The 125,644-nt window shown below is 37.6% G+C and overlaps 6 protein-coding genes and 1 pseudogene across 11 annotated transcripts; 4 read left to right on the top strand and 3 right to left on the bottom strand.

Moving 5' to 3' along the window:
- The first annotated feature begins 49,607 nt into the window (after nucleotides 1-49,607).
- On the top strand, nucleotides 49,608-61,814 carry LOC137721956 (Pseudouridine synthase family protein). Of its 2 annotated transcripts, XM_088694961.1 has the most exons (16): nucleotides 49,608-50,011; nucleotides 50,120-50,423; nucleotides 52,310-52,369; nucleotides 54,640-54,754; nucleotides 55,138-55,210; nucleotides 55,436-55,481; nucleotides 55,558-55,668; nucleotides 56,716-56,803; nucleotides 57,422-57,518; nucleotides 58,712-58,772; nucleotides 58,877-59,007; nucleotides 59,544-59,661; nucleotides 60,320-60,443; nucleotides 60,528-60,635; nucleotides 60,733-60,807; nucleotides 61,542-61,814. In XM_088694961.1, the coding sequence occupies exons 2-16, from the start codon at nucleotides 50,346-50,348 to the stop codon at nucleotides 61,583-61,585; spliced, it is 1,329 nt and encodes a 442-aa protein (XP_088551087.1). In that variant the 5' UTR covers nucleotides 49,608-50,011; nucleotides 50,120-50,345; the 3' UTR covers nucleotides 61,586-61,814. The 2 variants fall into 2 exon arrangements, with proteins under 2 accessions (XP_088551087.1, XP_088551088.1); XM_088694962.1 differs by lacking the exons at nucleotides 58,712-58,772; nucleotides 58,877-59,007.
- A 3,281-nt stretch (nucleotides 61,815-65,095) lies between these two features.
- Nucleotides 65,096-67,958, top strand: LOC137725669 (F-actin-capping protein subunit beta). Its single transcript, XM_068464439.2, has 8 exons — nucleotides 65,096-65,357; nucleotides 65,524-65,594; nucleotides 65,917-66,030; nucleotides 66,235-66,317; nucleotides 66,406-66,479; nucleotides 66,604-66,723; nucleotides 67,356-67,451; nucleotides 67,648-67,958. The coding sequence occupies exons 1-8, from the start codon at nucleotides 65,229-65,231 to the stop codon at nucleotides 67,726-67,728; spliced, it is 768 nt and encodes a 255-aa protein (XP_068320540.1). The 5' UTR covers nucleotides 65,096-65,228; the 3' UTR covers nucleotides 67,729-67,958.
- Nucleotides 67,959-70,497: 2,539 nt separating this feature from the next.
- LOC137725283 (agamous-like MADS-box protein AGL31) lies at nucleotides 70,498-83,555 on the bottom strand. 3 transcript variants are annotated; one of them, XM_068463919.2, is made up of 8 exons: nucleotides 83,313-83,555; nucleotides 82,917-83,190; nucleotides 73,045-73,126; nucleotides 72,567-72,631; nucleotides 72,398-72,497; nucleotides 71,796-71,837; nucleotides 71,156-71,197; nucleotides 70,498-71,036 (listed from the first exon to the last, which is right to left on the bottom strand). In XM_068463919.2, exons 2-8 carry the CDS (start codon nucleotides 83,099-83,101, stop codon nucleotides 70,818-70,820), a joined length of 735 nt encoding a protein of 244 aa, XP_068320020.1. In that variant the 5' UTR covers nucleotides 83,102-83,190; nucleotides 83,313-83,555; the 3' UTR covers nucleotides 70,498-70,817. The 3 variants fall into 3 exon arrangements, with proteins under 3 accessions (XP_068320020.1, XP_068320019.1, XP_088551086.1); XM_068463918.2 differs by lacking the exon at nucleotides 83,313-83,555 and having other exon boundaries at nucleotides 82,917-83,295; XM_088694960.1 differs by lacking the exons at nucleotides 71,796-71,837; nucleotides 83,313-83,555 and having other exon boundaries at nucleotides 82,917-83,295.
- Nucleotides 83,556-96,961: 13,406 nt separating this feature from the next.
- On the top strand, nucleotides 96,962-98,746 carry LOC137724479 (B3 domain-containing transcription factor VRN1-like). Its single transcript, XM_068463219.2, has 3 exons — nucleotides 96,962-97,124; nucleotides 97,722-98,237; nucleotides 98,388-98,746. Exons 1-3 carry the CDS (start codon nucleotides 97,020-97,022, stop codon nucleotides 98,649-98,651), a joined length of 885 nt encoding a protein of 294 aa, XP_068319320.2. The 5' UTR covers nucleotides 96,962-97,019; the 3' UTR covers nucleotides 98,652-98,746.
- A 154-nt stretch (nucleotides 98,747-98,900) lies between these two features.
- LOC137724371 (co-chaperone protein p23-1) lies at nucleotides 98,901-101,666 on the bottom strand. 2 transcript variants are annotated; one of them, XM_068463117.2, is made up of 6 exons: nucleotides 101,445-101,666; nucleotides 100,122-100,308; nucleotides 99,848-100,025; nucleotides 99,617-99,747; nucleotides 99,427-99,481; nucleotides 98,901-99,300 (listed from the first exon to the last, which is right to left on the bottom strand). In XM_068463117.2, the coding sequence occupies exons 1-6, from the start codon at nucleotides 101,447-101,449 to the stop codon at nucleotides 99,182-99,184; spliced, it is 675 nt and encodes a 224-aa protein (XP_068319218.2). In that variant the 5' UTR covers nucleotides 101,450-101,666; the 3' UTR covers nucleotides 98,901-99,181. The 2 variants fall into 2 exon arrangements, with proteins under 2 accessions (XP_068319218.2, XP_068319220.2); XM_068463119.2 differs by having other exon boundaries at nucleotides 98,901-99,297; nucleotides 101,445-101,570.
- Nucleotides 101,667-105,997: 4,331 nt separating this feature from the next.
- LOC137725311 (pentatricopeptide repeat-containing protein At1g34160 pseudogene) lies at nucleotides 105,998-108,843 on the top strand (annotated as a pseudogene).
- Nucleotides 108,844-109,287: 444 nt separating this feature from the next.
- LOC137725312 (very-long-chain aldehyde decarbonylase GL1-9) lies at nucleotides 109,288-113,399 on the bottom strand. 2 transcript variants are annotated; one of them, XM_088694958.1, is made up of 3 exons: nucleotides 113,149-113,399; nucleotides 112,572-112,920; nucleotides 109,288-110,257 (listed from the first exon to the last, which is right to left on the bottom strand). In XM_088694958.1, exons 2-3 carry the CDS (start codon nucleotides 112,800-112,802, stop codon nucleotides 109,706-109,708), a joined length of 783 nt encoding a protein of 260 aa, XP_088551084.1. In that variant the 5' UTR covers nucleotides 112,803-112,920; nucleotides 113,149-113,399; the 3' UTR covers nucleotides 109,288-109,705. The 2 variants fall into 2 exon arrangements, with proteins under 2 accessions (XP_088551084.1, XP_088551085.1); XM_088694959.1 differs by having other exon boundaries at nucleotides 113,070-113,324.
- Between the last annotated feature and the right edge of the window lie 12,245 nt (nucleotides 113,400-125,644).

Genomic DNA, 125,644 nt, shown 5'->3' with positions numbered 1-125,644 from the left:
AGGTACAAAAATGTACATATAGGTGCACATATATGGGTAACATATATACATAGGTTCATATGTCGTACACAAATGTATATACAAGTGCATATATATATATATATATATATATGTCAGTACATAAATATATATTTATGTACATATGCACATGTATACATATATATGCAATTTTTGTACCCATATTGAATACAAATTAAGTAAAAATCTTCTATTTATAATACTAAAAATAAAACAAAACAAAAGTTAATAGTTATTAACTAGGTTTAATGTGATCTATAAAGTCAAAGGACCAAAATCAGTATTTAATCTTACACTCAACTTTAATGAAAAATATATCTTATTTAGCGATTATAATCTAGGTTCCTATTTTATATTTATGTGTGTGTGTGTGTGTGTGTATATATATTTTTTTTTTTAAATTTTTTGAGTCAAGCGTAAGTTAGATGTTAGATTAGCCACCAACAGGATTCGAACATATGCCGTCATGCAAGGGCACAATACCTTTCCACCATTGTGGTAAAGAGTCACTTGCACTTGCAATTAATTTTAGTTTAAAGTAGAACATTACTTGAACCAAAATTTGAGAAAACAAAAGTTCAAACTAGATACATAGAAGAGCACATATCCTCTAGCTAATTTATCCACATCTAAGTTTTCGAATGATCTTTAATTTAACTTTTTCAACAACATTTTTAATTCTAGTGAAACTAAAAGGAGTTAATTGGATCCACTTATTTTAATTTTATCTTCCTCGTTTCAAATAACACGAGAAAGAATGCTAGAGAACACGCATTGAGAAAGTTCATTTTGGATTAGGAAGTTAGGAGTTCCAAGTTGCTTTTGGTTTTTTGGGAGGGTACGTAGGTGATGATTGCAAAATGGTCATACAAGATGGATGATAGATGGAGGAGTGAATGTCAACTGCCAAGGGGACGTTCTTGCTTTCCCTACACACCGGCATTTACCGTCCTACAAAAGAACGGTGCTGTTTTTCTTCACGAAAAAATTGGGTTGATTGCCTTTTTCTTTCCAAATAATTCAAGAAGCACTTGACTTCCACAGTTGGTAAGGGATCACAATTTTCTGCCTGATCAGTGACACATATTAATTGTCATGTGATTTTAATTACCACTAATTTTGTGCCACTTCTTGATATGGATTAACACCATGTCATTTCACATATAGGAAATGATATATGCACACTCATTGTCTTTTTTGCACACTCATGTTTATTTATACCTTTATTTTTCGTTGATTAATCATTCTAAAGACCATCAATAAACAGAGGTGTGCAAGGAGAAAATACTTAACACATAAATTATGAGATGTGAAGGTTGGACAAACTCCCCATATTGCCAATAAGTTTTGAAGTGGAATCCCAACTTTCTCACCACACGTGCTCCACGTCACCCAATTCATATTGTCTGTGTTTGGCTTGAAAATTCACCACATGTGAGCGAGCGTGTGAGTTTGTGAAGATAAAAGAGTTTCACATTGGTGAAGAAGAAACCTTGCAAGTGCTTTGGCCTACTTCCCATATTATCTATTGACTTTATGGTGAGGCCCAAACTTTCTTCATGGTACTAAAGCAGGTTTGTTCGTTTGTGTAATCCAACGACCACGCGTGCTCCATGTCACCCAATTCGTGTTGTCCATGTGTTTGGCTTGAAAATTCGCCACATGTGCGTAGGGTGTATAAGGATGTGAAGGTAAAAGAATCCTACATCGGTTAAAAGATAAACCTTGCAAGAGCTTATAAGAAGTTAAGCTACTTTCCATATTAGCAATTAGCTTTATACTTTCTTTAGAATTCATTTCCCTTGAAATATTCACAGTTTAAGTGAAGGGGTTAAGATTGGTATTCGGTGTCAAAGTGTTTAGGACAAGGACCAATGTATCTCTCCCACAGTGGGAGTCTCTCTCATTTCTTGTGAGAGATTTTCTAGCTTATGTGTTGAGCCATCTTTTGATTTGAAGTTGTTGTATACTCAGATGCCTTTGATTGTGAATTATCTTGTGGTTGCCATTACAAACACCACACGTTTTATATCACAAAAAGGAGATAATGCGATTACAAACTGTTCCACACGTGTTATATCACAAAAAGGAAAAAGAAAAAGAACTGGAAAAGACAATCACAAAACCAAACAAATAAATTAATATGCAAACACAATAAACAATATACATTATAAAGGTACATGAATATGTACGTAGGTACATATATATATAGGTACATATATACATAGGTTCATATATATGGTACACAAATGTACATATAGGTGCATATATAGGTAACATACATACATAGGTTCATATGTATAGATACACAAATGTATATATAGGTGCATATATAAATATATTTATGTACATATGCAGGTACACAAATTATGTATACATATATATGCAATTTTTGTACACATATTGAATACAAATTAAGTAAAAATCTTATTTTTCAAATACTAAAAATAAAAGAAAACAAATTTTAATAATTATTAGCTAGATTTTAGGTGATATATAAAGTCAAAAGACCAAAATCAGTATTTAATCTTACACTCAACGTCAATGAAAAATAGATCTTATTTAGCGATTATAATCTAGTAAGTTAGATGTTAGATTAGCCACCAATGATGTTCAAACCCACGTTGTCATGAAATGACACAACACATTTTCATTACTATGGTAAAAGGCCACTTGCCCCTACAATTTATATTAATTAGTTCAAAGTAGAACATCACTTGAACCAAAAATTGAGGAAACAAGAATTCAAACTGGATGCATAGAAGAGCACACATCCTCTTGCCTATTTATCCACATCCAAGTTTTCTAATAATCCTTAAATTTAACCTTTTCAACAACATTTTTTATTATGGTGAAATTAAAAAGAGTTAATTGGATCCACTTATTTTAATTTTATCTTCCTTGCTTCAAGAAAGGATGCTAGAGAACATGCATTGAGGAAGTTCATTCGCAACAAAATTGGGTTGATTGCCTTTTTCTTTCCAAATAATTCAAGAAGCACTTCATGTCCACGGTTAGTAAGGGATCACAATTTTCTGCCTGATTAGTGACACATATTAATTGTCATATAATTTTAATTACCACTAATTTTGTGCCACTTCTTGATATGGATTAACACCATGTCATTTCACATATAGGAAATGATATATGCACACTCATTGTCTTTTTTGCACACTCATGTTTATTTATACCTTTATTTTTCGTTGATTAATCATTCTAAAGACCATCAATAAACAGAGGTGTGCAAGGAGAAAATACTTAACACATAAATTATGAGATGTGAAGGTTGGAAAATTGCCCATATTGGCAATAAGTTTTGTAGTGGAATCCCAACTTTCTCACCACATGTACTCCACCTTACCCAATTCGTATTGTCTATATGTTTGGCTTGAAAATTCACCACATGTGAGAGAGCGTTTGAGTATGTGAAAATAAAAGAGTCTCACATTGATGAAGGAGAAACCTTGCAAGGGTTTATAAGAGGTTGGCCTACTCCCCATATTATCTATTGGCTTTATGGTGATACCCAAACTTTCTTCATTGTGCTAGAGCAGGTTTGTCTATTTGTGTGATCCAACAACCACACGTGCTCTATGTCACCCAATTCCTGTTGTTCATGTGTTTGGCTTGAAAATTCACCACATGTGAGTAGGGTGTATGAGGATGTGAAGGTAAAAGAATCCTACATCGGTTCAAAGATAAACCTACCAAGAGCTTATAAGAAGTTGAGCTACTTTCCATATTAGCAATTATCTTTACACTTTCTTTAGAATTCATTTCCCTTCAAATATTCACAATTTAAGTGAAGGGGTTAAGATTTAGGAGAGATGGTATTTGGTGTCAAAGCGTTTAGGACAAAGGACCAATGTATCTCTTCCACAGTGAAGAGTCTTTCTCTACTTTCCTGTGAGAGATTTTCTAGACTGTGTGTTGAGCCATCTTCTGATGCCTTTGATTGATTTGAAGTTGTTGTATACTTGGATGCCTTTGATTGTGAATTATCTTGTGGTTGCCTTTACAAACTGGTCCACACGTTTTATATCACAAAAAGAAGATAATGCGATTACAAACTGTTCCACACGTGTTATATCACAAAAAGGAGATAATGCGATTACAAACTGTTCCACACGTGATATACTGTTCCACACGTTTTATATCACAAAAAGGAGATAATGTGATTACAAACTGTTCCACACGTGTTATATCACAAAAATTAAAGAAAAAAAAAAAAGAACCGTAAAATAGAAGCTATAGGAGGCGTTTGATTGATCAAACTCTTCCGCACATGTAATAGGTTGAACTAAACAAATGAAGGCCTCAATAGAACCAATCCAAACCCATAACACACAAGGAAAGGAAACCTCGCTTTTCTACTTACGGTCTATGTGATAGCTTATGTAGACAATATCAAGCTTTGGCCGACCCTAGCTTTTCAACTTTCTCCTTGATACTTTGGAGATAGAAAATTGGCTAGGTTCTTGAAGAATTTCTGACTTTTATTTTAAGGTGTTTTCATTCTTTTTCTTCATAATAGTATTTTCTATGATTTTAATTATGAATGTGCGTAACTAACTGTTTTGTTAGGGCAAAGCCTTGAGCTTTAGCATGAATATGTAATTTTTATTTAATTGCTTATGATTGATTGCATGCATACTTTGAATTATTGATCACCGTTTTAAACTATCTAATTGTCTTAATGCTTGATCATCATTAGGATATTTAGAAAAGTAATTTGATGCAATTTTGGTCGGAAGGTTCCTTGAAATTGATGTTGGCTTCTTGTGGTTAATAATTGTAATTTCACTTAAGATGAATACCATGTCTTAAGGGTTGCATGGTTTTTCAAAGGGTTTTCACAAAACATAATGAGTCTCTCATGTTCATATTTGATCTGAACATCCAGATTGCATGTTAGATATACGTGCTATGTCGGAGGTTCCAAGTAGAATGTATATTAGGAAAACCTAACCTTCAAAGTGGTATGTGTAGATCATAAGTAACTGGTAAAAATACATAGGATTGCTAGGTGATAGCGGAACCCTAGTGCTTTTATAAATTGGTATTTAAAACTCTTTTCTTTTATCGTATTAATTTAACTTTGGACGAATTTACTACTTGTTTTTAATTAAAATTCGTTTGTAATATTACCCAAATTCAAAATCTCCTTTCTCAATTTTTATAGGTAGTTAATTAGGAATTGTTTTTACATAAATGATTTAAATAGTCATTGTGGAGAACGACTTTGCATGAGCATCTATACTACAATGTTCTTGTACTCTTACAAGTATTTTGTGTGATTTTAACCTTCTTTTGTAGGTACTAAAAATCCTATCACATACCCAAATGCTCCCAAAGTCAAAAAAGCAAGCCCACTCTTGCTTTTCTTTTATGGCACTCTACATGATCTGCATCTTTCAATGCATCTCATCGGAAAGTGATCTCTCCACGGACAACAACCGCCCAGTTCAGTTGTTGCTATCTCAACATTATATGAGCTAATCACAATTATTATATACGATGCCCTTCCCACCAACTTCATCACTTTCAAAGGTAACACTCCAACTACTTTCGTCTTCTTTTCTTCTTAATATATCATCTTTTTTTCATCAATTAACATCAAAGGCATCTTTTCCTCTCATCATTTTAGGTATTCAATAGTAATCTATCAATTTGGAGTACGGAATATTGGGCAAATCACTTTCAGTACTTCTGTGCTAGGTTGCATGGATACGACCATGGTTATAGTGATACTGCAACACGGCAAATCTCAAAAAAATGGATACGACAACTAAAATATAATAAATATTACATAAATAAAAAATAATAATGCAAATTTATAATATAACAAAGTAATTGTTTTAATCAAATTTAACAAGGTTTGGTTTTGGTTTGTGAGGTCTTTGAGGAACTATCGTCAGTTCAATAAATTTAACAAAGTGTGCACTATTAGTTTCTGCCACTAACTTTTGTAAATTTCTTTTGTTAAGCTGATGATATGGAACACATGTAGATCTCACATTACAATTCTAAATGTTTGTTGAGGACCAAATCTGAATTAGGGTCAAAGTTTAGGGACTAGTTGTGCGTTCTATGTTATTTTACATACAATTGACGAAAATCTCACAGAAAGACCAATAGTGCACATTTTGTTAAATTATGAGACCTCAATTAACAAACTTTTTATTTAGGGACTTAAATCTAAATTTGAGTGAAAATTTAAGTACCACTTCTGAATCTAAGAATAAATGGATATACAAATTAATGTTAGCTAAGGTTGTCGATGTTGAATTTTGTCTTAATTTATACCTCATTTCCTTAAACATGCTCTTACAATATAGAAAGAAACAAATTGGTGGCAATTGACAACTGCAGTAGTGTAAACTGAATAGATAGGAAGAGACAAATAGTTCCCATGTGGTAAGATAGAGGGAAATTCATTTGGAGAACGATTATTTAAAAAAAAACTGTAAGTTGTCAACTTGTGAGGATTATCTAGAACATGGCAATTCGTATTATCTCATATTCTCTCAAATTTTCATTTCTTCTTTGGTTTAGAGATTGAGAAAAGAAAAAAGAACTGCTTGTGATTAATGAACTGCTTGGAGGAGTTAACCGTTGGAAGCCCCTCCGCATCTCATACAACATCTTGCCCTTCATGTTTGTGTTCATTTACAATCTCGTACATTTTAAAATATTTTTTATATATTTAGTTATTGTTGAGCCTAAAATAATCCCAAAAAATTCTAGAAGCGACATGTGGATTTTTCTCCATGAAAGATAAAATTGCTCTCAATAAATGGGCAGGCTTCTCAGATACTCCCACATGCAGTGACACCTTGAAGGTCTCAGCAGCTGAATACGACTGCCCACAGCTCACATGCCCTTAGTAAGAAAAAGTCAAAGTATTAAAGATAATGATTAATTACCCAAATCATACCTTTAATACATTCCCAATTGAAGATTGACTCCATTCAAGTAAGTAATCTCAATTTAAATCAATTAGGGATAATTACTCTAATATCTCAAGATATTATTTCCTATTTAATATCTTGAGAATATTTCTCCATAAACATTGGCCAATAAGATGCCGCCATGTGTAGGGTAAAACCCTGACACTATGGCCGGGCCTCTCCCTCTATATTACCCCATATTCTACCAAATTTCATAGGCTTTTGATACCCTTAAAAGTCCTAAACACTTTACTCTTCTCAAAGAAACTAACTTAGGCATCGGAGATCCATTGGCCTAACCCCTTTACACCCAACTCGTGGGCGCATGAGGCTTAGGTCCTTAATCAAAGGTGTTGATTGTTTTGCTTGTGCATTTTCCTCAAGATTGAAGAAGTTGGAAATTTGCATCGACAAATTGGTACTTTCATTGAGAGCTAATTCAAATACTCGAAGAAGCATCTTGCATATGTTTCTTGAATTTTCTGTTATGTTGACTTTCTCACACGTCATATCAATTAATTTTTCCTAGAAAAGTTTCTTGATCAATCCCTGGAGAAATGATACAATGGTAAGAAATTCAGAAACCACGACAAAAACAAGGATTTGGATCGAAGAGAGTAGAGACGAGGACATAATCCCATGATGACGATCCTTAAAACTCAACGCGATGGCGGAAGGAGCCTCGCTGCCGCGAACCCACACCACCGCTACTACCATCACCTTACAGCCTACGGTAAGAGCCACTGCAGCAGCAGCCTAAGCCGGAGCCCAGACGCATGTTGCAGTGACCCATCGCGCTGCACATGTGCCCACGGCCCAAGGGCACGAAGTCCACAACATGGCAGTTGCCATAGCAAGCCCGTGGCAAGAAGCTCAGCCCACTGCAGTAGCCCTAGCTACCATCCAGGGAGCCAAGGCATTCCAGGCCTATGCCCAGGCCTACGGGAACATAGCAGGAACAGCTCACGGGCAGGCGGCCTAAGCCTAACTCGCTGTTAGCCGAGCCGAGCCCACTACAAGTCGAGCCCAAGCTTGCGAGGAGTAAGCACCGCCCAGTGCGCCCATATATAAGGCACAACCATCCAGCCATGTTGGCCCATCCCGCAATCCGCTTCGGCTAGCCGACCCGCAGCTTAATCTAATCCAAGGCCACTTCAAGCAATCCAGATTCTGATTACCATCCCGCGATTGGCTCATGGTTATTTTCACCCCACTTTTCTACAGAAATGTTCGTTCTGGGCTCAAGCTTTGTACATGCAGTCCACTACACTTCCACCACACATGGAGACGCCCATTATCTAGACTCTTTCAATCCGAATGACGAGTATTAACTGCCCCAGCAACTCACCAATTTGATGAGCACCCTCGCGCAGCAGACTACCTTAGTAAACCAGCTCCTTAAAGGAATCGTGACACAACATGCCCCAGACGAGGTATCCTGAAATTGGACAAGGTGGAAGAACGTGACTCGTTCTAATGAAGTCCCGATAAAGAGCTGTTCAGCCTGCCAAGAACCGTGCATTTAGGTAGTGTGCACTCTAGTTTAGGCTCTCGAGAAAATGTCTTCTCCTGCTTCAATGCGCAGAGAAGCATTCATTCCTGACGCGGCTTACGAGTTAATGTGCATTCGAGGTTGGGTCCACACTCCGATAAGCACTTAGGACATTCTAAGCGAAGCATCTACACGATGCTAGGCCCACAAGGAGATCCTCTTGCGAGGTATCAGAGTAAGCAACCACATGACGGACCAAGGAAAGCACGAGAGCAGTCCAACTTAAATTCCACTGTCAGCCCCAACTCAAGTTCTATCGTCGGTAGTATCTATAGCGACCAACATAGAATAAACCATGTGCATTGCGACCATGGCACAAACGAGCACGACATGCCGAAAAGCAACATAGACCAGCAAGTTAGCACCGGGGGTAGCTGGAGGCTCTGTTGTCCCCACCAAGCGTTAATCCAAAAGGAAGTACAAAGATTCATAGCAGAGCAGCTGCGCAGATTCTAGCACATTGATACTACCGACGATGCCCTTCGTAAAGATGTGGACAGCATGAGCATGTCATCATTTACAGAAGAGATCAAGCAAACAAGGCCATCGCGGAAGTTTAGCCCACCGTACTTCACCTTGTTCAAAGGGGATGAAGATCCGAACAAACACTTGATACACTACCGAAGTATCATGATCCTTTACTGCAGCAATGATGTTCTCATGTGCAAAATCTTTGCCACAACGCTTCAAGATGAGGCGCAAGACTGCTTCCACACCCTGCCACCATATTTAATCCACCATATTTACTAAGGAATATTCGTTCTACCGCTCTATCAATAAGAAGTCTGACTACCTTTTCAACATGAAGAAGGACCTGAATGAGTCATTCCATACATACGTCAAGAGTTTCAAGGTAAAGAATGTGAAGATCGTCGGATACGATGACAACATTGCATGCTCATCCTTCCGGAAGAGGCTAACAGCAGATCACCCATTTTTCCGAGAATTAATCATGGTTGAGAACTTGAGCCTGGCAAACTCTTATGCTTTAGTAGAAAATCACTCCGTCTGGGATGAGGCCAAGCAATCTTAAAAGTTGCCTGAGCAGCTGCACAAAGATGTAAAGCCGACTTAAAAGAAGGCGGGCAATAAATCACCCAATAACAAGGACAATCCAGGAAACAGACGCAAGGACCAGTCTTCAACAAAGGGAAGCTCAATGCCTAAAACGTACACCAAGTTCTCAGTCCCAATCAACCAAATGCTTCGCGACTTTAAGAACAAGCCGTGGTTCAAGATGTCGCAACCAATGAAGGAAGACACCTCCAAGATGGACTAGACGAAGTAATGCGCATTCCATAGAGGTTTGGGGCATGCAACCAACAACTGTACCACATGGATGAAATACCTTGAGAAGCTTGTGAAGGAAGGGAAGTATGACCAGTATGTTAACAAGCCAGCTGCCCCGCCAAGGTGAGAATCATAAGCCGAAGTCAAACCCCCAGCCAAGACGATTCAAATCAATAGCGTCTTTGCCGAATCTGAGTATTTAGGGGCCACTAATAGTTCCAAGAAGAGAAAGATCTAGTAAGAGAGATTAGTCTTTCAGGTTCAAGTCATAGATGTTGTATGTAGACCAATTGTCAGCTTCACCAAGCAGGACGATGAGGGAGTAGACTTTCCCTACGAAGACGCCTTGGTGATTTCTACTTAATTAGCCCACGTCATCGTTAACAGAATTATCATGAACAATAACAGCTTAGTCAACATCCTACAACTGTCAGTCATCCAAACGATGCACCTGGAAACCATGATCAAGCACAGAGTAGAGGTCTTAACTAGATTCAACAAACTTACCTTAACTGTCATTGGCACAATCACGGTCAACGTAACCAACCCTTCAATTATCTCATCGCAGACCTTCATGATCGTCAGCAACCCATCTCCCCATAATGGGGTATTGGGCATACCTTGGCCAGTGAAGATTGGAGCTGCAACCTTGATCAAGTATCAGAAGATCCAATTTCACATCCTGGGATGAGTTATCGGAGAGATCAAATGCACCAGGCCATGTTTCGGCGACACATTGTGCAAGTTCTCAAGAAGTTGAATAAGAAGTTTCTTGCCTCAAAAGTAACAGCTAAAATGCAGAAAGACGATTCTACCTCCGCCAAATAGCAATTACAGCAGGCAGGTTAAAAAGATGGCGTCAAGGTCGACAATGCCCTGGTAGATGATTCAGGATGAAAACCCGAAGAGGACACCAAGCACATCATTCTTAACCCCTACCAGCTAGAGAAAACGGCTAGGATTGGCTCACATCTAAGCCCGACAAAAATTAAGGAACTCATGATTTTCCTTAAGGAAAATCATGACGTTTTCGCATGTCATCCTCTAATATGCTCTGTATTGATCCAGCGATAACTTGTCATAAGTTGCACATCGATCCCACTGCTAAACTTATGATCCGGAAAAGGTGACATTTCACACCCGAACGAGTAACGATTATTGAGGTAGAGATTTACAAGTTACTGGAAGCCGCATTCATTGAGGAAGTTGTGCACTCAGTATGGTTAGCCAACGTCGTAGAGAGTATGCGTGGATTCATAGAGAGTATGGTTAGCCAACGTCGTAGGAAGTTGTGCATTCATAGAGAGTATGCGTGGATTACACCAACCTTAACAAGGCATGACTTAAAGACAACTACCTGGTTCCCTGAATTGACCTGTTCATTGACTCAACATCCAGGAACCAGCTGCTCAGTTTCTTGGACACATACTTAGGCTACAATCAGATGACCATGCACGAGCCTGACAAGGAGAAAACTGCATTTGTGATCGAGCGAGGAACATACTGCTACAAAATCAAGATTTTTAGCCTAAAAAATGTAGGAGCAACATACCAATGACTTGTAAACACGATGTTCAAGAAGTAGATCGAAGTAACCATGGAAGTCTATGTCGATGACATCATAGTGAAAGGCAAACAGCTGTCAGAACATATAGGCAACTTGGCAGAGACTTTTGACATCCTCCAAGAGTACAAAACAAAGCTCAACCCAACCAAGTGCCATTTTGACGTCTCATCAGGCCGATTTTTAGGGTACCTTGTAACCCAGTAAAGAATCGAGGCTCATCGAAAGCATATTTAAGCGACTCTGGACATGAAATCTCCCACAACTCTAAAGGAGATCCAAAGTATAACCAAACAAGTAACTGCACTCAATTGCACTCAATCTTTTCCTCTTGCAATCCACCGACCGATGTAAGTCATTCATCAAGGCAATCAAGATGGCGTATAAGAACAAATAGGACGAAGAATGTGTGAAAGCATTTCAGGACCTGAAGCAGTACTTGACGTCACTTCTACTACTATTCAAGCCGGAAGCAGCGAAGAACTGGTACATTTATATGGCAGTATCAGAAGTAGTTGTGAGCTTTGCCCTCATATGAAAAGAGATAGGGGCCCAACTGTCTGTATTCTATACATCCAAAGCTCTTATCGATGCAAAAACTAGATACCGGAAGATTGAAAAGCTAATTTTGGCGCTAGTTGTTACAGCTCGGAAGCTCAAACCTTACTTTGAAAGGCATCCGATCATTGTCATGACTAATACCCACTACGATCAGTTTTGCATAGTCCAGACGCTTCTCAACTAATTATGAAGTGGGTGTTGGAAATTGGCCAATATTGTTTAACATACAACCCTGCACAGCAATAAAGGCCCAGGCATTGGTAGACTTCGCAGCAGAATTCACCCCAAGCCTAAAAGACGCAGCAACTCAGCCAAAAATGCCACAGAGGTAGCCAAGAACGTTGTAGCTGCACCAGCCCCACCTATAGGAGATCTCTGGCATTTACACATCGATAGATCATCCAACTACCAAGGATCAGGAGCAAGCCTAGTTCTCACTACCACGGATGGTTCGATGCTCGAGCAAGCGATCACTCTAAGCTTCAAGGTGTCAAACAACAAAGCAGAGTATGAAGCCTTACTAGCAGGTCTCCGATTGGCGAATGACCTGGTGGTGAAGATGCTCATGAGCTATTCTAATTCCCAGTTGATCACCAACCAAACTTTAAGAGAGTACGTAGCAAAGCATCCAAGGATGGCATGATACCTCGAGAAGGTACGAGAGCAGTTAACGACGTTCCAGGTGTACACACTCATTCAGGTTCTACGAGCAGAAAATGTCTATGTAGATTCATTAGTAGGCCTAGGTTTGGCTTTAAACCATCAGCTCATGCACTCCATCCCAGTCAAGTACTTAGAAAAACCGAGCATAGATAAAGAACCAGTAGTCGAGGATGCGCAAATCAACACAACTCCGAGTTAGCATGATCCTATCATCGACTACATAGCCAACGGAATGTTCCCCACTAATAGGCTAGAGTCTAGGAAGCTCCAAATGAAGGCAACATGCTACTACATATAGAATGGCGTACTCATTCATATATCCTTCTCAAAACCATATTCGTTGCCTATCGCCTTTCGACAACTTGAAGATTCTTAACTCAATCCACGAAGACGTCTGTGGAAACCACTCTGGAGGCTGCTCCCTGGCGCTAAAAGCTCTTAACATTGGTTACTACTGGTCAACCATGCATCATGGTGCAAATGAGTATGTACAAAGATGCGACAGTTGCCAACGCTTTAAGCTCATGCCCGCACTACCTACTAGCAAATTCCATCCGCAGACGAGCATTTGGCCATTCATATAGTGGGCAATGGGTATTAGGGGTAATTCATGCTAACGAACTCCTTCCACACCTTACTATTTATTTAATCCCTGGCTTAAGGCATAATTAAATAGGTATTGGGGGCAATTGGTTTCCTTTTCCTATAAGAAGTCTATCTTCAAATCAAGGAAGGAGATCAAGTTCAAATTAGGAAACAATTCTACAAGCCCATGCAGCTTAAGATTTCTACACCTACTACCATTTTCTTATGTGCAGCCCAGCAAGTATGGGGGCATTTATAGAGCCTAATATAATTCCAAAAATTATAAAGGCGACACGTGGATTTTTCCCCAAGAAAGACAAGATTGCCCTTAATAAATGGATAGGCTTCTTACATACTCCCACACGCAGCTTACACCCCTGAAGGTCCCAGCAGCTGAATATCGCCCACAGCTCACCTGCCCATGGCAATGAAAGCTTAAAGCATTAAAGATAAGGATTAATTACCTAAATACTATCCTTAATACATTCCCAATTGAAGATTGACTCCATTCAAGTAAGTAATCCCAATTTAAATCAATTAGGGATAATTACTCCATTATCTCAAGATATTGTTACCTATTTAATATCTTAAGAATATTTCTCCATATAAATTGGCCAATAGGATGCCACCATGCGTAGGGTAAAACCCTAACACTATGGCCAACCCTCTCCCCCTAGACCCTATATTTTACTAAATTTTAGAGGCTTTTGCTACCCCTAAAAACCCTAAACACTTTACTCTTCTTAGAGAAACTAACTTAGGCATCGGAGATCCATTGGCCTAACCCTCCCCCCCACCTCGTGAGCGCATGAGGCTTAGTTCCTTGATCAAAGGTGTTGATTGTTTTACAAGTGTGTTTTCGTCAAGACTGAAGATGGCAAAAATTTGCATTAACACTTATTATTTCATTTCAATGTGAACGGCGTTGGCCCCACAATTCTTATTAGTTTTTTCATTATCTGTCTATGTGAATGTTGTTGGCCCCACAATTATGCCACGTAAATAAAAACAAATCAAATGATTTTTAATTATAAGATGGGCCCACCTCTCCTTCTTCTCCAACAATATTTCGACAAGTCCTTCTCCAACATTGATTCTGAAAAATTAAATTAACATAATTTACTAAGATCTTCGTGGTGTTCTTGTGCTGATGAGCACCGAAGCTGTTCTAGCTTCTTTCTCTTTTTCCATTTATTTTTTTCTGCATTTCATGAAGTCACAAGCTTTTTTTGAGTTCTCTCTTAGGGGACACGTGACATTCACATAGGCAAATAACAAATAATCTAATAGAAATTGAGAGGAATGTATGACATGAAATGAAATAATAGGTAAATATATGATATTGAAATGTTTTAAAGATGTTATATGAGGTTGCAATTGAACACAAACTTGAAGGGGCAAGATCTAATTTACCCACATTTTCTTTATTAGTTGTTTGGCCCTGTGGTAAAAGTTGGTAACCACGTCAACACAAATGCGGATGCCACTATTACCACGTCATCACTTATAAACTAACTTAACAAATGTTCTAATGGTTGTATGAAATTGAAATAAAATAATAACTAAATGTATGTGATTGTAATGGTTTAGTGTAAATTATAGCAATAGTCACTTAACTTCAACCCAATTGGAACAATGATCCTCTGTTAGAAATATATAATCACCATAAGTCAAAGATCACAGATATGCCATTAAGGCATGAACACAAGAACAATGTTTAGAGTTATAAAGACAAAGTACAAGAATCATACATGCAACACCTGATGAAGATGATAAAGCCATGTTGGTTTGTTAAACAATTAACCTTTTCCTCTTTAACAATAACCAATTGCTCTAAAGAATAGGTCTATGTTCCAATATTGCAAGAGCAGTGGCTAGTGTTTACATACTCAACATAATCCTTACCATTCTCATATTAGAATCAGTATATCCATTCCACATGCGTATAAACACAATCCCAATCCATGTTCAAGTCCTAAAAACTCGAACCTTTATAAGTACTTTCAATCCTACAAGAATTAGAATTACTCAAAGCTTATTAATCAGACCTTACCATATCAGTTCATACACTACAGCCGGATACAATGTTAATTTCATACTCATACTCTAACATTCTCCCACTTCATTATGATTACTAAGTCTAAATTAATCAAGAAGCTTATCATCACATTCAAATTTACCTACACATTTCAAAGTACAAGAAACTAGAACTCCATCTGTACACTCTCAGAATTAATTCAAGAATCACCAAATACTTCAATCTGCATTTTGTAAACATGTGCATATAGTAATGTCATACCTTATGACTCCCACTGATCTCAACAAAACAAAATTAAAAAAAACTAGTCAATCAATGTAAACCAATAGTTCCAGAAATGCCTCAACAAAACCATAATTGATTTTCTAGCAAATCAAACTATTATTCATAAAAATTGTCTTTTGGTACAATCAATCACCCATAATGGGAAAAAATTGAACCTTTATTGAAAACCAAAACAACAACAAAGAAAAAGAAACAAGCTGGAACACTACCAAACTAATTATACCAGCATATCATACTAGTTAACTAACTTGTACCTCAAGGTCCACATCTTCAACAACCAAGATCAATCAAAGAAGCATCAAATGCAGTCCTCAAAGCTTTGATTTCTTGTTCACTTCTAGTTGTCAAAAGATTCTAAAACTCTCATCTTCATAACATGTCCAGTAAATACATTATTTGGCAGTGCTTTTGTAAGTGGATTTGCAACCATCAAATTGGTTGACAAATACAAAATTTCAATTTCTCCTTTCTTAACAACTTTTCTAACCTTAAGAACTTTAACATCCATCAATCTTGAGGCTGAAGTCCTTTTGTTATTCTTACAGAAAAACACAGCAACACTATTGTCACAAAACATCTTCACAGATCTTTTCACAGGATCTACAATCCTCATCTCAGTAACAAAATTTCTGAGCCAAATTGCTTGCTTCATTCCTTCAAAACAAGCAATAAACTCATCTTCCATTGTAGAAGTTGATATAATGGTTTGCTTGGCACTTTTCGATGAAATAGCAGCTCCATTCATCATAAATACATAACCACTAGTGGACTTTCTTTCATCTCTATCACCTGCAAGGTCTAAATCTGTGAAACCTACTTACGCCAGTGAATTTTCTCTGCCATATACTAGCATATACCCTTTTGTTCTCTGCAAATATCTCAAGACCTTCTTTGCAGCAACCCAATGGGCATCACCCGGATTTGAATGAAACCTTCCTAATAAGCTAACAATAAATGCCAAATCTGGTATGGTACAAATGTTAACATACATAACTTTTGGGACAATGGTCTTTGCAAAACTTATCTCCCTTATTCATAGTCACATCTACCTTATTACAATTCTCCATGTTAATTCTATTCAAAACTCTTTAAATATAACCATTCTGAGATAAACCAAGAGTTTTTTGTTCCTATCCCTCATAATTTTGATTCCCAGAACATAGTGAGTCTCACCTAGGTCCTTCATGTCGAAATTTGTACTAAGAACAACTTTGGTTTCTTGTAGCAATTGTTTATCAGAGCTGGCCAAGAGAATATCATCAACATACAGAATTAGAAAAATAAACTTAGATCCCTTGAACTTGAGATAAATGCAATCATCAAACTTGTTTTATGCAAAACCATGTACAGTGATTACACGATCAAAATTGAGAAACCATTGTCTTGAAGCTTGCTTGAGTCCATAAATGGACTTATTAAACTTACAAACCATGCTCTCCTTCCCCCTTTCAACAAATCCAGAAGGTTGAACCATGCATATATATTTAAATAGATCTCTATTCAAGAAGGTAGTCTTCACATCCATTTGATGCAAAATAAGCTGTTAGCGGCCATGATTACCCTTCATAAAGTCCTTAGAAGAGACAGATGAGAAAGTATCATTATTATCTGTTTCTTCTCTCTTAGTGAAGCCTTTTACAACTAGTTTAGTTTTATATCTTTCAATTTTCCCAGCAGCGTCTCTTGGTTTTATAAACCCTTTTGCACCCTATAAGCTTGATTTGTGATGAAGTATTGACCAATGTCCAACATTATTTGTACTCATAGAATCCAACTCTTCTTCCATTGCCTTCTACCACAAGTCTACCTGAGCACATTGCATTGCTTGATTATAGGTCACTGGATCATTTATGTCTCCCAAATCGAACTCAGCTTCTTGTAGATACACATAATCTTTTGAAATGCCAGCTTTTCTTACTCTCTCAGCTTTTCTCAATGTGGGTTGGACCAATAACTTATCTGATTCATTTGGACACTGATCTTAAACTTGAATGTTTTCAGTGTTTGATTGACCTGCTATTTCTTCAGTGTCTTGTATTACCATATTCTCATCCATCCCATGATTTGGATCATTGTCGGAACCAGGAATCCTTGATAATATTGGAATGGACTCATAATCTATCAGTGATGAATTGTCAATTTGTTGCTTAATTTCTTCCAAAAAAAAAAAAATTGTCTTGCACAATATTAGACACATTTTCCTCTTCAAGAAATACTACATTGTGAGTTTCCTACACTCTGGTATGTGCCTCTAGACAATAAAACTTAAAACCTTTTGACTTCTTTGAGTAGCCAATGAAGAAACATGAATTGGTCCTAGAGTCAAGCTTATTCTCATTCAGATTATAAAACCTTGCTTCAGCTTTGCAGCCCCAAATATGGAAGTGATCAAAGCTTGGTTTCCTTCTTGTCCAAATCTCATAAGGTGTTTTAGGTATTGCCTTTGTAGGAACTCAATTTAGAATGTAGTTGGCAGTTTTCAAAGATTCACCCTAGAGAAAACTTGGTAATTTGGACCTAGAAATCATGCTTCTTACCATTCCTACCAAGGTTCTGTTACTTCTTTCAACCACATTATTCTGCTGAGGTGTTCCAGTAGTAGTATATTGAGCCACAATGCCTTGTTGCTTAAGAAAATGAGCAAAAAGTCATTTCTATTGACCTGCTTCTGTGTACCTGCCGAAATATTCCCTTCCCCAATCTGATCTGACAATTTTAATTACTATGTCAGGTGTTTTTCAACCTCATTTCAAAAGATCTTGAAGCAACTAAGGGTTGAGGACTTTTCACTTATTAGAAAGATATGGCAATGTCTAGAGAAATCATCAATGAAACTCACAAAATATGAATTCCCACATACGATTTTGATAGGAAAATGACCACAGATATCAGCATATAATTTCAAGTAGACTTTGACTTCTCTTTGCATCTAATTTCCTAACACTGGTCATTTTTCCTTTTAAGCAAACTACACACTCAGGTGCATTTTTAAAATCAATGGTGGGATCATATTCGATTTTGACAACTGAGAAATCCTATCTTTTGAAATGTGCCCCAATCTTTTATGCCAAAGCATGACAGTGTGATCAAAATTGTGCATCCTCTTGGTTGTGACATGCAAACTTGTAGGTGATTCACTTCTAATGTACACTGTAATCTCCATAGGTGATCAAATATGAATGCTTTACCAATTAAAGACCCCTTGAAGAAAAATTTAATACATTTATCATCACCAATGAACACATACTTCTGTTTAACTAATTTTGATGCAGATATTAAGTTTCTTCTCATGGTAGGGGCATATAACACATTATCCAATTGCATTATGAAACCTATGTTTAGCTTTAGTCTAATCATCCCAACAACTTCCACATTTACCCTTGTTCCTTCTCCAACATAGACATTGAAACAATTAGTTTCCTTTTGTTTCTCAAAACCATGTAATGAATTTGTAATGTGCAATGATAAACTTGTGTCTAACCACCATGAATTTATAAGGATTTCAATGAGATTCGACTCTTCACAAACATACGCATCAGCCTTCCCTTTAGCCCTTAACCAGTCCTTAAAAGTTTCACAATCCTTTCTATAGTGACCCTTAGTTTTATAGTGATGACATCTAACTTTATCTATTAGTCTTCATTTTAAAATTGTTAGATTTAGGCGAATTGAAATTTTTAGTAAGCGCAACAAATTTATCATCAGACTTAAATTTGGAGATTTTACCAAAATTGAAGTTCTTCCCCTTGGTAGCTTGCACAAAGTTAATCGATTCAGCTTCCTTGTTTTTCTCTTGCTTTTGTCGATTTTCTTCTTGCACACATTGAGCTATAAGTTCTCCACTGTCCAAGTTTTGTCTTGTGTTGTAAGAGACCTTCAGTTGGATGAACTTCTAGGGCAAGGCTTGCAAGATCATAAAAACAAGTTGCTTCTCACAAATTTTCATATCTAGTGAAATGAGTTTCTCAACTGCATCAGTCATTTTCATGATGTGGTCTCTAATTGATCCTCCCCTTCAAACTTATAAGAGGTAAGAAGAGTCATGTGCTGAGCAACCTCTCCCTTCTGTGATAGCTTGAACTTGTCTTCAATTACCTTGAGATAATTAGATGCAAGGTCATACTTCTTTATACCTCCTCACACAGTATTTATCATTCCACTTTCCAATATCGAAAGTGCAACCTTATTTGCCCTTATCCACCTTTCAAAATCAACCTTTTCTGCTTGAGTGTTCTTATCATTAAGAGGTGCAGGTTGTGGTGTATCAAGCGCAAAGTCATACTCATTAAGTGTCAAAAGCAACTCAATCTCTCTTCTCCACTTCTTGTAGTTGCTTCCACCGGTGAGTATTGGCACAGAAGCCAAATTTATTGATTTGAGTGAAACTGCAGCATCAACAATGAAATTAGCATTTTGAATCTTAAAAGATTCTTGATTTCTATCTACTTCACTCTAAATCATACATAATGAAACAATTCAATCATATATATAGTCTTACAGAGAAAAGACATGTAGAATAAACAACTCATTATGCTTTCTGCAAATAAGTCCATGTTCAAAATGATGCCAATATATTATGCATCATATGTATCTGACTCTCTGCAACATGTTAAATTATTTAACCATATGGATTTTCCTAGTATAATCTATCAACAATAGCGGAAGCAATCATTAAGTATGAAAAACATTGAGCAAGATTTAACAATTCATAATTATGTTTTCAAATTTTGCAATCCTTTAATCTTGCTATCTAACCCTAAAATTGTTTTAAATTGCAGAAGAAAACCCATTAGATAACAATAGATCAATTCAAATAAGTATACTTACCTCTGTAGATTAACAATGAGTTTTGAGATGTTAACAAATCGTGATTGATCGTTGTGTTCAATCGCAAGAAGTGTGTGAGGAACCGTGGAGAATATCCAAAAGGCTAATGGTCATATTCACTTTTAAATTATAAGGAGTTAAACGGCTACTTCGAAAACAACGTCGTTTACAATACCAAAACTTAAAGATGATGTTGTTCTTCAAAATTAGAATTGAAAGTGTTTTTCTGGGTTTGGGTTTTGATAGTTCTCAGTGAACACCCAATCTTTTAAGTTCTTGACCAAAACATTCGATCCTAACAGCTATAATCACCCATGGCTCTGAAAACCACATGTTAGAAATATATAACACCATAAGCCAAAGATCGCAGATATGCCATTAAGGCACGAACACAAGAACAATGTTTAGAATTATAAAGACAAAGTACAAGAATCATACCCGCAGCACCTGATGAAGATGATGAAGCCATGTCAGCCTGTTAAACAATTAACCTTCTCCTCTTTAACAATAATTAATTGCTCTCAAAGAATAGGTCTATGATCCAATATGAGTCATGTATTGCAAAAGCAGTGGCTAGTGTTTATATACTCAACATAATCCTTCCTATTAAAATCAGTATAGGACTCAGCTATCCATTCCACATACGTATAAACACAATCCCAATCCATGTTCAAGTCCTAAAAACTCGAACCATTATAAGTACTTTCAATCATACAAGAATTAGGATTACTCAAAGCTTATTAATCAGACTTTTCCATATCAATTAATACACTATAACTGGATACAATGTTAATTCCATACTCAAACTCTAACACCTTCAACTAAAAATCTATGATCAATGGTCCTTTAACTCAAATGTGCAGATATGATCCTTTTCGTCAAATCCGTTATATACCTTCCATCAAAATGAGTCACATGTCACACATGTGATGCGGAATTAAGGGCAAATATGAAAAACCAAATGAGAAAAATTGTAGGAATAGTCCCTCAACTTTAATCCAATTGGAGAAATGGTTCCTCAACTTTTACCCAATTGTATCAATGATCCTTCCAGCATGACTCATCTTGATGGAATTTTGACGAAGTTGACAAAAAAGACCATAATTAACGTTTTGATGAGTTAAGGACCAATGATCATGAATTTTTAATTGATGAATCATTACTCTAATTGGGTTAAAGTTGAGGACCCATTACTACAATTTTCTCAATGTTTTAAATATGATGTATGAGATTGTAATTTCCCACAACCTGGGGGGTAATGCAACATACCCATAAGCTAAAGAAGAAAAAATGATTGGCAACATGAGCTTTGACGTGTTGAATCTAACCAGTCTGACTAATAGTAAAAAAGCCTTTTTCTCTCCCTATTTCTATTTCATCTAACACGCCTAAACCACCCATAAATTAAAGAAGAAAAAATAATTGGCAGCATGTGCTTTGAGGAGAGGGGATCATTGCCAAATCCTCTTTGTGAGGGTCCTAGGGTTTCCTCCAATCACATATCATCATATATCGTGCGGTCAGCTTTTATCAGGTACTATTTATATTTAGTTTTAGATTAAAAAATTACAATGATTTCTGACCGCATGATATATGATGAACTGATGTGATTTAAGGATCCCCAGAATCCTCATACAGAGGATCTGGCAAGGATTCTCCTGGGTCCCTTGAGGCATTGAGTCAGGTCTAATCTAACTAACAAAAGTAAATATTAAAAAAAAAAAAAAAAAAAAAAAAAAAAAAAAAAAAAACAAGCCTCTTTTTCTCCTATTTTAGTTTCTCACCAAACACACCTAAACCAACCGGAAATTTCCTCATCTCTTACACAAATGATTGGTTTGGTGTTTCTTCGTTTAAAGAAAAATGAAAAAGAATTTGTTAATAACTTGGTAATTAATTTCTTGGAGGAAATAATGGACAAGAATGACTGGTTCATTATTATTGTATTTCCTAATTTGATTAGGAGTCATTAACTATTACTTGTACTAACAGAGATGTGATTGTACATATATTACCTCCAAGAGGGAGAAGAATAATAGAGAAGAATATTTGAAATCCTAAAACTAATTTTATCTTGATCTATGATTATGTGTTGTGCAGGCTTTAGTTCATGTAGTCTCTTAAAATTAAACACTTTATTTTCTAAGTAGTGGATTCAAGCACGTTGTGGTCATTTTGGGAGTGGGAAATGTCCAATTTTGCTTTGTTGCAAGGAATAATGTCCAATTTTGTGTTTTTTCTGGTCATTCTGGGAAATCCCCAATTTTGTGTTTATGAGTTTGCACGGGATAACATAACATATAACATAGATTTAAAAGAAGACCTTCTTTACCACATTTTGAACATAATATATTAGTAAAGGACAGTGAGTTGTAGAAATTTTCCAAATTTAATATTAAAAACTGTGGAAGTTTTAAGTTTGTTTGAATGTGTTTTTCATAGATAGAATGAATGTACAAGAGAGTACATATAAAGAGAGGGAGATGGTTACAAGCAACCTTCTCTTGACAAACTCTACTAACCGGGTAAACCCTAAAGTTGTCACTTCATAAATTAAGGGCGTGCAGCACACAACTATCAACAAGTCATATAACTGTTAATCTTCCTTAAATTAAGGGATTAGGTTTAAAAGTGAATCTCATGGAAAGAGGAGACTGAAAAACTGGCAGCAAGGGTATCAATCATCCCATATCCCAGTAGCCACACCATGCCACACCATATCGTCCATCCCATATCGTCCAATACTCCTCTTCAAGCTTGATCGAGGAGATTGATCAAGCCAAACTTGTCAAGGAGATGCTGAAAAGGAACTGAAGGAAGTGTTTTTGTGAACACATCCGCTAGTTGATCATGACTGCGAGTATAAATGGTTTGAATAACTTGGGATTGAACTTGTGCCCTAATGTAGTGACAGTCCACCTCAATGTGTTTGGTCCTTTCATGGAACACTAGGTTAACAATGATATGCATGTCTGCTTGATAGTCACATATGAGTGACATTATAGTAGAACTAGAGAATCCTAAGTCTAAAAGTAACCCTTTGAGCCAAATTAACCCACATGTTGTCGATGTCATTGCACGATATTCAGCCTTCACACTAGAACGTGCAATAACTTACTGTTTTTTGCTTTTCCATATGACGAGGTTTCCTCTAACATACGTACAATAGCCAGTGGTAGACTTCCTATCAATTGCATTCTCGGCCCAATTTGCATCGGTGTAACACTAATCTAAGTAGAATGGTTGTTCTTCATAAGAATACTTCTACAATAGAGCCTTTAGAATTCTTTTGACAATGAGAAGATGTTTCACAGATGATGCGTGCATGAATTGACTAACCAGGCTCACAACATAGGTAATATTAGGTCTGGTTATGGTAAAGTATATAAGCTTTCCAACTAACATTTGGTAATGACTTACATCGGTGAGAGGTTCTCCATCCATATCAAGTTTTAGCTTACTATCAAGGGGAGTGATAGCAGGCTTGCAATCGAGTAATTCGGCCTCAGTGAGAAGATCCATAACATACTTGTGCTGATTTAAAAACAACCCTTTTAAGATGTTGCCATTCCAAGGAAATATTTTAGTCTCCCCAAGTCCTTTTATGGCAAATGCATGATTGAGAGATTTCTTGAGAGCTTCAATTTCAACTTCATTTTCACCTGTAATGATGAGATCGTCCACATAGATGAGAACCACCAGTATACTAGCTGATCCTTATGAGTGAACAAGGATGAGCCCATATTATTTCGAACAAAACTAGCAACTTCCAATGTTGAACTCAACTTGCATACCATACACGTGGAGATTGTTTCAAACAATAGATTGCTTTGTGCAATCGACACACCATACCATTTTGACCTTGAGAAGAACCTAGTGGAAGTTACATATATACTTCCTCTTGTAAATCCCCATGAAGAAACACATTTTTTTACATCCAATTGATACAATGGCCAGCCACAATTCACAACCACTAAAAGAAGAACCCTAACGGAGTTCGTTTTGGCTACTAAAGCAAATGTCTCCTTGTAGTCTACCCCAAACATTTAAGTGAAACCGCGTGCAACCAATCAGGCCTTGTGACGTTCAATTGATCCATTAGCCTTGAACTTTGTCTTATAGATCCATCTACTCCCAATAGTCTTCTTCCCTGATGGTAACTTCACAATGCTCCATGTTTGATTATTCTCCAAGGCATGAAATTCATCCTTCATCGCATTTCTCCACTCATGAATTAGTTGAGCCTTTTGAAAGGTTTGAGGTTCAATGTGATGAGAGATTTCAACCAAGAATGTGGCATGATTAGGGTGAACATGACTATAACTTAGCACCTCAGTGATAGGGTGTTTGGAAGTAAAGGTGACATAGTCTCGGAGCCTTGCTAAAGGCTGTCGAGCACACATAGGATTACACCTTGTAGAAGGCAAAGTGGGAACCTCTTCGTAACTTTCATCTTGAGTAGACTCAGTACCATCCTCCAGGTTTCTTGGTTGAAAAGACACATGAGTATTTTCACTCACAATCTCTTCTTGCCCATGATTGCAAGTGGCTTCTTGATTTAAGTGCACTGAGTGATCAGTGCACGCAGGCAAGGGGAATAAATCACACATTAGCTCCTCTTCTCAGGAATGAGCAGGCTTTTGGAGAAATAGGGAACTGTTTCCTCAAATTTTACATCCCTAGACATAAGTATATTGTTAGTAATAGGATGAAAACATTTGTAACCTTTTTGGGTGGATGAATATCCCATAAAAACACATTTTGCAGCCTTAGCATCCAATTTGTCATGGTGCAATGCTTGAACATGAACAAAGCACGTGCAGCTAAAGACTCTCAAATGTGATAAAGTTATATGTCTTCCTTTAAGAGTTTCATAAGGAGACTTAAACTCTAAAACATGACTAGGCAATCTGTTGATTAAATACGTTACAGTGAGAATGGCTTGTGACCAAAATTTCTTTGGTATGTTCATAGGCAACATCAATGCATGGCTTGTGAACAAAATTTCTTTGGTATGTTCATAGGCAACATCAATGCACGGGTCTTCTCAAGTAAATCCATGTTCTTCATTTCAGAGATCCCATTTTGTTGTGGGGTTCCCACACAACTTATCTAGTGAACAATACCATAAGAGCTCAAATATTAACTCATATTGTTCGATAAGAACTTAGTGCCATTGTCAATTCTTAGGTTCTGAATGGTTGACTGAAATTGAGTGATGATAAGTTGATGAAAGTCTTTGAACATAGTGAAGACATCTTTTTTTTATTTTAACAGATATAGCCATGTTGTTCTAGAAAAATCATCCACAAAGATAACAAAATATTTATATCCATCAAAAGATTCAATAGTTAGACCCCAAACATCGAAGTGTATGATTTCAAAAGGTTTGCTAGCCCTAGACATTGAGGAACTAAAAAGGAGCCTAGTAAACTTGGAGAACTGATATGTATCACACATTACAAATGATTGATACATTTTGGGAAAGAGTTTAAGCAAAACAGTCTCTGATGGATGGGTTAATCTTTGATGCCAAATTTGTTGGTCCTTGGAAGGAATTGAATCAACTTGGAAAGTTTAACTAGATAAGGTTCCTTGCATAGATGGTAAAGACCATTCAGGAAGAACCTTCACCAATCGTCTTCTTGGTGAAAGATTCCTAAAACACAACACTGCTTGGTGAGAAAGTGACAAAACAATTTAGGGTTCTAGTGATCTTTCCTATTGACAAAAGTTGAAAAGGAAAGGTAGGAACAAACAATGTAGTAGACTCAAGGTTGTTTGAAAGCAATTTTACTTTTCCCACACCCAAAACCATGGCATTTTTGTCCATTAGCAACTGACACATGAAAGGGTTTTGACAAAGTTCCAAAATTGTGTAAGTTTAAGGCTTTGTTTGTCATATGGTCAGTGGCTCCTGAGTCGATAATCCAATAATCATGTTCAATACTAGTGTGTAGAGTAGTTGAGAATGCACTAAAATACATGGAGCTTTGCTTCTTGGTATATTCTCATTTTCAGCAAGAAAACCTGTGAATTGTCCTAGTAACGTAGTGGGATTTTTCGTTGTACCCCTTGAGCTTTCTGCAGCTTCTCTATGTACCTTGTTTTGCATGTATATTGCAAAGTCATATATGAGCGAGACAAGATTTAAACTGAAGTCTTGAATGCTCTCAGGGAATGAGGTATAGTTGTTATTTGCTGCATGCTGAGGTTTGTATAAGCCAGTGTGGAACTGCCTTGAAGGAATTATTTTGTGATCCTTATTGAACTTAGGTTTCAGTTTGGGGTGCAAATCCAGCACCTTTCCTCCACATGACCTACAACGTCATAGTAATTGCACTTCAAGTGCGGATTTTACCCTTGTAAGGCCTGCTGTGTGAGGGTTTATGTTTGGTAGCATAGACTCTCGACTTAAAAATATTAGAATTCTTCTCCAAGGTCATCATTCTTTTTTGAGTTTCCTCACATTGAACAGTGGCACACACCGTTTGAAGGAAGAAAGTTCGACATTCATCAGGATGTGACTCCTGAGATCCTTATAGTCCGAGTTCAAACTCGCAAACACATTTTGTCTTCTTCAGCCCTTTTCAGAAGAACTACAGATCAATGGTGTGAGGTAGATAAACATCTAACTTATTCCATATAGTCTTGAGACTTCCCAGGTGTTACACAAAGGTTTTTCCATCTTGTTGAAGATTGGCAATGTCCCTCTTTAGCTGAAACACACATGCATAATTATTTTGATTCTCATACATGTCCTTCATAGATTTCCACAGATTGTGTGAGGACTCAGAATAACTAAAGATTTCAGTGATATGTTTCTCCATTGAGTTGAGAAGCATTGGCATGACTTGTTGGTCCTTGCACAACCATGCTCCGTATGCTTGGGTAGAAGGCTCAGGTGCTTCAACTCCTCCATTGATGAACCCTAGCTTTCCTCTTCCACTGAGAGAAAAAGACATTGCTCTAGACCATGGGAGATAGTTGAATTCATTCAACAAAACTGAGCCTAAATGCTGATTCGTATTTATCTTAGTATATGGAACAAAAGAAGGAGAACTTTGTGAGTTTTCTTCCCCAAAGTTTACTGAGCTTTCTTCAGCCATAACTAAAGCTTGAAGATGAACAAAAGCAAAAAAAATGGACAGAGACAGGTCAAGGATGACACTGCTCTAATACCATGTGGAAGTTTTAAGTTTGTTTTAATGTGTTTTTCATAGATAGAACGAATGTGCAAAAGAGTATATATAAAGAAAAGGAGATGGTTACAAACAACCTTCCCTTGATAAACTCTACCAACCGGGTAAACCCCAAAGCTATCACTCCATAAATTAAAGGAGTGCATCAAGCAGCTAGCACACAGCTATCAACAAGTCATCTAGCTGTCAATCTTCCTCAAATTAAGGGATTAGGCTTAAAAGTGAATCCTATGGAAAGAGGAAACTAAAAAACTAGCAGCAAGGGTTTCAGTCACCCTATATCGCAGCAGCCACACCATGCTACACCATATTGTCCATCCTATATCGTCCAATAAAAATAGCAATATCATTTAGCAAGTATTGTTCTTCTCTATGAGAATAATAGTACAAGTTATACATGGGTTAAATCGCCATAAGTCAATCCTAAATCCCTTATACACCCACTCACAGAATGTTTCTAAGAGCCTCACTCTACCCCCTCAAGAGTTCTTTCACCAAAGACCTTTTACTCTAGCTCTCTTGATTTCTCTCAATCGTGCCCATATAAGAGCCAAATGCTCTCACCGTCTCCTTGGATGCTTTCTTGATGCATGCACTCTCATTTGGCAAGCATACCCCAAGGTAAGCATTTCCTTGCATTAGATAACAACCAAGACATCACCTTTCATCCATTAGCTTCTCCAGTCAAATGCTCCCAAAGTAAAAAAAACAAGCCCACTCTTGCTTTTCTTTTGTAGCACTCCACATGGTCTGCATCTTTCAATGCATCCCACCGAAAGGTGATCCGATAAGCAACCATAAGGTTCAATTGTTGCCAGCTCAGGATTATATGAGGCAATCACAATGATTATCTATGATGCCCTTACCACAACTCCATCACTTTCAAAGGCGACGCTCCAACTACTTTCGTCATCTTCTTTTCATCAATTAACATCAAAGGCATATTTCTTTGTCATCATTTTAGTTATTCAATAGTAATCCATCAGTTTTGTTATAGAAACAATAAGACAAAAAACAAAGTTGGAAAAGAAGGGAAGGAAAGAGCTGAGAATAGAAGAAAATATTGTGAAAAATAACATCATTTATATTTACTAATGTAAAGAAAATATTGTAGGCCTATTTGACTGAACTGTATTTAAGACTAGAGAGGGAGAAGGGCCTGCGGCAAGAAAGAGAGAAGAGAGAGATTTAATTATGAGATATGTGTTGTATCAACCCATTGTGCCTTTATTTATAGTAGTAGGATAGGTTAAATCCTTACCCTAATAGGATTACAACTCTAATAGGATAATATCTACTAAGAAGAATATTCTAAGATATCCCTAGATACACTAGGATTTACACAATCACATTCATATTCTAAATATGACTGCAACACTCCCCCTTGAGTGTGGAAATACTCAAACAAAACATTGCATCAGATCTTCAGCCGTTGAGATAAACAGTTGATGAAGTCAGTGGCACAACGGGCAAATGTGGGCCTCTAATATAAAGAAAGTATGCATTGGTAGTAAAACTCACAAAACGACGATGTGGTAAAACCTAAGGTAGGTGAAAACCCATAGACTAAGGAGAAAAGTGAGAAGTATACATAATGTCTAAAACAAACGTCAAACATGATGAAAGTAATGAACTCAACGAAGTATGATCATCCCAGGATGGGTGCCTCATCAAAACCTCATTAGGTAGCAAAAATCCAGTGGGAAAAATGCTCATAATCGTAAGAAAAATAGTACATAATGAGTATGCTTCAGGATACTCCCGCTGAGTTAGACATAACTTCCAAATAAGAGAACTACAAGCAATCCAACTTAGATAATTTACGCATACCGATTCCTTCGACAAGCTTCTAAAAAGTAGACTTGGGCAATAACTTGGTAAAGAGATCGTAGGTTATCTTGGGAACGAATTTGCTTGACTTCAATGTTCTGATGTTGTTGTTGCTAGTGAGAATAAAGAACTTCGGCGCTGTGCGCTTAGTGTTGTCTCCTTTGATGTATCCCTTTTTTAACTGCTCGATACATGCTGCATTGTCTTTAAAGATCATCGTAGGAAGGTCAACGATGATAGTAAGACTGCTAGTGCTTCGAATATGCTTTATGACTGTTCTTAACCAAAAGCACTCACGCGATGCTTCATATAGGACAAAGATCTCAACATGGTTCAAAAAAGTCGCAACTAGCATTTGCTTGGTAAACCTCCAAGATATAACAATGTCTTCAACAGTAAACACATAGCCCATTTGAGAACGCGCCCTATGTGGGTCAAATAGATATTTGCTTAACCAACAAGGTGGGAATCAACTTGAGGACTGGGGGATGGCGGCTCCTCTCAAGAACAAACCCAAATCCATCGTACCATTGAGATAGCAGAAACCATTCCAATGTCTGCGTGTAGGCGCATTGCTGTATCCAGCCAAAAGATTAACAACAAAGGAGATGTCAGGTCTAGTGCATTGAGCCAAGTACAATAAAGCACCAATTACACTTAGGTATGGAACTTAAGGCTCCAAAATCTCTTCCTCATTTTCCTTGGGACGGAAATGATCTCGCTTAGCATCTAGTGTCCAAACGACCATAGGAATACTCGATGGCTTTGCTTTGTCCTCATTAAAGCGTTGCAACACCTTTTGGGTGTAGTTTGATTGATGTTCTAAGATTCCACCAAACAATGCTCTTTCCCAAGATCTTTCATCTCAAATTCCAATTTCAAGTGGATAGCAATTTTCTCAAGCTTAGCAGAAGTTCCAATGAGATTCATGTCCTCGACATAAACTGCAACGATCGTAAATCCTGAATTTGACTTCTTTATGAATAGGCATGGGCATAGTTTGTTGTTCACATAACCCTAACTCGTCAACTATTCACTCAAACACTTATACCATATCTACGCTGATTATTTCAATCCATAGAGTGATCTCCTCAATCTAATAAAGAGAGTTCCACGGTCTAGAACTATTTGAACTAGTCAATGGAAATCCTTCTGGAGCTTTCATATAGTATTTGTATCTAGATCCCTATAGGGATACACGGTTACCACGTTCATAAGCTACATATTCAGTTTTTTGAAAACTACCAAACTGATAAGATAGCAGAACATGATGATGTCCATTACGGGAGAATATGTATCCTCGTAATCAATCTCAGGCCGTTGAGAGAAGCCTTACGTTACGAGGCATGCTTTGTATCGCACTATTTCATTCTTCTCATTACGTTTTCTTACAAAAACCCACTTATAGCCCACGAGCTTCACATGTGGTGGAGTAAGAGCTATAGACCTAAACACTTTACGTTTCACAAACGAATCAAGTTTGACCTGGATTGCTTGTTTCCAGTTTGACCAATCTGTTCTACATCGGCATTCATCGATAGAATGTGTTCAATATCATTACTAAGCATAATGTCAGTAGCTACTGTGTATGTAAACCTCATTCCTATTCCAAACCTCATCCAATACTGCGTAGCGAACCGAAATCTCACAATTCTCGAGATGACAAGTTGTCTTATCTAAGACATCACCGTAATCTAGAATAACCTCATGCGTTAGAATAAATGAGTAAACGATTGTCAGATTTAGACTAAGGTCATTGGTTCAGCCTTCCTAGGCGATATTATAGCGTACTCTAGGTACATCGATCCTTGCAGGTGCATTTGCAGCTGGTATATGTGATCTCGTCACCTTTACTAGATCAGTAAAAGCATTCAGCATGCTTTAAGCGATGCTCTGAAGATCTAGAATACATCGTACTTCAGCTTCAGACTGGGCAGTATGGGGATCTAAATGAGACATAGTGGGAGCATACCATGACAATTCGCATCGTTCTAAATGAACATTAGCGTTCTTATCTCCACGTAATGACAAGATAATTGCCCCATCAAAGTGACAATCTGTAAAACATGTGGTAAAGAGATCTCCTGTCAAGGGCTCTAAATAGCGAATAATTGATGGCAAATCATAACCGACATAGATTCTCATTTTTCTCCCATTTTGGTATGTAGTGGCGGTGCTATTAGCACATAGACTGCGCACCCAAACACACGTAAATGTGAGACTTCAGACTCATATCCAGTAACCAACTGTAACGATGAATAAGGTTAGGTAATGGTGGGCCTCAAGCGAACCAACATAAATGTGTGCAATATTGCATAGCCCCAGGCAGTTTGGTTCGCATAACCAAAGTCCAAGCTATCAATTGAATGCGTTTTATGAAAGCTTCTGCCAGGCCATTTTGGGTGTGAACATAGGGTACAAGATGTTCAACTTCAATCTCAACTGACGTGCAATAGTCATCAAAAGTCTGTAACGTAAACTCTCCAACATTATCCAGTTGAATTGACTTGATTGGATAATCAGGATGCTGAGCCCTAAGCTTAATAATTTTTGCTAGGAGTTTCACAAATGTAGCGTTGCATGTGGACAATAAGCAGACATGTGGCCAACATGTTGATGCATCAACCAACACTATAAAGTATCTAAATGGTCTGCATGTTGGTTGGATAGTTCTAAAAATATCCCCTTGAATCCTTTGAAGAAACTTAGAAAAGATTGTGAGTAATCTTTGTAATTAAGGGTTGAGTATTCAACTTCCCCAAAGAACAAGCTTTGTATGTCATATCCCGACTCCGCCGTAGCACAATATTGTCCACTTTGGGCTATGCCATCATGGATTTGTTCTTAGGATTCCACCCAAAACACGTCATGCTAGGAAGAAAGGTACATGTACATATAAAGCCAGGGACCAACCCCGACCCCGCCGATGTGGGATACTAAAATCCACCACCCTTAGGGAGACCGATGTCCTCGTTGGCATATCCAAACGGACGATGAGTCTGGCTCTGATACTAAATTGTCATCCTGACTCCTCCGTAGCACGATATTGTTTGCTTTGGGCCATGCCTTCATGGATTTGTTCTTGGGTTTCCACCCAAAATGTGTCATGCTAGGAAGAAATGGGCATGTACATATAAGGCCAGGGACCAAACCCTACCCCGCCGATGTGGGATACTACATTGCATGGCGAGAATCCAACATATGGGGGTAAATGATGTCCATATGATGATTTAAGGATATGGCGCATCATATTACGTCCAGGATGTCCAATACGATCATGCCAAAGCAGCAAAGTGCCCTTGAACCTAGGCTCAGGGCCGGCCACATGGTGTGTCTTTATGCCACGAATGGTTGCGATGTACAACCCACTCGGGAGATGTTCCAGCTTCTCATAAATACATTTCTAGCCATACTCATAAGAAGTGATACAAAGAAATTCATAACCATTCTCTTCAGTGGTTTCAACATGATATTGATTATCTCGAATGTCTTTAAAACTTAGCAACGTTCTTCCGGAATGTGGAGAATAGAGGGCCTCTTTAATGGTTAAAACAGTACCATTAGACAACATTATATAGGCCTTTCTGCATCCTTCAATCAAGTTGGATGAGCCTGAAAGGGTTGTTAAAGGTGCATTCTTAAGTACGAAGTTAGTAAAATAGTGTCGCTCACACAATATGGTGTGCGTAGTAGCACTATCAACCAGACAACTAACTTCCTCACTAATCATACCTAGAAATAAATTAATTGAATAGGTCACATACATAAATATAGTTTCATTCATTCAATTAATCAATCGAGAAATAATATCCATAAAATAATTATCCATAATTCAAAACAAACCAAAACCAAACAAATTATTCCAAAGACTTAGAAAAATTGTCCAAAAATTAAACCATAAACTAAAAAATACGGGGGGTCCGGCCACTCCTAGTGGGTTTGGCCATTATGGGTAAAAACACCCTAAAAACATGTCTAGAACAATAAACTTATTCGTCCATAAGAGCTAATGCCTCCTAAAAATCTAATATCTTCATGGATGTAGTAGCATCTTCGGGATGTTCCACATTGGCAAAGTTAGACTCATGACGGGAATGATACTTGGTAATAGCCTTAGGGGTAGCTTTGCATACGCGTGACTAATAATCATTTGATCCACAGCTGTTGCACATGTCTATTTCAGTGAAAGCCGATTGAACGGTAGCTTTTCCCCTGTTCTTGAAGTTTGGGGCCTAAGGGTAAGGGGTAGGCCTTGGCTCTGTTAACCTTAGGCTCGTGGGTGGGCTTGTCGCCCATTACCACGGCCACGATGGCTTTTTCGTCGTTTGTGGCTTCTAGAATTGGTTGCATACGCTTCAAGCGGAGCATTCAAGCCAGTAGGTCAAGCTTGATGATTTCTCATCAAAAGCTGGTTCTACTTTTCAGCGAGAAGTAAAACATAGATCAAATCTAAAATTTTGGTGAATTTATGTGCCTATATTGTTGTTTTAGGACAATATTGATGGCATGGAAGTTCAAATAGGTATTCTCCAAGAGATCTACATTTGTTAAGTCCACTTTACAAAACTTAAGCAGTGATCGGATTCTACAAACTTCAAAGTTGTATTCATTTATGGACTTAAAGTCTTGGAAACATAGATGTTGCCAGTTGTGTCTTGCTTCAAGCAAGTAAATGTCATTCTAGTGATCAAAACGACCGCCCAGAGGGTGCGTGGGTTCTCCTCAACGAGGTACTCGGTCTGCAGTGCATCATAGATGTGTCTTCAAACAAAGATCATTGCAGTAGCTTTCTAAGCTTCATCGACAAGTTTGGTGTCTGTAGGTTCCTTGATACTGGCTCTAATACCCTTTGCAGTAAGATGGAGCTTCATGTCTTGAACCCACTTCAGGTAGTTTCTTCTAGATATTTCCAAAGTGGTGAAATCGAGCTTGTTCAAGTTCGACATGTTCCTAAAACAGAGGGTACAATAAAACGTGGTTAGTCATATGGTAATCCATAGACATACATCATAGAACATTCGGGTTCTATATACATTTATTGGTTTAATTTAAACATGAAAGCTATAGGTTTCATGTGGTAAGTTTTGAATGAAAACTTCGGGTTTCAAAGGCACTAAATATGAAACTACAGGTTCAATTTAGTTTTATGAACAATTAGTTCATAAAGGAGAGGTTCATGCAAGAACACAGAATGCAATATGCTGATTTAAATGTAGTGGATTTGAGTTACTTTGAGAACTTAGGTGTGAGAGCTTGGGGACTACGAGAGGATGTCAACGTTTCAAAGTGGAAAAATAAATTATTGAATCGTTAATGCCCAAAAGTGATCTTCAAGGCAATAATTTTGGATTAATTATCAGATTAATGGACTGATGGTCACTTTTAATTAATTCAATAGATCAAGACCAAATGGGGTTGATCGTGGAAGCAAAATAATGACAGATAGGTCATATTAGCTTTGGTTGACAATAAACCAAATGATAATTAAATTAGAATTAATTAGCGTAAACTAATTGTGAGGTGTGGATGGTATCACCCCATTGTGGCTTTATTTATAGTAGTAGAATAGGTTAAATCCTTACCCGAATAGGATTATAACTCTAATAGGATAATATCTACTAAGGAGAATATTCCAAGATATCCCTAGACTAGGATTTATACAATCACATTCCTATTCTAAATATGACTGCAACAAGTTTTAGTCCTTAACTTTGAAACTCATTATCAATCATATTACTTTTATTATTTTCAAAAAAAAAATTTCCTAAAATAGCTAATTTAATCATCAATAAGGCCTTAAAGTAGAGATTTTTATTCTACATATCAAATTTAGTAATTTAAAATGAAAGACTTTTTAAATCATTTTGCTAATGAGAATTAAACTATATAAAATTTTATACAGACAATCACAAAACCAAACAAATAAATTAATATGCAAACACAGTAAACAATATACATTATATATACATAGGTGTATATATACATAGGTTCATATGTATAGGTACACAAATGAACATATAGGTGCATATATATAGATAACATATATACATGGGTTCATATGTATAGATACACAAATGCATATATAGGTGCATATATATATAGGTACATAAATATATATTTATGTACATATGCACAGGTACACAAATTATGTATACATATATATACGTGCATATAAACATATATGTACTATTACCACTTAAGCAATTTTTGTACCCATATTGAATACAAATTAAGTAAAAGTCTTCTATTTATAATACTAAATCAGTATTTAATCTTACACTCAACTTTAATGAAAAATAGATCTTATTTAGGGATTATAATCTAGTTTCCTATTATATATTAATTTTTTGAGTCTAGCAATAGCGTTAGTATGTTAGATGTTAAATTAGGGATGATCTGTACATCAGATTCCCGATTCGTTAGTTCCTAACATCTTTAAAAATTCTGTACTATTACGACTAAAGTTTGGTGACGATCCAATAGTCGGATCGTCGAATCATATAATAACCAAGTGACGGCCAACTAGGCGGTTCACCACGAAACTATATTAAAACATCAGGATTTTACTAAACGAATGTCAAATGTGGAATTGGAGCATCAAATGGTTAGGTGGGAACTCAGCCTTCATATTGTTGAGCATTGAGCGCTCGGTTGGCTATGAGAATCTTGGCATCCCTTGGTGTTTTGTCCACCAATGCTCCTCCCGCTGATGCATCAAGCATTTGACGTTCGATAGGAAGGAGGCCCTCATAGAAATATTGAAGGAGAAGTTCCTCCTTCATTTGATGTTGAGGACATGAAGCTACAAGGCCCTTGAAGCGCTCATAATAAGCCGGGAATGTCTCACCATGATTCTGTTGAATACCACTAATTTTCTTCCGTAGGAGAATCACTCTCGAAGTAGGGAAGAATTTCTCCAAGAAAGCACGCTTCATACTCTCCCACGAAGTCACAGTTCCCGGGGCTAGTTCGTAGAGCCAATCTTTGGCCTTGTCCATAAGTGAAAATGGAAAGGCCTTCATCTTCAATATACTCCCATCCACATTGACGGGGGTCATGCTCGAACAAACAACCTCGAACTCCTTGAGATGCTTGTTGGGATCTTCCATGGAAAGCCCATGGTACTTCGGAATGTGGTGCAACAAGCTTGACTTCAATTCGAATTCATCGGTCTTGTCTTGGGCAGCCGCGGGGTATTGAATGCAAAGAGGGGCTGCATTGGCCAAACCTGAGGCAGAAAGCTCTTTAATGGTTCGATTGTCCACGGCCATGGTTGGTACTTCCTCTTTAACCCAATCCGTGGCTTCCTCTTCTACTTCAGGTTCGGGACTAGGAGGATTAGACTCTTGCAATTTCTTGTTCCTTCTCAAAGTCCTCTCGAAATCACCGTCAAAGTCGGAGATATGCTCACGAACAGGTTGTGAGCTACGGGTCATAAACTAGTACCTACACACAAAAGTAAACAAGATAAGTAACCAACTTAATAGACTTGACACAAGTAAGAAAACAAGTTGCCACACACGGCACAAAAACACATACACACGGTGCAAAACAAAACAGAAACTAAACAATTTAAACAAGACTCAAGACAAGGGATTAGCAACTTTGCCAATCCCCGGCAACGGCGCCAAAATTTGATACGTAGTTTTATACGCACACAAATTAAACCCTCTTTTCGTCAAATTGTAGTATATGTATAAGTAGGGATCGTTCTGGACCGGGGATTAGGAGGGATTGTTAATCACTTGGATTTGACTCAAAAACGTAAAATAACAATATGAATGTATTTCTAACTAATCTAACACTTTTAAAATAAATGGGGGATTGGTTTTGGATGAATTTAAACTAAAACAGAAACTTGGAATTAAAACATATTCTAAAAACGAAATTAATGAAATTGAATGATGATAAACTAGTTAGAGGGTTCCTTATCCACACATGAACATAAGCATATAAATTGACTCCCAGTTATGACTTCAACAAACGATGAATGACAATGCTCCAAGTTAATTAGGTTCGCTTAAACTAACCTTCAGATTTCCCTAGATTCATTGGATTGAATGGAATACGCATTACAACCAAATTATTCCTAATCAAAGTCCCTAACCATGGAATACGCATAATAGAGACATTCAACAAGGATCATTAAGTTCAATGGAAATCATAAACATCGACTAGGCATTCATAACTATGGAATACGCATGTTAATCCAGCCTAGGGTTTACTAAACACAATCGTGACTAGCGATCTTTACTACTCATGAATATAAGTTCATAACGATTAGGTGAAATTCCCTTATATCCTAGCATCAATTTTAGGCATGCAAATTAAGTGTCGACCCTCAACCCACATACATAAACAAGTTCTTAATCAAAACAGAAAAGTAAACCACATCTAAAGTTCATGAATTCATAACTGGAGTAAATCAAATCATAACCAACATATGTCCATGGCTTCAAATTCACCTCTAACTAAAAAGAAATTAGTTTCACATGTTTAACATAATTGAACAACAAGTTAAATTAAACATGAAAACAAAAACAAGAAAAGAAAGAACAAATGGATGGAATTGAATGGATGGAAAGTTAGCTACGGGGTTCATCTCCACATATGTTATACTTGCATAATAAAACGATTTCCAATTGCATTTCAACAAATCATTAATTCTCAATGCCCCGGGTCAATTAGGTCCGCTTAAATTAACCGTCAAGTTTTCCTTAAGTTAATGAATTGGATGGGTTAGCGCAACGCAATTCACAACATTCTCCAAAAGTCCTTTAAGTGAAAAGCACAATAAAGATACAATCAAAGATCATTAAGCATCATGAAAACTTTAAGTGTTGACGAGGCATTCGTTACTATGGAATACGCATGAAACTTATGCCAAGAATTCGTTTAACGCGATTGTTTATAAGCAACCTCCACTACTTGTGAATATAAGTTCATAACGATTAGGTGAAATTCACTTATATTCTAGCGTCATATTTATGCATGAAAATTAAGCGCGCATTCTTAATAAACATTCATAAATAAGTTAACAATCAAACGGTTAAACAAATTGAATCCACAACTTATGAAATTCCAACGAAAGTTAATCAATTCATATTGCAAATATAAACATAGTTTCGAATCACCCCCTAGCTAAAGGGGGTTTAGTTCCTCATAACTTTGAAATCAAAGAAACCCCTAAACATTCCAACAACTCAAACTTGAATTGTATGAACGTTTAGGCACTCTTCTCTTCCATTCTCATTCGTACAAAACAAAGAGAATTCAATTTAAACTTTGAAATCAAAGAAACACCTAAACATTCCAACAACTCAAACTTGAATTGTATGAACGTTTAGGCACTCTTTTCTTCCTCGTTGTTGTAGCACAAGGTCTAAGGTGAGCTTTGGGGATTATGTGAAGTGTTTTGGAGGGATGGGAAGTGGTTGGATAGTGGCTGCAATGGAGGAGAAAAACTGCACAGAAATGGAAGGGGATTTGCGGCACAAGGGTTGTGTTTGTGTTGTGTGAAGTGTATGAAATGAGATATGTATGAATGAATGAATGCTAGGGTATTTATAGGGGTAGTGGAGGGAACATATGGCTGTTTGTTTAAGCATTTGTGTGGAGGAATGATGGAAAAACAGCTAGGACACATGTGAAAACTGGAATTGCACAAGGGGAGCAAAGGGAACCCACGGCATGGATGGATTTGTGCATGTGTTGGCTGATTAAGATTGTGGAAATACAAGGGAATGCACGGGTTAGGTTTGAAGAAAAGGTGTGTGAATGGGGTAATTGAATGATTAAAGTGCATGTGGGTTGGATATTAAAGGATGGAATGCATGTGAATTAAGTTGGAAAGCTGGAATAATGAAGTGGGAGTGCACGGCATTGAGTGTTTGTTTGATGATGATGCATGTGATGGGTGGGAACAAAGGGGGAAACATGGCACAAGGGGGCTTGAATGAATGATTAAATGTGCATGTAGATTTAAAGAATGAGTGGTGGTGTAATGATGAAGTGAATGCATGTGACTTGTGAATACAAAGAGAAGGGGAAAAACTGGAAATGCTCAAAGAGTGCACGGCATTGGGGGGGGGGAAGAAATGATGGCATGAAAGTGAAGGGATTAGTGGTGCATGTGCATGTGTTTTTAGGTTGTGAAAGCATGTGGATTAGGTGGAAAGAGGTGGATGTGCATGTGAGTTGAAATGCATATGTTTAAATGGTTGAAATGTGTAGATGATTATGAGTATGATAAGTGATAAGTGAATGATATGTTAAGTGATAAATGAATGATATGTGGTGAGTGATAAGTGAATGAAAGTGATAAGTGATAATAGGGCTAGTTTAAAGGGCTAGGGTTTAAGTACATAGAATGGGCCTAAAATAGGTTGGTTTGCATGGCATAATATGTTTGATTGGGCTAGAGGTTTTCCATGGCTCAAAGGATTTGTTTGATTGGGCTAGGCCCTTTGTTTGATGTCCCCAAAGAGCATACAAGGCTTCAATTTCGTCCATCCTCTTTGCTCCATGATTAAGCTATCCAATCATTGCCCAAAAATGCTCCAAATAGCCTCAAAATGCACTTTCTTGCTCCCTAAGCCCTTAGAACCTGAAAACACACAAAAGAAGCATAAAGGACTAAAATAACTAAAGAAACATAACGTAAATGCACGAGAACAAGCCATTTAAGTCGCATGAATATGCTCCTATCACGGCCAACTAGGCGGTTCACCACGAAACTATATTAAAACATCAGGATTTTACTAAACGAATGTCAAATGTGGAATTGGAGCATCAAATGGTTAGGTGGGAACTCAGCCTGCGCGCTGTCGCACGCGGCGGCAAGCCGCCTCGACTCACCGGAAAAATCAGCTATTTCCAAAAATTACCAAATTGCACATAAATGAAGATCTCAATGAGTATAGCAAGTTTTATGACTGTGGCCAAGTCCAATTTGGCTAGAAAAAGCTCCAATTTCCCTCGAATTCGCCAGAAACCCTAGAATGGGTGATAGGAGCATATTCATGCGACTTAAATGGCTTGTTCTCGTACTTTTACGTTTGTTTTCAGGTTCTAAGGGCTTAAGGAGCAAAGAAGTGCATTTAGAGGCCTTTTGGAGCACTATTGGGCTAAGGATGGATAGCTTAGGCTTGGAGCCAAAATGTTAGATGAAATTGAAGGCCTTGTATGCACTTGAGGACACAAAACAATGGCCCTAACCCAATTACACAACCTTGCCATGGGCTTAACCATATAACACCATTCCCTTGCCATGCAAACCACCCTATTTTAGGCCCATTTTATGTACTTAAACCCTAGCCCTTTAAACTTGCAGCCCTATTATGATTTATTCACTTCCATATTCTTCTTTAATCCACATGCATTCATCATAATTCACAACACAAAACAGCCATACAAACCAACCCATTGTCGTGCCTTCCCTTGCCATTTTCAGCCATCACACTTCATCATTGCAGCCACCATTCACCCTAGTTGTCAATCACATACTTTCCCATTGTATAATTCATCCACATGCATCTTTAATCATTCACTCACAAGCTTTCCCAACAAACAAATCAGCCACATGCACACCAAACCACCCATGCCGTGCATCCCTTACATTTCCAGCATTCCCATTTGCATTTTCAGTTTTCCACCAACCAACCTAGTTGTCATTACACATGCATTCCCTTCTTTAATCATTCCTAGCTGCCATTCACATGTTCTCCCATCCATTCTCTTCCTATAAAACCATGCAATGCATTCATACAATTCATTCCATTCACCACAACACAACACACAACACAAACACTTCCCTTTGCCATGTATATAAGTTCCATTTTCTGCACATTTTTCTCCTCCATTGCATCCACTCCAACCACTCCCCATCCCTCCAAAACACTTCACACCATCACACAACCTTTCCTTAGACCTTGTGCTACAACAAAGAGGAAGAGAAGAGGGCCTAAACGTTCATACAATTCAAGTTTGAGTTGTTAGAATGTTTAGGTGTTTCTTTGATTTCTATGTTTAATTTCAATTCTCTTTGTTTTGTACGTATGAGGAACTAAACCCCCTTTAGCTAGGGGGTGATTCGAAATACATGTTTATGCTTGCAATATGAATTGATTACCTTTGGTTGGAATTTCATAAGTTGTGGATTCAATTTGTTTAACCGTTTGATTGATAACTTATTTATGTATGTTTATTGAGAGTGCACGCTTAATTTTCATGCATGAATATGACGCTAGAATATAAGTGAGTTTCACCTAATAGTTATGAACTTATATTCACAAGTAGTGAAGGTTGCTTATAAACAATCGCGTTAAATGAATTTTTGGCACTAGTTTCATGCTCATCATATAACGAATGCCTCGTCAACACTTATAGTTTTCATGATGCTTAATGATCTTTGATTGTATCTTTATTGTGCTGTTCACGTAAAGGACTTTTGGAGAATGTTGTGAATTGCGTTGCGCAAACCCATCCAATTCATTAACTTAAGGAGAACTTGACGGTTAATTTAAGCGGACCTAATTAACCCGGGGTGTTGAGTTTCATAATTTATCGAAAGACCAACTGAAAATCAATCTTGTATGCAAGTGTAACATGTGTGGAGAAGTACCTTCTAGCTAGCATTCCATCCATATTTTCATCACATTCATATTTACATTCTGCCTTTAATTACAATTTGTGCATTTTCGTTAATTTCGTCAAAAAACTCCATCCCCCCCCCCCCATATTTTGTTAAGTCTTAGTCATTTGATTTGTTTTAGTATTTTACGTTTGTTTAGTTTTGCATTCTTTGAGTTTAGTTTAGTGTTTTAAACTTTATTTTACGTTTATTTAGTTTTGCATTCTTTGAGTCTAGTATAGTATTTTATATTGTGTTTTTACGTTTTTGAGTCAAATCCAAGTGATTAACAATCCCTCCTAATCCCCGGTCCAGAACGATCCCTACTTATATCTATACTACAATTGTCAAAAAGAGGGTTTAATTTGTGTGCGTATAATTCTCGCATCAATGGGTGAGCTTCAATTCTCCTTCCTCAATGTTCCGAGCACCAACCAAGGCTTGGGACATGTTCCTGGGTTCAAGAGGAGTTGATTAAGGATGGTGATGGGTGGTGAAACTCGCCGGAATGGCGGAATCACCGTCGAGAACCACCGAGTTCTCTAGTGAGGTTCTACACGATTTTGGACCTAAAACCCTTCGAATTTGGGTGGAGATGGTAGATGGGAAGTTGGGAAGAGGTTGTAGGTGTTGGATAGTGGTGGTTTAACGGAAAAAATGGCAGAAACCACTGGAATTTGGTCAGGTTGGGTGCACGGGTGTACAGTCGACGGGAATGAGAGGCTAGGAGCTTTCTCTCCCCTCCCTTCCCCTCATTGGCTACTGCATTTTCCCCTCATTTTTTTATTGGTCTTTTCGTTTAGTCTGATAGGTCCACAATAATTCATACCTAATTGGGCCTCTTACCCACAAGATGGGAGTTTAATTAATTTCTAATCTAAAATTTAATAAAACGACTTCAAATGTCCATAACTATACCGTCAAAACCCAGATTCGGAAATGGCTTTCGCCTATGCGCTTCTAGTGATGAGTACTACAAGGATATGGTAAAAGAATGAGTCATAAATCTCTCTAACCAATGGTCAACGAAAGTCAAAGTCTTTCCCTCTAGGGGCATTTAGTAAAATCACTATTTTAAATTTTATAAAACTTAAATTTAGGGACGGGTTGTCACAATTCCCCATATTGCCAATACGTTTTGTAGTAAAATCCCAACTTTTTCACCACACGTGCTCCACGTCACCCAATTCGTATCGTATATGTTTGGCTTGAAAATTCGCCATATGTGAGCGAGTGTGTGAGTATGTGAAAATAAAAGAGTCTCACATTAGTCAAGGAGGCAAGGGCTTATAAGAGTTAGGCTACTCCCCATATTATCTATTGGCATTATGATAAGACACAAACTTTCTTCATGGTATTAGAGTAGGTTTGTCCATTTGTGTAATCCAACGGCCGAGCGTGCTCCACGTCACCCAATTCGTATTGTCCACGTGTTTTGCTTGAAAATTCGCTACATGTGAGTAAGGCGTATGAGGATGTGAAGGTAAAAGAATCCTACATTGGTTAAAAGATAAACCTTGAAAGAGCTTATAAGAAATTGATCTACCCATATTAGCAATTAGCTTTAGACTTTCTTTAGAATTCATTGCCCTTCAAATATTCACAGTTTTAGCGATAGGGTTAAGATTTTGGAGAGATGGTATTTAGTGTCAAAGTGTTTAGGATAAAGGACCAATGTATCTCTCCCACAGTGAAAGTCTTTCTCTCCTTTCATGTGAGAGATTTTCTAGCATGTGTGCTAAGCCATCTTCTGATTTCATCTCCTCTTCCACCGGCCCTAGCTAAGGCCTGGGCCAGTGGCTCCTAGGTTTAGTTTTTCCTGTCATTTTTCTGTTGATCGTCTCCGATATGTGCTTTAACTTTCATAATCTTATGCCATCAATTCCATTTTCTATTTCCCATCTTTCCCATCCTCCACTTCCTTGGCTTTCTTCAAACTCATCTTATTTCAAATCTGCAGCCACTTACCTTGAACGCATTTTGGTGCGATTATCTTGAGATGTGTGTAGAGCTTTGGTGTAGGTGATGTTCACACCACCGCCACCATGGATTTGTCTTCGACAGCTTTATTGCCTTGGTGAATTTGTTGTTGATGAGTTCTCTCACCAGCTTCCTTTGGTTTGTTGTTACTATTTCGACATATATGGTGCTTTGTAAGGTTATTAGAGTCATCTTTCCATCATTTTTGCAGAATTGTTTGGCTAGAGTTTTGGTGTTAGTTGGGTGAATGTTTTTCAAAGATGCATCCGCTGCGATCATAAGGAATTTAGGGTTTTTTTTTTTTTTTTTTTTTTTGTTTTTGGTTTGTTTCGTTTGCTATTTCTGAGCTCCAACCTTTGTTTTGAGCTTTGGTTTGGAGGCCCATAATTTTTTTTGGGCTTTTCTTGTAATTGGACCTCGTTTTTGGTAAATAGTGTGTTCTCGATAATAAATCTTTCGCTTTTACAGAAACAAAAAAACAAAAAAAGACCAATGTATTGGTTTAGGATAAGCAAATTATAAATTAATCAAAATGATTTGATTCTAGACATATAAGCAGCAAACCTAAGGGCTTTAGGACATTGTAATTAAAATAATAAAGTCAAAGATAAGAATAGATTAGCTATTACAAGAAGCAATGAGATCCATTGATAAGAGCATCTTTGACGAAGAGATAAAAATTTGAGATGTAAAAATCATGTTTACATCTCATTTTATATTTGGAAGGTGTAAATGTTAGTTCTGCTTCAAAATAAGAGATAAATTTAAGATTCCATTACTAGTCTCTCTATAATTGGCAAACCTTCAAAAAATGTATATTTTTATTTTTATTTACATATTCCGGCGATGATGGATATTTTGCATCTAGTCATTGGACTATTTTCCAACCAACCAAAATTGTGAAATACTAATTTCAAGATATTATCGCCGGATATTTTGCATCTAGTCATTGGACTATTTTCCAACCAACCAAAATTGTGAAATACTAATTTCAAGATATTTTGCATCTTTCATTGAAAATGCTCTAACATAGTTCCATTCCTCAAGAAAGATCTCCCTCTTTTTCCCTCTCTCAAACATGAGAATAAGGAAAATGTCTATTTGGTTTGGCCCTCATTCTAGTGGTGGCAAATTAATTCATTGGGTTGTTAATAAGGACTCGTACCCGTTAATTTGATATCATCATAAAATAGAGTTGGGATTGGTAGTGGTGATGTAAGGTGAAATCAAACTAAATGAATCTTAATAGGTATCCATTAACAGCCCAATGAATTGATTTGCCACCTCTGCCTTAGCCTACATTTGCTTATAAAGAGTAACGATAGAAAGCGAATGTTCAATTTGTTCTTCTTCGGATTTTTTTTTATTTTATATATATATATATATATATATATATATATATATATATATATATATAATATGCGCACAAACCATATGACGTGGTAATATTAGATAAATTGACAAAGGTAATATTAAAGAGACCATCTGTTTAAACTATAATTTGTAAATCATATGACGTGATTGTTGATCATTGGATCAATGTGCTTGTAAACACGAATTTCGTGTGGCATATAACAAGAGAACATGTGTACAAAGTAAATGTGTATTGTATTAATGAATTTATAGGGTTACAATCTTTGTTTACAAGTTTTCTCTAATTTGATCTCCGAAAGATGTGTAAGTTGTTAATAAAATGGCCGCGATGACTTGATCTCAGATGAACGGTTGCCGCGAGGTTTTGGCTCATGGCTATTTGAAGGATGAACACGGATAGCAATGCTTGATGATTCTTTGAAGGTTGGTGAAGAACACAAAGAACTTTCTGAATTCTTCTGAGTGTATTAGGGCTTTGGGTGCTTGAACTTTGGCAGTGTCTGGGTGCTTGAATGATTTCTGGATCCCTTTCCTTTGCCTTGGGGCTTTGAATTTATAGACTTTCGAAGCCTTGCCTATAAATAAATTTGGACTTGATTTGTGGCTTGGTTCATAATTTATTTCCATCAATAAATCAACTAATTTTTTTTTCAATTATTTAGTTTAAATAAAATCAAATAATCAATCTTGCCTTATTTGGCATTTCTATTTGCTTTAATTTAAATTATTAATTTTTTTAATCTAAATTAAAATCAAATATTAATCTCCGGTATTGATGAGCCATATGTCACGCAAGCCCGTTGAATGCCATGTAAGCCCTCACATGCCAAAATTTAATGCATTTGGTGACCATTTATTTTCACCAAAATTTGCATGTCTACGGTGCTTATTTCTTATTGATGACAAATCACACAATTTACAAATTTATTATAAAAAGTTGGTATACCTTACATTACTAATTTTACAAACGGATAATACTATGGAGACTATATTTGTAAGGGGTGTAGTCAAATTAGGATTTGTTGGGATTTTAATGAACTTTAAAATCATAGTGTATTCAATTATGATTTTGAAAGAGGATTTTAAAAGAGTTTGAAATCATTGTGTAATCAAATTAAGATTTCAGGGGATTTTAAAGAATACATCCAAATTCATGAGTATTGTCACATCCCGACTCGGGCCCCCACCACATCCCGGACTCAACTCCACCGTAGCACGATATTATCCGCTTTGGGCTTCGACCACGCCCTTACGGTTTTGTTTCTGAGAACTCACACGAGAACTTCCCAGTGGTTGGATCTTCGCCAATTGCAAAATTCAAGTGGAGGTCAATATTTTATTTTACGAACTTACAAAATTAATTCGGAAAGATCTGTAAGTTCCTATGATCCTCAAATATTATGTATTGTAACATAATAAAGTTTGGTGACGATCCAATGGTCGGATCGTCGATTCACATTTTTACCAAGTAACGAATCGTAATAAACCTTTAGGATGTTGTTTTAGAAGCATAATGTGGATCTTTGGAAGTAACGAATCGGAAATCCATGATGCGGATCTTCCAGATCGAATCGTAGGGGTGTGTTTTATGTAAATTATGTATTTTATCGATATGAATTCTGAGATGTGATTTGATAATTGTTCTAGGCGTCGATCATTCGTGATGCCTCAGTGTGTGTGCTAGGGAGTTGTAGTGCAACTCCAAGTGAGTGGGCTTTTGGTTTTCAATATATATATACTTGGTATTTTTCCCAGAAAACTTATTTAAATGGTTTTATGTTCTGAATGCCATGCTAAATGTTTTATACTTAGAATATGCATTTAGTAGTTGCATATATTATTGTTGGTGTTGCGTACACTCAGGTAAATTCCAGGTGAGTTTATAGATTGTGGATGTGAGTTGCATGGTTATGATTACATTTGATGCATTTAGAACTCATAAACCTACACCCCGGTGTTAGTGCTCCCGCTCGTGGTCAAGGCACAGTCTTTCACGTGATGTTCACCTCCAGCACCATACGCTCACCTTGGATCCAAGTTAGGTGCACAGTTCTGTCGTACAAATCATTATAGGTGATTCCAACTCGTAGGTGACGTGCGATCATTCGCACAGTCTTCACATCATCGTAGCACTTGATCGTATTTATTTACATCCAGTCCTGAGACTACTTTAGGTGGTTCCGACTTATGTGCAGGCATACTTGTTGAGCTATTGGTTAAGCCGTACATGTTATATTAGGTAACTCCGGCTAGATGGATGAGCTATAGATTCAGCCTTACAGGTCATATTAAGTGACTCCGGCTGACATATCATTTGCATCAATTTATATCACCTGACTTACATATTTTATGCTGAGATATTTGACATGGCATATATGTGGATTTTGCTATTCCGAGCATGGTTTTGATATACGTATGTATTCTATTTTCTGGGAAATTATACAGGTTTTACAACGATGGGTTATTACCTTTGACAAGTGAAATGGTTTTTGAAAAGTTTTGTTTTTGCCCATTCACGTTTTCTGGTTTTTTGCCCCTCCAGGTTCTAGTAGCAAAGTTTCCGTATCGACGAGAATTCGTGGCATATCCCCGTACGGGTGGCTTCCTAAGATGGTATAAGCCTTGTCTTACCTTACTGTACTTTATTTATGCTCTGTAATCATGTGTGACGTGAGTTCATTCCCTCTTACCAGCGCACTCTGGTATTTAGGCACTATTAGGTTTAAATTTATTCACATTTTCCCACATCATCACACTTTATGGTTTCGTTACCTTCCAGGTGTCGGCCAGCACAACTCGACTTAGAGTCCTAGTGGACATTCCGAATCGGGATGTGTCAGGTAGTCAATTGAGATCTATAAAAGGTCCACCAAAATTTAAATGTAGTGAGAATACTAAAGATTTGCTAAGATTTTAATGAATGGGGATTTGATGGATTTGAGAGTCGTGGTCTAAGTACAAATGCCACCAAGAATCTTATCCTCCACCCTCTGATTTCTTTCTTTTCACCTAGTGAAAAACATGCCAACCTCGTTTTCTTCTCTACCTTCGTCTTCGACTTCATCTTCTTCATCCTCATAAATTATGGATTTTTTTTTTTTTTTTTTTTTTTTTTTGTTTTTTTTGCAAGTTCTAATTGTAAACAAATATTACGAATTGCTGGTGTGAATTTCAATGTTTTTGCCTTTTTATAACTTGAAAGAAGAAGAAAAAAAATCTCAAATCCCAAGTTCAATATTTCACCTAAAACATCATAGATTAGCCAGAAACCTGGACATGATCGAAGCTCCAGCGGTTGAAGAGCTTCACGGCCTACGTTGGTTCCAATACAGGAGTAGCAATGGTTGCTGTACTACCGCAAGTCAGCAACAAAAGTTGGAAAATCTGAATGCTCTAAATCCTAGTTGATTAAAACACCTCCAACCATAAATGAGAATCCTTAAATTTGATTACTATATGATAGAGTCTGCCTCAAATGTTCCAAATTTTGAAATTAATTATGGGGTTTAACCCATATATTGACACAAATCAAGTTACATAGAAAATTAGATAAATAAAAGTAGGAAGCAAAATAAAAGGATGTAAATCACTAATTATTAATCACATTAAGAACAATATTTGTGATTTTTTTATTTTCAATTCCGAAACCCAACTGAAAGTTGGAGAGGTTAATCTCAACTGCATGATTTCATAAAAATGATCCCATGGCTTTGTGTGAGATTCCAATTTTTTTTTCAAAATCCTAGTAAATTCAAGAAAAAATCCATACAAATTCATAGAAATTTATAATAAAAATTCATATAAATCCGTCAAAATCTATATGGAATTGTAGAGTGTATTAAAATCTTTTAAAATCAATCACCTAAAAGAAATCCATTAAAATCCGAAATTTAAATTGACTACACCCCTAAGTTAAATGATATGAAAGTTGATAATTAAATTATTAATTAAGTGTTAATTAACGTACTTATTTTTTATTTGTGACGCATCATTTAATTTGCAAACTTTGGTTAGGTTTGGTTTAGTTTGATTTTCTTTTAGTATTTTCAGTATGGTTTTTTTTTTTTTTTTTGGGTATGGTTTTGTTTGGTTAGTTTTTCCCTTTTTTTTTTTAATTTTTTTTTATTATTTTATAAAACTTGATCTTTCTTAATATGGAATTTAGAAATGAGGCCTTGCATTGGTAAACTAATAATAAGCAAATAGGAAAAGTAGAAGGTAGTTGTATATATACAAAATCATATAGACCAATCATATTCTATCAACAATTTCAATCACTAAGAAAAATGATGACCATATCCATTCCAAAAGCAAACAAATAGAGAAGCTCTTTCAAGTTCCAAAGCGTTCTAAAACTTTACCCTGTAAACAATGAAATATCCTCCCTAATTGAATCAAGTATGCTTCATCAAAAAGATCTAGGCTTAGTTTCAAACTTGGCAACAAAGTTTCACAAAAAAAACATCATAGACATACATTCACAGAGTATAAAGGGAGTCGGTTTAATTTGCTGAATCTCCAAAATCGAAATAGTAAAGTTCGGTTCATTTTGATTTTTTTTGTTCGGTTTTTATTTTTATTTTTCGATTTCAATTTGATGTTCGGTGCCTCTTTTTTTTTTTTTTTTTTTTTTTTTTGGGTTTCAATTTTTTGAACCCACTGCTCTCTCTCTCTCTCTCTCTCTCTCTCTCTCTCTCTCTCTCTCTCTCTCTCTCTCTCTCTCTCTCTCTCTATATATATATATATATATATATATATATATTGTTTAGAACAATGGGCTAGCAACGTTTTTCAATTTCGTCTCAGCCTGGCGAGAATCGAACCTTAACCCTGCCACCCCCTCCCCAGTCCGTCAATCCCCATACTAGCCGCCACCCCCGGCCTTCTGCATACCAGGCTCCATCATCACCCATCACCCACCAACCCATCTCTCTGCGGGAAGTAGAAACGACCAAAATCATCAGAGGAACGAGCCCCCATACCAATCGGTTGACCATGTCCATGGAAGTCGCGGACAGAGACCCCATCACCAACCTACAGTCCCTGGTCGACTCCCTCAAGCACAGAGTTCAGGTACTCTCTCTCTCTCTCTCTCTCTCTCTCTCTCTCTCTCTCTTATTTTCTCTTGTTTGGTCAGTGAGAAAATGTGGTTGAAAAAAGAACCTCAAATGACCCAAATCCCATCGATTCTATGCAGTTTTTTCATGAAAAATCAAGTAATTCTGGTAGATTCTAATCAAACAATGCATTCTGTATTACTATAGCTTATAACTGTTGCTGGTTTTGTTGCTTAGAGAACAAATCTCCGCCTTGATTATGGTTAATTTAATTACTTATTACTGCATTATAACATAATCATCATGACTCTCAGCTATTTATTTGCTCATTTTCCTTGAATAATCGAAGCTTAAAAATAGTGGATGACTTCGCTTTAAGTTCTCGTCTTCGTTTATCTTCTTTTTGTTCTAATAAGTTCTCATGTAAATGTAATTCTAGTGTATTTAGATTGTTTCCCTATTATATTTTCCCGTGTTGCGCTTGTTGGGGGGCGAGGTTACTAGAATCTGACTTACAAGTAGTGTCAGTATGAAGGCTTGCAGGTCGGGTATCACCCATCATGTTCGGAAAGTCACTCTGTAGGTATAGGTAATGTATGTTGTGGGGATGATGGTAAGTTGGTAACAATTTAAGTTATGCGAGAGGTAAAGAATAGCCAAGAGAGATGAGAGGTTGTGGGATGTGGGTATGAAAAAGGAGACGAGCCCATTTGACGAGGAAGGGTGGAGTAAACTGGAAACTTCTTGGGAAGAAAATGAACTGATCGTTAGTTCCATTTCTAGTAAACAAGAGTAGGAGTTGGGGGACAGGAAAGAAGACAGAGAGAAAAACTAGGAGTGACAATTTTGAACATGGGATGATAATTTGGCTTTGACTAAGTAGGTTGACTGTTACTTTGCACAAACCTAGTGTCAAGGAGGAGTATTTCGATTCTGGTATTGTATAAATCCTTCAGTCAAGATAAAGTAGATTGTTAGTTTTTGAAGAATTGTAGCAGCTCATGTAGAGCTAGGTATAAGGAAAAGGAATTTATTACCTTTTTGGGAAAGTCTAGGGGAATTTTAGTTATATGGAACACACAAGGTTTTCTGGTCGAGTGAGTATTGAAAGAATTTTTCAGACTCCACTAAGCCTAAGGTGACTGATTGTTGACTTTAGTGGTAGTCCTGAGTTCATGCCCTTCACTAACAGAGTGGGGAAGGGACATTTTAATGTGGTTAGATTTACATCAGAAGAGTCTAGTTGGGGAGAAGCCTGAGGGTGTGAGTGATTTTAGTGCCTTCGCAAAAGAAACTAATTTGGTTTAGAAGGTAAAAGACCAAGATAATGTCACCCTTTACTTTTTAGCTTACTTTTTCTTTTGTAGTTTCTTGTTTCACATCATTTGTTTATGGTGATATCACTGCATGTTTGGTTGCAGAGGTGCCAGTTCAATGCCTCTGCAAAAGGAGGAAGATAGGACGGGGAGGATGAAAAGTTAGAGAAAGACATTGGTCTCATTTGTTTTAATGGTGACATCGCTGTGTAAAAAAAAAAAAAGAGAAAAAGGGGGGGGGGGGGGGGGGGGGGCGCGGCGGGGCTTAATCAAGCAAATTTGATATTGATAAAAAAAAATTCAAGCAAATTTGAGGTTCAAATAGAACTATCATGAACTCAATTTGTTTTCAATGGAATGGCATTACTTTTTGTTGCCATTTTGGTCTGTTTTTAACTAGTTTTCTTTTGGTGGTAGATGCATATAAGGCCGTGATAGGTTTTGTATTGCTGAAACCTAATTTTTCAAACACATTAGTTTGAATTGTTTTTTGTAGTCATTCCATAATCCCAGATTCATTTCTAAGTATTACTTTTGTTTTAACGAATGTATAGTTCTAATAACTTATTTGCAACTAAAAATCCAGGAATTAGAGGTTGTGAATGCCAAATTGTCATCTCAACTTGCAAATTGTTGCTGTCATGAGGTTTGTTATCTTTTGCTTAATATTCTGTTTTTCCCATCGTTCTTCTATATGATAAAATCAGATACCTATTTTACTGTTTAATCTTTGACTTTCTTAATAAATATTAAATCCTGACTAAACTCTTATTTTGAGTTAATCGTAGATGTTGTAGCACAATGGAATATTTGGTTGAAAAAAATGTATAGAAGAAAACTAGAGTTGATAAACAACTATGGTTCTATTATATACAAGTACAAAGAATCCACGAAAATGTCACCTTTGACCAAATTTTATTACAATCAATCTCAAAATTTGTTTCCTCAAGGTTTTTTTTTTTTTTTTTTTTTTGAACTATGAAATATCATTGTTTTCATTATACATATCTGCTTTTTCCACAAATTTTATATTTTCGAAAGCATCTAAAACTAATGTTCATCAAAGTACTATACTTGTGATTCGGATATCACATGTAGCAAAATTCACTTTCTAATATTTTGATGTTACCCCTAATTTTGCATTAGGTTTTGTACAACTTTATATCACGTATATAATGAAACTTGGGGTATTTCAAAGTTTGAGGGAAAGGATAGGGAATCACGTGCCAGTTGTATCTCTTGCATTTCAATTAGGGTTATTATACAAAATGGTCCTTGAGATTTGCATGATCAATAGAAATGGTCCCTGAGATTGAAAATCAATAGAAAGATTGTCCACCATCCATGATTTTGGTTCTTCCGTTAAAAACTCTTTGGGCAATTTTCAAAGCTTCATAACTCAATTGATTCTTAACCAAATTCAACCCATAATATTTCAAAATGAAGATAAGAAAGTGTAGAACAAGATTATACCTATTTTGAAGCCTAATGATTGCCGGAGATGGCCGAAAAATAGCCTGAAAGATGATTGGTCTGCAGGAAAATTGGAAAACTCGCCGGAAACTGGGTAAACTTTAAACGTTCATAACTTCTTCAATACTCAAGAAATCGAGTGATTCAAAAACGAAAATCATACTTCTCGACGAGACGAAGAGAATTGTATCTTTCTTTATTGCTAACTCATCGTGGTTTGGCCAGAAAACTGCTCGAAAATGGTTAGCCACTTTCGAGCCATTGTCCGACCAAACCACGACGAGTTAGCCTTCAAAAAAGATACCATTCTCTTCATCTCGTCAAGATGTATTATTTTCGTTTTTGAATCACTCGATTTGGTTGAGTATTGAAGAAGTTCCGGCGAGTTTTTCAGTTTTCCGGCGGACCAGTCACCTTTCAGGCTATTTTCCGGTCATCTCCGGCAACCATTGGGCTTCCAAATAGGTATAATCTTATTCTACACTTTCCTATCTTCATTTTGATATATTATGGGTCGAATTTGGTTAAGAAACGATTGAGTTACAAAGTTTTGAAAATTGCCCAAAATCGTTTTTAACGGAAGGACCAAAAATCATAGATGGTGGACAATCTCAGGGACCATTTCTATTGATCATGCAAATCTCAGGGACCATTTCTATTGATTTTCAGTCTCAAGGACCATTTCTATTGATCATGCAAATCTCAGGGACCATTTTGTATAATAACCCTTTCAGTTATTATTTTCAATAGTTTACTCGTTAGGGTCAATTGCATTTTGCACCCTTGTCGTTTAGGGCATATAACAGTTGTCCACCCTTAAAGTTGCAACTATTCTACCATTAGCTCCTTTGTTCGTCAAACTGCCAAGTTAATCAATATGTTCTTTATTAAGAGGAACTCAGTGGGCTTATATTTTGCACACAAGGCACTAGGATGATGTTGAAGGGCCCTTCTTCAAGGTAAGGTTTTCCTTGAAAAAAAATTATTATTTGCTGTCCATATAGTATCTAGTAATCCATGTGTCATCAAACTGGACACCTTGTAAGTAAAAATGGGCCAGCTGAGTGCTAAGCAAAGGTTAACTTGACTAGTTTAATGGAGGGTCAATGTTGTAATGATTCATAACTGTAGGGGTTTTTGTCAATTTTTAAAACACAAGGACCAACTGTCACTGACTCAAACCAGAGGGTAATCAATACTAACTATTCAAGGGCATTGCTGCTAATTTCTTCAAAAAGGTATAGTAAACCCTTTAGATATGCAGACTAATGATTAAAAGAAGGATTAAATTTGACACATGATTTTAGACAACAAACACAATTCAAGAAAAAAGGTGCTGTAACTTTAACCAGAAAAGTAATATCCCCTTCTTATTGGTTGTACTTTTTCTTTTGTTTGTGTTTATCTTTTTGGTTTTCTGAAGATGAGCATGTTATGATGCAGAAAGAGAAAAAGCCTGATGGTTCTGTAAGTTTTGATAGTTCAGTTGAGAAAAGCAAGAAATCAAACTCTGGAAGTAAGAAGACCACCAATGAGAAAGTAAAAGAGACAGTGCCAGGTTTAATTCTTTGAATTTACTTTTCAAAATAAAAGTAATAAAACTTGTGGCATAAGATGCCAGGATAACCCAACCTGACTAGTTGATAACCGTAAATATATTTTCTTAAGGTCCTTCGATCTCTCTCTCCATCCCACTCTTTTTCACTCATGTGGTTCATAGTTTTTTTCTATGTTTTTTCAATAAACCGGTGCATTGACTCTTGCATAAGTACTTTGTTTAATGTTGTTGTCCAATTTTTATAATTCAGTAGTAGTTGTATTTTAAAATCAATAACATGCTTCTTTTAGGAAGCTCTCCTTTTGAAAAGTCTATTCTGGTTAATGACTTTTACACACACATGTTCATATATTCGAATTTTAAATCTCTATGTTTGTACACAGGTCATATCACAAGGATCATGAATCACCTCCCTAAGAGATATGTTGCTCTGAAAGTCATGTATTTTGGGCAGAGGTACTTTCTACAACTAAGATGAATTTATGTTGAAATCTTAGCTTTTGCCTTTCTTCTTAAGAAAGAATTATCATTTTTCTCCTTTTTCTTCATTATCATTTATGAGGAATTAGGCAAGATTTCTAGAATAATATTGCACATCCAGTAGGCTAGAAAGAACCGAATACCGTTATAAAGATCATGGGATGTAGAAGGCCTTTTGAACTCTTATGTGCTACATTACAGGTTTTATGGTTTTGCTTCAGAGGCACAAATGGATCCAACCATTGAGGTAATGATTCTCATATTACTGCTCTTATTTTCTAACTTTTACCTGAGTTTCATCTTATGCTCTGGAAAATATGCAGTCTGAAATTTTTAAAGCCCTTGAGAAGACAAGACTTTTAGTTGGTGACAAGAAGGAATCACAATACTCAAGATGTGGTAGAACTGACAAGGGAGTATCTGCTGTTGGGCAAGTAAGTTGATGCAAAATCTTTCTATTTAAGTTTTGGTGGTTGGTGATTATATAGTTGGAATAACTGTATACATATTTGTTGGGTATTCTTATGATTATTAGTTGCGCATTCCTCAATAGTAGGTTAAACTGAACTATGCTTGAATCATCTTTTGAATCTCATGCTGTAATAGTTGAAAGATGCTAGAAGTAGATTACCAAATGCTATCCTAGATAAAGTCAAGATTAAAATGTGGATGTCGGGGGGAATATATTAACAAATGACAATGATGCTAAATACCAATTTATTTATATATTCATGTAATTAACATTGTTGTCATTTATTAATATATCAGTGACAATATTGGTAAAAGTTACAGAAATAATCAATTTTTCTTTTAAGAAATGCAACTGTTAATGCGAAACCAATCAATAATTCATCAATTAAGCCTGTAAACTTCACAAAATAATATATCTTGGATAAATGTAAGACATGTAAGGTGAAAACTAAAAACAATGTGCACTACGAATGTATGTATGTATGTGTGTGTGTGTGTGTGTGTGTAGACACATATACTTGAAACTTGAATATTATGTGCAAGGTGTATTTTTTTTTTATTATTATTAAATTTTAGCTAATACTGTCTCGATTGTTATAAAAAGTGGAAGAAGGATGTTTTTGCACGTAGTTTTTAAGTTTCAATGTCATGTATCAGGAGCATTTTTCTTTTTCTTTTTTTTTTTTGGGACTTAAATGTCGTGTGTCAGAGATATACTATATTGCATTTTTGCAGGATTGATTGGTGAATTATTGGTTGGTTCAACATTTCCACGAGTTTCATTCAAATTCCCATGTTTTAAAGAATTTTTTTTGTGGTCATTTTTGTAATTTCTGCCACATATCTGCAGATGGAATGAATTACTGATGTCTATATTTACAACCTTGCTTGATGCTTTGTTTCCTCCTAAAAGGAAAAGAATAGAACCTTGCTTGGTACCAGCTCTGATGCTACTACTTTTATTTCTTTTAAATATGATTGTTGAGAATATGGAAAAAAAATTTCTGCAGGTTATCGCTCTCTATTTACGATCAAACCTCAAGGAAACATGTGAGAATAATGAAGATTCCAACAAAATCGTTTACAATGAGCAATATGGTTAGCGTGCTTTTTTGTTTTTGATAAGATATAAGAACTTTATGGAAAAGAAAAATGAAGTACAATAGAAGATGTGCAAGCAGTCCACATATGACTACGAAAAAGCATGCAGGCCAAACCAACTACAAACACTAGACTAGAAAACAAACCATAAAGGCAAAATTTCGGTCCCCGTATAAAGAAGAAAAGAACTTAAATGATAGTTCCTAAAATGTTTAATCAACGCCAAGCAGAGGATAGATCTACATTTATCTCAAATAAAGGACATCTCTGCCCTGTTCCAGGATGATGTCCTGAATAGGATGGGGATGCTGTTCACATTAATTTAGACAGGTTTTGATCAAAGATCGGAAAAAGCGTGGCATAAGCCTACCGGTCTACATAAGCAAAAAGTTTTTTCAGTGGAATAAAGCAACAAAAAAGGATTCTAGCACTGTAGTTGAGATTTTGAAGCATAGATTTTATTGTGCTAAAACGTGAACCATTGAACCATATGTGATTTGTTTTGCTGGCCCCGTTTAAGTTTTTTAAATACCATTTGAGTTTTAGATGAATTTGAACTAACCACATTCCACGTCAATAACACATGCTCCTTTGTTTTGTTCATGCTTTTCTCAGAAGGTGAAATCGATTACGTGAGGGTGTTGAATCGGGCTCTTCCAGAGGATATTCGAGTTTTTGGCTGGTGTCCTGTTCCATTGGATTTCAATGCCAGGTTTGTCTACCTTCTATGAGATTTGCCACTATTTTGAGATGATAATATTAAATTATTCTGTTTGTTTGCAAAATCATCTTTGTTTTTTTTTTTTTTTTTAAGGAAAAGAACTAATCTTATAAACCTATTAAAATGACAGTTGCTCTGTGGAGTTGATCCTTTTTATGGTGTTTCTTTAGTGAAACTTGTGTATTTTGACTATTTTCAAGCATTTAAAGATATGGAATGAATAAAATACCAGTAGGCAGTTACAACCCAGTTAAGTTTTCTTGAATTTCCATGACCTCTTTGAATTAATAGCCACAAAATGGAATTAGCAGTTAGCTAGAGGAGCATTCTCCCCCCTTGCATCCAAGTTCAAGTTCCTCTCCCTGTAGTCTAGATTAATTTACTGTATAATATCACTTGTATCAAAATAGACACAAAATGGATGTACACGTATTGATATTAACTAAAAGTGTTTGGTATAGTGATCTTATAAATTATTGGACAATGAAAATGGCATTGATTCTTAAGCATAATCAAATAAGGAGACTCTTACCTCTATTTGTTAAGTGTCTTTTGTTATCCCATAACTCAAGATTATCCATGTGTTTGTGAAATAGTATGAGTCTGGTTAAGGTTTCTTGGAGCTTCCTTTTGCATAAATGCTAGCGGTATATTCAATTATGTGCCAAGTAAGTATTAACCTGGAATTCTGGAGGACAATTATTTGTAGCAATAAAAAGGAATTTCTTAGTTAAAAAGGTGAAGTTCAGCTTATTAAATGTTCTTACAAGGTGGATTTCATTTAAATCTCCTTATTAGGTGTTTTAGGTCTTCTAATCTATCATGTTTTAGATGGTGGGTAACTGAAATTTTGTAGCCTGTCACCTGCTTTTATGAAGAGGGTGAACAAGTCTTGATTTGTTTCGCTTTAAGATGTCATGCATTTTTCAACTGATTACCATGATTGTCATTATCAAAGTTTGGGAAGAATTTCAGTTCATCTGAGGATAGCTGAGTTATGAACTTCATTATCTGTATAATTGCTAAAAATATTCATATTTAATCTCTGATGCTTATATGGTTGAGGCTTTCTAACAGTTCACTGTATTCCATAACTGTACTGAGTCCTGACCCTCTTTTTTGTTAGGTCACTTTAATGACCTTATGCATGAGAGTAATTCGTTGCTTTCCTTGGTCAAATACAGGTTTAGCTGTTTAGGGAGGGAGTACTATTATTTATTTTGGGGACAAAACCTGAATCTCTTGGTACGTAGTTCTTCTCTTTTGGAACGTTTCGAATGCATTTTCATGCTCCTGGATTGGAGTTAAGAGAACACAAACATGGTTTTTTCTGGTTCATGTTTAGCCAGGCTGTGGAGAGTGCTGGTAGGAAATTTGTTGGTGAACACGACTTCAGAAACTTTTGTAAAATGGATGCACTAAATGTACACAACTATAGGCGAAAAATCACTTCATTTGCAGTCTCTCCTTGTGATGTGAGGTTGACATGGGTAGCTAATTTTTCTGACCCTTTTCTCCCCTTTATTTTTTCGTTTTTACATTTAGTTGATTTGCATTACCCTAATTGCTTAACTTTGACACAACTGAGATATGCGCAAGTATCGCGTTCACCAAGTTCTGTGAATATTTCATTTTTCTTCTCAGTTGCTTACTTTTGCTCAATTTTGTTTTTTATGCATGTAAATGTGAGTGCAGACTGTACTTGAAAAAAGAAAATATTCGTTTATAATTGGCCAAGTCAATTGCCCTTTATACCTGATCATGGCAGTCAAACTTGTATTTTTTTTGTTTTCTTGTATCAGTGATTCAGTTGTCATTTCCAGAAAAAACTTAGTTTCTTTTTGTTTCTGCAAATCTTTTTTCCAACTTTTTTGTCTGCTACTTTCGGCATCATCTTTTGAATGCATAGTTCACTATCTGATTTTATCAACATGCCAAAATGAAGAGTTTCTGTATTGAGATTTTCCTGAAGGGATTGTTGGGAGGTTTGGTTTATAATATTGCATTTATTTTCAGGTTTGACGAGAACCAGCTTTGGGCAATTAAAATTAAAGGTAGTGCTTTCCTCTGGCACCAGGTCAGATGCATGGTTGCTGTGCTATTCTTGATCGGCCAAGGTCATGAATCTCCTGATGTGAGTATCAAATGTCGTTTTGATAGATTGATTGCTGGAGTTTGGGTTATGCTTGTTTAAGTGTTAAGAAATGCAAAAGAAAAACATAGCACCTCAAAATTATCAGTTTTTTGTATCTCTTAAAGGCATCATACTGGTGTGCACATAAGTCTGAGATGTATCCGAAATCGCTGTAAATGTGAGCATTCTACTAGTGAAGGTAACAGTAATCGGGATATTATTTCACACATGCGAATGATTGCATCTAGCCAGATGCCTCTTCCTAACATCTGCTTTCTGAATTCCCTTAATATACTACTCCAAAGATTTCCGTGAAAGCTAAAAGAAAAGTATTCAGTTGGGACCATTTTAAAGCAACACGGTATGCTGTGCCTGTTTCTTTGCTATAATTTGACTGTTTGACAATCAAGGTGATACTGTTGAGGATTTTCTGTTCATAATAAAGATTGTTTAAACAAAAAACATGCCCACCATTGGAGTTTGATTTGGAAGTTCCAGTGATATGGAAACCACTAAGATCGACCCATAGCCTGGGTTTAACCGCCCATGGCAGCATCTTCCTTTTGCTTTGAGGACACCTAGGCTTGAAATGCCCTCTACTTAAGTTTTCACTTTTGTTACATGAAAATAACTGAGATTTAAGTATTTTAATTTGTAGGTGGTTGATGCATTACTGGATACGAGCAGAACCCCAAGAAAACCTCAATATACCATGGCCCCAGAGATCCCATTGGTTCTTCAGTCCTGTGAATTTGAGGGTCTCAAGTTCACTTGTTCTTCAGGTACTTATATGGTTGCTGAACTATAAACAGCCCATGCTATGTCTCTATAACTTCTGAATGTGTGTTTTTCACATGTTCCTCTAGATGCTGGGCAAGCGTTGCGTGTACACTTGGCAAAAGAATGCCAAAATTATCATCTCCAAGCTGCAATCTTCCATGAGGCTCTTCGGAGCTGTTTGCCAATAGAAAAAGGTGCTGAAAGTAATGTTCCTCATATATTTCCGTTGAATACTATTAACATTTGCTGTATGCTTATTGCCTATTTCTGGGACCACCTTTGTTTTCTCAGATCAGAGTTCCTTGGAAAATAGAACAATCAAGAAGAAATGTGCCCATGTCCCTCTAGTGTCGCGGCCAACTGAGCGTAAGTGCTACCGTCTCTTTGTAAACCGCACAGAACCGATTATAACAAAAAAAATGGAACGTTGTGCAGGTGACATCCTCATTAATTAGTTGGAAAATGTTAGGATATACTCTATGGTGGCTTACTTTATGTTATGCAATATATAAAATGTGCTTTCAAGAGTGTCTAGCTTGCATTGTGTTCTCTGTGACAAGATTATCATGATTTCTCATGTTGCATGTGGTTATCATGATTTCCTTCACACCGTACAAAAATAAATCAATAAACATAAACCACCACATCAAAATGGGTTGTCTTTGTGGTTGAGGCTGTTCAGGGAAGCTCGTTTGAGTCAGGCACTTCCGGTCTCATGTACTGCTTTGTTGTGTGAGAGGTATCCGTTTTCTGAGGGAAAAGGGAATGGTGCTGGGAGGCGTTTGGTGATGGCTGTTTTTTGGTGTAGCTTGGGTGGAAAGAAATAGAAAGATATTGTACTTTCGAGTGAGGGAGGTAGGTGATTTGTGGGAGATAGTACGATTTTGGGTACCTTATGAGCATCGGTATCTCCAAAATTTAGGGCTTATTCTGTATCGATTAACCCGCGTTTTCTTAGTATTGATATAAACTTTTTGCATCCAGTAGTAGTATTAGTCCTTGCTAGCATTATTCTCTGTTTGTAGTTGTTTGTGTACTTGCATTAGTAATATTTTGTAACTTCACTCATCAAATTATAACTCTTCCTCAATTGATCGCAGCATCGTATGACGAGAGACGTGCCAAATTAAACTCCAAGGCGTAGAGACTGAAGAGCTTAATGATATTGTTATCTTGGAGATTAACAAACTAGACCTTATTCTGGGATTTGTATTAGTATGTTGTATTAGTAAATTAATTGTTTCGTTACAAAATGTTGTTCAACGATTTTCCTTCGATGTATAATTTCTCACAATTGGATTTTTCTATTTTTCTGTGATTGTAAAACTGAAAAACTTGTTTTGATAATAGTTTTTAACTTTTAGTTTTCTAAATGGTGACGATAAAAATTGAAATGTAAGAATCCTAAGCTTTTGCTTCTTCACTTTTGTAGCCTACGAAAAGGCTAAAAGCACATGGACAAAGAGTGTAGAGTGTGTAGACCTCACAAACCCCCAATTATTTTACCAAATACTTGGGCCTGCTTCTGCTTCTGGTCCAGTTTACGTGCCATCCTCAACTCTTTTCACAGGGATGGTTTTTTTTATTATTATTTTTTAGGGTTATTATACAAAATGGTTTCTGAGATTTGCATGATCAATAAAAATGGTGGCTCAAATTGAAAATCAATAGAAATGGTCTCTAAGATTATCCACTATCCATGATTTTGGTCATTCTGTTAAAAACTCTTTGGGCAATTTTCAAAACTTCGTAACTCAATCAATTTTTAACCAAATTCGACTCATAATATATCAAAATGAAGATAAGAAGTGTCAAACAAGATTATACCTATTTGGAAGCCTAATGATTGCCAGAGATGGCTGGAAAATAGTCTGAAAGGTGACTGGTCCGCAGGAAAACTGGAAAACTTGCTGAAAATTGGGTAAAATTTAAACATTCATAACTTTTTCAATACTCAACGAAATCAAGTGATTCAAAAACGAAAATCATACTTCTCGACGAGATCAAGAGAATGGTATCTTTCTTTACTGCTAAATCGCCGTGGTTTGGCCGAAAAACTGCTCGAAAGTGGCTAACTCGAAAATGATTAGCCACTTTTGAGCCGTTGTCCGACCAAACCACAGCGAGTTAGCCTTCGAAAGAGGTACCATTCTCTTCGTCTCGTCAAGAAGTATTATTTTCGTTTTTGAATCACTCGATTTGGTTGAGTATTGAAGAAGTTATGAACGTTTAAAGTTTACCCAGTTTCCCGCGAGTTTTCCAGTTTTCTGGCGGACCAGTCACCTTTCAGGCTATTTTCCGGCCATCTCCGGCAACCATTGGGCTTCCAAATAGGTATAATCTTATTCTACACTTTACTATCTTCATTTTGATATATTATGGGTCGAATTTGGTTAAGAAACGATTGAGTTACAAAGCTTTGAAAATTGCCCAAAATCATTTCTAACAGAAGGACCAAAATTATGGATGGTGGACAATCTCAGGGACCATTTCTATTGATAATGCAAAATTCAGGGACCATTTTGTATCATAACCCTATTTTTTATTTATTTTTTTTATGGTATATTCATGTTTATATCTTGCAAAAGAACGCAGAGTTGGATGAAGACCTCAACCATATAATACAAGCTGGATGGATGAAGTGGAAGAGTGCATTCGGTGTGTTGTGTGATCGTCGTATGCCATTGAAGCTCAAGGGAAAATTTTATAGGACAGCAATAAGGCCGGCAATGCTTTATGGCACGGAATGTTGGGCAGTGAAGCATCAACATGTACATAAAATGGGTGTAGCAGAGATGAGAATACTTCGTTGGATGTGTGGGAACATGAGAAAGGATAAGATTAGGAATGAGGATAACCAAGGTAAAGTAGGAGTAGCCAAAATTGAAGGAAAAATGAGAGAAAATCGGTTATGGTGATTTGGACATGTGAAACGAAGCCCTACTAATGCTCCGGTTAGAAGATGGGATTACGGGACAGATGTTTAGGGCCGAAGGGGTAGAGGAAGACCTGGGAAGACTTTGGAAGAGACTCTAAGAAAAGACTTAGAGTACTTGGATCTAACGAAAGAAATGACATAGAACCGAGCGTAATGACATTTTAAGATTCATATAACCGACCCCACTTAATAGGAAAAGATTTTGTTGTTATTGTATATTCATGTTTATTTTACGTTTATAAATTAATAATCAATTACTTCTCTATCGTTAGATTACTCAATATTGCATTCAAAAATTTATTATGAATTAGTTTAGTGTTTGCCACTTCATCTCAATTCTCCCTCAGTAGACTTTTTGGCTTACTATACCCACAACCACAAACTCAATTCTCCATCGAGTGGGTCTAGTCTATCAATCTTTGTACACGTTTACTTTCTTAAGTGGCTCTTGAGCTGTCCAATGACAGATATAGACGAAAAAATGGATGAAATTTTGAAAATCTGACAAAGAGTGATGGTTATTTATAAAGTCATGGGCAGTGATTCACTAATTAAAATATCATAGTGGAAATTAGAAGTAGCATACAAAAGGGGGCAACTCTCTCATTGAAATATCAAATTTGAGTCGCATGTAATATTTCTCCTCTTTATGTATCTTGAAGTTGAAACTAATATATAGTCAATATTTGAGTTTTTTTTGTTAGATTAATCACCGATAGGGTTCGAATCTATGCTGTCAGTCATGCAAGAACTTCACTCATTTCTACCACTATGGTAAAGAGTCACTTGCAAAATTACTTAGTTTTAAAGGTTAAAAAAGTTTATCATATCGAATTCGAAATGCCATACTATTATTATTACTTAATATTCATATTTCATATAGCGCGAAGGCATAGTGTTCTTTTTTTCTCTCAAATCAAATAAAACGATAAAAAATGAGAAATAAAAAACAATAAAAACATGGCTTTTTTTATCAGCACCCCATATAATGTTGAATACATCCCACATCAAAATTTAATATTAAATGACTTATATACCCTAATATGCATTGACAGTTTTGACCTTATAAGGTTTTTAAAAAAATTAAAAAAATACTAAATGCACCCCAAATGACTTTTAACATGTATATCATAAGATTATTTATCTTCTTCGACTCTATAAACCACTCTCACTCTCCATTGTAGAACAAAAAGCCTAACCAATGAAACTACAAACCCGTTGATTGAGAAAAATTATTTTTTACGAGTACAACATGAAATTGATATATAGGAAGCTTCACCTTGTTCAAAATGTACCTTCATAACTGGTGAAGTTTAAACTTCATTGGTCTTAGATTACAGTCATCGCCTTCTTTCGCAAAGAAACTTTTACCGTTTCACTTTTGTAAGGTTCCCCAAACATGCAGCTTCTACCTTCCTCTATTTGAACCTCTCTAGCAGTAAGAAAATCTTGGTATGACATGAATGATTTCGTATCAACGGCACATAGCATAGAGAAAGAAAAAAAGTCATTGTGAAGAGTACGGAGGATGTATGAAGAAAATATGGGGTGTGTATATAGAAACGTAAGATGCATGTTAAGAGTGTGAGTGTCAGGGTATTATGAAAAAGTATGTTGAGGTATATTAAAAAAAATTTTAATTAAAAAAGTAAATATTAGGTGTATTAAGTATTTAAGGTGTATTCAACAATATAAAAAGCCTAAAAAAATTGTGCGTGAGAGAGATTTGGAGAGGGAAACTCGGGTCAAACGAAGCAAGGCGCCTCTTTTCTTTTTGCCTCGCTTCTCTGGAGTTTTATCAACCCGAACAAAAAACCAAACAAAAGGAAAAGAAAAGGAAAGAGGAAAAATGGAAGCGGCGATGGGACTGATGCGGCGGATGCCTCCCAAGCACACCGAGACGTCTCTCTCCGCCCTTCTCTCCCTTCTCCCCCAGCACTCCTCCGATCTCCTCTCTCAAGTCGATCAGCCTCTCCAGGTTCTCCACTGTTTGTTTCCCGAGAAAATCCTGTCCAATCCAATCCAATTTTCACTTTTCAGTTTTCTTTCTCTTAGGGCTTCATAACAATCTCAAAAGAAACGGAAATGTTGTTCTGAAAATCGAATTTTAAAGTGACTCTGTTGCTCTGATTTACCAAAAGCAGGTTTTGTGCGATATGGAATACGGGAAGGAGTTCATTCTATGTGAATATAACAGAGATGCAGACTCTTACAGGTAATTCAGTTCTTTGTCAACTTTGATGGGTTCGTGTGAGATTTTTCATATATCATGCTTCAATTGCCACATTTTTGGGGGACATTTTAGAGGTAGCAGATCTGGCCTTGATTTGTGAATCTGGATGTTTGGTATATTTTTATTAATTTAATTTGGTTTTTTTAGGTTTTTATGCGGATTTAATTGATGTGATTAGTGAAATGCATGTATAACTATGTAAACCAGTAGCTTAATTTTTTCGTATAATTGTTTCTGTTCTGTGAATTTCAGTTGTCTGTAGTTTTTTTTTTTTTTTTTTTTGTGCTCCTATGTTTCCATGTAGATCACCTTGGTCAAACAAATATCATCCGCCACTAGAAGACGGCAGCCTCCCATCTTTAGAGCTGAGGAAACTTGAAGTTGAAGCCAACGACATCTTTGCCATTTATCGTGACCAGTGAGGTTCTTTACTTACCTCGTTCTTGCGTTATTCTTTGCAATGGTTTTTCTTTCCGTTATCTAATTTTCAAAAAAGAAGAAGCAATACAAGAAGCAAGAATGTGTAGAAAGTATCCTCGTGCAATTTATTTTAGCACAATGATTCAGTTCTTTGTTTCATTCTGAAGATTTAGTACAGCTTGATTGACCGGTAATTTGGTAGGTATTATGAAGGTGGCATTTCATCAGTTTATATGTGGGAGGATGATAACGAAGGTTTTGTAGGCTGCTTTTTAATAAAGAAAGGTCTGCTGCCTGAACTATCTCGAAGTACATAAAAATTATTTTCTGTTATATGCATATTTGCTGATTTCAATTATTTGTGGGAATTTAGATGGCTCCAAGACAGGGCAAGGTCGGCGAGGTTATCTGCAGGAGGGGGCATGGGATGCTATACATGTGATTGAGGTAAACTCTATTTTTCACGGAAGGAACAATGTAGATCTGTAATGAAGGTGTTCATGCCATCCTGACACTCCCTCCCTTTTCACACTTACACTAATTGCCATTCTGGAACTTTTTTCTTACATAGGTGGGTCCGGAGGAGGAAGGAACAGCTCATTACCGTTTAACAAGTACTGTAATGCTGTCTTTGACTACAGATAATGAATCGTCAGGCACATTCAGTTTGTCTGGATCAATTAGACGACAGGTAATCATAATCGATTTTAATTGTGGAAACAAATTTTTAAGAGGTACAAAGAAGTCAGTTTGGAGAGAAATCTTCTCTTTTGTCACCCCTATTTCTTCCTTTTCTTCTCTTTCTAAGAATGTTTAATTTTTCATTATGCAATGTCTGGAATTTTCAAATTGTGGGCACCTACCATATCCGAATGAGTAATTCATCCATGTGATGTGACCTGTATATGTTTTGATATGAGTTGGCATGGTCTAGCATCCAAATTGTTCTCGGAGATCAACATTGAAGTGATAAGCATGTTTTGAACGGGAGGAGTTTGTATGAGGGAACTATTTCTCTTATTTTTTTGATGCAAATACACATAATTTTTTAGCAAGTGAATGTGCTAGTGAACAACTCTTCTGTCTTCTTTGATAAGAGAGGAAGAACTTGATGTGCACCAAGGACAGTGCTCTGTAATCTCTGTGGATCAACTTTAGGTGTATCGTGTTATACTGATGGACCTGATATGGTTTAAATTAATTAAGCAAAAGATTTGTAGTTTGAATGATCACCCAAAATCCGTTTTTCTATGCTGCCCTGCATGTACTATTTGTACGATATCTTGGGATGGATCAAATAGTCCCTTCTTTTTGGCTTTGTAGATGAATATGCACCTGTCAACTGAAGAAGGCCATCTTTGTAACATGGGAAGAATGATTGAAGAAATGGAGAGCAAGCTGAGAAATTCACTGGATCAGGTACTGTGGTTCCTTACCTGCGTATTTTACCGTTCTTTGTGATGCTCTATAGTTCTGATTATATGATGTTTCAGCAAGTTATTGAACTAAGAATCATGGCCCAGGCTTAAACTTTAGGCCATCACCTCTGAAATGGCGGAATACCTCTTAAACTTTATCTGTGAAATTTTAAACTTTCATTTTTCTGCTATGGCAGGTTTATTTTGGGAAGACGAAAGAGATGGTTTGCACATTACGACCACCATCTGAAGTAGTGATGAGACTGCCTGACAGCTGATGAGACGTATTCTATAGTCTACCAAAAAGGGAGAATACTAGTAATTCACTAGGAGTTGGTTGTCAAACTTGCTTAACTGGGTGATTGGGGTTTCGGTGTACTTTGTGTGTGTGACATTATTTGTTTTTGAAATCTACTTTCATTTTGATTTGTTCCGCTTGGCCTTTCTGCCGTTGCACAGCGGAGAAGATGGCTGGTTTGTCAATCGAAAAGGCCTCATGTTTCTTTCATTTGTGTTACTAGTCGGTTATCTACACACAACTACACCAGATCAGACTGTTGTCGGGTGCAATCCATGGAGTTGCAACAACCAAATCAAAGGTTGCATCTAAGCGAAGAGGTCTCTTGTACGTGTGGTCTAATTTTGGGCCCACAGAAGGAGATGCAAAGTGAGTTTAAGTTTCGAAGTATATCAATGCACTGTGTAACAACGAACTGATTTGTAGGACTTAAAAATAAGAGTAAATACAAAATAATGAAGAAATAAAAAATGTTAAAACCAAATAACACATGCAGGTGATCTTTTATTACAATGGTGAAAAAGTATTGAGTTTTTGCATGACGGTGTGAGAATAAACTCCATAGGTGATTACTCTTAACATCTAATCTAACAAAATTTACCGTTGGATAAAAAAAAAAAAGTTAACTCGATAGGTGATTACTCTTAACATCTAATCTAACAAAATTTATCGTTGGATAAAAAATAAAAAAAAAATTAAATTACATAAAACTGCCTCAACTATTGAGCATAAAAGTTAACTCCATAGTTTCATACCTTATCTTTAAAAATTTCAATGTCACATCTCATCTACAAATTTTTTACAATTTCATACCTTCTGTTAGTTTTCTGTAAATTCTTTCATTCAATAGTGACGTGGTTTGAGATGGAACCTGCTCTCTATTAAAAAAACTAATTAAATATTTAAAAAATTAATTAAATATTAAAAAACTAAATAAAAAAATCATTTTTTTTTTGCATGGGGGACCCACCCTTTATCCCCTCACCCTTTCTTCCCCCTCCCGTATTCCCCAAACTCAGATCCCACCCACCCTGCTCCCGTCTTCTCTGTGCTGATCACTGCCCGAGTCCCACATCCCGTAGTCCTCTATCATCATCTTCGCTCCGCCAGACTCCGCCTTCACCAAATCAGGTCAACCGGCCTTCTCTCTACTCCAGTACCACTTCTGCTCTCTTCCCCTACCTTTCAAATCCTCAAATCCCTTCCCCCCCCCCCCCACCCCCACCCATCAAGATCTCGAATTTACTCTGGCCACCCCCTCGTTGCCAAATCCGACGCCATACCTTATTTGTTTAAAACCCTCTTCAACTCCTCCCTTTCCCTCCAAGACGATGCCGAAGACACAACGGCGGTGATCGTGCATGTGGCCGAGTGCTGATTTGTTGGATCTCTCGATCGGGTCGAGCTTGAGGAGCAAAGAGTATGCAATGGGTGCGATGCTCAATTTGTCTAGGTGCAACGGAGAGAGGGCGTTGAGGGAGGTGAGGGAGGAGGGGCTAGGAGTGGCGGATGGGATTGTTGATGTGGCGGAGAATGGCAGCGGGGAAGAAGGGATGGGTGGGATCTGGGTTTGGATTTGGGGAAGACGGGAAGGGGAAGAAAGGGTGAGAGGATAAGGGGTGGGTCCCCATGCAAAAAAAATATTAAATGATTTTTTTTAGTTTTTTTAATATTTAATTAATTTTTTAATAGAAAGTGGGCTCAATTGCAAGCCACATCATTATTTAACGAAAGAATTGACAGAAAATTGACGGAATGCATAAAATTGTAAAAAATTTATACATGAGGTATGATATTGAAATTTTTTAAAGATGAGATAAGAAATTGTGACTGATCTAATAGTTAAAGTAGTTTTTATATATTTTACCCAAAAAAAAAAAACAAAGAAATAACAAATGAAAACCAGCAAAGAAATAATAATTTATCATAGCCACCACCAAAGACATAACAAATGATCATAACCAGCAAAGAGAGATCAATTAATCATAACCAAATGAATGCATGAATTAATGAGTGAAAATTACACGGAATCTCTAAAAGCCAATTAAATTTCATCAAAATTAATGTATTTATAAATCTATTAAAATTCTTCAAAATCACAATTGAATAATCTAAGAACCCTCTTGACGAGAAGTAGATTCGCCGATGAAATCTTTTGGAATGACCCAAAACAACAATGTTTCCGTCCTTGGGATGAGCAGCTTCAAGGTCGGTGGCACCTGTCTCGGCATGGCAGGACCCTTTCTTGCCTACCTTGCAATCGATGCGGGAGCCCTTTCTTGCCTACCTTGCAATCGATGCAGGAACCCTTGTTCTCCAATGGTGAAGAAATACAAGGCTTCACCGTCTTGTAAGGCGTCTCCATCAAAATCCTTCCAAATTTTCGACGGGTCTGCGGCTGCGGTTCCGTAAAGGTAGAGCCTTGGCACAAGTTGCTGACAAGGGACGGACAATGATTTCTCGAACACCGTGTTGTAGAGATAGTAGCCCAGGAGATCAGAATCCGTTGGAATTTATATTGTTGTGAATTTTAGTGTGAATCCGTTGCCAAGTTCACTAATTTTTACGCCTTGTAACCGTTTGATGAAATGCGGACCTGAGAACGTAGATTTTGATGGTAGCTTGTGACTCCCTGGAAGAGCTTGATAGCTTCCAAATTCGATCTTCTGGATTCTTTTTTTCACACTGCAATATCCGGAATTTTCAAATTGTGGCCGCAAAATTTATATGGATGAGTAATTCATTCAAGTGATGGTAATCTGCAAATGTTTAGATATTAACTGGCATGGTCTACCATGTAAACGGCTGTCAGCGTTCAAGTGATAAGTGTGTTTCTTACAGGAAGAACTCATAACTCTTTCTCTTGTTTTTTGTTGCAAATACAAATTGAAAGTTACAGTGAACTACACTTCTGTCACTTGATAGTTATAAAGGGAATGACAGTACTGTGAAATCTCGGTGAATTGATTCAGTTTTTGGATGATCGTGTTTTAATTAAGGCCAATATTTGTTGTTTGAATGATCACCCTGCCCTGCATGTAGTATTTGTATCATATCCTGGGCTTGCAGTTAGTTGGTTTGGTCTGTGTCTGTGTCTGCGTCTGCGTTATGTTTTCGTTTTTCAGAAAGAAATAAATGAAGTTTGATGGTCGGAACATTGTCGTCGCTGCAGCAGCTGTTGGTGGTGGTGGTGGTGTTGTTATTAGCGGCGAAAGTGCTTTGTTGATCTGGCTCCTCGTCGGCAGCACGGTCCTTGCCCTGCTGCTGCTTCAGCTTCAGTGCTGCAATCTATAAAATCAAAGCCATTAAGCGACTGTGAGTATTTGTTTTTTGCTTGCTTTTCTATCACAATTTCTACCTTCATTTTTTCAGTAACTAAACAAATATATAATTATATATTTATATACCTCATTTTCTAATCGAAGCTTGTCTTCTTTCAGCTGTTTTTCCTGTTCAGATTTAGAGCCATGCATAAGACACCAAATTCAAATCAAAACTGTCAAAATAACTCTACAAATATTTACAGCAACATATCAATTACACCAAATTAATAATCAGTAACACAGAATATATAGATATATTATATACATGGCACCAGAAATGTAGTGATCAGACAACTGAGAATATAAGAAAAGTATTAGTGAACAGATATAGTTGATCTTAATTTACCCTTTCACTCCCCTTCTCCGAAACCACACAAAAAAAGAAGCAACAAAAATGCGAGTCCCTGCACGAACCTTGAGTTGTAGGGAGGGCATATCCACAGTACACATAGACCGCTCATCAGGACATGCGTAACGTGGATATGCCCTCAGACAGATTGCAATTGGCAATAGAATAGAATTAGAACCCCTTCCAATCTCATGAGCTAGAATGCAAATACAAATCTGTACTAGTAATAGTATACCAAAACTGGGCAGTAAAACCCCCTTCAATCTCCACTTTAACAAAGCGTATATCCTGCTAATTAATGTGAACACTCTTCAAAACATAATACACTTTCTGTTCATAGTTGAAGTTTGATGATGTCAGAGAAAGAATGCATACCGTCTCGATAAGAGCTGTACAGGTTTCCATCATCAGCTGTGTCTGCATTATCAATAGTACTCAACTCAAGTGAGTTTTTACCTCCAATCTATTAAAATTCCTGTACTTCCAATACACGACGCAAATTATATGAACACTTCACTTATCTGTTACTATTGTGTTTATTTCAATGACAGTCGAGTGACTCGAAATTATCAAATATCAGTGAACTTCTACCGTGAAACACTGATGAAATTACAGTTTCATGGATGAATCATATTGTTCACTCAAAAACCTGATGAAACACTGATGAAAGCACACTGATGTTGTTCACTCAAAACCTGAAGAAATACCTTGATATATATCATGGAAACAATACAACTTACCACTAACACAATTGTCCAGAAATTAGTACTTTTCACAAGATTTACCAACTTCCAAAACTCAAGGACAAAAGCATTATTGATCTTCGACGCAATCCCAGCTAGAAAAAGAAACTATATTCCGACAATAGGTACTTCACTTAATTGAAGGAGCCATTGAAACCAGTCTAAGTGAAAGCACACTGCTATATATTAGCTTCTTTTAATTAATTATGGTCTGAGTAGAAAGAGAGTTACAACCTTTCTTGATCTTGTTTGTCTTAAAACTGCATCCAATTCCTCCTCAAGCTGGGTAAGCTTTGGAATATCTAGATTTGCAATGTCTTGTGTTTCCAAATTACTGCAAACATATAATCAGATCCCGGTCACGTGGGTGAAATGTAACGAAGCTTCTGTACATGATACTTACCTTCGAATCATTTTCAGAGATTGGTTGGCGCCTGTGCGGAGACCACTCCCTTCGGAATTATTCTTCTGCACCCGAGATTAGCAGAATGTGAGAAGAGACGATACGGTAAATGATAAACCTCTATTCTTATCCAGAGAACATAAGCTCAAAGTATTGCTACTGGTGTTTGTCACTATTTTGACAATGATGCAAAACTTGAAGTCCTAACAAATACAGTAAATTGGTTGAACTGTTAGTTCAATAACTTCAATTTATTTTCTCATGCTCTGTTATTTCAGTAACTTCTTTCATGATCAATCTAGTTGAGCATCACCCATGCCTAAATTGGTTTCTTATAAGCCAACAGCGTATATCAAGCTTACCGTTTCACCGAGCTCGATAACTCGGTGGATTAACATATAGGTGAATTCAATCTACAATTTAACATTTTACGAGTAATTTGAAGGTAATTTTGTGCAGAGTAAAACGTTTGACTAACCTTGTCAGTACCACCAGCATCCTTGGAAGCACCAATTTCCTCATCATTATGTATCTGGTAACGCTCGACAAGCTTTCCAAAACTGAAGTAATGAAGGTCACAAGGAAAAAAAATACAAACCATAAGCAAGATTATTTTGTGCATTAATTAATATGAAAGAAATAAACCATCAATGATATACTTGTTGTAGAAGAAATAACATTTGTACGAATATAATTCATCTAGAAAATAGATTAAATTGGAAATAGGAGGTAGGGGCTAGACCATTTTACAAACCAGGGCAAAACTTGCTTTTCTATTTTCTATTGTAAAATGACTAAAAACACGGCTCCTCTCATGTGTCGATTAAGAGTATCTATTACGTGAAAAACGTACAGAGTAATAATTGGACTTAAGGGTAGCATACTCTAATACCATATTAGAATGTGAATATCCAATCTTAATTGGACGTACCGAGCGATAATTGGACTTAAGGATGCCATATTAGAATGTGAATATCCAATCTAAATCAATTGTCCATATCACAAAGAGATAAGACCAACACATGTCCATATTCTCTTCTAATTTAGCCATGTTCTAAATGTGTACAAAATTCTAACCTATGGGCCTCGACAGTTGTGTGTGTCCTTGTTAAGAGTATCTCACATTAGAGATAGAAGCTTGGCAAAAGGAGTTTTGGATCTTTTCGCGATTGCCAATTGTATTTTAGATGCTTACACTATAATACTGGCTAAGCACATGTTAGGCCTAACAGAAACACTTGTTCCTAAGTAAGTGGGAGTTGTGACATTTTGGAGTATCTTTTGCATTAAGTGATTAAAAGAACCTGAAGTTTCCATGTATTTCCAATTGGTTTTGCATTGAACATTCATAATCTAACATGGTACGTATTCGAGCTAAAATTATTAGATATCCTTGAATGGAAACATAATAGAAAACAAAAGGGACCAAAATTGAACAAAATTGAAACTATAGGGGATAGAAGTAAAATTTTGTGCAAACTACATGCACTAATGTAGTTTTTCCTCGAAAGGAATGGCAATTTGTTTCCCTTGTGGTTGGATGTTGACCCTCGATGAGTTGGGAGAATCTTTAAAGATCGATTTTGGCTCTATCCGATGATTGGAAAGAGGGGATTTGGATCCTCTCCCGAGCTAATGGAGAGGATCCTCCTGACCCATCATTGTAGACCGTTAGATTTTTATCCAACAGTTATAATTATTATAACTTTAAAGGGATCTCCTGTTTGTAGCCGTTGGATAAAAATCCAATAGTCTACAATCATGGGTCAGGAAGATCCTCTCCATTAGCCCAGGAGAGGATCCAAGTCCGGAAAGAGGAAGTGAGTTTCATGACAATATTATGTGTTTGTGTCTTTTCATGCACTGTTTTATTTTTTATGTTTTTTATGGGATGCTTTTTTTGTGTATTTGTTGTGGGCTTATGATCTTATCCAATACCTTATGCAAGTAAAAACTCCCGAGGGTCGGAAAGCCAATTGGAAGAGCATATGAAAAGGACAGTTTTTAACTATTCACTGTTCCATGCATATGGTCTATGGTCTAAAATCTAACTGGATAGTCCTTTAAATGGAAGGCGCATATGGTTGTATATGAAAACGACATTTACAATTTTACTCTAAACGTAAGGAGCATATAGTCTAATAGCTTAGATGATAGTGTATTAGATTTTCACTTATGCGAAACGGGTTCAAAACTTTCATATTTACCAAATTATTGTGAAGTTACGAACCCTCCTCCCTCTATTTAATAATAATAACAAAAGAAAACTCTGAATGTAAGGTGCATGCCACGACTACTTCGACAACCCTTTTAAACTTTGCAAGGGCTTAGAAGGAGTTTGGCTATTCTTTCACTTTTCTTATTTACATCAGACCACTTTGGCTCGCGTGTGAAGCTAAAGGGTCACACATACTCCACAATACCTAATATGTGTTGTCAAGGACCACACGTGCTCCACTCACCTAGTATGTGTTGCACACATGCTTGGCTTGAGTGTGGCCACTGTAATGGGGTGTGTGACATTGTGAAGAATTATCTGGCATAGGGATATGTAAAACCCTTGTCGTCTGGCAAGGATTTATAAGGAGTTGAGCTACTCCCCCTACATCTAAACAAGTTGGCCACGTATAAATCTAACAGTCTTCATACTTAACATCACTAATAACATTGTCTACGTATTAAGTTTGAAAACTCGCCAACACCAAATGGACGAGGGTACGAGGAGTTGAGTTATTCCTGTATCAGTAGTTTGTTTTGGACTAGTCTTTCACATTCTGGTTTGGTTTCGGAATGCAAAAGCTAAGTTTCTCCTTTGAAAAGAAATGTTAAGACACTCGAATCTCGGTCGGTTTTGTTTTACTCGAAGCTAGATGGCAAACAATGAGGTGTGACAACCTAGGACTCTTAACAGAGTCAGTGGATTATCATGCATACACATATTTTATTAGAATGCATTTAAAACTTATCTACGTATTTATTGCATTCATTCTATGAAGTACTTACTTTTGACCATCTTAACGTTCCCTAATATGAGTAACAGCTAATTAATTTCACATTTATAACCAGATCATATGTAATAAAACGATTTTTTTTTTCAAATTATAACATAATTTTTTTTATAAAAAATGAATTATTAGATGATTTAACAATGTCCATAGATTTTGATCTTGATCCTCTCTTTCCTATATTTATAATGCTACATAAGATTTTATTGACGTTTATAAATATATGTACCTTGGCCGCCCTTCATAGAATAGACTACATCTTTCTTCTTTCTGCAGTAAGAGTTCAAGATTTATATTCTTGTAATTAACATGGTCATTAGCCATAGAGTGAGGATATATATACAAATATACTACTAATTAGTATTTTATTTTTTAGTTTTAAGTTCAAGATGGTTAACAAACCATGCAAATCGAACGAATAGAATCTTATTAACCCTAAAACGATATCAGATACATATATGCTCAAGAGTAGACTTTGGCTACTCTGATCGATGATCCTTTCGCCAACTCACGCCTGCAGCCAAACAAACTTCATCGATCTCAGACATGCATGCATAGCAATTTAGACGTTAATCTTTAACTATTACCATACGACTCCTTAATTATGCAGGGAAACTTATCATCTCAACATTTCGTGCTATACTATTTTTCAGTGAATTCTTGAAGGAATTCTATCGTGTGATGGAAACACCACTTGACATGTTGATGTGGCGTTACAGATTCACTCACCAATTCACCCGCGTTACAATGTGTACAACTATTAAAACATGAGTGTGTACCATAATCTCGACATACAATAGCAAGTGTCACACACAACTTCTATTAGTGAAATGGTAATTATATTGATTAGTCACTATTTTAGTTGCTTATAAGAGCTAGTATTACTTCCTTCTCGACAATTTGCATTCCATATCTCTTTGTTCACAAATTAGATGTGATAAGATAATTTACGAATGGTTGAGGTATGTGATAAGCTAGTCGATGGTAAGATGAGGTATGTGATTGTTTCTCAAGTTACGGTGCAATCTTTTATTGTACTACTAAATTCAATAATCAATGAATATGAATCACACATTATTCAAATAAGAACTTGATCAATATAATTCAATGTTTGCATCTTATGTTGCCAAATGGTTTGGTAATGCATTTCACACAATTAAATATATATCGAACATAAGTTGAGTTATTGTTGTTGTCATTTGGCTCGTCAAACTACCAAGGTCAAATAAGTTTAGGTTTCCAATTAGTGTTGGGAAAGGAGAAAAGGAATGTGCACAGGTTATTTCCCATAAGAAATGGAAAATAGGTTTTCTTTGTAATTCCAATCAGTTCAGGATTAGGACATAGTTAGTTTTCCTCTAAATTCTATATTTGTAAGGAATGTAACCATTCGTCTATGTAGTATAAATAGGTTTGTTGAGGGTTGTTTATTCACATGAGTAAACGAGTAGCAGAAAGAATACAAGGGTGTTGAGAGCCAAGAGTGGCAGAGAGATCTAAAGCTTAGTATAAGAGTTTTCAATAAGTTCTTATAACCGAGTTGTTATTCTCCATAGTGCAGGAGAAATCACACGAGAAGCAAAAAGTTTGTTGAACCTCTCCAAATTTGTTGTGTTTGTGTGTGGCATGTTTACTTTATTGTTCATACATCGCATAACACCATCTTATAAGTTTCCATAACACTGGAGACTATAGATAAACAAGATCAACTAAGAAAGATAAAAATCAACAAATAGTATCTAGAACTAAGGTTGTAGTGTTTTGAGATGGCAGGTGACAAGGCAAGCTCAAGTCATAACTTCACGCTATGGCAGAGGAAAATGAAGAATGTCCTGATTCAACAAGATTTGCAAGACGCGATTCTCATAATAAAGAATGAGCCACAAGGAACCATAGATGCGCAGTGGAATTGATACAACCCAAGCTCTGCATCTCACTCAATGTACAATAACCGAGTATTTCTTATTACCATCAACAAATCAACAACAACCTTCCTTATACAATCTTTCCTAATATAGCACTAGGTAGCTTAACCTCTAAGCCACCGACTCCTAACCGTGTAACAACTTAACAGATATTGCTGACTCAACCATACTATCCTAGACAATACTGCCACATCATCAACTCAACATGATGAGTCATCTCTAAGCCCCAATATCCTATCAATACCCCTCTCTCAAAACAAGGCTTGTATCATAAGACTTCTACTACAAAAACACAAAAATTACCCAACCAATTCATAAACAACATTACAAACACAGCAAAAACAAGATTACAGATGAACCACCACTGGAAACTTGGATTTTAAGTCGGTATAATTCTCCCAAGTCGCATCTTCTGGAGGATGATTTTGCCATTGAACTAGCACCTCGATTGTAGCTGAATTTCCCTTCTTGACGAACTTCCTTTCCAAAATCCTTAATGGCACTTCTTGGAGTATCCCATCATTAGCGAGTAAGGGTAATTGAATAGTAGGCTGCACAGTAGATCCCAAATGTTTCTTAAGGCAAGAAACATGAAAAACTGGATGCAAGATGTCTCGAGCAACTTGAGCTTGTATGCCACCGTACCAATATTGGCTAACACTTCAAAAGGGCCATAGAATTTAGGTTGTAGCTTATGAAATTGGTGGGTAGCTAAGGACAAATGTTGATAAGGGACTAATCTTAGGTAAACCATATCTCCCACCTAAAAAACTCTCTCAACTATGTGCTTATTGGCTTTGGACAAACATTCTATTCTGAGCACCTGCCAGATCAGCTTTTAAGAAATAAAGTATTATGTTTCTCTCAAGCAAGCTCTTGTTAACCATCTCCAATTTTGTAGTACCAGCTTTACATACTGGAACCTCAGGGGGTGACTGCCCATAAACTGCGTCATAAGGACTTATTTTTGTGGCTGAATGATGGGCAGTGTTGTTATTAGGGAAAATGACAAGTCACCCATTTCAGTTACTGTAAAATAGTCTGTTATCTCTAAATGTAATTAGCTGTACTAATGTTTGTGATTAGTTAGAACTGTTATAAGGTAGGTAGTTAAGGGGTATCTTTGTAAATAGCCAAAGGCTATATATATATGTCTTCATAGTGTACAAACTAATTAATTCAGAAATACAATTGGAAAGCTTACAGAGGAAGTTTCCAGATTCTATATGGTATCACGCCATTTCTGCTTCACAGCATCGATCCTTCCGCTCCCTCGACTCGATCGATCGATTCTTGATCGATCTTTCTGTTCTTCTCCTCTGATTCTTCAGTTTCTCTTCTCCGATCTCTCTTGCATCAACATCTTTGCAAGCTATGGCGGCGCAATCATCTTCGCCACCACCTGAATCGTCTTCTCCGTCGGTTCAAAACCCTAATTTCTCTGGAAATCCAAGTCCTCTGAGTTCCTACACCTCCCTTTTGATCCATAACATCGGCAGCATGGTGCCAATCAAGTTGAAACGATCGAACTATCTGCCATGGCGTGCGCTGTTTGGCCCAATTCTACGGCGCTACAAGCTTCTTGGAATCATTGATGGTACTGATGTATGTCCATCGCCATTCCTACCTGATCGCAGCATTAATCCTGCCTTTGAGGAATGGTACGAAAAAGATCAAAATCTCTTGATCTGGTTCAATTCCACACTTTCTGAGGAAATCATCCCCTTCACGGTGGGTGTTTCTTCGTCTCGCGAACTCTGGTCGAAGCTTGAACAGAGATTTGGTGGAATTTCAGAGGCTCATATTCATCAATTACGGTCGCGTCTCCAATCTGTTCAGAAAGGTTCTCGCTCCATCTCCGAGTATCTTCAAGAAATTAAGGAAATCTCAGACTCCTTGCAAGCTGCTGGTGCCTCCGTTTCTGATCGCGACCTAATTGCAGCCACACTTCATGGCTTGCCTGATGATTTTGAGTCCTTCATTGACTCAATCATGCTTCGATTGTCCTCTACCTCTCTTGATGAATTCCATGGTCTTCTTCTCACTAAAGAATTGTCCATGGCTCGCCGCAAAAATATCAGTTCATCCTCTGCTACTGAACCTTTTCAAGCCTTCTCGGTGCACTCTCAGCCTCCTCTGCTACCTACTCCTTCTGTGTTCGCTGCTCAGCACCAATCTTCATCCTGGCAACAATCAAAATCTGCAAATCGTGGCAAACATAACAGAGGCCATTCCTTCTCTCACTGAGGCAATCGCAATTTCCAAATGAACCGTGGCAATTACTCCAACACTCGTGGAAATCGTAACTTTCAAGGCTCTCGTCATCCTCAAGGCTCTTCCCATTTCAAAGTTCCCTGTCAAATCTGTGGTTCTAACAGTCATGAGGCTCTTGATTGTTTTGATCGAATGAATCCTGACATCTGTGGTCGGATTCCTCCAGCTAAACTCACTGCTATGTATGTCAATCAATCTGCCAAACCAGCTCAGCCTTGGTTGATTGACTCGGGTGCGACTTCTCACATTACTAATGATGTTGCCAACATTTCTTCTCCCACTCCCTATACTGGTGAAGATAAAGTGTATATTGGTGATGGTAAAGGTCTTTCTATTCATCATATTGGTTCATCTGCTTTGCATACTCCTCATACTTCCTTTAAGTTGCAGAATGTTTTACACGTTCCCTACATGAAACATAATCTCTTGTCTGCTTATCAGTTTCTCAAAGATAATAACTGTTCATTGACCCTTGACCCTTATGGATCCACTGTCAAGGATCGTATTTCGGGGAAGATGCTTTTGCGGGGACCCGTTAGAGATGGATTCTACCCTCTTCAAGGCTCCAGCTCTTCTTCACTTTCTTCTCCCTCAGCTCTGCTCAGTGTCAAGGCTCCTGTCAAAGTTTGGCACCGACGCTTGGGTCATCCATCCTCCTCTATTTTCAGAAGGGTAATTTCTACTAATAAACTGTCCTTACAAGGCAAGTCTACTATTGATTTCTTCTGCTCAGATTGTGCTCTTGCCAAGAATCATAAGCTTCCTTTTGGAATTTCTTCTTCAACAACAACTCACAGTCTTCAACTTCTACACTGTGATCTATGGGGTCCAGCGTCTGTTATCTCAAACAGTGGTTTCAAGTACTATTTGCTCATTGTTGATGACTTTAGCAAATATAGCTGGTTTTTTCCTTTGAAGTCCAAGTCAGATGTTTTTTCTACATTTGTTGTCTTCAAATCTTATGTAGAAAATTTACTTGGAAATAAAATCAAAGTTTTGCGCTCCGATTCAGGGGGTGAATTCATCAGTACCTCTTTTGCTTCCTTTCTCAGTACACATGGCATTTTTCACCAATTTAGCTGTCCACATACCCCTGAACAGAATAGTTGTGCTGAGAGAAAGCACAGGCATCTTGTTGAGACAGCTCGTACTTTGCTAGTTGTTCCTCATGTATTTAGCTATCCCATCTCTGGTAAGAAGAATTTTGCCAAGGTGAAAGTTCTTGAAGTTTTCCATAGTTGCTTCAGGAGTTTGAAGGTACTCTGGGGTGCAACAATCATTTCTTGGTTTTGACTCACCAAGGTGGGAATTGTGTGATTTGGCTAGTCACCAAGGCCAAATAGGCTTAGGTTTCCACTTGGCGTTAGGAAAAGAGAAAATGAATGTGCACATGTTATTTCCTGTAAAATTGGGAAATAAGTTTTTCTTTGTAATCCCAATTAGTTTAGGATTAGGAAATAAGTTAGTTTTTCCTATTATAAAAGAATTTAGGAATTTTATACTTGTAAGGCACATAATCACGGTCTATGTACTATAAACAGGCTTGTTGGGGGTTATTTATCCACACAAACAACAGAGAGAATATAATGGTAGAGATCAAGAGTGAGAGAGATCTAAAGCAAGGTTTTGGGCGTTTAGCATAAGAGTTTTCAATAAGTTTCTTGTAACTGAGTTGTTTTTTTTCAGTACAAGTGATTTCTCAAGAGATGTCACACGAGCAGGCAAAGTTTGCCGAACATTGCTAAATTATGTGTGTTTGAGTGTGGTGCGTTTGCTTTATTGTTCAACGTTTTGCATAGCATCATGTCATAAGTTTGCATAACATGGGAGAATATATATCGATAACAAGATCGACAAAGGGAGATTAATATCAACAATTGTGATGATTTAAAATAGTTTCAAAATATAAAACCCAAATTGATCGATATTTTTGGTTCGATGAGAAAAACTTACATGAATTGAAAATCCTAAAATGTCGATATCTTCAACAATACAACGTTATGTGAAAAACTTAAAATGCGTGATATCATATTATTAACTATATTATTAATCTAGAACAAAACAATAGTGTTCCTAGAGCGTAAGCAAGTTTTTCTCATACTGGAAGCATCTATACTTGCATATATCCTCCTAAGTTGGGGAAAAGAGCATCCACTTTTTACCCATAGAATATTAACAATAAAGACGAAGAAAAAGGAATAATATTAGGCTGTTAGCTAATATATATATATATATATATATATATATATTACGCTCCGTCACTGTCTTATTAAGTACATATACAGTACTCATATAACAACTCGGTACTCCCTCATAGCCTTTGAAGAGACAGATGCTCTCTAAGTAAGGGAAAAAGATCCTTTCCCGTTCCTTCCTCCTAATTCACCAAATCAAGGAATTTGTGCCGTTAGAATTTGATCCAATGACTACAAATAAGGATCTCCTAATTTGATGGATTAGGAGGAATAGATCGGAGAGGATCCCTTTCCCTAATTAAGGACGCTACTGGGACAGTATACCGACAGGCAAAACATATTATACAGGGGGCAGTTTCTGCCAACCCAAATTTTAATTAGTATTTTAATTACTATTGATGATGATTACGCTTCAATCCCAATACAATTAATTTAGGTACCTCTAAAAGGTGTTCATTCGTTACTTCTCAACGGTGGACGATGGACGCAGCAGTGGCTCCAATTAATCTATTGTATGTTTTACACACACCATGAGCTAACAAAAATAATAATAACATTCGCGAAAGCTAAGTCATTGGGAAATTTAGTCCAATTGCGAGCGTTGGAAAGTGTTATGGGTAGGAGAAGTCTGGAAATTCAGAAGTCGAAACCCCGAAGGGACAACGAATATCAAGAGCTAAAGATATTCATGGGAACGATATTGATATCAACGAGAAAGATAGGACATAAATACATCCACAGAAAATAAATTAAATAAAATTAATGGAAACATTGCTTGGTAAATTTTTAAATTACAAGATGGTAGATAGCAGCCTACCACTGCAAACAGATACACAGATACATACAACATACAGAAGGAAGAAAAAAATAAATAAAAAACAAAAAGTAACACAGTAGGGACTAGTAAGGCGGTGGAAGGAAGAAGAAATTAAGAAATTAAGGGGGGCGTACCTCTCGCCGCTACAGAACTCGTAGAGCCTCCCCTTAGGGGAGAAGATGACGAGGCCGACGTCCACCCCGCAGAGCACGGACAACTCACGTGCCTTCTTCATCAGCCCGGTTCTCCGCTTGGAAAACGTCACTTGCCGCCTGATCTTGTCGTCGATTCGCTTCAGCTGCACCTTCCCTCGCCCCATCACTTGCTGCTCTCGCTTGATCTTAATTTCTCTCTCTCTCTCTCCTCTCTCTCTTGCTTCTCTCTCTAGTTTCCGTCTCTAGTTTCCGCCTGCGAAAGGTAAAACCCTAACCATAACCGTACAAAAAGCAGCACCAGCGAATACGAAAGAAAACCAAAGAAAAGAAACAAACAAACAAACAAAAATGAAAAAGGAAAGAGGGGTTTTTCACCTTTTTACCAAATTTCATGCCTCTGTCTGCCGAATTTCGGCTGGATCTCTGGCCGCCACGTGTGCCTTCGTCCCGAGGTTAATCAGATATTTTAACAGCTCGATTGATGACCGTCATCACCGAGCCTAATTTCGAAAACATGGAAAATGGGACCGACCCCGCAGTCTTCTCCTCTATCCATTTGCTTGTTGAACTCGGGTGAGTCCGCCCGTTTCAACTCAGTTAAGATATTTTGAATGAGGACGGTACTCGATGGAAAGAGAGAGATATAGTGGGAGAAGCAGAGGATAAATACTCTCAAAAATAAATAGGATTGGACCGTTTTTGTTTATTGGTGAAAATAGGAAATGTACCAGGAGCCAAAGAGGAAAGTTTTACTTTTGGTGCACACGTCAGCAAGGGAACTGGCAGGTGCTAGTTGAGGAAGCCAGCAGAGGAAATACGATAATTTTCAGCGACTTTTAGGAACAAAACAAAGGTATTCTATTAAACCCTCTATTTTGGTTTTAGTAGTATGCGATACAATGTTCACTCTTAGACCATCTTCAATCATTGGCCTATAACTTATTTTTTTCCTTCTATTTCCCCCTAAATCTAGTCTAACCAAGCTTAAAATTGGACCTAAAACAAAGCCAAATTTAGCCTAAGATTTAGCCCATAATTAGTGAGGCACCATATATGTATATTTTATTTGAATCCAACGGTTAAGATCTAATTTGATAAAATTCAATGATAAAAAAAAAAAAATTTAACAGTCTAAATTTAAATCTAATGGCTAAAGTAATTAAAAAAAATTGTGTTTCATACTTTTTCATAGTGTTTACCAAGTTTCAAGGTGTCGGTTAGTGATTTTTCAGTATTTCTTAGAATCTAAATATTTTTAGGTAAAAATGTTCATAAAATTAAATTATGATAGTCTACATAATTTTTTTTCTTTTAAAAAAAGTTACTTTAAGAAAAAAAAATATTAGCCTAAATTCATTCTTTAATAATATTGAGCTAAAATTTTAGGCCTGAAAAGTTAGAGCAGAAAAGTTGTTTCTGGGTTAAAATCTAAATTTTCTGGGCTAAAAATTTTAGGTTTTAGGCAAAGGGTTGGAGATGATCTTATGGGTTTGTTGACCTATTCAGACTATTCTAAAGTTTATAAAAATATACTTGACACACCCCGACCTAAATCGAGGCATGCTGGCCATCACGTGAGGATGATGTAGCCATATGCGCAGTGCGGAAGTGACAGTGATATGAAAATGTGAGTAAATAAAAACCAAACTAGCTATCTTATACTAGATAAGTATAGAAGTGCGAGTGAAGGTATTTAAAGTGTAGATGACACATCCCGACCGAGATCAGGGCATGCTGGCCATCACGTGAGAGTGACGTAACCATGTGCACAGTGCGGAAGCTAAGAATAATAATCAAAGTACGAATAAGTAAAAACCAAGCTATACACTTAGTAGATAACATACATGTGCAAGCGTAAGTGTGATAAATAATATTCAGAGCACAAAAGACCTAATGCAGTCCAAGGAAACAAACACTAACGAAACACACCCAGAGGTGGTCCTACACTGGTGATAATCTGTTAGATATGTCGGGAATCCCTCGAGAGCCACCAAAAGAGCAATTCAAACTAGAACCTGGAGGGACGCAAAACAAAAAGTACGAGTGGGCAAAAACAAAGCTTTTCAAAACCATTTCATTAACAAAGTTCTAAACCCTCGCCATAAAACCTGTATAGTTTCCCAGAAAATAGAATATATACACATATAAAAAACATGCTCAGAAATATGCCATGTCGAATGCCTCTACATAAAATGTAAGAAAACCAAGTAATATCAATCCATGCAACGTAATCTGTCAGCCGGAGTCACCTACCGTGACCTGTACAGCTGAATTTAGAGCTCAAATCTCTAACTCACTAACTATACCTGCACACGAGTCGGAACCACCTAAAGTGGTCTGTACGACAGAACTAGGTGTAAATAAGTACGCTCAAGTGCTACAATCACATGAAGACTGGGCGAATAATAGCGGGTCACCTACGAGTCGGAACCACCTACAGTGGTCTGTACGACAGGATTGTGCACCTAACTTGGATCCAAGATGAGCGTGTGGTGCGGGAGGTGAACATCATGTGAAGGACTATGCCCTACTCTGGGCGGGAGCACTGACACCGGGGGTGCAGGTTATGAGCTCTCTACGTATCTAACATCACTACTAATCACAACATAAACCATAATTTACCTGGCACTTACCTGTACGTCCTCAGCACTAAACAAAAATATATGCAACTACTAATGTATAATTAAATAGGCAAACGCAATGCATGGCATTTAAAATATATAAACGTTTCATTTCATTTTCGGGGAAAATCACAAGTATGTATGTATATACGGAAAACCAAAAACTCACTCACTGGTATGTAGAAGGGTCGTAACCCCCTTGCCTTGAGTGACTGCGCTCGTCCTCAAGATAGGTCTCACCTATATGCGAAACAACTATAAAAACGTTAATTTAACGCACATAACCAAAACTAGGTAATAACTTCTCATACAATGCTCAAATGGGGTGTATAAATACACCAACGTGATCTACTCAACCTCACGAACATCCCCATATTTTTAAAATAATTTTTTGATGTGACACGCTCCTCCACAGGCCGGCCAAGGCACGGCCACACGCGCCACCCACGCGCAGGCACGTGACTGGCACACTGACGACGTCAGTTAACGCCATCAGGAATATTTCGTTAAAACTAACAGATTCCGTTAAAGTTAACCTAACACCATTAGGAATATTCCGTCGTCTTCTCCGGCCAACCTCCGGCACCATTGCCGTCGCCGAAAAACTGAAAACTTCAAACCTTCGTTTCTCACTCGTTGTTCACCCAAATTTCATAAAATTGGTACCAAAATGAAGCTTACAACTAGAGGAACAAAACCTTACCATTTTCAAGCACTAAAACCAACGCAATCTCATTGAAAAAACTTCACCAAATATGGCCAAACCTGCAACACACGATCCCGACATCCAAAACCTTCAAACGAACCACCCCGAGCTTCCTAAGGACCTCACCAAACTTCCTACAACCCTAAAATTCCCAAAAACACAAGATTTTACGTGTGCATGAACAGGACCCCGAATTGAACATCTCGGGTTCGACGTGAAAATAAAGGTTTCCTTACCTGAAATGGGTATGGTTGAACTCATATGAACCTCACAAACAAAAAGGTATGGTTTTCTTCCTCGATCCGTAACGTTTTCGAGTACTTTGGTTCTTGTCCGTATGTAGATGATGAAGAAAAGGGAGAGAGAGAGAGATACGGGACATGGCAGAGGATGAGAATGAGTGTGGTGTGTGTGTGTGGTCCAAAAGCAGCCAACCAAAACCCCAAAACAACCGCACGACGAAATAAAAACACTAGGGGCAAAACCGTCATTTTACCCCTACAGTACGAATAATCTGTGACGGGATGTCACAACCTACCCACCTTAAAAAAAATTTCGTCCCGAAATTCATAACAACCACTCACACCAACCACTAGCGATCAAAGAACAAGCAAGGATACAAATCTCTTATCCGATCTTCAGTCTCCCAAGTAGCCTCCTCCGCTGAATGATTCCTCCACAAAACTTTCACTAAATTCACAGTCTTGTTCCTTAGAACCTTTTCCATCCAATCCAGAATCGTTACTGGTTCCTCATCATAAGTCAAATCCAGATTAATTTCCAAGGGTTGAAGAGGTATCACATGTGACGGATCCGCAACATAATGACGAAGCATGGACACATGAAAAACATTATGCACTTTAGCCAGCTCAGAAGACAACTCAAGCCTGGAAGCCACTTCACCAACTCGCTCGGTGATCATTTACGGTCCGATATACCTGGGACTCAGCTTACTTTTCTTTCCAAACCGCACAACATCTCTCCACGATGAAAGCTTCAAAAACACCCAATCGCCAACCTCATACCCTCTGTCCGTAACATGTCGGTCTGCTAAGATCTTTTGTCGATCCTGGGCCGCCTTCAGGTTAGACTTGATTACCTGAACATTTTCTGTAGTCTCTTCAACAATTTATGGGCCCACCAAAACTCTTTCTCTGACCTCTGACCAACATAAGGGTGTACGACAAGATTTACCATAAAGTGCCTCAAATGGTGCCATGCGATACTCGAATGAAAGCTGTTGTTGTAGGCAAATTCCATTAAATCCAACCGATTGTGCCAAGCATCGCCAAACTGCAACACCGAAGATCTCAACATATCCTCCAACGTCTGAATAATTCTCTCTGACTGTCCATCGGTCTGAGGATGATATGCCGTACTATAAAGTAATCTCGTACCTAAAGCTTCCTGAAAAGCCACCCAAAATTTAGAAGTAAATCTTGGGTCACGATCCGGGACAATACTCATTGGAACACCATGGTACTTCACAATCTTCGAAATGAACAACTCAGCTAATCGCCCCAAAGAATACTTTTCCCTCACTAGAATAAAATGCGTTGACTTAGTAAGCCGATCAACAATCACCCAAATGTCGTCAAAACCATTATGTGTACGCGGAAGCTTGTACACAAAATCCATAGTAATGTTTTCCCATTTCCACTCTAGAACGGGAAGTGGCTGCAACAACCCAAACGGCTTCTTCCTTTCAGCTTTAACTTGCTGGCAAACAGCACACATACTCACATACTCAGCTATCTCCCTCTTCATACCCGACCAATAATAAAATGGTCAAATGGTATAATAAATTTTAGTAGCTCCAGGATGCATAGCATAAGCCGAGATATGCGCTTCATCAAGAATTGCTTTCTTTAAATGTAAATTATTTGGCACAAACATCCTACTCTCCTGCATAAGCATGTCATCCGATTCAAGAACTCTGAGGTCTTTCCTTTTCCCCTGATTCCTAGCTTGAATTATTTCCTGAGTTTCTTCATCAACTATTTGGGCTTCAAGTACACGATCAATTAAAATTGGCCTAACTTGAAAATTAGCAAGTAAGGCCACCTCTTGATCTTTTGCCTCTAACCTCACTCCAGTTGATCTCAAGTCTGCCAGAAGAGGAACACGACTAGCATACAATGCATTAATACGGCCTTGAGATTTCCTGCTAAGTGCATCGGCTACCACATTCGCACAACCAGGGTGATAATCAATCGTGCAGTCATAATCACTAAGCAGTTCCAACCATCTCCGCTGATGAAGATTAAGATCCCTCTGCATGAAAAGATATTGAAAACTCTTATGATCATTAAAGATCTTGCATTTCTCTCCATAAAGATAATGTCTTCACAGCTTAAACGCAAAGATAATGGCCGCTAACTCCAAATCATGCGTATGGTAATTCAACTCATGAGGCTTCAATTGTCGTGAAGCATAAGCAATCACCCTACCATGTTGCATCAACACACATCCCAGACCATTTAAGGAATCATCACTATAGACTTCGAAATCACCATTATCGTCTGGGAGTGCCAAAACAGATGCATAAGTGAGACAATACTTCAACTGCTGGAAACTCTGCTCACAATTATCATCCCACTCAAATTTAACATCTTTCCTCGTTAACCTCGTCAGTGGTAAAGCAATCACGGAAAAATCCTTAACAAACCGTCGGTAATACCCTGCTAAACCAAGGAAACTCCTCACCTTAGTGACGGTTCATGGTTGCTCCCACTTCTCCACTGCTGCTACCTTTTGAGGATCCATCAAAATACCTTGAGCAGAAATGACGTGCCCCAAAAATGCTACTTGATCTAACCAAAACTGGCACTTGCTAAACTTAGCATACAGTTGGTGTTCCCTCAACCTTTTCAACACCAAAGTAAGATGTTGAACATGCTCAGATTTAGACTTAAAGTATACCAGAATATCGTCAATGAAAACAATGACAAACCTATCCAAATACGACTGGAATACTCGGTTCATCAAATCCATAAAAGCAGCCGGTGCATTCGTCAATCCAAATGGCATTACCAGAAACTCGTAATGACCATAACAAGTCCTGAAAGCTGTCTTAGGGACATCCTCCCTACTAATCTTCAACTGATAATATCCAGACCTCAAGTCAATCTTGGAAAATACACAAGCACCTCGAAGCTGATCAAACAAATCATCTATACGCGGCAATGGATAACGGTTTTTAATCATTACCCAATTCAATTGCCGGTAATCAATACAAAGCCTCAAAGTTCCATCTTTCTTCCTTACAAACAACACTGGAGCTCCCCAAGGTGAAGTACTAGGCTGAATAAAACCTTTATCCACTAATTCCTGCAATTGGACTTTCAATTCCCTCAACTCAGCAGGAGTCATACGATAAGGAGTCTAGGATATATGATTAGTACTTGGAAGCAAATCAATGGTGAACTCCACGTCTCAGTCTGGCGGCAAACCAGGTAAATCCTCAGGGAAAACATCAAGAAAATGTCTGACTACCCTTACATCCTCTACACTACTAGGAACAACATCGTTCAACACCACATGAGCTAAGTATCCCTGGCAACCCTTTGATAACAACCTTTTCACTCGCACAACAGAAATAACGACATGTCTCACCCCACTCTGCTCACCCACAAAAGTAACCACAGGTAATCCAGGACGATGGAAGGTAACTATTTTCCCGTAACAATCAATATTGGCACGATTGAAATACAACTAATCCGTGCCCAAAATCACATCAAAGTCAACAATATCTAACGGGATAAGGTCAGCTGGCATAACAACATCCTCCACCATCATTGAACATCCTGGGTACACACGATCAACAATACATCTCTCCCTTCTAGGCATATCAAACTCTAAATCATATCCTAGAGGTGTAGGGTGAAGTTGCGTCACTTAAGCAAAGGTATGAGAAATAACAGAATGTGTAGCACCACAGTCAATTAATACTCTAGCAAAATAATCAAGGATATTTAATGTACCCATGATCAGATCTAGATTATTCTGAGCATCCTGCAGAGAGATATTATGGATATGCCCCTGGGTCTGCTGCCGTCCACCACGACCTCTACTAGTCTAACCACCACGACTCTATGCACTACGCCCCTGACTAGGCTGACCAGACTGTCCTGAAGATCCTACCCTGCTAACAGCAATCTCCCCCTGCTGAGGCTGTCCTCCCTGGTACCATTGAGATCCACTTGCTGGAACTAGAAGATACGGCATATAGCTACCATAATACTAGGGATAAGCACTCTGAGAATACGGATCCTGGGGATACGGATACTGTCCTGGCACATAAGGAACGGCATCACGGGACTACTTCCCGGGCCCGACTCCACTGTAGTACTATATTGTCCACTTTAGACCACATCTGGGTGTGTTTCGTTAGTGTGAGTTCCCAGAAACAAAACCGTGGGGGCGTGGTTAGGGCCCAAAGCGGACAATATTGTGCTACAGTGGAGTCGAGCTTGGGAAATGGTCTCGCCCGGGCCGGGATGTGACAATTACCGCCCAGGCCAGGATATGACAATTTGGTATTAAAGCCTAACCCTGGTTGCGTGTGTGCCGACGAGGACGTCGAGCCCCTAACGAGGGTAGATTGTGACATCCCACATCGCCCAGGGGAGTGATCCTTATATGTATATTCTCATCCTTACCTAGCACGAGGCCTTTTGGGAGCTCACTGGCTTCGGGTTCCGTTGGAACACAGAAGTTAAGCGAGTAGCGCGCGAGAGCATTCCCAGGATGAGTGAGCCATCGGGAAGTTCTCTTGTGAGTTCTCAAAAACAAAACCGTGAGGACGTGGTTGGGGCCCAAAGCGATCCTAGGACCTGTGGGTTATGGGCCCAACATGCTTCTGCTGCGCCTCTCTGATACCAAACTGACACACCCCGACCGAGATCAGAGCATGCTTGCCATCACGTGAGAGTGACGTAACCATGTGCACAATGCTAAAGCTAAGAATAATAATAAAAGTACGAATAAGTAAAAACCAAGCTATACACTTAATAGATAACATACATGTGCAAGCGTAAGTATGATAAATAATAGTCAGAGCACAAAAGACCTAATGCAGTCCAGGGGAACAAACACTAACGAAACACACCCAGAGGTGGTCCTACATTGGTGATAATATGTCAGATATGCTGAGAATCCCTCGAGAGCCACCAAAAAAGCAATTCAAACTAAAACCTGGACGAGCGCAAAACAAAAAGTGTGAGTGGGCAAAAACAAAGCTTTTCAAAACCATTTCATTAACAAAATTCTAACCCCTCGCCGTAAAGCCTGTATAGTTTCCCAGAAAATAGAATATATACACATATAGAAAACATGCTCAGAAATATGCCATGTCGAATGCCTCTACATAAAATGTAAGAAAACCAGGTAATATCAATCCATGCAATGTAATCTGTCAGCCAGAGTCACCTAACGTGACCTGTACGGCTGAATCTAGAGCTCAAATCTCCAACTCACTAACTATACCTGCACACGAGTCTGAACCACCTAAAGTGGTCTGTACGACAGGATTGGGTGTAAATAAGTACGCTCAATTGCTACGATCACGTGAAGACTGGGCGAATAATCGCAGGTCACCTACGAGTCGGAACCACCTACAGTGGTCTGTACGACAGGACTGTGCACCTAACTTGAATCCAAGATGAGCGTGTGGTGTGGGAGGTAAACATCACGTGAATGACTGTGCCCTACTCTGGACGGGAGCACTGACACCGGGGGTGCAGGTTATGAGCTCTCTACGTATCTAACATCACTACTAATCACAACATAAACCATAACTTACCTGGCAATTACCTGTACGTCCGCAGCACCAAACATATATATATGCAACTACTAATGCATAATTAAATAGGCAAACGCAATGCATAATATTTAAAACATATAAACATTTCATTTCATTTTCTGGGAAAATCACAAGTATATAGGTATATACGGAAAACCAAAAGCCCACTCAGTGGTATATAAAAGGGTCGTAACCCCCTTGCCTCTAGTGACTGCACTCGTCCTCGGGATAGGTCTCACCTATATGCAAAACAACTATAAAAATGTTAATTTAACGCACATAACCAAAACTAAGTAATAACTTCTCATACAATGCCCAAATGGGGTGTATGAATTCACCAACATGATCTACTCAACCTCACGAATATCCCTATATTTTTAAAATAATTTTCTGACGTCACACGCACCCCCACGGCCCGGCCAAGGCACAGCCACACTCGTCGCCCACGCGCAGGCACGTGCCTGGCACACTGACGGCGTCAGTTAACGCCGTCAGGAATATTCCGTTAAAACTAACAGATTCCGTTAAAGTTAACCTAACGCCGTTAGGAATATTCCGTCGTCTTCTCTAACCAACCTCCGGCACGGTCGCTGTCGCCGAAAAACTGGAAAAACTTCAAACCTTCGTTTCTCACTCATTTTTCACCCAAATTTCGTGAAATTGGTACCAAAATGAAGCTTACAACTAGAGGAACAAAACCTTACCACTTTCAAGCACTAAAACCAACTTAATCTCATCGGAAAAACTTCACCAAATCCGGCCAAACCTGCAACTCACGATCCTGATGTCCAAAACCTTCAAATGAACCACCCCGAGCTTCCTAAGGAACTCACCAAACTTCCTACAACCCTAAAATTCCCAAAAACACAAGATTTTACGTGTGCATGAACAGTACCCCGAATTGAACATCTCGGGTTCGACGTGAAAATAAAGGTTTCCTTACCTGAAATGGGTATGGTTGAACTCGTATGAACCTTACGAACACAAAGGTATGGTTTTCTTCCTCGATCCGTAACGTTTTCGAGTACTTTGGTTCTTGTCCGTACGTAGGTGATGAAGAAAATGGGGAGAGAGATATACGGGACAGGGCAGAGAATGAGAATGAGTGTGGGTGTGTGTGTGTGGTCCAAAAGCAGCCAACCAAAACCCCAAAACAACCACACAACGAAACAAAAACATTAAGGGCAAAATCGTCATTTTACCCCTACGGTATGAATAATACGAGACGGGCTGTCACAGTAGATACACATATTCAAAGCATAGGTAACCTAGATGCAGTCTAACCAGCTAGGTAAGAATTATACAAGGCACGAAAGAAATCCCTACATTATTTGAAGTCTGTCAAAATCGCCATAGAGTCCTCGTAAGCCACCAACACGAACTTCTAACTAGAACCTAGAGGGACGCAAAACAAAAAAACGTGAGTGGGTAAAAACAAAGCTTTTTAAAACCATTTCACTTTCCGAAAATAATAACCCATCACCGTAAAACCCGTATAATTTCCCAGAAAATAATACATACGTATATAGAAGTCATGCTCGAGAGTAATGAAAACCAAGTTTATGCCATGTCAAGTATCTCAGCAATGAAATAAGTAAGTCAGGTGAAATAAATCAATGTAAAATGATATGTCAGCCGGAGTCACCTAACGTAACTTGTACGGCTGAGCCTATAACTCATCTACCAATTCCTGCACACGAGTCAGAACCACCTAATGTGGTCTATATGACAGGCTAGGTGTAAATAAGTACGCTCAAGTGCTACGATCACGTGAAGGTTGTGCAATAAATTGCAAGTCACCTACGAGTCGGAACCACCTAATGTGGTTCGTACGACAGGCTGGCACCTGTCTTGGATCCAAGGTGAGCGTGTGGTGCAGGAGGTGAACTATCACGTAAAGGCTAAGCATTGGCCTCGGGCGGAGCACGAACACCGGGGTGCAGGATAATGAGCACTAGGCTAAATGAAACCCTTATCAACCAATTCCTGCAACTGGTTTTCATTTCCCTCAACTCAGCAGGAACCATTCGATAAGGACTTAAGGAAATAGGATATGTACCTGGAAGTAAATCAATAGTGAACTCTACTTCTTTATCTGGTGGTAATCCAGGTAAATCGTCCGGGAAAACATTAGGGAAATGTCTGACTACCCGTATATCCTCTACACGGATAGGAGTATCCTCATTCAATACCACATGAGCCAAATAACCCTGACAACCTTTCCTCAATAGCCGCTTAGCCCTCACGGCAGAAATGATGCCGTGTTTTAATAAGCCGCATTTTAAATAGTCTAACATAAGCCAACATGACACGAGAAAGAAATAATCTCAGCTTATTAAGTTTTTTTACTCTATGTTTGATGCAGGCTAAGATTAGTGTTTTTTTTTTGTATTATTAGTACTAAGATGATGAAAGATAAATTGATTGTTACCTCGTCATTCTCAAATTTGAACCTAAAACATTTTATTTACAAATAAAAGTTTTCAGTTTTTTTATTAACTATTCTTAATCCGATCAATTAAACGCCCCTTGTGTTCTATTAATTTTCACTATTTTTTGTTCCTTATTCTTTCACTTTGATTCCAAAATTAAGAGTAACTCAAATTTATTTATTTATTTTCTATTAATAATAATTACTAACTTTGCTTCCTTAATTTGGTAAATTGGGAACATGGGGCGCGATATCCTGTCTTGACGTTAAGGGTAAGCAGCATGTCACTTTTGCTTTTGTCGCATCAAATCACGCCCACGGTCCACATATTTTCCATAATTACATATATCAAATTTTATGGAATTTATCCTGTTTTGGAATTGACAGTTCGTTCGCACACCAAAATATCATTTTTTTATGCTTTCCTAATACGTCCCTTTTGGCAGAGGTGGGAACATCCATCAGATCCTTCTTTTTTTTGAAGATCTTGGAAATTCGTAAATCGTGTAAGTTCATTATATATTATGCATTTATTTTTTATCAAGTACTATTTGTGTTGAATTTTAAATAAAAAAAATTAAAATGATTTCTAACTGCACGATGTACGATAAACAAACATAATTCACGGATTATCAGGATCTTTCAAAGAAAATCCGACGAGGATCCAGATTTGTGGGAACACACCCCCCCCCCTTTTTTTAGTACAATGATATATTTTACACCAAGAAAAGGGGGGAGTTTGGCTAAGTCACACAATGGGCAACCTAATTTGGTATCAAATTTGTCATCTACAAGATTCGAACCTAAGACCTCTCACTTACAAGTGAAGAGAAATACCACTAGACCGTATTACTGAGTGGCTTTTAGGGAACACACCCCCTTAAAATTTTGAAAATAATATTACAACGAGAGAGTGTAAAATTATCACTAAAATTTTTTTGGAAAGACCTTCAGACAATTATTTGCCACGGAAAAGACAGTTATATCTTTATCAACTGTTTCTCGATAATTATTGGAAGAAAAACGTAGAAAAGAAATGGAAGCAACTAATACCATTACCTCACTGTGAAGCTTTGAAAAATTAAAATTATCTTGTGTTTAGTATAAATATATTGCCCAAAATTTTATTTTGGTTATCTTTCTTTAGTTTTGTTACAAAGTTAATTTGATCTTTTCAGCCTATTTTTGTTGACAAAGAGAGATTTGTTATATGTAGTTTAGATAAGTAGCTATCAGGATATCTCGACTGACGATGAGACAGGCGTTTGAATGGTTAGATTATGCCTGTCTCGAATGGTTAGATTATTATAAAATTTAGCCACCTAATGTAGCAATATATTGTAAAAGTTTAAAATGTTAAGGTGACTTCCTTTCCTATCGCCACGAGCCCAAAGGAAGACTCGTCCAAAGGAAGAAAGGCCAATGTCTGACAAGATTGAGAAGGACGACCCCAAGCGCTCTAAGCGATTGCTTGGTAGTTTGGATTGTTGTCATGAAGGAAGTCGAAAGCTTCCTCGTAAAGTATTTTTCGATAGTTAGGAACAAGTTGGGACCCTAACAACTTTATAGCACAAAATCCTAGGGACACAGGGACAAACCTACTTAAACATCAACTCCAGGCCACATGACGACTATCGAAGAGAACAGAAGTTTGTGAGCATGCAACTAGACTTGGACGGATGTCACTTTGCTCCCACACGTCGGCTAAAGAATGGAGGGGCAGCCAACAAGTCAAGTATATGTGTTCTACATATTAGATGTAAAGGTTGAAAGAGTCGAGCCCAGGGACTTGGGTCATGGAGGGTTTATATAAGGAAGATGAGTACTCCTTAAAAAGGGTTGGGACAAGTTTAGAGAGAAATGTGTGAAAGCTGAGTGCTATTTGTAATCCACTGTGTTCACATGGTCGTACCAATAGGGGTGCACTCATGGAGTCGAGTTCTATAATATCGAAGAAAACCAGAAGCAAATTTTGTCTCCTTAATATTGTCCGTTTGTTGACGTGACAAACTTACAGGACCTACAAATAAAAGAGGATCTGGTTTGGATCTCTTCCATCAAAGACTCAGGAACAAGTGTTTCGGGCCGTTGAAATTTGATTCAACGGTTACAATTATTATAACTTTTAGAGGGGTCCCCTGTTTGTAACCGTTAGATCAAATTTCAACGGCCCAAATCACTTGATCCTAGACCTTTGATGAGAGAGATCCGGACCGGATCCTCTTCCACAAATATGTGATTGAATGCCACTGTTTCCTCAGAAAAATATGTTATTAAAAAGTTGTTAAGCCTAGAACAAAGGCAATAATAGTCCAAATGAAGAATGGGCCAGACTGAATTTGGGCCAAGAAAACCCATCTAAATGTCCACGTTTGCACAAGGAAGGCGGGGAAACCGAAAATCGGTAAGGCAAGTATTTCTCCAGGCTTTGTAGCAGAGCAAATGAGTGCATTCCGTGTTCGACAAGAGTGGTAGAGAGAGAGAGAGAGAGAGGGTCTCAAATCCATTACGAAAGCAAAAGATGGCATCTTCGAGCCGGAGAGACGACGGGGATTCTCCACTTCCGGCGAAAGTTCCAACCTTTTTCAAGATTGTTTTGGACAAAGCTCTTCGAGATGGCAGGCTTGTAAGTTAATTTTCGCTCACGCACTCACTCTGTGTCCCTTCATCTTCTTCTTTCAGCTTGCATGCGATGTCCTTCAAAGTTTAAACTCTCTTGTGCTTGGATTTTTAATGTAAAAAAAATAGAAAGATAAAGGAAATCCTGGGTGGCCCTTTAATTCTTGATTAAATTTTTATGAACTTTTGTTTGCTAATTAATTTCTTGAAAAATATTTACTTGTGCTTATTTCCCTTTCTGCATGTCAAGAATTTATACAAAAATATTGTTATAAATCTCTCTGACTCTCTGACTCATTTGGCGGTTTGGTTTTTGGTATTTTTGGAAATGGCTTTGTAAATCTCAAGTTTAATTAACTTGTTAATCTGTTAAAATCTTGTGGATTTAACCTTTTTTGTTCAACCCATCCTTCCTTGACATTCAAAGCAGATGAAGTATTTTCCGGTCCTTATATCTTTTAATTTGTTTTCTTCTGTTACAAGTGATTAGATTAATGCCTTTGAACTTTATGTTTCAACTTGATTATTAAGCCACACTCTCGGTTTCTTTGCAACAATGTTTATCTGCATGCACATCTTAATTTTGAGGAGGAATTAATTACAGGAAATTCCACCGGCGTTTGTAATGAAGAATGAAGATTGTCCGCCAGATTCCGTGTTCCTCAAGGATCCAACGGGGCGAGTTTGGCGAATAGAATTGACAAGGAGATGTGGCAAGGTGTGGTTGCAACAGGGCTGGTCAGAATTTGCAAAATTTTACTCCCTGAACCATGGATACTTGTTGATGTTTAGCCATGAAGGTGGTTTTCTGCATTTCCTAGTGCGCATTTTTCGAAGGAATACGTTGGAGATTGATTATCCAATCAGTTCAAGCCATGATGGGGTGCCCAAGTTATGTGGGGGATTCCAGCTGCCGAAGAATGAAGAACATGGAGATAATGTTTTTGTCAAAATCTTGGATTCGCCTCGCCCAAAAACAAGAAGCCGTGGGGGCATGTATACGGATGAGGAAAAAACTACGAGGTTAAGTGATAGAGCCTTTTCGAGAGCTGTGAGTTTCAAATCTAGCAATCCGTTTCTCGTGGTCAAAATGCAGCCATCATACATAGCAAGTCAGCTGGTAAGCTTCCTCGACGTTTGTTCAATCCCAGTTCATATTAAAGTACGAATTAGGGAATGAAACAGCTTAAGGAGCAACATCACATAATTTCTCAGCATAAATAATAACCCCTTTTGGGTTTGTTTTTATATTTGTTTGTAATGTTTGCAGAGACTATCTGTACCGTTTGTCAAGCAACATGTCTGTGCAAGAGGCATTTGCGACATGAACCTAGAGATATCGAGCAGGAGAAGTTGGCCTGTCAAGTGCCGCGTCGGGGTATACAGGAGAAAACAATATGCAAGAGTCTATGACGGTTGGAAAGCATTTGTGCGAGAGAATCGTGTTGAAGTAGGGGATGCTTGTGTGTTTGAGTTGATCAACAAGGGTCGCACTCGTAATGCTACATTCAAGGTTGGCATATACCGAGCTTAAGACACAGAGCTTATAGCCTTTGTGTCGATGCTGTTCAGTTCAGTGTGGAAAATTAACAAACTCTGTTAAGTAATTTTTACTTTACTCGTATCGAATTTCAGATTTCATCAAATTCTTCCTTATCATTCGCCATACACAAGAGAACACAAGAGGACTTTCATGGCATGGGCTACAAGTGGGCTGGGACAACGCTTCTAAGTAAACAACCGCGACAAAATGATGGACAAATCAACCATACATCATCACCGGTAATGAACAAGCTAATATCTTCTAATACATGATAAATTCCAATATCCGCGAATCACAGTAAGCAGAAAGATAATAAATCAGGCTACCCCTCGTGACAAAACCAAAAGCAAAACGAAAAGGAAAACCCCTTTGTGAAGGCGAAGCAAAGCAATCACAAAGTTGCGTATCGGGAAATAAACACATATTCAGGTGCATGTTAAAACAGGGAAGATGCTGTAGAAAGGCTTTCATCCTTCGACCATTGTGGCAACACCCGCCCACTTTCTGAATCTATTGCATCATCAGGCGGAAGCCTTTGCGTCATGCTCTGCACTCGCAAGAGGTTTGGCGTCAGATTCTCCAGCAGCGGATGGTGGTTGGTCAACACTTTCATCCTCTGTGTCACTATCATCATTCTCTGCTAGTAGCACAAGACAGTTAAATTAAATGTCACTAATAAATGGTACGCTAATCTGCAGTTATCGGTCCAGTTCCAACCAGAAGAAAAATCATGAAACTGGAATGGATTATAGATTGTGAAACTCACCATCAAACTTGCCAAGTGCGTCAGCATTCGAGCCATCGCCACCCATGTTCAACTTCTGAAATAAAAGAACACAAGCAATTGTTTTACTTAATGAATAATTTAATATATATCCTGTAGTCGGGGTGATCGTATATTATCTTCTAGTTCAGTATAAATAAATCAATAGTAAGGTGATGGTATGAATACTTACAGACAAATCAAAGTCCCCAAAGTTCATATTGTTTCCAAGTCCCCCAAAGTTCATATTGTTTCCGAGTCCTCCAAAGTCCATATTGTTTCCAAGTCCCCCAAAGTCCATATTGTTTCCAAACCCACCTGGACCTGGAAACCAAAATTACAGCCAAAAGCATCCGGTTAAAATTCCTCAAGGCAACTATGACAATACGGAAAGAGATTTAAGAAGGATTGGAGAAACACTCACCGCCTTCGTCACTTTTAACTTCTTCAGGCTCCTCATCTTCATCAACCCATTTATCCCAATCTACTTTCAGAAAGATAGGAGCTTTTCCCTGCTGTTTTATCAACCTGCTCCACCACTTATCCTCAGCTTTTTTTACTAGGTAACAGATATTTCTCAAGCCAACAGTAGTCTTGGTCTCCTGCAAGTAAAAGAATATGTTAGTCCCATAACTGATGCCAGTACGATATCCTAGTAAAATGAAATAAACCCATGACGGTTATGGTGAGAAACTAACATTTACATCTATCTTGTCATAGAGATCAAGGTCAACTTCATAAGGTGTCTTCTCTGGTCCGGTAGTAGCAGAGAACAAAAACTTTCCTTCAGGCTCCAGTTTAAGCTTTACATCCTGGGCATCCGGCAAGTCAATAGTTATGTAGACCATATCAGACCTCTGGGCCCATTTCACATTAGGATGTCGGCTGAAATGTACATGTTCAAATGAAAATTAGTAAAGATTAAAGTACAAAACAATTGAGGTAAATCATATACTCCAGAACAAACAAAATTTAGAAGTACGAACTTAAAATATTATCCATCATGCTAGCCACTTTTTATAGCACAATTACTTCCACCTTTCTCATATCATATTTTTCTTTTTCATTTCTGCAATCAGTATCGCCCAATCTTTGAAACTTTCATTGATTGCATGCTAGAGTGTAAAGCCTACAAATGTCAGGCAGGCAGGCTGCTATACCGTGGACGGTAAGACCCAAAATTCCATCTTACCCGCCAATTGCTAAATGTTAAATTTCTTGAACTACACAACCTATGCCAAATACCCAAACAGGTAAAGAACACTGGACACTCGTTGTACCCAATCTACATATATCCCAGGACCAAGAAAGTTATAAGGAAACAAAATGAAACCCCACAGCAGGGATCGAACACTATGAAACTAGAACTCGAGTACCATATAAGACTAATCAGACTGGCATTCATCTAATTGTTAAAAATCCTACACTAATCAAACATTCCTGTACAAATATCGAGCTTCATTGGCACGCTGTCAATTATAAAATGCTCAAGCAGTTTTTATTCGAGCACGTAGTTGCAGTTTGCACAATTATTACATCATGAAAAAACAGAAAAAGAAAATGGAAACAGGAAGCTTAGCAAAAATGGGAATAGATAAAATAAAGCCGGAAAATAAAGACCGAGCAATATCTCATTAAATCCCTGTTTGGTCGTAGAGAAAAGAAAATATAGAAAATAAGAGAATAAATTTCCATTAAAACACTCAGCTAAATCAAAGAACATGTTATTTCCAGGAAAATGAAAAACAAATCATTCCGAATTAAAACCCTAAACCTCTACAGAACTCAATTCACAAACCAAGCCGTCTAGGCAGATTCGAGTCTCCATACTCACAGATAACTCATTTTCCTTCACTTTCTCAGCAACCAAACAGAAAACAATCGAAAGGTAATAAAAAAATATAGAAATAAAATTCGAAAACCTAACTCAAACCCTATGCTTCTTATGAAATCTCAAATAACAAAAGATAAATATCAGAAGTAAATGTAAATTCAAATAAAACGGGAGCTGAGAGCAACACCTCATATCGGCGTATTGATCCTTGCTCGCAGAAACAGGGTTTACTTCGTACTGAGGAAAGAGAGGGGAGAGAGAGTGAGAGAGAGAGAGAGGCTTATAAAGGAAAGGAAAGGGCTTTTAGTGTTATTTATAGATTTACGGAGGGTAAAATGTGAAAATGCACGTTAAAAGGTAAGTCCGGCCGTACTTTTTCTATGGTGGGGTCTTAGATTTAGATGCTGCCGTGTGATTCCAAACTTGGGTAGGTTGTTTTGGGAGGGATTCTTCCTTTTCTTTTTTGGTCGAAAATAGAAAAATGATAAATTAGGTTGTCACTTTTTATTTTACATGTTATTTTAATAGATTAGGTGTTAAGTTTTTAGTCATACATTACGGGCTTTAAAATTTTTGTTTCTTAAATTATTGCGATAGTCTTTCATCTCTACTCTTTAGGGCTGGGCGTGGTTCGGTTTGGTACAATTTTGAGTGAAACCAAAACTGCAAGTTTTTACGGTTTGGTTCGGTGCGATTTTGAGGCTAAAACCGAAATGAAACCAAATCATTTTGTTCGGTTCGGTTTCGTTTTAAACGGTTTTGGTTTGGTTTCATTGTTTGAAAAAACTATTATGGTTACCTAGTTATATCTCATTTTATCCAATTCAATAAAAAAGTTTTGGTGTTTAAACTTTTGACATTAAAAACAAGTCCTTCGATAGCCCAAATGTAGCATTATTTATTGGAGTCAGCAACCAAGCATGCAATACACATTCAATCTAGTTCACATCATGATGTAGGGATTAGTGTTCTAAAAAGCGGCATAGGCGCTGAATGATGGTTGTCCGGTAGGATTTAGAGCAAATCATTTACAAAATTGATGAGGAGCTAGTCGGCCGACTAGACGCTCGCTAGGCACTCTAGGCGGTCTGCGGTGCTAGGCGGCATGTCTAGGCGGATTGATACTGGTCTTCTTCCATCGCCAGCGCCTCTGCAACTCTGGTCTTTTGTTCCATGCCCTCTCGTCTTAGGCAGACTCGCATCTGCAAATCAACTCTCTGGATACTAGACTCGACGAAGAAGGGCACTTATAGATAAAAATATAAGAAGTATATGTGAGTGATGAGGAAGAGAAAATGGAAAACAACCCAGATTGAAGAAGAAGAAGATGTGCGAGAGAGGACGAAGATGTGCAAGAAAGAGATCCACTTTATTGTATTTACAGTTCGTTCACCACTATGCCATATCATTAATCATTAAATAATAGAATTGATTTCTTTAATCTGTTCTCTACTATTACATCATTATGTTGAATTGATTTCTTTACATCATTATTCCAATACTATATCACTTCTTTTAAAATATCTTAAATTACTATTTTATCTCTATTATTCTATTTTAAAACCCTAAAACAGGGAGAAGAATTTCTTCATTTTTGAAAACTTCACATTTTTCACTTTCTCACTTTATATATATATAACTAATATCACTATTCTTTTATTATCTTATCCATGAATTTCATACAAGTATAATTTTTTATTATTAAGGACAATATTGTAAATTCATCTTCTAGGGATAATACTTAGAGGCTAAGGAAAACTGTTAGTTTGTTATGATTAGTTTTCTCTTAGTTAGAAAGTTGTTGTGATTTTGACACACCCCAAACCAAAATTTGGGGCGTGCTGGCCGTCACGTGAGGGTGACGAACCAAAATATTGTAAATCCTCATCTCCTCCCTCTTTCACAGCCTTCTTAGATGTTGATTGGGCAGGTTGTTTGTTAGATAGGCGATCTACTGGAGGTTATTGCATCTATCTGGGAACCTCACTTATAAGTTGGAGTGCTAAAAAGCAACTAATTGTTGCTCGTTCCTCAACAGAGGCAAAATATCAATCCCTTGCCAGCACTACCTCTGAAATCACTTGGATTTGTAAATTGCTTACTGATATTGGGTATTGTTTACCTTGCTCTCCCTAACTTTGGTGTGACAATGTCTCTGCTATGTCCCTTGATAAGAATCCTGTTTTTCATGCTTGGACAAAACATGTAGAGATTGATTATCACTACATCTGCGAAAAGGTCTTGGCACAGCAAGTCTCTCTTCACTTCATCTGCACACAAGACCAAGTGGCTAATATATGTACCAAATCTTTATCCTAAACCAGATTTCTATTCCTCCGAGACAAACTTCCACTTCGAGTTCTCCAGTTTCGTTTGAGGGGGGATATTAAGGGATAACACTTAGAGGCTAAGGAAAACTGTTAGTTTGTTATGATTAGTTTTCTCTTAGTTAGAAAGTTGTTGTGATTTAGTTAGCCTCACAACTTATATATATATACTCAGATTGTAATCTTATTCTAGTGTGAAATGAAAATATAATTTCCAAACATGGTATTATAGCAGTTTTCTCTTAGCCTCTAAGTATTATCCCTAGAAGATGAATTTACAATATTGTCCTTAATATTTATGATATGCACTTAATTACAAGATATACAAGAAATTTACCTAAATCTGCCTAGGCGCCAGCTTATCGCCCGATTAGTGCCTAGCATTTTTTAGAACCTTGGCAAGGATTGAAATCAACATGTATCCCTAAGTAATGTGAACATCTCCTTAATCAAGGGGGCGGATTCAATTCGTGTAGGTGTGTGTAATTGTGTATACTGGGCAGAAACCTATCTAGTATCTACCCATTATTCGCATGTTATATAAAAATTGGAAGAAAATGAAATTTCAAGGCATGGCCATTCCAGTAAGCAACAAGCCTAATTAATACTTAATCTGCTAAATTTAATACTTAAATCTAATAAAAAGTGGATTATATCGACTAATCTAGGAACAGATATGACATTTTGTCTTTTTTTTTTCTTTTTTTTTTTTGTAGAACCCGTGAACTTGAATCATATTCAATTTTACTCTAATTTATCAGGTTTATATGTATGAATAATTTATTTACCAATCAACAACATTCTGACATTATGATGATCATGAACGAAGAAAATTTGAAGACTAACCAACGAAAAACCAAATCCCCTTTTGACTCAAAACCCAACCCTGAACTCTAGAGGCTAGGAGCTTTAATGAAGGGGAGGCCGAGAGAGAGAGTTGGAAGCTTAGATGAATAAAGTTGAGCAATACAGACTAGAAGAAAGAAAAGACAGAGATTATGTGGAAATATTATGATGAGGTTGAGTCCATAATAAATGTATGGACTCAATGAAATAACCAATTAGAATTGAACATTTAATAAAGTTATGTGGTTTCGGTTTAGGTGTGGTTTTCAAAAGCCAAAACCAAAACCAAACCATTTCTTACTTTGCGATTCAGTTTCAAAACCGCAAAACCAAACCATTCGGTGGGTTCGATTTGGTTCGTGTTTCGGTTTCGGTTTTCGGTTTCAAGTGCCCACCCCTACTACTCTTTAGGTTTTATAGGTTATGTGAGAATTCAACCATCATCCCCGGAGGCATGCGAACTAGAGTTCAACGGTCCCTTAATAATAAATTTAAATAAATAAGAGTGTCCGGGTCCTTGAAATTTACCCCATGTATTGGGTGGTCTTGCATGCATTTTCTTTCTCGCTCTCACAAACAAAATAGAGTAAACTGCTAATTTAGTATTTGAATTATCATCTTACTGAAAATTAGGTTCCTAAACTATTTTTTAGAAAAATCAATTCTTGAATTATAAAAATCTGTCAATTACGTCCCTAATATTATATTCGAAACTATTATATTCAATTTTTCGTCAATGGTTAAGTTTCCTTACTTGCATGTGATACATATTGGAGGGTAGATTGGTAATTTTTCATAAAAAATAGAGTATGAAGTTAACTTTGTAGGGTAAATTAAACATTATATTCGTAACATATATGAAAATTTAAGGGCTTATAGGTGAGAAAATGACAGTATTACACTCTAGAGTGTGTCAAGTGACTTAAGTTGACGAAAAATTAAATAAAATAGCTTTGAATATAATAGTATGGAATGAGTTTTTTTAAATAAATTAGCAATTTTTAATGAATTTAAGGACTTATTTAACTAAAAAAAAAAAAAAAAAGGAATTTTGGGATCTAATTTCCACGGAGGTGAGAGTTCAGGTACTAAATCGGTAATTCACCCAACAAAATATTTCTACATCAACATGAAATGTAAGTCATGTAGAATGAGCTTTTCTTGGTTTTCATGTTTAGGGTTTAGACTCTTTATCAAAGAATTATCGATTGTTTCTTTCAAAAGCAATGTTATTACATGTCTTGTTGGTTGGAAGACTTTTTTATTAACAAATTTTAAATGTATGTAGAATATAAATTTTTTGCCGAAAAGTGTAAATAAAAATGTAAACTCACAATTTTTTTTTTAAATTGGAGTAATTTCACATTCTTTTTCGTTCTTTTTATTTTAGAAATTTAGAAGGTGACTCCGTCAATTGAAACGAGAAAAATAAATAAAATCTCGAATGAGAAAAGCTTAGCTCTTTAAAATTGATGAGGAGTTACTCCTAAAGATACTTTGTGACTAGTTCACAAAACTCTGTACTTATGTTTGAAATCGTTCATATTATAAAATAAAATAAAAACGTAGATACGAAAGGCCAGCCGACTCGAGTGTCATGGGCATGGGAACATGGCAAACTCGGAGTCCTTGTTACAGAAGTGCACCTCCCTCGCGCGCATCAAACAGCTCCAAGCCCACCTTCTAACCAGTGGCAAATTCCAATTCTACCCCTCCCTCACCGCCAAACTTCTCGAGCGCTGCGCCCTTTCCCCCGTCGCCAACCTCCCTTACGCCACGGCCCTCTTCCACCACCTCCAAAACCCTTCCACCAATCAATGGAACGCCGTCTTTCGACGCCTCGCCCAGAGCCCCCAACCCACGCAAGGTATCGCATGGTACAAGACCATGTCCCAAGCTTCCCAGAAGGTCGACGCCCTCACGTGCTCCTTCGTTCTAAAGGCGTGCGCACGTGCGTTGGCTTTCACTGAGGCAATGCAGATTCACTCCCAAATTGTAAAGTTCGGGTTTGGAGCCGACGTGCTGCTGCGAACCACTTTGCTGGACGTTTATGCGAAAGTGGGCGATTTGGAGTTTGCACTGAAGGTGTTTGATGAATTGGGTCAGAGGGATACTGCTTGTTGGAATGTTTTAATTTCTGGGTTGGCTCAGGGGAATCGACCCACTGAAGCTATAGCTTTGTTTCAAAGAATGAGCGAGGAAAAGGATTTGAAGCCTAATGAAGTCACGGTTCTCGGTGCGCTCTCCACCTGTTCGCAATTGGGTGCACTCAAAAGAGGAGAAAAAGTACATGCCTATATAATGGATGAGAAGCTTGATATGCACGTCATTGTTTCCAATGCAGTTATTTGATATGTAGGTAAAATGCGGCTTTGAGGACAAAGCGTATTGGGTGTTTGAGAATATGAAATGTGGGAAGAATTTAATAACTTGGAATACGATGATTATGGCGTTTGCTATGCATGGAAATGGTGATAAAGCACTTGAGCTTTTCGGACATATGGATAAAAGCGGGGTGTGCCCAGATGCAGTTCCGTATCTTGCTGCTTTGTGTTCCTGCAACCATGCCGGACTGGTGGAAGATGGGGTTAGGTTATTTAATTTAATGGCGGGGCATGATGTTGCCCTAATGTTAAGCATTATGGGACTGTGGTTGATTTGCTGGGACGAGCTGGGCGAATCCAAGAGGCTTATGAGATCATAAATTATATGCCTATGATTCCTGATGTGGTACTCTGGCAAACTTTACTTGGTGCTAGCAAGACTTATAGGAATGTGGAGATGGCAGAACTGGCTTCTCAGAAACTGATTGAGATGGGGTCTGAGGGTTGTGGTGATTTTGTGTTGTTATTACGCATCTCAAGAGAGATGGGACGATGCAGGCAGGGTGGGGGAGGTCATGAAGAGAAGAGATGTGTGAAGAAGATACCGGGTTTTGGTTACATAGAAGTGGAAGGTGTGATACACAAGTTCGTGAATGGTGATCAGTGCCATGATAATCGGCGTGAGATTTAAGCAAAGCTAGATGAGATCGTGTTCAGGATTAAAGCCTATAGATGTGCGGCCAAGACCAATAATGTGCTGCATGATATAGGGGAGGAGGAAAAAGAAAATGCATTGAGTTATCACTGCGAGAAGGCTTTTGGTTTGATTAGTACCAGTGAGGGGACACCAATTCAAGTGATTAAGAACCTAAGAATATGTGACGATTGCCATGTTGTGATCAAAATTATTTCGAAGGTTTATAGCAGGGAAATAATTGTGAGGGATCAAGCTCGGTTTCATAGATTTGAAGAAGGATTATGCTCTTGCAGAGATTATTGGTGACATGCATGATTCGTATGAGCTAAATTGGAGATCCCGAAAGTGATTTCCAGTTAATTTGAAGAGGCATTTTGAAAGAACACATCCCTTCTCTGGCGTTTTGATACTGTTCCAGTGACAGTCAGTAATTTTCAATTTGTTTTAGTCCAAATCAATCATTAGTTGTACACTTAATTCCCAAGGATTCAGGGAAGATAAGTTTGAATGGACTGCCACTGCCGTTAAGCCTTCTTAGTGGCCTTGTAGCTCATACGTGCCCACCGTATTGCATGGTCTAGTAAAAATGCAAGCTCACCAGCATATGCTTTCAGGTGTAGAAGAATGAGATTGAAGGGTTTGAAGCCTCTCTGATGCCACGTCTGGACGTTTGCAGTTGGTTACAGTAAGTCTCAATTGGAAGCGTATGCCTGAATAAAAACGGGAGGGTGCCTACCAGTGTCTTCAAGAATTTGTTTAGGTTGAAGAACCATGTGTCTCCGGTGACAATGAAGTGTAGCGTCGCACAGCATTGGTGCTGGTGTATTTTTCCTAGTGTGCCAAAAGACCGTGATTCGGATTTATGCGTGGGTTTTCTGGCTCGGATCAGATTCGGGTGTAACTGTGTAAGTTTAGTTCAATGGTTTGGGTTATTGCAACGCCCCAAACCGGGTTATTGCACAGCATTAGTTCAATGATTAGGGCGTAACTGGGTGTAACTGTGTAAGGGCTGGTTTGGTATTGCTGTGCTTTGAAAGAAAGTTCATTCTGCTGTGCTGTGAGAATAAAAGCTGGTTTAGTATTGCTGTGCTTTGAAAAAAAGCTACTTCTGCTGTGGTGTAAGAATAATAAAGCAGCAGAGTGTTTGGTAAACTTGTTTGTAAAAGTGTTTTTGAAAAAAAAAAAGCAGTATTAGAGTGTTTGGTAAACTTTTATGTAAAACAGATGTGAAAAAAAGCCGGTTTTACAAAGCTGGGTTTTGCAGCTTCTTGTTTTTGGCTTTTTTTCATCCAAAACTGTGAAAAAAAACTGAAGCTATGAAATAAAATTTGGTAAACTTTTTTGTAAAAGTGCTTTTGAAAAAAAATAAGCAGTATTATAGTGTTTGGTAAACTTTTATGTAAAATAGATGTGAAAAAAAGTTGGTTTTTCAAAGCTGGGTTTTGCAGCTTCTTGTTTTTTGCTTTTTTTCACCCAAAACTGTGAAAAAAAAGCTGAAGTTGAATGTTTACCAAACACAAAAACAGCTTCCAATTTTTTTTTATACCAGCTTTTTTCAGAATCACCTCAGTACCAAACCAGACCTAAGTTTAGTTGATGAATTTCGTTTAACCAGGTTGAGTATTGAGGCTTACCAGATTTTGTATGATGGCATGAAGTCATGGCGGATGTAATTGCTGTAAAGACGGTACCACTTTAGGATCGCGGTCAAGAAAGACCAGAACTGTTTAACGTACCTTGAGGCTTCAGTTCAGTCTGGTAACATAACGCAATGAAATTGTCCGAAAATATAGCGAGTGCGTCTCATTTCTGAAATAGTAAAGAAGAATTATGCAATCAAGCTAAACTTCAGATCGTGTTTGTTTGTTTAATTGAATTCTTTGAAGACAAATGTAATATTTTCACGCCGCATACAAACAGGTGTACATCAAGCAGGTCTGGACAGGCCTATGATGCCCCTTAACACTAGTGTTGCATAACCATGAACAAAATATGCTACAAATTGGACAGTCCAGAATCTCACAATCACAATGCACAAGGCAGGTTGGTGGAATTAACACAACCAAGCAAAGAGAAAATTACTGACAACCAAAACAGGACCAACTCGAACGACAAAACCCTCCTGCTAGAGCCTAGAATATAGCCTCGATATCATGATTCTAATTCAGATTTCCATGAATGACCGACGCCTCAGCAATATAATTTTGTGGCGTGGAGTGAGCTTGAATTAGTAGACTGCCGTTGTTCAAGTCAACTAGTCTTTCATTTCCTTCATTGCCCTCGCCTCAAACCCCCCTTCCGGTCTCTTGACAAGATTATACGGCATGTAGGTGCCAAAAAGTTTATCCCATATCGGGAAGAAGGGCTGGGAGTAGTTGTACTTCAGGCCTTGAAGTTGATGGTGTATGTCATGATAAGCAGTGTTGTTCTGGAATAAAAGATGGAATATATTACCAGGCAACCAAAGCCCACAGTGATCATCAACAGTTTTAATCACGGCAAAGCAGAAGAATATAACAGCCGTTCGTGCTGTCATCCCTGAGACTAGAAACGAGAGTGCCCCACCAAAAGTGTCGAGCAAGAGACCCTCAAGTGGGTGATTATAAAGGGCTCCAATTGCATAGGGAACAACGAGTCTGTGGTGCTGAGAGTGGACATGGCGGTACAAAAACTTGTTCTGATGCATGTAACGGTGCACAAAGAACTGCCATGTGTCCATTACTAGCATTGCGATAACAATCTGGACAATCTGCACAGGTATCGAGGGCTGAATTGTGATCCCCGAGGTATTCGCCTTCGAGGTCAACTGTAGCAAAAATGCATGAACTTATTTAGTCAGGATAATAGTTGAGAAAGGACCTTCCAAATTGGACACATAGAGGACCTAACAGTTCACTACAACATTGAAATGAAATCAAAACAAGCTGAGGTAAAGTTAGGAAGACAGAAAATTGGTAAGAAATGTATTGGTCTGACCCATCATTGGGGCGAAATAGACATTCTTACAATAAAGACCTACTATGAGTCATAGATCATAATGAAATATGAATTGGTTAACGTAAAATTGCCAATGCTACATCACTTGTCCAAATTGTACATAAAGGTAAACCATACACCTAATGTAAGGCAGTAAAACTACTCAACTAACACCATGGTGCCTCAGGTGTGCCCCTTTTATAGAGGAGAAAAATGACCTATGAGACCTACCCCGTTAGGAACAGAGCTAGGCTAGACTCTAAATTATCTATTCGCTTCTTGTTGAACCCAACAGGATCCTCTCCAGAACCTTTTGGTGAGGATCCTAGGGATCCGTAAATCATGTCCGTTCATCGTACATCGTGCGGTCAATTGTTGTCAGGTACTGTTTGTATTTAATTTTAAATAAAAATATTTTAAAATAATTTCTGACCGACGGATCCCCGGATCCTCACAAAGAGGATCCGGATTCTTGTTGAACTATCTTCTTTGATGCAAAATTTGTACTCAACCTGACATGTAATACTGTATCCTAATTAACAAACCAAACTGACTTTGGAATTACACACCATATTTCTAAATATGGTACACAGTAACTTTATTATACAATTACATAGAAGCTAACATATTTTAAAACATGCATCACAGCATCATGTGTCTACTTTTACGGAAACAACAAAACACCAGCAAAGTGCCTAAAGGACTATAGTTATCTCCAGAAAGCATTGACATTCTATGAGATCAAGCAAAAAATGATAGACAAGCTACCCTATAGGCACATGTAAGCGAACAGATAACAGTCATCACAAACCAAAGCATATGAGTACACCAAAGTCTTCAATAGCATATGATAAAGCTCATAACAAACAATCAATCCAACCAGCTAACTAAATAAGGATGAATAATTATTAAGAGAAACTGCTACATTATATATCGATCATCATTCACATTGAAACAATAAATGACATTACTCACTTTGTACTCCGCACATCAATGTTGTTCAGATCTTAAGACGAATCTTATAACCTAGATCTAACATCTCAAAACATGCATCACATCTCCATTTGTCTACTTTTACGAATATCACAATGTACTAGCAAAGTGCCTAAGGACTATATTTATCTCCAGAAAAAGCCTGGAATTTGTAATCTTCAGAGTAACCCTGTTCTCTATATGGACAAAAAGTGACAGTGGCACCATGATGCAAGGTAACATGCCATCCTTCTGCATGGCAGCATTAACAAGAAGGAACCAAGCAAGATTGATGGTATATAGGACAGATGACCACTTATTTACAGTTCAAATTCCCAAGTTAGATATCGACATGAGAACATAAATTCGTACATCAAATTAGCTTGACCTAGGAATTGTTATGAACTCAAAAAAAGCCTCACATGAAAACATGTTTAGGAAAATTTAAAGGAGCATCCTTTCAGAGCGTACTCAACTTTTTTAAGTTTCTCTTCCATGTTTCAGTGTTTCATGACTAAAATCGTAGAATTAACAGATCTCTTCAGTAGTCTCATTTGGTAGGTATGGAAGGCAGCTGGTGTTTAAAGCCACCCATTGTCTAAGGTTTAATCATTTATCTATTTATTTTGTTGAACCCATCGGCAAAGGTTGTGGTAAAGTGCTTCACCAAATAATGCAATAAATGCAGGTGAATATAAAATCCAGATTGTAGGATTGCAAATTACACGGCATGAATTTGTACCGAACAATGATATGCAGGTGCAAAGACATCAAATGAGAGGGAAAACTTGGGGACTCAAAAGGCATCAAGTTTAAAGCAAGAGTCTAGATGGAACCATGGAACCAAGACAATCAAGAAAAATCAGGACATCGTCAAGCCTTAAGAGACTTCAAGTGGGGTAGCTTGTGTCTAAAGCGTCTAGAACATGTCCAAGGTAAACCCAAAAAACATCTACTCCAAACCAAAATACAAGGGGAAAGATCTGAATATTGCACTGAGCAACTTTCAAAAGCAGTGCAGCTAAAGGCAATTTCTCAAACAGCCTACAATTGGGTCATTTCTAATTCTTGAGATTGGTCACTTGATACTAAATTTCATTAATTATGTAGGCACATATGAAAATGAAGTGCATTCAGCATAAATTGGCGTAATTCAAGTTGAAGTAACTGACCAAAAAAAGCCCCTGAGCAACGGTGGCCTGGACGAGCTGTTGAAGCAAAACACCTTTAACGACAGAGGGGAGAGGCACCGAGTTCTTCTCGTCTTCCTCTCTTCTTGTATGCAACCGGTAATTGTCCAAAGGCGGCAACAACTGGTAAACCCCCGCATACAACCAGTAAACCACAATTGGGGCAAAGGTCCCCATTGCCTCATCACTCACATAACCTTCCCAAAACGCCATCTTTTTTGTTCTTCGAAATTTCGAATCCAATTCAAGCTTATATCATATATTAGTCCCCAAAAAAATACAAGACATTTACCGTTGAAGATCTAGAATTCGAATGCACATTCTCTGAACTCTGAAATTTAAAAATCAAGGAATAAGCAAATGCCTGAGTTTCTGATTGTTTCCTGACAGTAATCAATCCATCACAAGTTACTACTTTTCAAATTTTCCTTTTGGAATTTTCTCGGAAACCAAACAGAGCAGAGAAAGATTTTTACTAACCCAAATACTTAGAAAACCACAAAGACATTGAAATGCAAATTGAGAGCAGAAGAAGAAATAGGTTTTTGGACCGACTTACAGAGAATGGGGGTTCTCATTCAGATCTAACGCCCTGTTTGGCGCACAGCAATGCAGAAACTCTCTTTTGCTGTTGACAGTTGTGAGATTCCAAAAGGATTTAAAATTGTAGAAAACAGGGTTCTGTGATCTTGTTTGGGAGACGAGAAAATCCAATCAATAATTCTCTCTCTTTCCCTGCTGCTTTTATCTTTTAATAGTTACTACTATCTGTGTCTATCCACTATACAGGTGTCAAACTTTATACTCATCGAACGATCATAGATAAGATGATGAGCAAAAATATTTTCTTTATATTTTACATGGAGCCTCTGAATCGTCACCTGAATTGTCTCACCCAAAACTCTAAGAGGGGTGTATTCAATTGAGATTTTGAGGGATTTTAATTCTTTTAATGAATCTAGGGTATTCAATCATGATTTTAAGTGATTCTAAAAAATTCAAGGGGTATTCAATTAGAATTTTAAAATAGTTTATTGAAATCTTTAGAAATCTGGGTGTATTCCATTGAGATTTTAAAGAAGTTTATAATATTCTAGGTGTATTCAATTAGAAATTGATTTTAGAATTTGAGAAAGTTGAAGAATTAGAGGGAATTAGAGGGATTTTGTAGCATCCACAAATCTCACATTTCCCCATGAGATTTTGAGGGAATTGAATCAAAATTTTATATGAAATCTCTACAAATCAATTAAATTCTATAAAAATCCATAAATTTATAAATCTATTAAAGTCTCTCAAATTCTCAATTGAATACGCCCCATAAATCTCATGTGCGGATTTTATCCTCTCCTAGGGTGCTGAGTTTCTTGTCTTATGTTTGCTGATGATTGTTTAATCTTTGCTAAAGCCTCTAGTACCGTTGCTAGGAATATTTTTGAAGTTCTAAATCTTTTTGCAATTGCTTCAGGTCAACAAGTTAATTTTCATAAGATTACCATTTATTTTTCCCCTAATCCCTCTACTTACTGTTAAGTCTCAAATTACCGATTGCCTAGGTATTCAACATAGAGCCTCTATAGGAAGATATCTAAGTGTTCATAATATTATTTTTACAAAGATTCTATTAATGCAAAAGAATTTCTTATTAAAGTGAAGTAAAAATTTTCCGAAAGTAATTTGCTTTCTAGGGATAAGAATCTTACTCATATCTAGTCTAATGTATTTAGCCTTCCCAATTATGTCATGTCTTGTTTCTCGTGTCTGACAAAAATTACTTATGCCCTTGATAGATAAGCTCAAAATTTCTTTTGGCGCAATAAAGGCAAAGGGCCGCTATCATGGCGGATATGTTAGCATGCTTAAGTTCATGGGTGCTTAGGTATAAGATGGGTCATTGTTTTAATCTTGCAACTTTAGCTAAGCTGGGATGAAAAGTATTGACCAAGCTTGATAACTGATGGGTTCAAATTGTTTCTTCTAAATATATACGACATGATCATTTATTAGTTGTCAAAACAAAATATACATCTTCAGCTGCTTAGAATGGTATTCACAAAGCTAGGCAAATCCTGCTTCAAGGTATGACATGGTTAGTTGGTAACGACATGAGATACTTTGGTCTTATAATTGGGTTCTTCTGTTCTTTTGCTCTCCTTACTTTCACCTTCTCAGATTAATGATTGTTCAAGGCCTTTTGGATCAATTATTTTTTTGGATTGACTGCTTAGCTTTCATAATTGGGATCCCTTTTATTTATTTATTGAAATTTCCTTGGCAAAGTTCTTATTGTTTGCTGGCAGGTATTGGCAACTACACCCCATTAGAGTTATTAGAGTTTTTATTGAATTCCATATTTGATATGGTTTGTGTATGAGTTTGCTAGAAATATGAACAACGGCAAGAAAAACAATGGTGCTCAAATAAAAATGGAGCGTATGTTGCTCTCACTTTGTTGCATTGGATTCGATTACATCGGCATTCAATCACACACACGTACATAAGGTGTGAAGGAATGAAAATGACAAATATAACAGTTAGAGCTCACATGCTTGAGCCATGTAAGCTAGCTCACATGTAGCTTACGGTGCTACTTAAAAAAATAACAAACTAGGACAGATGACACTCTCTCCATCATTTAGATGTTTAATCCTAGCCGACCATTTCACTTGAATTAACACTTAACCAGTTAAGCTAAAAACCTAGCAATGGTGATTTGCATTGTGATGCAATCCAGCCACCTTGATTCAAACTAGCAACACCTTTATCTTGCAACACTCCATTCTAAGGTTGTTGCTGACTTTACTCTAAGCATTCATCTGAGATAGTTGAACCTATCCTTAGGCAAAACTTTGGTGAATATGTATACTCCTCAAATTTGCAGTGAACCAAATTAATCACATTATTCTGCAAAGCTTCCTTAATGAAATGATATCTTTTGTTGATATGCTTAAACGTTTAATCAAACATTGGATTCTTTGTCATGGCAATGACAAAGGTATCATCACAATACAATAGTGTTGCATCAGTTTGGAATTCACCAAAATCTTCCAAGACAAACCTAAGCTAAATGGCTTGAGTTGTGACTTCTGATGCACTCACATACTTAGCTTCTGTTATAGATAGTTCTACATTGAATTTACCTTAGCACCCTTGTAGCCATGCCAAGGTGTTCCTTTGTAGGATTGTGCACGAATCTTGAGAATAGGTTAACTGCAAACATTATATCAAGTCTAGTAGTTGTCAAGTATAACATATTACCAACCGTTTGCCTATAGAGAGCCTTAAGCTAAATTGCTGTCATCCTCGGGGCTGAGATCCAGGTCAAAATCTTTATAGCTCATTTATTGATCCATTGATTGTGATTGTTATGCTGATTCATCTATAGGAGTGTTGGAACTCCGTTCTCCTTTTTGGATTATGTTCATGCTTTCGATAGTGCAGTAGCCCGCTGCTGATTGGTCTCCGTTTATTTCCTTTACACTGTTTGGAGCGGGGTAGCAGAGTAGTTAATGGTAGCTAGACGGAACAACTTTCATCTTGTGTAACTAATTTCGGCCGATAATGGGGGCAGTCCACAACATGAAAGGTCACTAAGCGATTGTAGGGCTCTACTTGGACTACCAAGTTTACCATTCTTAAGGATTAAACGGTGCCTATTTGAAGGTGTGGAGGGTGGTCCTTCCTTTGTTGATGCTATCAAGGATTGCCATCTTTTCTGCAGCATCCTTGAATAGGACATTCACTCCTGATCCATTGTCCACTGATAGGAGCATATTCATGCGACTTAAATGGCTTGTTCTCGTGCATTTACGTTATGTTTCTCTAGTTATTTTAGTCCTTTATGCTTCTTTTGTGTGTTTTCAGGTTCTAAGGGCCTAGGGAGCAAGAAAGTGCATTTTGAGGCCATTTGGAGCATTTTTGGGCATGGATTGGATAGCTTATCCATGGAGCCAAAAGGATGGACGAATTTGAAGGCCTTGTATTCACTTTGGACATAAAACAAAGGGCCTAGCCCATTCTCTCTTATTCTCTCCCTTATAGCCATGCAAAGAACCATCCATTCCATCAAAACCAATCCATCAATTCACATGCAAAACCACCATTAACACACATGCACCCAAACAAAGCCAACCTAGCTAACCCTACATGCATTCTTTATTCACTCTTCATCATTGCATTCATTCTCCAAACACTTTCATTAATTAAGACACATTTGCACATCCATTCATTCTTTCCCCAAAGCCGTGCATTCCCAATCCCTTTCCAACATTTCACATGCATTTCCACCTTGGTCATGCTTTCCCATTTCATTAATCATTCACTTTGCATTCATTCAATCAACCCACATGCACTTTAATTATTCAAACATGTAGCCACATAATCATTCACCCTATCCATTCTTTGTCACAAAACAATGTCACATACACTCATCATCACACAACCTAGCTAACCCTACATGCATTATTTATTAACTCTTCATCATGCATCAACATTTTAAATCATCAAAAAAATCAACCCATTGCCGTGCATAATTCCTCAACCATTTCAGCCACATTCTTCCACTTTGCCTTTCATCATTGCACCACAAATCAATCAACACATGCATTCCCTTCACATTCACCCACATGTCCATTTAATCATTCAACCACATTCCCATTAACCACAAAACAAATCACACAACACACCAACACACATGCATCCTGAAATTCTTTGCCTTGCAACCACATGCATTTCCCTTGACATTTTCAGCCATCACACTTCATCATTACACCACCATTCACTCTTTAACCCACACACACTTCACACAAACAACATTCACATGCATTCACATGCATTTCCAACACAAAACACACTCAAAACCGTGGCCACCTTTGCATTTCAGCATTCCCATTTGCATTTTCAGATTTCCAGCTTTCCAACCTAGCCACATTCACATGCATTCACTCATAATCATTCACCAAACTTGCAGCCACATTTCCACCCACCTCCTAGCTGTCATGTTCCCTCCATTACTCCTATAAATACCCTTGCATTCATTCATTCAAGGAACATCTCATTCCATTGTAGATACCACAACACAAACACTCCATTCCTTCTCTAGCCGTGAGTTTCTCTCCATTTTCTGCACCATTTTCTCCACCACTCCTCACCTATTTCCATAATTCCCCACTCCATTCCACACTTCCATCCCCCAAACCAATTATCCCTAGACCTTATGCTACAATAAAGAGGAAGAGAAGAGGGCCTAAACGTTCATACAATTCAAGTTTGAGTTGTTGGAATGTTTAGGCGTTTCTTTGATTTCAATGTTTAATTTCAATTCTCTTTGTTTTGTATGAGGAACTAAACCCCCCTTTAGCTAGGGGGGGATTCGAAATATATGTTTATGCTTGCATTTTGATTTGATTACTTTTAATTACGTTTCATAAGTTGTGAATTCAATTTGTTTAACTATTTGATTGATATCCTATTTATGTATGTTTATTGAGAATGAACGCTTAATTTTCATGCATGAATATGACGCTAGAATATAAGTGAGTTTCACCTAATCGTTATGAACTTATATTCACAAGTAGTGGAGGTTGCTTATAAACAATCGCGTTAAACGAATTCTTGGCATAAGTTTCATGCAATCATAGTAACGAATGCCTCGTCAACACTTATAGTTTTCATGATGCTTAATGATTCTTGCTTGTTTCTCTATTATGCAATTCATGAAGGGAACTTGTGAGGAATGCTTTGGGTTGTCGTATGCAATCATCCAATTCATTAACTTAAGGAAAACTTGACGGTTAATTTAAGCGGACCTAATTAACCCGGGGTGTTGAGAATTCATGGTTTATTGAAATGCAATTGGAAACCATTTTATTATGCAAGTGTAACATGTATGGAGATGAACCCCTTAGCTAGCCATACCATCCATTCATTTCCGTCAATTTCATATTTACAATTTGTTTTCTTTACAATCTATCCATTTTAGTTTAAATTCGTCCAAAATCAATCCCCCCATATTTCGTTTAAGTCTTAGTCTTAATCTTTCTTATTTTTAGTTTTGCATTCTTTGAGTCTAAGTTAGTATTTCATATTGTTATTTTACGTTTTTGAGTCAGTTTCCAAGAGATTTGCAATCCCTCCTAATCCCCGGTCCAGAACGATCCCTACTTGCACCTATACTACAATTGATAAAAAGAGGGTTTAATTTGTGTGCGTATAAATCTCGCATCAAATTTTGGCGCCGTTGCCGGGGATTAGAAAATTTGCTAATCCCTTGGATTGTTTGTTTCTGTATTGTCTTTTAGATTTAGTTTTTTTTTTATTATTTTGTTTGTTAAGAACAAGATGGCACTTGATAATGCTTCTCTTTTGTCACAACTCATGGAAAGGTCTCAAATGCAAAGAGTTGATATATTGAATCTTCAATCAAGGAATAACGTGTTTTCCAATACTTACAATTCGGATTGGAGTGATCATTCAAACTCTATGTGGTGGGAACCTCAAAATGCTCAACAAGGAGGATATTGGCAGCCACCACAACCTCATATTCAATATGCCCAACCAAACTCAAGTTCGTCAATAAATTATAATCAAAAGCTTGATGAATTAATTTGTTTGGTGCAGGGCTTACAAAATCAAGACAATGAGGCTCAACAAGAAGGATATTGGCAGCCGTATGAGGAGTTCTATTCAACGCCTATGCAGCCACCACAACCTGCCCAAAGTAATGTAGGTAATTCAAATGATAATGATACGATTTTTCAATTACTTACTACTCTGGAAAAGCAAATTGGGCAAATAGCGGAGTTCGAAGTACAATTTTGCGACCAAGGAGAACTCCCTAGTTCAACCATTGCAAATCAGAAGGGAGAATTTGAAACCACCAATGCTATCATGTTGAGAAGTGACAAGGAGGTTGGAACGGACCCTCAACCATCAAAATCAAATCACAAGGAAGAGGAATACACCCAACCCACGGAAAGGGTGGAAACACCTTTACCGGAGGCACCTATTGCTCCTATGCCATCTAATACAGGTATGGTTGTTCCAAATTTCATTATTTTTAACCCCGTTCCAACAAGTATCCCTATTCCTTGCAGATTCATGACTTCCAAGGAAGAAGAAGGTGAAAAAGACATCTTGGAAGCCCTTCCAAAGGTGACAAGTAGGGAATGTCATGAATCCATCAAAGAGGAGGTTCTTGAAACCACAAAATCCAAAGAAGTTAAATTTGATGACATTGGACAAGTAATAACCATCACTTGCAATCTGGCCAAGTCCAATATCCCTGAAACTTTCAAAGGAGTGGTATTTGTCATTGAGTTCTTGTCGGACAAAACAAGTAAGTATTTTTTTCCAAATTCCATTAGATTTTATACTAACTTGCTATTTTTTTTTAATCAGGCACCTACACTAGAATTCAAACCAATGCCGGTTCACTTCAAGTATCACCTTCCATTCAAGGACCAATTCCATGCCGTTTGATTTTATTTATGTTAATAAAAAAAAAAAAAAAAAAAAAAAAAAAAAAAAAGAAAGATACTAAACATGGAGAAAGGTGGTGCTTCACAAAGGTTGTTTGCGTGAAGTCCCACTACGAGGCGCAGAAGCGGAAGGCGCAGAAGCGGGAGGCATAGAAGCGGAAGGCATCGGAGCGGGAGGCATCGGAGCTAGAGCATTCCAGGCCTCAATACTTGGCCAAGCGCTGGATGACCCAGGAAAAAGGTGCCTCTGGAGATAAGACGCAAGCCTTTGACGGTCACTGTGAATTCGACCCTCAGATTCTTGCAGCTCATCAAGCTTCCTTTTCATCCCCGACGAATAGTTATTTGCAAGCACATGCAAACTTCTATTCTCGTACTTAAGCTGCTGGATCTCTTGCTTAAGTCTTTCCACCTCTGCCATCAACGATTCCACCTGACGGGAGCGGGCAAGCAGGCGTAGGCCCATGTTGGACACAGAGCTCGCACACTGAACACTAAGTGCGAGGGACTCTTGAACGGCCAACTCATCGGACCGTCCTGACAGCAGCCTACTATCTTTTGGAGTGAGGAGGTTTTTAGCTACTATTGTAGCTGTTGTGGCGTCCTGCATCACAGAGTCTTCACCTGAAAGAGGACCGTTAGAAGATAAAAAAGAAGGGCGCCATACATTACCTTGACGGGGCGCAACCGGATCGCTGCTGAGACTCAAATCTAAGCTAAGGTTCGATGAGTTTGCCATTTTTTTCAAAAGTGTTCAAAGAAAAGGGGTGGATGGAGTTAAAAATTTCACAAAGGGCCGGAGTCGAGTTTCAGGAATGGGAAATCTTCAGAGTGTGTATGTTGGCGGTGATCGATAGCTCTATAAAATGCCAAGGCGACGCGTCCACTGATTCAAAGAGCCGGATTTTCCGGCGTAAGTTAGGCGACGCTCCCTCGGCTTTTCAGAAAACGCGTTCAACTTTGTCAAAAGATTTCTGACAAAGCTGAAAACACGTGGAGGCCATCATCGCAACTACACGTCTTTAGCCGACAAGCGCAAAGTTCGGCGACGCTTTCTCTGCTTTTCAGAAAACGCGTGCAGCTTTGTCAAAAGGAGCCGCATCTGCACTACCACGTGTCGTTCAGAAAGCGAAGGGGCGTCGTTCAGAAATCGAAGGGGCGCCTGCTCAGAAATCGAAGAGCCGAATTCAAAGATCGAAGAGGCACCACTATTTCAAAAAGCCGGAGTTGCGGGATCAAAACGTTTGTCGACAAAGGTAAAAAGTACCACCACTTGATATTATCTCTATATATGTCGACCTTCGTCTTTTATGGCAGGGAAAACCTGAAGAAAATGCCCAACTCTCCCTCACCTCTGAGGGCGCACTCCCAGCAAAGCCTTTCAAAATACTCAATTCTTTCTTCTTCCCCAAAGATGATACCAGATGCCTGGAGTACATATGACCCAGGAGGAAACGGCGGATTGAAGCATGTGCTGATTCATTCACCGCTTCTTCAAAGCAAAGGTATCTCATATCATCAAGGTCAAAAGCAAAAGTATCTCATATCATGCTCTTTCCCTGTCTTTTTCTTTGTCCTTGTTCTTACTCGCATGGCAAAGTAAAAGAGGCAATCAGCCGGCAGTTGGAGTCAATCTTCCGATCTGGAGCCAACTGCCTGGAATCTATTCCTGATTGCTTACCTAGCGTTGCTCTCGAGTAGTCATCTTCAACGGTTGATACACTTCCGGAGAAGGGACCACTTCTGCAAAGGGGAGCGAGTAAGGCAAGTGAAAATGATACATTGAAGCATGTGGAGACAAACATAGGCTGAGTTATCCTCCAACCCTTTTCAATACGAATTGGAAAGATTGAACAAAGAAACAGATAAAAGGGATAAGCTCAGACCTTCGGGGGAGACCAAATGAACCATCATGCTGCCCAGTTCAAGAAGTAGCACAAAGGAAAATCAACGATGGGCAGAAACCAGTTCAAGAGTAAGCCTGTGGAATCACAAAGATCAAAAGCCTCAATGCAATTACCAAGGAGAAGATGGAATTTACACTCTATAACCAGATTTGCGTCTCTAAACTCTTCTCTTTGTTAATTACATTCTGCCATGTTTAGTATGTTTAAGTGCTTTTTGTGTATTTACTTATGCTTTGTGTGAATCTATGCTTAAAACATTGAGGACAATGTTGGATTTAAGTGTGGGGGGGTAGCTAAGTATGTTGATGCAAATTCGTTGAATTTTATCACCCATAACTTCAAGTGTTGTTCCTTGCTGTTTTAAATATTTTTAAGGTGTTTTTAAACTGTTTTAGCGTGTTTTGTTTTATAACTCCGAAAATCACATAAAAATTTGAAAAACATTTTTTTGAAAAGTCTAAAAAGAGTGTTTTGAGTTGTTTTTGTGTCTTAGGAAACCTTCCAACGTTATGATGAGGATTTGGTTTGTAATTGCATGACTGTTAAAAAGAGTTATAAACATGGATGAAAGTTTGATTTACTCTTGGTATATGTTTAGTTATGGTTATAATGTATGACTTCACATGCAATCATAAAAGAAAAATTCGTTTTTGTAACATGCTTGAAGGAAGGAACTCATAATAACGCTACATCCCTGTGAGACTCGAGCCATTACCTTCTTTGGAGAGTTATTTTCTGTGATTCTTTGTTTTCTAAAGTTGTTGCATGATCTCATTATTCCTTGCTTGGTTGCTACTTAGAATGCAATTGTATCATGATAGAACTAAATGCTAGAACTTATATCCGTTTCATTCAAAGCATGTTATTGATTTGCATAACACATATTCAAGAAGAAGTTGTGTAGTGACCACCACCATAGCCAAATAGCCTTACTTCCCATACTTCGTATTTGTTGTAAGTCTTAACCCCGTTGAGCCTTGTTTAGCCTTTATTCTTTGTTTACCCACATTTTCCTCACCTAGCCTAGTTTAGGACAATCCCCACCCTTGTTCTTAATAGATAGTGAGCATGACTTAATTGAATTCCTTTTGAGTTACATTATGAAAGAAAATAAGTGTGGGGGAGAGAATGTTTTGTTTTTAAGTGTTTATGTATGCTTTGAGAAGTCAAAAGAAAAAAAAAAAAAAAAAATTTGTGAAAAACATATGAAAAAGAAAAACAGAAAAGAAAAGAAAGAAAGGAAAAAGAGCTTGTTCCCCCTTGTTCAAAAGTTGAGTTTTCATTCAAAAGTGAATTCTACGTTAATTCAAATGCTTTGCTCGCTATTTCTTTAAGAACCTTTGTTTTCCATATCCCTTCTTTGTTAGCCAAACACCTTTAGCTCCGTTTCAACCCTTATGCTTCTCTCTTGAGTGTTATGTGTTTCAATTTGTGGAGTTTGGAATTGATATGAGCTTATGGAATCACTGGTTCTCATTCTAAGTAGTAGCATTCCATTCATGAGATCATATTCATGTCATTATCGTAAATCCAGAAAATGCTTTCCTTGTTATAACTTATGTGAGTGTTCGTCTACATGTTTACATCAATCTTCTCACATATGACTAGATTAGGGTGTGTAGTTAGAAAATCTGAGTGAAAATCGAGTGCATATCTTGTAAGGAATTGAGCAAATTCTCTAAGGCATGTTACTACATTCAAAACATGGTTTTAAATGCTTGATTGTGAACTAGTATATGGTGACTATGATTAAGAATGTACTTAAGTGTAAAGATGACTAAAATCTGTGGGAATGATGATTTTTAACGTGTCATGTGCATTGGAAATCCCTAAGACAGTTGTTGGAAGGTTTAGGTTGTGTTTTACTTGTTTTGTTTCGTTTGGTTTTGTTTTGTTTTTCTTTCTGTTTTGCTCGAGGACTAGCAAAAGATAAGTGTGGGGGTATTTGATAGGAGCATATTCATGCGACTTAAATGGCTTGTTCTCGTGCATTTACGTTATGTTTCTCTAGTTATTTTAGTCCTTTATGCTTCTTTTGTGTGTTTTCAGGTTCTAAGGGCCTAGGGAGCAAGAAAGTGCATTTTGAGGCCATTTGGAGCATTTTTGGGCATGGATTGGATAGCTTATCCATGGAGCCAAAAGGATGGACGAATTTGAAGGCCTTGTATTCACTTTGGACATAAAACAAAGGGCCTAGCCCATTCTCTCTTATTCTCTCCCTTATAGCCATGCAAAGAACCATCCATTCCATCAAAACCAATCCATCAATTCACATGCAAAACCACCATTAACACACATGCACCCAAACAAAGCCAACCTAGCTAACCCTACATGCATTCTTTATTCACTCTTCATCATTGCATTCATTCTCCAAACACTTTCATTAATTAAGACACATTTGCACATCCATTCATTCTTTCCCCAAAGCCGTGCATTCCCAATCCCTTTCCAACATTTCACATGCATTTCCACCTTGGTCATGCTTTCCCATTTCATTAATCATTCACTTTGCATTCATTCAATCAACCCACATGCACTTTAATTATTCAAACATGTAGCCACATAATCATTCACCCTATCCATTCTTTGTCACAAAACAATGTCACATACACTCATCATCACACAACCTAGCTAACCCTACATGCATTATTTATTAACTCTTCATCATGCATCAACATTTTAAATCATCAAAAAAATCAACCCATTGCCGTGCATAATTCCTCAACCATTTCAGCCACATTCTTCCACTTTGCCTTTCATCATTGCACCACAAATCAATCAACACATGCATTCCCTTCACATTCACCCACATGTCCATTTAATCATTCAACCACATTCCCATTAACCACAAAACAAATCACACAACACACCAACACACATGCATCCTGAAATTCTTTGCCTTGCAACCACATGCATTTCCCTTGACATTTTCAGCCATCACACTTCATCATTACACCACCATTCACTCTTTAACCCACACACACTTCACACAAACAACATTCACATGCATTCACATGCATTTCCAACACAAAACACACTCAAAACCGTGGCCACCTTTGCATTTCAGCATTCCCATTTGCATTTTCAGATTTCCAGCTTTCCAACCTAGCCACATTCACATGCATTCACTCATAATCATTCACCAAACTTGCAGCCACATTTCCACCCACCTCCTAGCTGTCATGTTCCCTCCATTACTCCTATAAATACCCTTGCATTCATTCATTCAAGGAACATCTCATTCCATTGTAGATACCACAACACAAACACTCCATTCCTTCTCTAGCCGTGAGTTTCTCTCCATTTTCTGCACCATTTTCTCCACCACTCCTCACCTATTTCCATAATTCCCCACTCCATTCCACACTTCCATCCCCCAAACCAATTATCCCTAGACCTTATGCTACAATAAAGAGGAAGAGAAGAGGGCCTAAACGTTCATACAATTCAAGTTTGAGTTGTTGGAATGTTTAGGCGTTTCTTTGATTTCAATGTTTAATTTCAATTCTCTTTGTTTTGTATGAGGAACTAAACCCCCCTTTAGCTAGGGGGGGATTCGAAATATATGTTTATGCTTGCATTTTGATTTGATTACTTTTAATTACGTTTCATAAGTTGTGAATTCAATTTGTTTAACTATTTGATTGATATCCTATTTATGTATGTTTAT

Source organism: Pyrus communis, chromosome 5, assembly GCF_041283825.1.
Source record: "Pyrus communis isolate YQ-2024b chromosome 5, ASM4128382v1, whole genome shotgun sequence".
NCBI classification, from domain to species: Eukaryota; Viridiplantae; Streptophyta; class Magnoliopsida; order Rosales; family Rosaceae; genus Pyrus; species Pyrus communis.
This window is presented reverse-complemented; position numbering and strand designations above follow the sequence as displayed.

Bases quoted from the DNA above. Each gene is read 5' to 3' on its own strand.
- LOC137721956 (XM_088694961.1), top strand. From the start codon at position 50,346: ATGTCCATGGAAGTCGCGGACAGAGACCCCATCACCAACCTACAGTCC. The intron at 50,424-52,309 runs GTACTCTCTCTC...CTAAAAATCCAG, and splicing joins CCCTCAAGCACAGAGTTCAG to GAATTAGAGGTTGTGAATGC. The intron at 59,662-60,319 runs GTGAGTATCAAA...TTTAATTTGTAG, and splicing joins AAGGTCATGAATCTCCTGAT to GTGGTTGATGCATTACTGGA.
- LOC137725283 (XM_068463919.2), bottom strand. From the start codon at position 83,101: ATGGGGCGAGGGAAGGTGCAGCTGAAGCGAATCGACGACAAGATCAGG. The intron at 72,498-72,566 runs GTAAGTATCATG...ATATGTTTGCAG, and splicing joins TCTCTGAAAATGATTCGAAG to TAATTTGGAAACACAAGACA. The intron at 71,838-72,397 runs GTTGTAACTCTC...TTGATAATGCAG, and splicing joins GACAAACAAGATCAAGAAAG to ACACAGCTGATGATGGAAAC.
- LOC137724371 (XM_068463117.2), bottom strand. The intron at 99,748-99,847 runs GTGAGTGTTTCT...TTTGGTTTCCAG, and splicing joins AGTTAAAAGTGACGAAGGCG to GTCCAGGTGGGTTTGGAAAC. The intron at 99,301-99,426 runs GTGAGTTTCACA...TTGTGCTACTAG, and splicing joins CGCACTTGGCAAGTTTGATG to CAGAGAATGATGATAGTGAC.
- LOC137724479 (XM_068463219.2), top strand. From the start codon at position 97,020: ATGGCATCTTCGAGCCGGAGAGACGACGGGGATTCTCCACTTCCGGCG. The intron at 97,125-97,721 runs GTAAGTTAATTT...AATTAATTACAG, and splicing joins CTCTTCGAGATGGCAGGCTT to GAAATTCCACCGGCGTTTGT. The intron at 98,238-98,387 runs GTAAGCTTCCTC...TAATGTTTGCAG, and splicing joins CATACATAGCAAGTCAGCTG to AGACTATCTGTACCGTTTGT.
- LOC137725312 (XM_088694958.1), bottom strand. From the start codon at position 112,802: ATGGCGTTTTGGGAAGGTTATGTGAGTGATGAGGCAATGGGGACCTTT. The intron at 110,258-112,571 runs GTCAGTTACTTC...TTTTTGCTACAG, and splicing joins TTGCTCAGGGGCTTTTTTTG to TTGACCTCGAAGGCGAATAC.
- LOC137725669 (XM_068464439.2), top strand. From the start codon at position 65,229: ATGGAAGCGGCGATGGGACTGATGCGGCGGATGCCTCCCAAGCACACC. The intron at 66,031-66,234 runs GTGAGGTTCTTT...GTAATTTGGTAG, and splicing joins TTTGCCATTTATCGTGACCA to GTATTATGAAGGTGGCATTT. The intron at 67,452-67,647 runs GTACTGTGGTTC...CTGCTATGGCAG, and splicing joins TGAGAAATTCACTGGATCAG to GTTTATTTTGGGAAGACGAA.